We start from the raw sequence: 107352 nt of genomic DNA, 5'->3' as shown, positions 1-107352 counted from the left end.
AGGCAAAATATTTGAAAAGACATTTCATCAAAGAAAATATGCAGATGGCAAACAAAGTCATGAAAAGATGCTCAACACCATAGTCATTAGGGGTGTAATAATATAAATCAAAACTACAACGCAATACTTTTGCACATCTATTAGAATGGATAACATTGAAAACAAAAACAAAAACTGGTGGGCTTCCCTGGTAGAGCAGTGGTTGAGAATCTGCCTGCTAATGCAAGGGGACATGGGTTCGAACCCTGCTCTGGGAGGATCCCACATGCTGTGGAGCGGCTGGGCCCGTGAGCCACAACTACTGAGCCTGCGTGTCTGGAGCCTGTGCTCCGCAACAAGAGAGGCCACAATAGTGAGAGGCCCGTGCACCGCGATGAAGAGTGGCCCCCGCTTGCCACAACTGGAGAAAGCCCTTGCACAGAAACGAAGACCCAACACAGCCATAAATAAATAAATAAATTAATTAATAAACTCCTACCCCCAACATCTTCTTTAAAATAATAAATAATAAAAATTAAAAAAATATAAAAACAAAAACTGATAATACCAAGAGCTGACAAGGGAAGCGGAGCATCTAGAAGTCTCACATACTGCTGATGGGAATGCGATATGGTTTAGCCTCTTTGGAAAAGAGTATGGCAGTTTCTCATAAAGTTAAACATAGCCTTACCACACAACCTAGCAACCCCACTCTTAGGCATTTACCCAAGAGAAATAAAAAATTAAGATCTCTAAGAACCTGCATGTGTATGTTTATAGCTGCTTTACTCATCATTGCCAAAAAAACCCCAAAACAAAACAGAAAAAAAACCCTGGAAATAACCCAGATAATCTCAAGTAGTGAATGGCTAAACAAACTATGTCACATCCACACGATGGGATTCTGCCCAGTAATAAAAAGGAATGGACTACTAATATATATAACAACATAGATGATTCTCAAATGCATTACGCTGAGTGGAAGAATCCAGATTTAATATCTACCTTTTGTGACATTCAGGATGAGGCAAAACTGTAGGGACAGAAAACACATCAGTGGTGGCCAGAGAAGGGGTAGGGGAAGGTTTGATCTTCAAGGATCAGGAGGGAATATTTTTGTAATTGTTCTGTATCTTGTGGTGTTGGTGACATACATGACTGTATGCATTTCTCATAATTCATAGAGCTGTATATCAAAAAGCATGCATTCTACCATATGTAAATTATCTCAATAGAAAGGTTAAAAATGAAAGAAATTAACTTGGGGACAGGAATTACAGATTTTTTAAATTATTCTTATAGTTGATGGTTGGTTCAAGTTTGGCCACTCATTTGTTCCTTCATTCCTTCAACAAGTATATGCTGAGCACTTACTGTATGCTGGGCATTGTGGGTTTAGTGGTGAAGGAAGCAGATACAGGCCTGCCCTCATGGAGCTCCTTGAAATGAAATGAAACAAAGTGCAAAAGATCTTACTGCTTGTCCTAGAGTAATGGAGAGGTCATACCTGCAACAGGCAGAGCAGCATGGGAAAGCAGCTTAGAAGAAACCATGTTAGAGAAGCTGGGGTACTAGTTGTGCAACAGCAGACCCATCACACATCACTCATGCCCCCGTTGCTGCTCTCCATACATCAGGCTGTCTATGTGGGGGGTTTCCAGGAGCACTTTATGACAAATGGGCTGAGAGGTGGACAACACTTGCCTAGGAGGACAAAGTATTCTGGAGTGAGTAGGGCTTGTGAGAGGGAAAGGAGGGTTATGCCAGTCTAGGAGGGCTCAATGCATGAAGTAAAATATATTATGATTGATAACATTTTAGTCCTGCAAGGGAAAATACAAATGAAAGAGCCTAATTCTCTCTGTTGAAAATAAGGCCAGAGACCTTTTCCCCTCCCTTTTTTTAGAGCATTTATTTTAGAAAACTTGTAAGTTCTTTCTCTCCATCTTTCAAATACATGTAAATCTTTTAAAAATTGAATAAACAACCCAGGAACATTTCCCCCCGGGACCTGGGACCCATCTTTTTGAAATGCAATCACAAGGAAGATAAGGCCCTTATGTCCCAGTTTTCCTGGGAGAATAGGAGCCAAACTTCAGCTGATCCCTGGCTCCAAATTTCAAACCTACCTACAGGCAAAAGGATAAGAGGAAAATTTCTCTTTCAAGGACAATCAGCAAACATATTACCAAATGCATTTAGGGTGAATAATGTGTGACAAATAATGCAGTCAAGTCCTCTTATTTGAGGACTAGACATTGTTTATCTTGAAAAAGTATATACAATGGATTGTATCTGTTTGGCTACAGAAAAGGGCAAGATTTCTTTGTTTCTGTAATCTCCTTATAGGATTTCCTATGATTCTCATTACATTCTGGTTTAATGCTTATTCAATAATAAAACTTTCTCTTCCTTCTACTTTTGTGGAGAGATTTTCTGGGGCAGCAGGAGATTGTGTGTTTTTAATTATATTTCTCCAACAGAACCTCCATTCAATTTTTCATTAATCCCTTGGGTAATTTATCCTAGGAAAGATATTAGGATAGCAAATTTTCCTATCTTGGGAATAACTGAAATTCAGGAAACACTCTCCTCAGTAAGTTAGTTGAACAGTGAAGAAAGAAAATTCTTAACAAAGCATATATAAAAATTAGGGATGTCTACTGCATACAGATCTAAGAAATCTGGGGCTGCCCTAATCTGTTTCTCCCATTCTCCTGTGTCAAAACCACTTCCTTTACCAAGTTGAATAATTAAAATAAATTTTAAGGAATTTCTTCCAAGTTATCTAAAGCTTTCTATTCTGTTGTGGGGAGAAAAAATACAAAACTAAACTAAACTTCCTCTAGCCTTCTAGGTTCTTCTGGCTCGTCTAAGAATTATATCCACAGGAGACAGATTAACAGGAAAAAAAACAAATTTAATTATATACTTACAGGGGCTCCATAAGAATATGAGGCCCAAGGACAAGTTAGGCAGTTGAGACTAATAAGCCTTCTGAGAGAAGAAGAAGGGGGTAGGGACTTGAGACTTCAAAGGGGAGGAAGGCAATTCACATGGAGATGGAGAAGTAAATGTTGGATAACAAATGTTTGCTGGGCCCTGCAGAGACAACGGGACACAGGGAGGACTTTGGGCTTCAGGCTCTGCTGAACTCTCCATACCACACATAGCCCGAATTCTTTGTAGGTATCTCTGGTGGTGGTGCTCTTCCTGGACCAGGCTCTTTGTCTAAATTCTTTTAGGCAGTTAAGGAGGGGGTGGGTAAAAAGAAAGAGTTCTTGAGCCTTTTGCTTTTTTAAAAAAAATCTCCAGTCCAAATAACTCTCAAGCTAATGGGATAGTCTAGGGTGGCAAGTTTTGTTCCCCTACACCATATATAGGGAATCTGAGATAACAGCCAATGGTCTGCCATTTTGTGTGTGAAGAAAGTGGTGTGTGTGTGTGTGTGTGTGTGTGTGTGTGTGTGTATGTGTGTGAGAGAGAGTATGAAGGTGTCTTGACACACTGTTATAACTAACCTTTCTCTTCCCTATTACTTTCAGGAAAAAATTTACTTTAAAGTCCCTCTCCTCAGTGGCCTCTCTATGTGTTGTCCCACCTAGAGGTCAGAAGCAGGGAACCAGAGTTTTTAGCATCATGGAGGAAAGAAAAAATGGACAAGGGAGTTAGCCAGTGAGTAGGGCAATTGTTGACTCCTCACCAGTATAAATTAAATTATCCTAGACGTTGGGTAGGGCAGCTCGAGCAAACAGCCTGGACGCTGCCCCAAGGGTGGCTTAATTAGTTCCAGTGTCGAGCAAAGCCTTCTTTGCGTTCAGAGAGTCAACACCATAGGGGTGAGTGTTGGAAATCAACCTTCCATTATAATTTAAGAAAAGGCTGGGGATGGCTCCCTAACTTTCAACTTTGAGTTTTACTCAGGCCATTAGCTGGAGAAGCTGAGCTGTGGAAGCATTAGCTACTGATCATGAAAATTTTTTATGATTGTGTAAGGTAGCAGGAAGGAGCAGGACACGTATAATATTTACATTTATTGCTGTGAAAACAACTCTGGACTAAATAATCTACCTCTGCTCCACAAATGAAAGTCTAGAAATACACACACCCACACAAAGAAGCCAAAATAACAAATCTTTGAATCATACGTTCTCTGTCCTTCTTGGTGCTTACTCCAATGCCTAATACATATGAGAAATTATATGAATTAAATTCTAAATAAAAGCCTGGATGTTTGTAAGCAGATGATGGTGAAATCAGAGGAAGTTTCAGTTGGAATCTTTAAATTAACTTTCCTATCCTTAGGCATTACTGTAAGAGAATTAATTACCAATGCAAAGCCTGTTTTGCTATATCTCTAAGATCATAGGATAGTATAATCAGAATAATCATTTGTTGAGAGCTTTCTATAATCTACGTACTACATTAAATGTTTTAGGTGTAATTTCTTATTAGTTCATGCAAGAATTCTATGGGATAAATACCATTTCCTCTATATTATGGATGAGGACACTAGGCTCACAGAAGTCAAAGGACTTGCTCAAGACACCCCAATAGTAATCTAGTATATAAGTGCAAACAGGGCATGAAGTTTATTCATTTTCCTATGCAATGAGTAGCTGTAGAAAGATGGCCTTGACTTTGAACTTAGGTCTGTATCACTCCAATGTGTCCAGAAAGGCTGAAACATATTTACATGTCTTGAGTGTGTCATGGCTTCCCAGTTCTTGTGTGGCTTTTGTCGACTGAAAAAAAAAAAAACAAAAACACAACATGAGAGCTGTGAGTTTAGTTTTATTTGGAGATTTATTGAGGACTATAGCCTGGGGATAGCTCTGAGGAGCTGCTCTGGAGATGTAAGGAGGGAGGTCAGTACATATGTGATTTTTGGAGAAGAGGTACATGCAGTCAAGCACACAACTTAGTAGAAGGTTGCTGCCAGTCACAAAGAACAGATATCTCTGTTAATGATTTTTCTAAGTACAGGAAGATACAAGAAATTCGGTTTATAAAATCTTCTCCTGAAAATATATGCCAATTTTCCCAGAGCACAGAGTGTCTCATTCCTTATCTCCACCCTGAGCTCCTTTCAGGGTGTGTTGAAAGTCAGCGACTGCAGTGGCTAATGACTCAATCCTTGTAGAACCAGATGGTGAGTGACATTTAGTTGGCACTTTTAACTTCAGACTGACTTCAGCTGCCAAGGCTGGTTAGAGGTCTTCTGGATAAGAGTGATTCTTTGAACTTTTTCAGTCTCAAAAAGCAGATGGTATAAATCAAGCCCTAGGTAGTCTTTTTTAGACTTTTGTGATTAGAGATGGGAGCTGAGAGAGCTATGTATGCTAAGGAAAATCATTTTGGAGCATTTTATGACAGGAAAAGAACTGGTTTATTTAAGAATTCTTGTAGAGTCAGGAATATAATGCCTTAGTTAAGACATCACCATTCTGCCTTCCCTGCAAAATGTCTCATAGAGAGGATGAAGGCTGCATGATGGGATAATATTGAAAAGTCTTCCTGAGTATAATTTTCTAACTACTTACTTTTTGGTACATAATATGAGTTGATTAGGAATCCTGCCTAATGTCAAAGAGTTATGTGTTTGAAAACTATGACTGTTAATAGCTGATATTCCTCATTAAGGAGTATTTGGCTTTATTTGTTTTAATTGTATTGAAATACAGTTGATTTAAAGTGTTATGTTAATTTCTGTACAGCAAAGTGACTCAGTTATACACATATATATTCTTTTTCATATTCTTTTCCATTATGGTTTATCACAGGATATTGAATATATTTCCCTGTGCTATATAGTAAGACTTTGTTGTTTACCCATCCTATATATAATAGTTTGCATCTGCTAATCCCAAATTCCCAATACTTCTCCCCTGCCCTGCAACCACAAGTCTGTCCTCTATGTCTGTGAGTCTGTTTCTGTTTCATAGATATGTTCATTTGTATCATATTTTACATTCCACATATAAGTGATATCACATGGTATTTGTCTTTCTCTTTCTGATTTACTTTGCTTAGTATCTCTAGGTCCATCCATGTTGCTTCAAATGGCATTATTTCATGATTTTTAATGGCTGAGTAATATTCCATTCCATATATACACCACATCTTCTTTATCCATTCATCTGTTGATGGACATTTATGTTGTTTCCATGTCTTGGTTATTATAAATAGTGCTGTTATGAACATAGGGGTGCATACATTTTTTCAAATTGCAGTTTTGTATGGGTATATGCCCAAGAGTGGAGCTGCTGGATCATATGGCAATCCTATTTTTAGTTTTTTGAGGAGCTTCCATACTGTTTTCCATAATGGCTGCACCAGTTTACATTCCCACCAACAGTGTAAGAGGGTTCTCTTTTCTCCACACTCTTTCCAACATTTATTATTTGTAGACTTTTTATTGATGGCCATTCTGATCAGTGTGAGGTGGTACCTCATTGTAGTTTTGATTTGCATTTCTCTAATAATTAACGATGAAGAGCATTTTTCATGTACCTCTTGGCCATCTGTATGTCTTCTCTGGAGAAATTTCTATTTAGGTCTTCTGCCCATTTTTTGATTGGATTGTTTGTGGGTTTTTTGTTATTGAATTGTGTGAGTTGTTTGTATATTTTGGAAATTAAGCCCTTATTGGTTGCACCATTTGCAAATATTTTCTCCCAGTGTGTAGGTTGTCTTTTCATTATTTTATGGTTTCCTTTGCTGTGCAAAAGCTTATAAGCTTGATTAGGTCCATTTGTTTATTTTTGCTTTTATTTCTATTGCCTTGGGAGACTGACCTAAGAAAACATTGGCACGATTTATGTCAGAGAATGTTTTGCCTATGGTCTCTTTTAGGAGTTTTATGGTGCCTTGTCTTATGTTTAAGCCTTTAAGCCATTTTGAGTTTATTTTTGTGCATGGTATGAGGGTGTGTTCTAGCTTCATTGACTTACATGAGGCTATCCAACTTTCCTAACACCACTTGCTAAAGAGACAGTCTTTTCCCCATTGTATATTATTGCTTTCTTTGTCAAAGATTAATTGTCCATAGGTGTGTGGTTTTATTTCTGGGCTTTCTATTTTGTTCCACTGATCCGTCTGTTTTTGTGCCAATACCACACAGTTTTGGTTACCGTAGCTTTGCAGTATGTCTGAAGTCCAGGAAGGTTATGCCTCCTGCTTTGTTCTTTTTCCTCAGGATTTCTTTGGCAATTCTGGGTCTTTTATGGTTCCATATAAATTTTAAGATTATCTGTTCTAGTTCTGTAAAAAATGTCATGGGTAATCTGATAGGGATCACATTAAATCTGTAGATTGCTTTGGGTAGTATGGCCATTTTAACAATATTAATTCTAATCCAGAAGCATGGAATATCTTTCCATTTCTTTGAATCATCTTCAGTCTCCTTTATTAATGTTTTGTAGTTCTCAGCATATAAGTCTTTCACTTCCTTGGTGAGGTTTGTTCCTAAGTATTTAATTAATTTATTTATTTTGATGCAATTTTAAAAAGGATCGTTTGTTTATGTAAGGAGTATTTGGTTTCAAAAAGTAGGTAGGAACACAGCTCCAATACCTGTCTAAGTGAGCTTTGGGGGAGGGATGTTAGCATATGACTTGCTGGGGGCAATAATAAAACAGAAGATTATTTTTAATGGTAAGGGGACTATTTGAAACAAAATGGAAATTTGTTCAGCTCACTGAGAGGGCTCCTACAATGTACCCAGGCAGGTGGATGGTACAGCACTCTTCCCTGTCATTTCTTGGACTACTGTTTCAGAATGAATGACCCTTGGGAAGAATATTCCTTCATCAGCAAAGTTTTCTGTTTTTAACTAGTAAGACTAACATAGAATATAGAAGGTTCAGTTATGTATCTGGAGGGAAAAAAAATAATACAAACTAGGTTTAAACACTGTAACAGTTAAAAGCTAAGTTAAAAATAAAATTCCAAGGGTCAAAAGACCAAGTAAAGCCCTTATCTAAAAATATTAAAAGCAGACAATATTCTGGGCCTTGTAAGCAAATAAGTGGGCTTCCCCTGAGGAGTCAAGCGAAAATGAGCTCTAAGCACCCTTCTCAGGCCAAAACCAGCATTACATTCTTTCTGGTGAAGGAGGAGTCCTGGGCACACAATTACCATACCCTGATGAGGAGGGTGGGTATACACCTTGCAAAGTGCTGCAATTATTTCATATCTCAGTGCCTTGTTCAGGCTTCTTTCCCCACGTGGAAATGTTTACCGTCAAGGACACGGACCTAGTCAGACACTGACAATGACTAATATTTTTTGGAGTGTATCCTTCTCTTCTCCATTGGCTTAGATTTCCACCCCCTCCCCCCCAACAAAAAAAAATCTAGAGAACTTAAAAAGCATTGTAAATTATTCTGAATGTATTTGGGCGATTTGAGTACCAGTGTCATCACGTCTAGCTGTGACTTTGAGCAATTTTCGGAATTCTTTAAGCTCCATTACTTTCTCTTTAAAATGGGATGATGATAGTACCTACCACCTAAATTTCATGTAGTGATGGCTCAAGCTGAAATGAGGGCAAGACCCTCAGAAGAGTGCCTGGTGCACACTAAGCTCGCTGTCAGTGATGGCTACTGGTGGAGAGCACTTCTTCCCTCTCCTGATTTCTGGTTCCAGATTGAGGGCTTCACTCTCCATTGCCTTAACACTCCTGGCCTGTCACCATACCTCCTCATTCATTCTGCTGAGGTGCAGTAGCTTATCAGGTTAATGAATTTGGAAGCAGAGTCTGGATGTTCTTTGTCCAGTCCCTTCTTCCTGATTCCTTTTGGGGGTGAACTTGCCCTTAGAAATCTTCTTTTCTACTGTTCTCAGCTATGCAGTAAGCTTAATGGTAAATGTCTACAGTGGTAAATCTGTCCAAATCTGGGAGTCAAAAGGCAACCATGTATTCCATGTCAGCTCAGTCACTAATAAAGGTGTGTGTGTTGGTGTGGAGGGAGTGGGATGTGTGTGTTTTAGGTTCTAAGTAATCCTCTGTCTTAATTTTCACTTGGTTCAGAACTCGGGAGAGGAAGGGTACTCATTAATAAGATCCCTCAGGTATTATGCTAAGTGAAATAAGTCAGACAGAGAAAGACAAATACATATCACTTACATTTGGAATCTAAAAAATGAAACAAACTAGTGAATATAACAAAAAGGAAACAGACTCACAGGTAGAGAGAACAAAGTTGTAGTTATCAGTGGGGAGGTGGAGAGGGGCAATATAGGGATAGGGGATTAAGAGGTACAAACTGTTATGTGTAAAATAAATCCGCTACAAGGATATATTGTACAATACGGGGAATATATCCAATATTTTATAATAACTAAAAATGAATAACTAAAAATGAAGTAACCTTAAAAATTGTGAATCTCTATGTTGTACACCTGTAACTTGTATAGTATTGTACATCAACTATCTCAGTAATAAAAATAATGTCTCTTCAGACATTAAAAAAGCTGTCATGTAACTATCACTGGAAAAGAACTGGTTGAGTTTAGTTTTGGAGAGAAGTGATAGCAGTTTGATTTGACTTTCCCAACAGCAACAAACCGAACTGTCTTCTCCACAAGCGCATTTTGTGAATGGAGTCTCTACACTTGGCTTCTGAAAACTGTGCCTCCCACCAGTTGTAGCAAGAAAAAAGTTTGGAATAACATTTCCCAACCCCTGGGTGGAAGCATGATCCTACAGACATGTATTTAAATTTTTATAAATTCTTCAGATACTTATTTAAGACTTACCATACTGGAGGTATATATGGTAAAATAGCTAATCACAGGCTTGTTTTCAACTCTCTGCTCTGCCTCTTACTAGCTGGGAGGTTTTCGGCAAATTGCTCACACTCAGTCTTTCAATTTACTCATTTGTAAATTGAAAATAATAGTACCTACCTTACGTGGTTGTTGTGAAGATTATGTAAGTTCATAACTGTACAGCATTTGTCATATACCAGCATACAGAAAGCACACAATATCGCTTCACTGTTAAGATTATCCTTTAAAATTATGTGCTGGGCGTTGTGGTCACTATTGTAAATATAATGATGAACAAAATGGACACTGGCAGTTTCGCTTAGGACTGAGTTACATGGTTCGGTCTAAATCCATTTCCATTCTTTGCTATTTTAATTCACTGAGTGCTTCGAGTCTAAGATGAGTGAAGTGCAATGAATGAAAAAAATCAATACTTGGTTCAAGAGCAACATTTAAAATACATTTTAATAGCATTTAATTTTCATAAAGTGAAGCAAACCATTTTTGCTTTAAGAGTAATATGCAAATTATTGAGGCGGCATAAGCTTATTTTCTGGCTCTAAAACTAAAACTCACTCTAAAATTTTCTGGAGTGTTTTACATATTTTAAATAATAGATATTTTAAATCAAGGAAATTTTGCAAAAAAGTGTTTTAAACGGAACAGTTGCAAGGTCCAAACTTCTTTCCTTGTGACACCAAGAACATTTGCACAGGATCCAACTCGAAGTTGCTCCCTCTTGAGGTAGGGAAATGCATTTCAAAAACAGGAGGCATCTCATGACAGCAGTACCAATGCATGTGTCAGTCTTCAAAACAGCCTTGTCAACCGTTTCTAAAAAAATGGAAAGGAAAGAAAACAAAGGCAAAAGAACTTTGGAATCTTTCAACATTGACCCACAACCTGGGATAGGATGCATTGGAGGGTCATTTTCATTCTCACAAGAAACATCTGGTCATTGTTGATGAGGCCAAGGAAGGAAGTTGAGCAAGGAAGTGTGAATCATTCATCCTCATAAAGGGGTGGCAACGTGATTTAAACTGGGAGTCTGAATCCAAGTAGCCCTTGGCGTCTGCCGAACCGGACAGGGGTATTTTATGCATTACCAGGAGGAGGGTTTTCCATTGTGGGAATAACTTCACTGGAGTCATTTCTGAGTCACTCACTGAGTTTCAACTCTGGCTATTACCACTCCCTTTCCTAACGCTATGGATTGCTGAGCGTAAACGGTGGTAAAAAAGAAAAGACAACTTTAAAGTAATTTATATTTGAATAATGCTTGATAGTTTTACCATCATATTTTTCATTATAAGGGTAATAAAACTGCATAAAATAAAAGAGGTAAATAAGACCATCCCTACTCTCACCTTTCCACTTAATTACATCATTTGGATTTATCTTTTCTGGCCTTGTTTTATGCTAAACAAGGTATAAGTACAGTTTTGCCTTCAGCTTTTATATTTTACATTGGACTACTCAACCAGTCTTTTTCATGGTTTTATGATAGTCCGTGTACGGATGTGCTGTAGTGAAATTATACACTTTCTCATTGTTGAACACTTAGGCTCTTTTAAATTTTTTGCCCCTAGAAATAGTAGTGTACTAGACATGTTGTACATATGTCTACTTGAATACTTTGGATTTCTCTCTTTGGATTGATTTTTACTCTCTTAGGATTTCAATTTTCAGACTGATTTTTTCAAAAAACACTGAGCCCAAGTGTGTAAGCATTTTTATGACTTTTGTTAACAAATTACTTTTACTTATCCACCAGCTAAATATGAGAAAACAAGTATCACTCTATTTTCAGTTATTTCAAAGGCAATAATTCTACCATTGAATAAAAATTGTTCATTTAAAAAAACAAATGTTAATACTTCATTGTTGTTTAGTTTTCTCTATATTCTGGGTATTGTCTTTTCCCTGAACTTGCTGTTCATAAGTTTGCCTGTTGGAATCATAGTGTTTTCCTCATCATTTTGTATAAATTTTTCCCATGTGTTGCAAATAATTCTTGCAAACACCTTTTCGATGGTGTATTGTTAGCTTTTAAATCTATTTTTAAATATGATCTTTGTCATAGGAAGTGGTATGCAAGAGCTAACGTTTTTTAAATGGAGATAAGATTTATCTGAAGGTCATTTTTAACCCAGTGATATTCTTAATGTAACATAGAGTCATATAAAGCACTTATAAACACATATTTCCCCAGAGACACCACATTTTGAATGGCCAACAGTCAGGCTGGTCTACTCATTTTTCCCCCAAAGTCTTGCTCTCCTGTGTCTTCTATTCTGAGTGTCCGCTTCATTTCTCTACAAAGACTTTGTTTGTGATCAGTAGCTACTTTTCCTCTTTTGAATTCATTTAGCTTCAGTTGACACTGTCCATGGTGTATCTCGTATTGTTATTTTAATTGCCTTCTGTGTGGTATGTTTTGTCTCCTTAACTAGAACATAAACTTTTGAACATGAAGTCATAGCTTATTGCCTGTTTACATCTTCCACAGTGCATGGCTGCCTGAAAAATGACCTGCCAAATTGGGAGCAACCAGTGTTGCATGTGAGACTAAATAGCAGAATATAGAGAGGGAACCACGAGACTAAAAAGTTTTCAGAAATCCAGATAAAGGAATCTTATTTTAAAATTAATTTTCCAAATTAGAATTTAGAGCTAGTGCCATTAGAAGCTCCCTGGATAGTGGAAGGTAGTATAATCATACTATCACACAAAGGCAAATAAATTGGCTTCCTTCTACATCTCTGGGGACAGGTGTGCTCCTGATCATGTTGGAGAAACTGAGGCAGCTTACCAAACTTTCATTTAGACTTATTATAGGCATCCTCATGGAAGTTCTTATCTTCCGTGGTCTTAACAATTGATTCTGTAGGCTGTTGATTCTAAAAATGGAGATAGGAGTCAAAGTCTGAGACTGTTAATAAGGGTCAGATTTATAAAGCAGAGCTGGTGTCAAATCTGGTCTGTAGATCAGGGCACCTAGAACTGGGACTTCTGCCAGCGACAGCACTGTGTGGGGACCAAAACATTTTGTAAGGAGCCACTTTATGTTGTGTCAGCCTTTTTCATTATGTAAAGGTAAAGCTACAGTTCTGGGGTGGTAGTAGTAGGGCAAAGGTTTGAGAGGAGTAGGAAGGGAGCTGGCTCAGAAACATAACCAAGATCTGACATCAGGGAGAAAAAAGAATTTACTAAATAACGCAATTTGTTGATCTCTGTATGTCTCAGTAGCTGACGTTTCTACCATTTAATGGACTGTCTCTCACTTTAACACTACTTCCTCTATGTTAGCAACCATCATGCAATCCTTTTTTTTAACTAAGGAAAAGCAGCATTTTGGGGCAAAGTGTACCGGGAGAGCACTAGCTTCCCTGGCTCTTCCCTCCATCCCCTCAAATATGCTATTAAGATGAATCCTACAGGCTTGGCAGCCTGCCAGGGCTAAGGAGAAAGATGGCTTAATCGGTAAGCTAGACGAAGCCATCTAATATTTTATCTTAAGTGTCTTACTCCTCTTTTTTTGTTTTTTAATTGTAATTTCCCTTTGTTATTTCCTAGTCTTCAGCAGCAACTGTGTTTGCGAGAATTAGAGGAGGTGACTGTGTCCATATTTTTTTTTTTTAGAAAATTAATATGGGGAGAGCAAAAGAGGTTTGGAGAAGTAGTTTACAATGTTAAGAAGGGGTAACAAAGAATAATAGACATTCTGTGTATGTATTGCTTGTTATATGTCAAATACTATGCAGCGTACTTCCCATTTCTTTAATCCCCATGTAGTCGCACTATATGAAATAGGCATTGCTATTATCCCTGTTTTATAGACAGGGAAAAAGTGATGCTCAGGCAGGTTGAGAAACTTGTCCAAGGTCACATGGCTAATATGTGATGGAACCAGGAGACAAACCAGAGAATTTCATGCTAGAGCCCATACTCTTAGCCCCAAAGCTATTGGGTCAGGAGTTCTAGGTAACAAGCAACAACCAGGGAGGGTTTGAGGAAAAGCTTCCGCAGGAAGACTCCAAAATACTTAGGGAGAAAGTGAACTTCCTGCTTTTATGCAGAATGAGAACATGTGTGTTAAAGAAGAGTATTGGCCTCTTGAAGATCTGAGAACTTGGACACATTTGAGTTTAAGACGGACATGAGAAAAACACCTTCAACGTCCCCCATGGAACCTATAATCACCTTTCATTCAACATACACTCATGAGGAGAGTTTCGGGGGAAAGAGAGCATGTGTTTTGAGTTTAATGCCTACTGCTAATACAGCAAATAGACTTAACTGATATAAAACATTTTTAACAATCAAATATACAATTTTCTGATGTATTTGTAGTAGATATTTCTCAGATTCTGGGCATGATAATCAACATCTCCTGGAAAAATACAACCAGCTTGGAAAAGACAAGAATTAAAAATAAATTCTCCCTGAAGCTAATATGTCAAATATGCCTCAATTGGGCTTTCCTGGTGGCGCAGTGGTTAAGAATCTGCCTGCCAATGAAGGAGACATGGGTTCGAGCCCTGGTCTGGGAAGATCCCACATGCCGCAGAACAAATAAGCTCATGTGCCACAACTACTGAGCCTGCACTGTAGAGCCCATGTGCCACAACTACTGAGCCTGTGTGCCACAACTACTAAAGCCCGCATGCCTAAAGCCTGTGTTCCCGACAAGAGAAGCCACCACAATGAGAAGCCTGCACACCACAACGAAGAGTAGCCCCCGCTTGCTGCAACCAGACAAAAGCCCACGTGCAGCAACGAAGACCCAACACAGCCAAAAATAAAATAAATAAAATTTAAAAATATGCCTCAATTAAAAAAAAAATTTATTAAATAAATAAATAAACTCTCTACCCCACCTAGAACTCCCTAAAATCCAGTCTACAGGTAGATTGGTGTAGATCTAGTGAGGTAGAGTCGTCCCTAGGTATCGGCAGGGGATTGGTCCCAGGACCACATTCCCTCTTCCCACAAGTACCAAAATCCATGGATGCTTAAGTCTCTTATATAAAGTGGCATAGTACAGTATGCGCCCAGTATCCATGGGTTCCGTGTTCTAAGATATGGAGGGCTGACTGTACTTTCACTCTATTTCTCAGTTTACCTGAGTACTTGTCTCTTCTTGAGGGTGTTCTTCATTTGTTCTGCTTGCAGCTGCTTCAAAAAAGACTGTGTTAGTTAAAGCACTGAAACAAAGGACTGTATCAAATAGTCCGACTCTCAAAGTCAACCATATTCAAGTCACTTACACCCAGGACGTGTGATCTGAAATTGGTGGTAATTTCAACTGGTAGCAAGTGGGGTCACTTTTCAAAAAAGGGATTAAAAGTCCTCTATTATAAAGATTGTGTAACAATTGTGCAGAAGGTTTGGAAAGTAGAGAGACAAAATCATCTATTGTCCCACCATCCCCAAAATACTTTTATATTAATATCTATTGAGCATGCCAGGCCCATTGGTAAGCAATGGGGATACATAAGAAAACAAACGAGTTATGATCCGTGCCCTCTTGGAGCAGATGGGCCAGCAAAAAAAAATACAAAATGGGAAAATAGGACTGTGTGCATAGCTGGCTATGGGAGCACACAGGAGAGTGAAGTGTTGTGAATTTGGAATGTATCAGTGATGCTGAGATTTGAAGAATAAGAAGTTAGCTCCGTAAAATGGGGAGATGTGGGGAGAGGCATGTTTAGAAGTTCCAGGCAGAAGGAAAAGAAAGAATGTGCAAAAGTTCAGGAATGAGAAAACATGAGGTCTCCCAGATTATGTGAACCATTAGCTGTTTGGTATGGCTGCATTTTAGAGAGTGGGGAGGGGAGATGGCTGAAAAAAGAGAAGATGGTGAAGGTTTCAATACCATGTCCCATTTCTGCTTAATCTAAAGATGAGAGGAGACTCATGTGATGACAGTATTGTGTGTCCACATGGAGTCAAAGGTATATAATTGTAACATAATAAAGATAAAATTTGTTTAATGTTAGCAACACAATGTTGTATCATTGGTATTTTTACTTGACATGTATCATTGGTCTTTTCCAAGTTACTACATGGGAAATTAATTGGTTAATGGTTATTTAGCATTTAATCATGTTGACTAATGTGTTAATTTAATTAACCATTCATTTATCATTAGCCATTTTGATAACTTCTACTTTTTATTTTTATAAATAATGCTCAATTACCCTTTTCACATTTTTTGATTTATTTCTTTACAATAAATGTCTAGAAATTATATTATTAATTAATTTTTTATTGAGGTATAATTGACATATATAGAAATTATATTATTTAGGCAAAGGATATAAAAACCTTTATGGCCTTTGGAATCTTGTGATAAATTTATTTCATCAATTAGTGCTGGTATCAAGGTAAGAATGTATATCAGATTCAGAACATTTTTTTTGACCATTAGGCATTATAACTCTTTAAAAATCTCACTAATTAAACAGAGCAATATTTAATTTCTGTTTCTATAAATGTTAGTAGTGTTGAACTTTTTTACATTTTGTTTTCAATGTAACTTTTCTTCCATGAATTGTCCTTTGCTGACCTCTTGATTGGTAATATTTTTATTGACACAGAATTTTAAAATTAATTTCTATATTTCTAAATTTAGAACTATGTCTCTTTCAGTGAAATGATAAATATTAAATTATATTACTATTTATTCAATAATTTAATTATTTACCAGTTAATTTTTAAATCTACCTCAAACTCATTTTCCAAATTTGAATCAATGACTTAATAGTATTTATTAAATAATCATTTATGTTCTGATTCAACTTTATTCATGCAAAATTTGTATGAATAGGCTTTATACTAAGGTTATTTATTGGGGCCCTGAACCAAGATGACGGAGTAGAAGGGCATGCTCTCACTCCCTCTTGCTAGAACACCAGAATCACAATTAGCTGCTGGAAAATCATCGACAGGAAGACATTGGAACTCACCAAAAAAGATACCCCACATCCAAAGACAAAGGAGAAGCCATAATGAGACGGTAGGAGGGGTGCAATCACAGTAAAATCAAATCCCATAACTGCTGGGTGGGGGACTCACAGACTGGAGAACACTTATACCACAGAAGTCCACCCACTGGAGTGAAGGTTCTGAGCCCCATGTCAAGCTTTCCAACCTTGGGGTCCGGCAACAGGAGGAGGAATTCCTACAGAATCACACTTTGAAGGCTAGTGGAATTTCATTGCAGGACTTCGACACGACTAGGGGAAACAGAAACTCCACACTTGGAGGGCACACACAAAGTAGTGTGCACATCGGGACCCAGGGGAAGGAGCAGTAACCTTAGAGGAGACTGAAACAGACCTACCTGCTAGTGTTGGAGGGTCTCCTGCAGAGGTGGGGGGTGGCTTTGTTTCACGTGGGGACAAGGACACTGGCAGCAGAAGTTCTGGGAAGTACCCCTTGGTGTGAGCCCTCCCAGAGTCCGCCATTAGCGCCACCAAAGACCCCAGGTAGGCTCCAGTGTCGGGTTGCCTCAGGCCAAACAACCAACAGGGAGGGAACCCAGCCCCACCCATCAGCAGACAAGTGGATTAAAGTTTTCCTGAGCTCTGCCCACCAGAGCAACAGTCAGCTCTATCCATCACCAGTTCCTCCCGTCAGGAAACTTGCACAAGCCTCTTAGATAGGCTCATCCACCACAGGGCAGACAGCAGAAGCAAAAAGAGCTACAATCCTGCAGCCTGTGAAACAAAAACCACATACACAGAAAGATAGACAAGATGAAAAGGCAGAGAGCTACGTACCAGATGAAGGAACAAGAGAAAACCCCAGAAAAACAACTAAATGAAGTGGAGATAGGCAACCTTCCAGAAAAAGAATTCAGAATAATCATAGTGAAGATGATCCAGGACCTCTGAAAAAGAATGGAGGCAAACATCAAGAAGATGCAAGAAATGTTTAACAAAGAGTTAGAAGAATTAAAGAACAAACAAACAGAGAAGAACAATGAAATAAATGAAATGAAAACTACACTAAAAGGAATCAATAGCAGAATAACTGAGGCAGAAGAACGGATAAGTGACCTGGAAGACAGAATGGTGGAATTCACTGTCATGGAACAGGATAAAGAAAAAAGAATGGAAAGAAATGAAGACAGCTTAAGAGACCTCTGATACAACATTAAATGCAACAACATTCACATTATAGGGGTCCCAGAAGGAGAAGAGACAGAGAAAGGACCCAAAAAATTATTTGAAGAGATTATAGTTGAAAACTTCCCTAACATGGGAAAGGAAATAGCCACCCAAGTCTAGGAAGTGCAGTGAGTTCCATACAAGATAAACCCAAGGAGAAACACGCCAAGACACATAGTAATCAAATTGGAAAAAATCAAAGACAAAGAAAAGTTATTGAAAGCAACAAGAGAAAAATGACAAATAACGTACAAAGGAACTCCAATAAGGTTAACAGCTGATTTCTCAGCAGAAACTCTACAAGCCAGAAGGGAGGGGCATGATATACTTAAAGTGAAGAAAGGGAAGAACCTACAACTAAGATCACTATACCCAGCAAAGATCTCTTTCAGATTTGATGGAGAAATCAAAAGCTTTACAGAAAAGCAAAAACTAAGAGAATTCAGCACCACAAAATCAGCTCTAAAACAAATGCTAAAGGAACTTCTGTAAGTGGGAAACACAAGAGGAGAAAAGGACCCACAAAACAAACCCCAAACAATTAACAAAATAGTCATAGGAACATACATGTTGATAATTACCCTAAACGTGAATGGATTAAATGCTCCAACCAAAAGACACAGGCTTCCTGAATGGATACAAAACCAAGACCCATCTATATGCTCTCTACAAGAGACACACTTCAGACCTAGGGACACATACAGAATGAAAGTGAGGGGATGGAAAAAGATATTCCATGCATATGGAAATCAAAAGAAAGCTGGAGTAGCAATACACATATTAGATTTTAAAATAAAGAATGTTACAAGAGACAATGAAGGACACTACATAATGATCAAGGGATCAATCCAAGAAGAAGATATAGCAATTATAAATATATATGCACCTAACATAGGAGCACCTCAGTACATAAGGCAACTGTTAACAGCTACAAAAGAGGAAATCGACAGTAACACAATAATAGTGGGGGACTTTAACACCTCACTTACACCAATGGATAGGTCATCCAAACAGAAAGTTAATAAGGAAACACAAGCTTTACATCACATAAAAGACCAGATAGATTTAATCGATATTTATAGAACATTCCATCCAAAAACAGCAGATTACACTTTCTTCTCAAGTGCTCATGGAATCTTCTCCAGGATAGATCATATCTTGGGTAACAAATCAAGCCTTGGTAAATTTAAGAAAATTGAAATCATATCGAGTGTCTTTTATGACCACAACTCTATATGACTAGATATCAATTACAGGGAAAGAAATGTAAAAAACAGAAACACATGATTAAATGAGGCTAAACAATATGTTACTAAATAACAAGAGATCACTGAAGACATCGAAGAGGAAACCAAAAAATACCTAGAGACAAATGACAAAGAAAATACAATGATCCAAAACCTATGGGATGCAGCAAAAGCAGTTCTAAGAGGGAAGTTTATAGCTATACAAGCCTACCTCAAGAAACAAGAAAACTCTTAAATAAACAATCTAACCTTACACCTAGGAACTAGAGAAAGAAGAACAAACAAAACCCAATGTTAGCAGAAGGAGAGAAATCATAAAGATCAGAGCAGAAATCAATGAAATAGAAACAAAGAATACAACAGCAAAGATCAATAAAGCTAAAAGCTGTTTCTTTGAGAAGATAAACAAAATTTGTAAACCATTAGCCCGACTCATCAAGAAAAAGAGGGAGAGGACTCAAATCAATAAAATTAGAAAGGAAAAAGGAGAAGTTACAACAGACATTGCAGAAATACAAAGCATCCTAAGAGACTACTGCAAGCAACTCTATGCCAATAAAATGGACAACCTGGAAGAAATGGACAAATTTTTAGAAAGGTATAACCTTCCAAGACTGAACTAGGAAGAAATAGAAAATATGAACACAGCAATCACAAGTAATGAAATTGAAACTGTTATTAAAAATCTTCCAACAAACAAAAGTCCAGGACCAGATGCCTTCACAGGTGAATTCTATCAAACATTTAGACAAGAGCTAACACCCATCCTTCTCAACTCTTCCAAAAAATTGCAGCAGAAGAAACACTCCCAAACTCATTCTATGAGGCCACCATCACCCTGATACCAAAACCAGACAAAGATACTACAAAGAAAGAAAATTACAGACAAATATCACTGATGAATATAGATGCAAAAATACTCAACAAAATACTAGCAAACAGAATCCAACAACACATTAAAGGGATCATACACCATGATCAAGTGGGATTTATCCCACGGATGCAAGGATTCTTCAATATATGCAAATCAATCAATGTGATACACCATATTAATTAATTGAAGAATAAAAACCACTTGATCATCTCAATAGATGCAGAAAAAGCTTTTGACAAAATTCAACACCCATTTATGATAAAAACTCTCCAGAAAGTGGGCATAGAGGGAAACTACCTCAACATAATAAAGGCCATATACGACAAACCCACAGCAAACATCATTCTCAATGGTGAAAATCTGAAAGCATTTCCTCTAAGATCAGGAATAAGGCAAGGATGTCCACTCTCACCTTATTATTCAACAGCGTTTTGGAAGTCTTAGCCACGGAAATCAGAGAAGAAAAAGAAATAAAATAATGCAAGTAGGAAAAGAAGAAGTAAAACTGTCACTGTTTGCAGATGATATGACACTATACATAGAGAATCCTAAAGATTCCACCAGAAAACTACTAGAGCTAATCAATGAATTTGGTAAAGTTGCAGGATACAAAATTAATGCACAGAAATCTCTTGCATTCCTATACACTAATGATGAAAAATCTGAAAGAGAAATTAAGGAAACACTCCCATTTACCATTGCAACAAAAAGAATAAAATACCTAGGAATAAACCTACCTAGGGAGACAAAAGACCTGTATGCAGAAAACTATAAGACACTGATGAAAGAAATTAAAGATGATACCAACAGATGGAGAGATATACTGTGTTCTTGGATTGGAACAATCAATATTGTGAAGATGACTATACTACCCAAAGCAATTTACAGATTCAATGAAATCCCTATCAAATTACCAATGGCATTTTTTATAGAACTAGAACAAAAAATCTTAAAATTTGTATGGAGACACAAAAGACCCTGAATAGCCAAAGCCGTTTTGAGGAAAAAAAATATAGCTGGAAGAATCAGACTCCCTGACTTCAGACTATACTAGAAAGCTGCAGTAATCAAGACAATATGGTACTGGCATGAAAACAGAAATATAGATCTATGGAACAAGATACAAAGCCCAGAGATAAACCCACACACCTATGGTTAACTAATCTATGACAAAGGAGGCAAGGATATACAATGGAGAAAAGACAGTCTCTTCAATAAGTGGTGATGGGAAAACTAGACAGCTACATGTAAAAGAATGAAATGAGAACACTCCCTAACACCATATACAAAATAAACTCAAAATGGATTAGAGATCTAAATGTAGGACCAGACACTATAAAACTCCTAGAGGAAAACATAGGAAGAACACTCTTTGACATAAATCACAGCAAGATCTTTTTTGATCCACCTCCTAGAGTAATGGAAATAAAAACAAAAATAAACAAATGGAACCTAATGAAACTTAAAAGCTTTTGCACAGCAAAGGAAACTACAAACAAGACCAGAAGACAACACTCATGATGGGAGAAAATATTTGCAAATGAATCAATGGACAAAGGATCAATCTCCAAAATATATAAACAGCTCATGCAGCTCAATATTAAAAAAACAAACAACCCAATCCAAAATTGGGCCGAAGACCTAAATAGACATTTCTCCAAAGAAGACATACAGATGACCAAGAAGCACACGAAAAGCTGCTCAACATCACTAATTTTTAGAGAAATGCAAATCAAAACTACAATGAAGTGTCACCTCACACCAGTTAGAATGGGCATCATCAGAAAATCTGCAAACAACAAATGCTGGAGAGGGTGTGGAGAAAAGGGAACCCTCTTGTAATGTTGGCGGGAATGTAAATTGATACAGCCACTATGCAGAACGGTATGGAGTTTCCTTAAAAAGCTAAAAATAGAATTACCATATGATCCAGCAATCCCACTACTGGGCATATACCCAGAGAAAAGCATGATTCAAAAAGACATCTGCAGCCCAATGTTCATTGCAGCACTATTTACAATAGCCAGGTCATGGAAGCAACAGCTGAATGGATAAAGAAGATGTGGTACATATATACAACGGAATATTACTCAGGCATAAAAATGAACGAAATTGGGTCATTTGTGGAGACATGGATGGATCTAGAGACTGTCATACAGACTGAAGTAAGTCAGAAAGAGAAAAACAAATATCGTATATTAACGCATATATGTGGAACCTAGAAAAATGGTACAGATGAACCAGTTTTCAGGGCAGAAATAGACACACAGATGTAGAGAATAAACGTATGGACACCAAGGGGGGAAAGCTGTGTGGGGTGGGGGTGGTGGTGTGATGAATTGGGCGATTGGGATGGACATGTATACACTGATGTGTATAAAACTGATGACTAATAAGAACCTGCTGTATAAAAAAATAAATAAAATTCGAAAAATTTTTTAAAAATAATAAAGTTATTTATTTAGTCACATGATTTATATCTCTGTTGTTCAGACAGTGCAAGAATATTTTCACTATTACTGCTGTATAAAATATTTTAACTTTTGGGATGAATTAAAAATTCCCTCATTAATTACTTTTATACACAAATAATGTGTATAATATATATTATATGTGTTTGTTTTTATAGATTAAATATTAAAATTTCTAATAACTTAGATGTTCTCGGTTTTAATTCACACATTGGTTATCAAATATGGCAGTTAAAAGGATTCCTCAATACTCTAGGTAGAATGCATACAAGTTTCCAAATACATATAGGAGTATTTTACAAAAGGAAAGTAAGTTCCCAATTACTCAAAGAAATCTAACATACCTGATGCTACAGGATGAGCATGTTTACGTGAAGTTATATACTTTCTAGTGCTCCACCTGAATTTTTTTGAATTAATCGCAGTTTGAACAATTGTTACCTTTGTGAAATCTTCAGTGCCTTGTATCTGAAAGTTGACAGATTACAAGCTATATCATACAGTTGAATGTTTCTCTGTTAGGCTACTATCTCAGACCCTCTCTAAATATCTGGGCCTGAAAATTGACAGTAGCAATAGATATTAGATATCTTTAAATACCTGGATATGTTAGTTTTGTGAGAGTCAATATTCTACATACTTTCACTGATTTTTAATTATTTTGCTCATTTTTATTACAAATGAGAAAAATAATCGAGTTAATCATCAATGACCCTTTAAAATATCACCCAGAAAGTTTTTCTATGCGGCAGGAAGAAAGTTTGAAAATCAATGGATTTCAAGAAATCTTCCAACCTTGTGACTGTCTTCAATATGCTTTGCATAACATTGGTGCCCAAATCCACAGTGAGCAGAGTTTAATGCCTAGGAGAGTAGACAGGGTTGGGCAGGTTTGGGCTGCCTTGAGAATCTCTTACTTGGTCATCTAAATTCCCAACCAGCACCCCCCAACTAAGCTCTATTGTTATGTATTCAAGAATAGAGTTGGGGAGCACCATAGTTAAGAATAATGTTTTACTTCCTCTCACTTGGCATCAAATTGATGCTAGTGGCATCCACGTAGAAAATTTTCTTGTGACTGTTTCTCAGCTTAGAATTCCTCTTATTCCCACCTCAGTTTTTTCCTTGTGTCCCAAATCTACCTTTTAAGCACTTCTACCACAGCTGTTAATGTTTATTAATCTATTTATATATGTTTCTTTTCGCTTGGTTGAGAGATCTCTTGAGGGCAAGCTGAAAGTCTCATTCATCTTGACCACTTTAGCATCTAGCACTGTTTCTGTCATAGTTGCTTTTAAAAAATACCTGATTTAATTGACTCTAGGTCCCTCTTTCAAGTTACTTTCTTTAGCTGTATTTTATGTGCCCTCTGATTCCTCCTGACATGTGCCTCTCTTACTCTACACACACACAGACACACACATAATACAGTCTTACTTCTTTCTTTCTTCTCATGGCACAGCTTCTCATTTTAATTGGAAGGGTAACCCAACAGCTTAAATATGAGAAGCCCTTCATTTCTACATTCACTTTGAAAGTATCTGGGGAAATACCACTGGTACTCACTTCAGCATGGGACTGACAGAATATTTTTAGAGCACTGCTGTTACAGTCCAGAGAGAGTAGTCCTTCTGCAATATGTACATGAACTTAACAGGTCCTCTTTTGCTATTTACAGTTGCACCAAAATCTAACTGTGGTCAAAATGTATAGCTTGGCCTAATTCATTGACAGTGAATAGGAATAGCTTGGTGTTTGGGCTACCCAGTCCCAAAGCAATCAATTAATTATGTGTGTGTGTGTGTGTGTGTGTGTGTGTGTGTGTGTGTGTATGGAGGTGGTGGGGGAAAGGGAGAGAATGAGAAGGTGGAAAAGTGACAATTTTTCTAATATTAACACGTTGGACAAATGGCATATTGACCTGAAGATATGAATCAATATTTCTTTACCTGATGGCATGTTATAGGAATTAAGAAAGGAGCCTTATAAGCTTTTCGTAACTGACAATCTTCCACAGCTCCATGAATGAGGATGACATAAATTACAGTTTCATCATAGATATCAGTTTTGGTGTTCTTTGGTATATTTTTTACATAAACATTACAGAGTTTTAACTGCATCTTGTAATTCCAATCCTATAAGAAAAACACAATTTCATAGTCTATTGTTTATAAAGTTTAATATAAATTCCTAAATAGTTAATTTCTAACAAAACTTTAGGGCTATTTCACTCAGAAAGAAATACAATTTTATATAAACACCTCTTACCTCATAAGATAAATGTTCCCTGATTTTTTTGACAGTAATAGAAAGTCCAAGTTTTAGCCACATTTTATATTCAATGTGAGGACAGAATTGTTCAAAAGCTTCATACAAGTGATGTTTGGGAATAAAGTATGCCTGGAAAGAAGAGGATATCAATTCTTTTAAAGTCTTTTATTGAATTTCTTACAATATTGCTTCTGTTTTATGTTTTGGTTTTTTGGCCGCGAGGCATGTGGGATCTTAGTTTCCCAACCTGGGATGGAACCCACACTCCCTGCGTTGGGAGACGAAGTCTTAACCACCTGACTGCCAGGGAAGTCCCAGAGGATATCAGTTTAACATTTCATCCTGTGCACCCATGATTTAATGAAATGAGGTTTTCTCATTTATATATGTAACGTTAAAGCTAATAATTTAAATTATATAGCTTCATGTTATTTCCTGGAAACCTAATAAAATGTATCTATTTAGTAAATATTTGTGCAATCTTGTCATACACTAAGCACTAAAAGACTACATGATCCAATGAGAGGTTCTTTATTATTCTTACAGATTCTGAAAAAAATAGGAAACCAAGTATCAAAGATCATTTAACCTTTTCTAAAGACATAAGTATTTCTAAAAACACATTATTTGAGGGGAGCGAGTGTTTTGGTCAATAATAAAATGCGGATACTAACAATGAACAGACTATTGGCTATTAGGAATAAGCTGCTATGAATACAGAAGACACTGTGTGTGTTGGTTTTAATTTCTCTTAGTAAGTATCTATGAGTGGGGTTGCTGGGTAATAGGGTATGTGTGTATTTAACCTTATGAGAAACTGCCACACTGTTTTCAGATGAAGTTGTAACATTTTACCCTTTAACTAGCCATGTATGAGAATTTCAGTTGCTTCACATCCTTGCTAATACCCTGTGTTCAGTTTTTTTATTTTTAGCCAATGTAGTAGGTGTGTAGTGATAACTTATCATGATTTTAATTTGCATTTCTCTGAGAGCTAATGATATTGATTATCTTCTTCATGTGTTTATGGGCAATTTGTATATTCTTTTGTGAAGTATCTGTTCAAATCCTTTGCCCAATTTTTAAAATTGAAGCATAGTTGATTTACAATATTATACTAGCTTCAGGTGTACAACATAGTGATCCAGTATTATTATAGATTATACTCCATTTAAAGTTATTACAAAATATTGACTCTATTCCCTGTACTGTGCAATATATTTTTGTAGCTTATTTATTTTATACATAGTAGTTTGTACCTCTTAATCCTCTACCCTTATTTTGTCCCAACCCCTTCCCTCTCCCTATTGGTAACCACTAATTTTTTTTCTGTATCTGTGAGTCCATTTCTGTTTTGTCATATTAATTTGTTTGTTTTCTTTTTTTAGATTCCACATATAAGTGATAACTTATAGTATTTGTCTTTCTCTGACTTATTTCACTAAACATAATACCCTCCAGGTCCAACCATGTTGTTGCAAATGGCAGAATTTCATTCTTTTTTTATGGCTTAGTAATATTACCATCTATATGTATATAATATATATATAACCACTTAGGTTGCTTCCATGTCTTGGCTGTTATAAATAATACTGCTGTGAACACTGGGGTACATGTACCTTTTCGAATTAATGCTTTCATTTTCTTCATATACCTATCCAAGAGCAGAATTCCTGGATTATATGGTAGCTCTATTTTTAGTTTTTAGGAACCTCCATACTGTTTTCCATAGTGGCACAAATTTACATTCCGACAAACAGTGTACTAGGCGTTCCTTTATCCACATCCTCACCAACATTTGTTATTTGCAGACTTTTTTTTTTTTCACTTTTTGACTGCACCTTGCAGTATGTGGGATCTTAGTTCCCCAACCAGGGATCAAACCTGGGGCCCCTACGGTGGAAGCACAGAGTCTTAAACACTGGACTGGCAGGGAAGTCCCATTGTTATTTGTAGACTTTTTAATGATAGACATTCTGACAGAGGTTTTATTACTTCATTAGGGATGGCAAAATGGAGATATTCTAATTCTGTCATTCTACATTTGTTAGCTGGAATTCTTCTACACAGAAGAATTTTTCATCTTTTTTTTTTTTTCTTTTTAGCTTCCTTGAAAGAGTTCATAGAGGAAAGGCAATATAAATGTTTAATTTTTTCTTTTTTAAAAGAAGCAATCCAGAATTCCCTGGTGGTCCAGTGGTTAGGACTCCGGGCTTCCACTGCCAGGGGTCTGGGTTTGACCCCTGGTTGGGGAACTAATATCCCGCAAGCTGCATAGCATGGCCTCCCTCCCCCCCAAAAAAATATATATATATAGTAAAAAAATAATAAATAATACACAGTCCTTTCAAAAGAAAAAGAAGCAATCCATTTTCAGAGACATAAATTGATATCCTAGCAACCTTTATGGAATAAAAAAATAGGTGTCATTATCAACTTATGGGTTTTTATATATTTTGGAGATTCAATTATTTACAGTCATTATTTTTTCTGAGTTCACATTAGGCCAGTGGAAGCCTCTGCTGCTTTGAGGATTTTGTCTTCAATTGTGTGTCAGGAAACTTCCGTCCACTTTGCTCAACTTTTCTAGTAATAAACCCCAGCTCTTTGACTTATTCCCTTCCTTACCCTCCAAATTATGGTATTGATAGTTAACATATCCCATCTAATTTTCCCATGAGAGATCTCATATAACCAGTTTTTCTGGTTAAATCCTTGTTTCAATATAGTAGGTTAACTTTTACAAACCATTTTGTTAGGACATTATAGTGTGTTCATAAAATTTTATAACAAGTTTTATTTCTTTATCATCCATATTTTTAAAAAAATTGTCGCTAGACTGTAAACATATACAAGTACAAAAATAACCTTAAATTTTGTACTAGATATTTAACAAGGTACAACAGTAAGACATTAGGTGATGTTTTCTGACCTCCACTACAGTTTTGCAGGTGGCAGAATATTTCATAGGTTCATTAGTCAAGCAGTTTAGCTCTCCTATTATTGCCCCACTGATCACAAAGTCTGTGTAAGTTATTTGGTAATCTTTCTCCTCTGACTCCCAGATTATTTGGTCAATTCCCAAACCTGGCTTTGATCTTTGAAGCTGTTCAGGAACAAAGAAAGAAAAAAAATACATAGGCCAGTTAATTTACCAAAACTATTTAATTTATGGCTTTTTCCCCCTTTGATTTTAACAGTTTTAATATTTATATATTGTTTGAGAACATGTATTACTCATAACTTTTAAAGTGAATTTATTAAATTAGCAATGACTTGGAAAAAAAAATTCTTAAATACTCTGATCTTTCTGATTCCACCTACTCACTCAACCTACACCTGTCTTAGAATGGCTAAAAGCCCAACTCAAACATAAGATAAATAACAATGTATATTATAACTTTCCAACTTAATGCTGATCCTTTGAGGTTTCTTGTTATCAATAGCAATGTATGGCTTAAAGGTGATGGCTGGTATTATCACTGTGTCTGAGGAAGAAAATTGTTGTTTGGGTAACAGCTGCTGTCCAAAAAAAGGAATAATGGAGTTCTTAACATTGAAAGGTATTTATTCTCTATTATGTAACTTTTTAACTAGTGCTCACAAGGGCATTTATAAATGTCTCTGCCTTACCTTTACCATGCCTGAAATAATTACATAAATTCCTTGGGGCTCATCACCTTCTTCAAATATATCATTTCCACAATCAAATGTTACAACTCTGGATCTTTCCTAAAAAATATCACCAAGTATGTAAGCTATAAATAATATTTTAGTGGTGATTGGAGTTTACATTTTTTAAAAAGTTGTACATTTTTAAAGTAAATGTTACTTTGAAATATCTGAAATTTTGTGTTAGTAATAAATTTGTAAGAGAAGATAGGAATTATGGCTAACAAAAAGAAGAAGGTGGATATTCACAGGTATATGTAATTTCAGATGGGGTGTTCATACATAGATTAAAAAACAATCTAATCTAGGAATAAGAATGTAGTAGAAGGATGAAAATATTTCATTTGGATGAAAAATAGGACAGATAGAAGCTAATGGCACATATGTGTCTTATATATACTCGTGCTCTAAAGAACTGATGAAGTAATAAAAAAATTCATTCATTCAAAATATTTTAAGCAGGTGAAAAAAATATAATTTGTCTTTTGTTACTTATTTGATATAGAAAAAGATGTTAATAGAACAGGTTAAATCTGTTTATTTGTTCATCCCACAAACACTTATTGAACACCCGCTATGTGAGATGCTACATGGTAGGAGTTGAGTATTCAAAAGCTGGATGAGGTAAAAATTATAGTAGGGGAGAGAAATGTAAAGATAATAATTGTAATATAATGTAATGATGCTATAATAAAGATATATAGTAACAGTGGTGATTCCTTTGGTCCTCCAAACTCTGGATGGACCATAGGATGTTCTTCTACTGGTGGGGTATTTGACTCTAAAGGCTGCTTTTCAGAGTACCTTTGGCAGGGGTGTTTCCAGAGAAGCAATAAGCAGAGGAGGTTTGGAGGGAAAAAAATGAAAGCAAAGAGCATTTCAAGATAAGTAAATAGCACACACAGAGGAATGGACTTAAAGAACAGTATAAAGTTCTTGGGCCATGAGTGGTTCAGTATAAATAGAGTATGAGGTATATGACACATGGGTAACAGAAAGTAAAGATGGAGAGGTAGGCAGGAGGCAGATTGTGGGAGAACTTTGCATGTCATTCAAAGAGATTTTGATTTTATCTTACAGGTAATCAATGACATTTAGATAATTTAAAACTGAAGAGTATCATGGTTAAATCTTTACCTTTTAAAATATCATTTGCTGATACATTAGAGATAGTATTACTAGCAAATACAAATATTACCTGAATAAAGCTTATATGGTCTTGGTCTTTATCTAGCCATGGAATATGATAGAGCGCTTTGGCAACAGTAAGAGGTTTGTACATATGTTGAAGATCAAGTATCTCTCTTTTTCTGGCCATTATTAACTAAAACCACAAAAGTTAAGAAAGGAGATGAACAAAATTGGTGTTCACAGAATGTTTAAAACAATTATGGTTTTATACTATTTCCTTTTCTTGCTCTTCTGAGATTTTTGTTCTTCCATGGAAACCTTCAACCTCTCCCGTTATAGCATTTTTCTATGTTATCATTATTCTGAAGTCACAGATTACTTTTAAAAGTAAAACTTATATGTCCATGACACTCTCTCACTTTGTCCCAGCTACCAAATGTAAAATAGATAGCTAGTGGGAAGCAGCCTCATAGCACAGGGAGATCAGCTCGGTGCTTTGTGACCACCTGGAGGGGTGGGATAGGGAGGGTGGGAGGGAGACGCAAGAGGGAGGGGATATGGGGATATATGTATATGTGTAGCTGATTCACTTTGTTATAAAGCAGAAACTAAGAAAAATAAATCTTTTACCGAAGTATAGCACATATGCAAAAAGTGCACAAATCATAAATGTCCATCAAAGAACATTTACCACATGAAAATATCTGCGTAACCAGCACCCAGATTAAAAAATAAAACATTTATTGAACCCTAGAATCCTCTCTTATGTTCTCTTCTAGTCATTACTCTACCCCAAATTAATCACTCTTTTTCTATTACCATAGTTTAGCTTTGTCTGGTTTTGAGCTTTATCTGCATGAAATCAACGAGTATGTACTAAGTTGTGTCTGGTTTCATTTGCTCAACATTATGTTTCTGAGATTCATCTATAATGTTGCAAGGAGCAAACATTCATTCATTTCATTTTCACTGTTGTGTAGTATTATGTTTTATGAATATACCACAGCTTTATTTATCTGTTGTTGATTGACATTTGGGCTGTTCCAGTTTTGGACTTTTGACATGCTGCAGTGAATACTTGTTTGCTGTACATATGTACTCATTTCTGTTGTATATATGGTTATATAATCTAATTTCTGGGTCTTAAGATATGTATATGTCCAAATTTAGTAGATTCTGCCAAATAATTTTCCAAAGTGATTGCATCAGTTTATATTCCCACTCTAATGTTCCAGTTGCCAACACTTGGTATTGCCAGTTTTTTAGGTTTTTTTTTGTATTTTAAGTATTCTGATGGTTGTGTATTTGTATTTACTTTTGTGTTTAATTTGCATTAAGCTTATGATGATGATATTTGGCATCTTTTCTTATGTTTATTGGCCTCTAGAATATTCTCTGTTAGGAAGTGCCTGTTCAAATCTTTTGCTGATTTTTTAAAAAAAATGGATTTTCTGTCCTGTTCTTATTGATTTGTAAGATATTTTTATATATTCTGAACATGAGCACTTTTTTGGATATATTTATTTTGAAAACTTCCTCTACCTTTTTGTGGATTATCTTTTCATTATCTTGTAACCTTTTTTGTCTCTCATTTTCTGCATTACTGTCTTCTTTTGTATTTAGTTGATTTTCTGTAGTGAAACATTTAAAACTCCTTTCTCATTTATTTACATGTAATTCTTTAGTTATTTTCTTTTCTATTACCACAGGGGTTGCATTTAGCATCCTAGAATATAACACTCTAATTTGAATTTATAACAGTTTAACTTCCATAACATACAAAACTCTGCTCCTTTAACAGCTTCATCCCCACCCCTTGCAGTTGATGTCATAATATTACATCTTTATGTGTTGTCTGTCCAAAACACAAACTAAATATTTTAAAAAATGCATTCATCTCTTAAATATTACATTACAAGCCAAAGCTGTAATAATTCTAGCTTTCAGACTAATAATTACTTTAAAAATATATTACTCTCTTAAATCATGTAGAAAACAAAAAAAATGGAGTCAGACACAGTTATTACAATAATACTAGCTTTAATAATTGTCCATGTATTTACCTTTACTGAGATTTTTATTTCTTCATATGGGTTTGAGTTATTGTCCAGTGTCCTTTCACTTCAATCTTCATGACATGTTTTAGAATTTCTTTCAGGGCAGGTATAGTGGTAATGAACTCCCTCAGATTTTGTTTGTCTGAAAATGTCTTAATTTCCCTCTCACTTCTAAGGACATTTTTGCTGGATATAGGATTCTTAGTTGACTATTTTTTCTTTTAGTACTTTGTATATATCAGCCCATTTTCTTCTGGTCTCCAAAGTTTCTGATGAGAAATCTGCTGATAATCTTATTGAGGATCCTTTGTATGTGATGAAGTTTTTCTCTATTGCTGATTTCAAAATTCTCTCTTTATCTTTCAGCAATTTGATTACAATGTGCCTTGATATGGGTCTATTTGAGTTCACCCTACTTGAAGTTCACTGAGCTTCCTGGATGTTAATATTCATGCCTTACATCAAATTTAGAAAGTTTTCAGCCAATATTTCTTTAAATTTCCTGTCTGTTCCTTTCTCTCTCTCTTGTCTTCTTGGGACATGTACATTGCATGTGTTGGTCCACTTGATGGTATCTCACAGGTCCCTTAGACTCTGCTCACTTTTCTTCTATTTTTTACTTTCTATTCCTCAGATGCTATAATTTCCATGGTCCTGTTTTCAAGGAGACTTATTTTTTTTTTTTTTGCCTTTTAGTTCTTGCCACGTGGTGTTATACATATTTTACCTTAGGTTCATTCTTAAGGATTTAGAGTTTTTAATTGCTATTGTGAATACAATATTTTTCCACATTTTCTTTAGTTGTGGAATAATTTTGAAAGTTGATCTTGTTTCTGGAAACCCTATTGAATTATTTTATTGATCCTATATTATCAATTTTAAGTTAATTCTCTAGGGTTTTAGATTAAACAATCAATAGGCAATAACAGTTTTATTCTTTTTCCAAAACTTCCATCTCTCAAGTTCCTTTTATTTTTCTTCTTGATCTGGCTAAGACTTACAAGCACAGCATTCACTACCTGGAATGGTACTGTTCTTCTGACTTTAATGGGAATAATTCTAAATGTTTTGCCATCTAATACAATGTTTGCTTCAGATTTTTAATAGATACTTTTTATCCAGTTAAGGATGTTACTTCTTTTATTAGCCTTTGAACATTCTGAATGAGAGTTGGATTTTATCAAATGACTTTTCTTCTTTGATCTCTTAATAAGTGAGTTATATAGCTATTTTGGGAGACAAAACCTTCTTAGTCATAGTGTATTATGCCAGATTCAACTAGCTACTATTGTGTTAAAAAGTTGTATATATGTATTCACAAGTATAATAACTTTTTTTCCCTTATACTATTCTCGATTTGGGGAATAAATTTTATACTTACAGAATGAGTTGGGACCCTCTCTAACTTTTTACATGTCATAGTACCATTTAAATAACTTAAAGGAAATGTAATTAATTCTTACCCTATAATTGAGTGTTCTTATAAATCATAGTTTTTATGGAAAAAGTTGTTTGAGTGTCACAGGTAACTCCCAGGAACATATTGATACTCAGTTTAGCCTAGGATGAGGAATAGTTTCATTATACCTTTAGTCTGGGTGCAAAGCATAGAAAGAAGTTGTCCCTCACTATGGCAAGAAAGGAAAGGGAAGTTGACCAATAGAACTGCAGGAAGGAAACTCTCTCTGATAGGTGCTTTTCTTTAGACAACTATTTTAAGTTATATATTTATATTGCAGGAATGGCCTATATTGGAAAGAGCCAAAAGTAGGTTTGATGATCATAAATAACTATATATCAAGTAAGTATATTTGCTTTGAAAATATTCTACCATACCTTATTAATTTCAAAACCTTCAATTTTATGAAGAATTCCTTTTAACCTGAAAACTTTAACAATTTCTCTAGCCAAACTGAGCATGACATTAATCTCCTCCTTTGTTTTCATAGTGACAGCGATTTCTGGGTGGTCATACTCTAAGTAGCCTGAAAAATAACAAAATATTTTCAGAGGAAATAGGACATTGCTTAAATATTTCATGTGGACAGTAAGCTAATATTTCTTCTTTAAACTCATGGAGTATAACCTTCACCACAGGGAAATGTATCTCTCCCTGAAGAGGCCTCTACAATCAATCAAAATTCACCAGTAGTTACAGAATTCTGCCTGACATTTTCTTGTCGGCAGCCCATACCTGTGTCTAAGCCCGTGAAGGACAGACAGCCCTAGTCCTAGGATCAAAATTATACTGAAGCACCTATGCTGGACACTGAGAGGCTCTCCTGGGCTCTAGGTTTGGAGTTCATGACCCAATTTTTCATTCTGTTTAAATGAAGATTTCTGACTACAGACTGTGTGCTTAAATATGGCTTCTGATCAAGTTCTCTCACTCCTCCTGGGTCATTTCCACCTGTCCTGCCTGGGCATCTAGATCACTCATCTATGTTCTCCTGCCTGTCTGATGTGGATTCCTGGATGTCCATGAGAGTTTCATCCACTTAGGACTTTTTCTTGGTCATGACCTCTTGTCTGGCTTGACAACTATCTGCCATGCAAGATCTCTCATGCTTGGCCTCATTCCCAGGCTTGCTGTGTTCTTTTGTTGTCCACCATCTGGTACCAAACCCGCTTCTTCTCCATACACATAAACACTGTGCTATAGGGATGTGTCTGTCTCACTCCCAGGATTTGTGCTGCACTAGGACCATGAATTGGTGTGATTCAGAGAACAGGCTGTTGTCACGTTTGGGCACTGAGCCTTCTAGCAGTCACATCAGTGATCTGTGAGGCTCTGTTCCGATTTCAACTCGTTTTAAAGCCTAAATTGTCAGATGGCAACTCTGTGGCAAACAGAGGAAAAAATAGCTTCTTTCCTTGTGTTGCTCAGGAAGGTATGTTTGGAAGAAAACAGAATTTATAAGGTGATAAAGACATGCATAAAGACAGGCATAACCATGGCGTGTTTTCTTTAAACAGAAATTAAAAGTCCTTCACTGTGGTATGAGGCAGAGAGAACAAATGTGGAGGGGTAATATTACACTATTCTCATCCAGTCAAAGATACGATCATGTTGATTGTTGAAGTTATTCATTTTATTATTGATAGTAAGTAGGTCTCCTCAAAGATCAGTTTCGTTATCAAAACCATTGCCTCTCTGAAGAAACGATGATAAGAGATGGTCATGTTAGATCTTTAGGGTGAGAGGTACCTACCTAGCTCTTTCATAGCATGTCCTGTATTCTTCGTTATCCTCCTTAATAACATCTACAGAACAAAAGAAATGTTTTGGGAGAAAAAACTGTTATAAAATGTCTTTACATTTGCAACTGATGAATTTTTAACCTAAATTAATAACTTTAGGGCTTCCCTGGTGGTGCAATGGTTAAGAATCCGCCTGCCAATGCCGGGGACATGGGTTCAAGCCCTGGTCCGGGAAGATCCCACATGCCGTGGAGCAATTAAGCCCATGCTCCACAACTACTGAGCCTGCGTGCCACAACGACTGAAACCCGTGTGCCAAGAGCCTGTATTCCGCAACAAGAGAAGCCACTGCGATGAGAAGCCTGCACACTGCGATGAAGAGTAGCCCCCACTCACTGCAACTAGGGAAAGCCTGCAAGCAACAACGTAGACCCAACGCAGCCAAAAATAAATAAATAAAATGAATAAAAAAAATAACTTTAAAGAAAAATATGATGGGGAACTTTTCAGGAATTAGAATTGAATTTTGTGCAATGAATTTTATTTTACTCTAGCAAGAGTGGTGGAGAGGATAAGAAGCGGCATTACCTAGGCTAATTTTGAGAAGCCTAAAGGTAAGTCATATATTTTTTCTTAAAGTAACTTACTTTAGGATATTATTGATTCTGAAAACTGCAGGCATGCTACTACTCTCCCATTCAATTTTTGATAGCTTCCAAATTTTGGAAACAGGTGTGGCTTTCAACCTTAAATGAGATAGAAGTTTTAACCAAACTGTGTGGGAGCAGAAATGAGGACTGAAACTGGCCGATATCTTAGAGATTCAAGTCCTTCTGTATTTTCTACTGTGTATCCTCAATGTGAGTGGTTATAAAAGGTAATAAAATTCAGCAAAATAGTTTTATAGTTACAGGTGGTGAAGAGAGAAAAGATACAGCTCTTTGTATTCAACTACATATTGAGTGTCAATGTTCTCAAGTACAAAGCTTTGGGCATATAGCATATAGAATATAGCATTCAGGGCTTCCCTGGTGGCGCAGTGGTTGAGAGTCCGCTTGCCGATGCAGGGGACACGGGTTCGTGCCCCGGTCCGGGAAGATCCCACGTGCCGCGGAGCGGCTGGGCCCGTGAGCCATGGCCTCTGAGCCTGCACGTCCGGAGCCTGTGCCCCGCAACGGGAGAGGCCACAACAGTGAGAGGCCCGCGTACCGCAAAAAAAAAAAAAAGACTATAGCATTCAAATGTTCTAAATTATCTTGAAAGATGACTGCTTAATTCCACATAGCTGGCAAATTTGTGGGGACATATAATCTGCCTAATTGAGAAAATGAAAAATAAGGTCTAGAACTTAGGCCCTAGCATTCTCTTTGCTGTTTATTAGCTATGTGTGTGACTTTGGGCATAATCATTTAACCTCTCTTGGCTTCATTTTTCTCATCTGTATAATGAGAGAATTAGATGTGGTTTCCCTCTAAGTAAGTTATTGGTACTCCTTTCCATTTGCCATATCCCCATCCTTTACTTCTTTCATTATTTACTGTGGGAAAATCAGGGATATAGAGAAATAGAAGGAGCCTTTGGGAATTATGAGGAAGGTCCGTTGGCTCAACCCTGCCATCACTTATCGTCCTCCAATATTTCCTATTTAATGCATCTGTAGCCTGACAGATCCTGGAACTTGCATTGAGAGAAGCTGACCGCTGCACACAGGTTTCATGACAGCTCCACAAGGACAAAAGGATGTGATCCAAGAGCCTCATAACTTGTTAATATGGCATAGACACTTCAGTAAGGAGCCTTTTGAGTAATCTAAATGTTGATCAGTTTCAGTTTTTACAGACAATTCTTAGCAAACCAGGAATCAAAGGTCATATATAGACAGAAGACATGATGGGTGAGGGAGACTGAGGGGTGAGGAACATAAACCATTTTCTTAGTATTTAAAGTTTTCCTCACCTGTTTAACCTGTTTAGAACTGGCAATCTTATCAATTATAGTCATTATGTCTGCTTCACCTTGGATATATCCTTTTAGTATAGCATACTTGAAGGACATCTGATGACTCATCTTTTTATCTAATATCTGCAACAACTTTGGTGTTACGAGCTAAAAAACAGGACCACTATTTAATATAAATTGTACAAATTATAGTTGATTTTATGTTGGTTAGTTTAAAATAGGTATTAATAAAAAATGATATGCTCTCAATGGTAACTATAGTAACTTGTCAAGATTCTTGGTTATTTTATTCATAGTATCTCTATAATTTCATGGCTAGAGCTATTTCCCCATAACTAATAATATTAGATGTCTCTGTGAGGTTAAGACTTTATTCTTTACTTATTTCCCTTAGAGAGAATTGCATGCTATTTTCAACTGGTTTAAATTCTTGGAAAACAATGTGATTAATCTTCTGGGCTTAGGCCATAAAATGACCGTCTATAAAGTACTGTCACTTTTACCTGCTAAACCTCCCACTAAACTTTTCACTAGATGGTTCATTTGAGTGAGAGTCCACCACAACTATACTCCCTGTTTGACCCCACAATTAACTTTTCATTGTTTCTTTGCTGAGGGTTATCTGTTACCCTTGTACAGTCTCCTAACTTCAGCAGGGTTGGCTGATCCCTAAGTCCATGCTCCATAATCTCCACACTCATATAGAAATAAATAACTACTCATTATACTTGTTATAGGAAGACATTAATTAGACAGTCAAAGGTCATTTTTGATGCTGTGATTTTATAATATTATGAGTTTATATAACACAAAATGTGTATTTTTCTGTTTCTTAATTTGTATAAATGTATACTATTTGCTTTGTCGCTACATGGTTTGTTTTGTTGATTTCAATCATTTATTTCAGGTATTCATAAGAATAAACATTACTTTGGAGTTTTCATGTGCTCTCTATTCAAAGGAGAAGCTGTGATGAGTATTTCTGTACTTTCATGTGCTAAACAAATTTCTAATATAACTTGGATATTCATAATATAATCTGTTATAAAATTTAATTTGTCAAAGGGATCTAAAATATAAACATCAGCCCAACAGAAAGTGGAAACCATAACACTAGTAAACTGATTTTAGTCCATATTTCATGAAGCAGTCAGGAGCAGTTTGAAACTGCATGATTTAATAGTTCTTTACCTTCAAAATACGTAGAATGCGAAGAAATCGAACAACTTTTATAAAGATCACTGTTTGAATCAAATCAAAAGTCTGATAATTAATGAAATTTGTCTCAGTAAGCATTACATCTATGATGCCAATTAATGTAGTTGTTAACTCAAATAGATTCCAGGCATGTAAAAAATATTCCTTCTTCATTGCTGCTATCTGTCGATTTAAAAAGAAATTATATTATCTTATTTGTTTTTGCTTTTACTACACCATTTTCCATAATAACTGAAACATTACTAGTTAGGTTTTTCTCTGATCTACCTTAAGATTCTACTTGTCTAAAATACTAGGAAGTAATCATATCAACTTGAAATTAAATGGTTAAAATATTGAAATATCTATTCCAAGAGATAAAATATTCAAAATACCTACTAACTTATTAATTCATTCTTTATTTATTTAAAAAAATTTTATTGAAAACCTACTATAACTAAGAGAGTAGGAGAGGTCAAAAATGATTGTGGAATCCAGCCTGGGAAATTAGGTTTCCAGGGGAATTTTGAAGCAAGAGTAGGTTTAGAGATGATACATTTGTTTTGAATATGCTGTTTGAGATGTTTGCACAGTATTTTATTGAAGAGATCCAGTCATCAGTTGTCTATATGATCTGAGGCTCGGAATAAAATCTGAGCTGGAGACATGAGTTTGGGAATCATTAGACTATGAATGGTAGTTGATGCCAGGGAAGTGGTTGAGATAGCCTGACCCATGAGGCCCTTTATTATTTAATTCACGTCTGTGTCTCCTGTCTCATTTTCCATATCCTCCTCACAGATTTAACATCTCTCCAATCTGCATCGTGACCAACCCATCCCTAAGCTCCTGTCATTAGGAATATTGTTCCTTGTATGTGTCACATTGTTGCTTCTAAGTGTTCCCTTGTTCTTGTTGTCCACTCACATACTCCCTACTTTGACTCCTATTCATTATTCAGAATTCAACTCAAGCATCTCCTTTCCTTAATAGCCTTCCTTCTCTAAACCTACTATTCTGTGTAAGGAACTCCGTTTTTTTCCCATAGCACCCTGTGTAGGTCTCTATCATAACACTTAAGATACTGATTTGTAAATTTGATTAATTTGTATTTTTTAGCAGCCTGATCCCCCTACTCACTATGATTCAGAGACTGTAGGAGACAGACCTATTTACGCCAGGGAAAGCGTAAGTTCGATTACAAATTAAGAAACTGTCATGCTTGTTTGTAAACAGACTGTTGTGTGTTTAGTGGTATAGAGTCATTTCCCTTGAGTCTGCTCACATTTGGCGGGGCTGAGGAAATTCAGTGTCTGAATCTAGGGAGCAGAAGACCAGATCCTGGTCTTGTGAGGTCCTGCTCAAGGCACCATTCAGCTACTGTAGATGCCTCATTTCCTTCTTATTGAAACAGAATATAGGTTAGATCATTCTCTTAGGAACTTGAAAGAACTAGTATCAACAGTAAGACTTTATCCAGATGCCCAGTATTTGGAAACGTGAAGGAGATTTTTGGAGGTCAATAGAATACAGCCACAGGAGAGGAAGAGCTTAGTATAAAAGGATAGTGTAGGCTTCAAAGGAAGAGGGGTTTGTTAAATATAAGGCTGTTAAAGAATGGTTAGAAATTCGGGTAATGGAAGCCTCCAGCACTCAGATATAGAAGAGTGATTACCCTTCCTCTGAGAAAGTTTCAAAAGATCCATTACTCTAATAGGTTGAGGAGTGTTTTGGGAAAAGTTTGAAAATACAAGAAGGAAAGTTTAAGGTAGAATTGTGTATTAGAAAGAACACAAACTTTGAGGGGTTGGATCCAAACTCTATTATCATTAGCTATGTGACCTTAAACAGCTTCTCAGAGACTCAGGTCCCTCATCTGTAAAATGCAAGTCATAATATATATCTACATTAAAGTGTTAACTTAAGAATTTGAAATGTTATAATTGCAATGATACCTGGTACCTTAGTGATCATTTATTATTGTTATTAACATAATGAATATTTTAATAGGCATAGTACAAAGGGGGCAGAACTGAACTTGTGTAGAAAAGACAGCAAAGAAAATAAGTGAAGGCAAGCTTGTAAATCGGGCAGTGAAGATGAATCCTGAGTTAAATAGAAGGGAGAGACAAGAACAGAGTTGCACATTTGGGAGTAACCTCTTAGCTATGAAGTGTAGCGATGTCTCTGCAGTCCTGTTCTGCTCTCTTAAGTGGACCTGACTGAAGGAGCTATGGCTATGCACAGTTGTGACAGAAGCTTAAACCTGGCAAAGTACAAAGACCACAGAGCTGGAGGGATCATTTCCTCTCATTTAGGCCAACCCTGATATCTTACAGAAGAAGAAACTAAGGTTGGGAAAAGTTTAGTGACTTGGTGAACAGCTAATTGTCTGTCAGAGAAAACCAAAACCAGAGCCAAATCTGCTGCATCCCAGCTCGGTGTTCTTTCCACTATAGTACATATTAAGTGATTTTAGGGAATCCTTTACTCACACTCACCCTGGTACTAACCCTAACCCTAATTGCTTTATTTCTTCTTAATTAGGTGACATCTCCTATGGTCGTTCCAACTAATTGGAATTTATTACATACAATGTGATTGAATGTGAAGCCATTCCCCTCTCCCCACCAATCACAGCTCTGCAGTAGCATTTTAATTTTCCAGTAACGATTCGAGATTTCATCCACTTTGTTTGAATATCATATATAATTCTTCTATTTAAATCGTCTGGCTAAAAATATTTTATATTACAACTTGATCCATATGACACAATACTATTATCAGTTTGTGGACCCATCAATACATTTCCATCATTTAACAACCACTTTTATACTGGATTTAACAAATCAAATTATGAAATGTTTTTCAAGTATAAATGAATTTCTATCAATCTACTTATCCATCTGTTTATCTATCTAGTATAAAAACAATAAAATGGGACTTCCCTAGTGGCACAGTGGTTAAGAATCCACCTGCCAATTCAGGGGACACAGGTTCAAGCCCTGGTCCGGGAAGGTCCCACATGCCGTGGAGCAACTAAGCCCATGTGCCACAACACTGAGCCCACATGCCACAAGTACTGAAGCCTGCACACCTAGAGCCTGTGCTCTGCAACAAGAGAAGCCACTGCAATGAGAAGGCCTCGCACCGCAACGAAGAGTAGCCCCAGCACGCCACAACTAGAGAAAGCCGGCGCACAGCAACGAAGACCCAAAGCAGCCAAAAATAAAGAAGGAAAGAAAGGAAGAAAGAAAGAAAAAATCTTCCATTAAAAAAAATAAATAAAATGAACATCCAGGTGCTCACCTCTCTGCTAAGTTAAAGAACTTTGCCAATACCTTTTAAACTCACTCTGCATCCCTTTGACACACACTAATTAAAAATTTGCAAATACAAAATCAATCCTTAAAGTATGAATATTTTCTATTGTCACCCTAAAATCACCTTTAAAGAATAAATTTGTTTGAGGAGTGAGGGAGAATCTTATACACTCCTTTGGAAAACTGTCTGTAGCTAGTGTTGAAAAATGAAATTAGGAAATCACCCTGTTAGACATATCACACACACACACACAACACACACACAAAATCACATTTTAGCTTACCTTAAGTAGTGCCTCCGTGATATAAAATGCAAGAAAAGAGTAGTTAGCATATGCTAATTCAAGCTCATAGATATCGTTTAACACAGATATCCAAGAAATTATAATAGGAAACATATTCATTACTATCACAAGGTATCCGACATACTCAAATTCATCAGTAAATACTATTTTATGACATACACGAAGAAAGCAATGTCTGTAAAAAAAAAAAAAAAGATAGTTTTATCTGATAAAATAATTACACTGAATTAATTTCAATGTATGCTCAGTTCTGTCCTAATCATCAATAGCTACAAAGCCCAGCTTAATTCTGAGAAGTAGCTGTCACTACCATACACTTTCTGGCATCCTACTTCATATACTTTCCTTTAATTTCTTCCTCTGCTAAATATCTTCAGGCTGGTTTCCCCTCTTTCTCACTTTCCTCACCTCTCATTCATTTTTACTTATACTTTTAGTAGAAATACTTCAGATCATAAGACAGGGATAATTCAAATTGGAAATATTAAAAAAAAAACAAAGCAAATCTCTCCCACCTTCTAATAATTTCACTTCTCAGAGATGGCTACTATTACATTTGAATATTTTTCCAATATTTTTGTTTATATAATCATGTTTATAAATACAAAAGGAATTATATCATACATATTGTTCTATAACCTGTTTTTTTTTTTTTTCTCTTAGCAATGGATCATGAGCATTTTTCCTTGTCAAGGCATATAATCTGGAACAAATCCCAGCATGTGTGGTAGTGGAACAGGTTAGGTCGTATTTTATCAAAAACTTTAAATTAACATACATGCTTTGAAAAATTATTTTTATACTGAGTATGCTAGACAGAATTGTGGGTGAGAGGAATTACTTAATGTATTTTTAATTTTATTTTTAAATTATTCAATTAGTATAATAATGCATTATTATTGCTAAAACTCAAATGAAATTATTGATCAATTATTGATTGAAGAGTGGGTAAGTGCTGGATTACTTATCTATTCTTAGAGGTAGATCCACGTTACGCAGGACCTGAAATTTTTACAATTTGGAGCCCTGTCTAAGGAAAAGAAGATGAAATTACGAATACGTATATGATGCTGTCATCAAATTGCAAAAATCCTCCAAGGCCTCAGGCAGTGCCAGTGTGAGGGAGGAGCCATAGAGTGTAAGCTTTGTTAAGTTTATGGTAACACTGCCTTTGCCCTTCTCAGCCCTCTCTCCAGACTGTTTTTCTTTTCTATTTTTTTAAAAATTCAGCCATATTAAGGTATAACTGGCATAAAAAATTGTAGATATTGAAAGTGTACATCATATATACATGTATATATACAATACAATGTATATACATATACATTGTGAAAGGATTCCCCCCATCTAGTTGATTAACACATCCATCACCTCACATAACTCTTTTTTGGGGGTGTGACCATTTAAGTTCTACTCTCTAGCAAATTTCAGTTATAAAGTACAGTGTTCTCAATTATAGTCACCATGTCTTACATTAGATCTTCAGGCATTATTCACCTTATAGCTGAAAGTTTGTAACCTTCTACCAATCCCTATTTCCCCAAACCCTCAGCTCTGGTTTCTACTCTCTGTTTCTATGAGTTGACTGTCTTTTTTTTAATGAATAAATTAACTAATTTATTTTTGGCTCTGTTGGGTCTTTGTTGCTGTGCACAGGCTTTCTCTAGTTGTGGCGAGGAGGGGTTACTCTTTGTTGTGGTGCACGGGCTTCTCATTGTGGTGGCTTCTCTTGTTGCAGAGCATGGGGTCTAGGTACGCAGGCTTCAGTAGTTGCAGCATGCAGGCTCAGTAGTTGTGGCACACGGGCTTAGTTGCTCCACAGCATGTGGGATCTTCCTGGACCACGGCTTGAACCCATGTCCCCTACACTGGCAGACGGATTCTTAACCACTGCCCCACCAGGGAAGTCCCTATGAGTTGACTTTTAAAAATCTATTATTTTATTTCATTTTTTTCATTTTACTTAGTTTTAGAGTTAACATATAAGTGATGCCATGCAGTATTTGTCTTTCTCAGTCTGGCTTATATTTAGCATAATGCTCTCAAGATCCAACCATGTTGTCACAAATGCAGGAATTCCTTCTTTCTCATGGTTGAGTAATACTCCATTGTATTTTCTTTATCCATTCATCCATTGATGGACTAAAAATTGTAGATATTGAAAGTGTACATCATATATACATGTATATATACAATACAATGTATATACATATACATTGTGAAAGGATTCCCCCCATCTAGTTGATTAACACATCCATCACCTCACATAACTCTTTTTTGGGGGTGTGACCATTTAAGTTCTACTCTCTAGCAAATTTCAGTTATAAAGTACAGTGTTCTCAATTATAGTCACCATGTCTTACATTAGATCTTCAGGCATTATTCACCTTATAGCTGAAAGTTTGTAACCTTCTACCAATCCCTATTTCCCCAAACCCTCAGCTCTGGTTTCTACTCTCTGTTTCTATGAGTTGACTGTCTTTTTTTTAATGAATAAATTAACTAATTTATTTTTGGCTCTGTTGGGTCTTTGTTGCTGTGCACAGGCTTTCTCTAGTTGTGGCGAGGAGGGGTTACTCTTTGTTGTGGTGCACGGGCTTCTCATTGTGGTGGCTTCTCTTGTTGCAGAGCATGGGGTCTAGGTACGCAGGCTTCAGTAGTTGCAGCATGCAGGCTCAGTAGTTGTGGCACACGGGCTTAGTTGCTCCACAGCATGTGGGATCTTCCTGGACCACGGCTTGAACCCATGTCCCCTACACTGGCAGACGGATTCTTAACCACTGCCCCACCAGGGAAGTCCCTATGAGTTGACTTTTAAAAATCTATTATTTTATTTCATTTTTTTCATTTTACTTAGTTTTAGAGTTAACATATAAGTGATGCCATGCAGTATTTGTCTTTCTCAGTCTGGCTTATATTTAGCATAATGCTCTCAAGATCCAACCATGTTGTCACAAATGCAGGAATTCCTTCTTTCTCATGGTTGAGTAATACTCCATTGTATTTTCTTTATCCATTCATCCATTGATGGACACTTACGTTATTTTTATATATTAACTATTGTGAATAATGCTACTGTGAAATGGGAGTGCAAATATCTCTTTGATATCTTGTTTTTAATTCTTTTGGATATATACTCAGAAGTGGGATTGCTAGATCATGTGGTAGTTCTATTTTTAATTTTTTGAGGAGTCTCCATACTGTTTTCCACAGTGGCTGCATCAGTTTAAGAGATAAGAGAATGTGAAATGAACAAAGAACTATATAAAGTAGCAAGAAAACAATTATCAAATGGCAATAGTAAATCCATACCTATCTACTGATGATTTTCAGTAGTGGTATGCTTAGATTCCTTTCTCTTTATCTTTTGTGTATCTACTATTGTTTTCTGCTTTGTGGTTACCATGAGGTTTACATAAAACATGTTTATATTTATAACAGTCTATTTTAAGATAAACTTAACTTTGAATACATACTAAAATCTTTACATTTTTACTCCTCCCCTCCACATTTTATGTTTTTGATGTTACAATTTACATCTTTTTACCTTGTGTATCCATTAACAAATTATTGTAGTTATTTTTAGTACTTCTGCCTTTTAACCTTCATACTAGATTTATAAGTGACTTACTCACCATTATTACAACATTAGAGTACTCTGAATTTTAGTATATATTTATTTGCTTATGAAATTTATACTTTGATATGTTTTCCTGTTATTAAAAAATTCCTGTTCATTTTACCTTGAAAGGGACTTTAGTCCATTTTAACATTTCTTGTAAAACTGGTCTTGAGGGTGCTGAATTCCTCAGCTTTTTCTTGCCTGGAAAAACTCATTATCTCTTCTTCAATTCTGAACAGTTTTGTTGGGTAGGGAATTCTTGGTTGGTAGTTTTTTCTTTTTTTTTTCTTTCAGTACTTTGAGTATATTATGCTACTCTCTTCTGACCTACAAAGCTTCTGCTGAAAAACATGCTGATAGCCTTATTGGTGTGTGTGTGTCCCTTGTATGTAACAAATTGTTTTTCTCTTGCTCCTTTTAATATTCTCTCCTTGTCTTTAACTTTTGACAATTTAATTACCTAATGTGTCTAGGTGTGGGTCTCTTTGGATTAATCATATTTGGAAATTTCTGAGTTTCCTGGATCTGGATGTCTGTTTCTTTCCCTATGTAAAGAAAGTTTCCTGCCATTAGTTTTTTGAATAAGTTTGCTGCCCCTTTCTTTCTCTCTTCTTCTGGGACCCCTATAATGTAAATACTGGTCCACCTGATGGTGTCCCATGAGTCATTTAAGCTATCGTCACTCTTTTTCATTCTTTTTTTTCCTCCTCAGATTGGATGAATTCTGCTGCCTTGTCTTTGAGTTTGCTTATCCTTTTTTCTGCTTGATTTAGTCTGCTGTTAAACCCCTCTATTGAATGTTTCAGCTCAGTTATTCTTCAGCTCTGTGATTTCTGTTTGGGACATATTTATACTGTTTATCTCTTTGTTAAATTTTCCCCTTTGTTTATACATTCTTCTTCTGACCCTAGTGAGCATCTTTGATCTCTCTAACAGATAAATCACTCTAACAGATATCTCTAAGAGATAAATCACTTATCTAAATTTCATTAAGGTGTTTCTGGAGTTTTATTCTGTTCTTTTGTTTGGAACATATTCCTCTGTTTCTTCATTTTCCTTCATGCTCTGTGTTGGTTTCTGCACATTAGATAAAACAGCCATCTCTTTCAGTCTTGATGGACTGGTCTTGTGTAGATAAACCTTATCATTCAGCCTAGCCTGAGCTCTTGGTTGTCTCTCAGACCTTCGTGATTGTCCAAGCTGCCTTATTTGCTCTTAGTGGCTCCCAGTAGTTGAGGATGTGCCAAGACCTGTTTGTGTCCCATTGTGGAGAGTATCATTCATCACCTACATGCAAGCTGTTTGGAAACTGGACTCCTCAGGTAGCAGCTTTTGAGGTATGCAAATAGACTTCTTTCAGGGAAAGACTGGGAGATGGGTATTTCTATCTGCTCCGTCTGCACTGAGCCCTGGAGCTGTAGTCCATTAAGAAGTGTTTCTTTGTTTGCTACAGTCCTGTGGGTCCTAAAATACAAGCCCCCTTGGCCACTAGAGCCAGGCAATCAAGAGGTGTGTCCTTTGTGTGGCAGCCACAAAATCCAGGGTGCCAAATTTTACACAAGCTCCTTCCAAGGAGACAACATCCTCATGAACCCATTAAGAACTGTTTCTTTGTCTGCTCTAGTCTTGTGTATTTTGTGGTTATAAGCCTCATTAGATTTTAGAATTAGGTATTTTGGGGGCCCATCCCCTAGGGTGAAGTCTTAAAAGTTGGAGTGCTAGATATTGGGCTCAAATCCTTTGCTTCTTGGGAGAGACTGGGAGCTGTGTGTTCCCTTCCGATTGTATGTCTGTGCCAGGGGGTGAGTTTTATGGTGAAAGTGTGTCTCAGCCTTTCCTACCTGTTTCAAAGTAGGTATTTTCTCATTAGCCTGATGTGTAGGAGTTGCTCAGATAGTTTCTGGATTTCTTTCAAGGAGAACTCATCCATGTTTAGCTGTAGGTTTGGTGTGTCCATGGAAGGAATTGAGTTCAGGAGCCTCAATGCCACCATCTTGGTTGAGAGAACAGACTGCTTTTTAAAATTTCTTCCAGCAATAAAATCACATCTGGCACAGCATTACATTTGAGGTTACCTTTTGCTTAAATTGATAATTGACTATAATCTGATTTGTTTATGTCAGATAGATAAATTAAAGGGGATATAATGGGAATTACTTACAATTCCTTTAAATCTTTAATGTTGGTGTTAGTTTTTAAACTCCTCCTGGAATGCTATATTGCTTCTCATTACTATTTTGGCCAAGGGTTCCACTTGGCCACTTGGCCACTTCTGCCATGATTCTTACAATATAGGTCAACAAGGCAATGTTTGTGTTCAGCTAGACACTAAGTATATTCATCCCAATCATACACTTAAGGACTTAGGGAAATAACCACACAGTGGACCTGGTGGACTTCTATGAGACAGACTGGGTCAGAAACTCCATAAATTATCTGGCCTAAAAGCTCCCAGTTTAACTTGAGGAACACAATAGTATTTCAAGCCTTTGGTATCAGTATCATTTAAAATGCCATAACCCAAAGTCCTAACAGAGTCTGAGTATTTTCTTTTCCCAATGCACAGGAACTCTGGTAAAATGATTAAATGTCCATTTGAGAGAAGATTGAGGAAATATTTATCCTACATATTTGTGGTGCTTCAGTTCTTTCTCAAGGACTCTGGTTCTGAGAATTGACTTAGCTATCTTGCAGTAATTGACTTCATGCCTTTGCTCAACAGCTCTCCCTTTTTATCTTTAGAAAGGTCAAGTAATACCATAATTAACTGTTTGTCTATATTGTCTTTTAATATACAATATTTGTTACCCATCCTTAGGTCAAACACTCTGACTGCTACTCCAGATTTGCTGTCCACAAAATAAAGTATGCCCACCTTGCCTCTGACATTTAAGTGTTGCCATCTGTCTTCTGCCATTCCCATTTCCTTTTGATACTAGAGAGGCCAGTTCCACAGCAGACTTAATGATGGTTAACCATGTCCTGCAGAGGACATCTATCATTGAGTTTCTCACTGTTGCCTTGGTGAAGGGAAATATCCTCCGTTCTTTCACAGGGAACAAGATCATGAAGTTGGTTCTTCATTCTAATATAATAAACCTAGTTAAATATTCCAATTTTATCATCTGCACTTCATTTATTGTAGGTTATTGGCCTGGTCAAGCTTCAAAGAACCATCTCAGGAATATAATAGCACCAGCTCCAAGTGTCCTTCCTAGATAGAATGTTGAATCCTGAATTATCATGGATAAGACCTCTGTGCCAATAAATTTCTCCCCAATCTGGCCTTATGTTGCAGCCTTCTGGTCCCATATCCTCAAGACCCATCTCCTTATATGTTCTACTAGTATTTGCTGATGTCAGGTCCTGTAATTCCATCAGCTGACAAGTTGTAGTCTCCTGAAGCAGCCACTATATTTCCCCCTCCAGCTGTGTTGAGACCTGACCTGGGTAATTACCTTGGAAGCAATGAAAAGGTGGTAGAAACTATTATATATATTTTTTCCATGTTATATAATTTATATATAAATTGTATATTTTTTCATTTTCATTATATAAATCTTCTTTTGGTGATTGGCCTTGTTCATGTTTGTGACTCCATCACTTACTAACTTCAACATTTCATTAATACTTATAGTCTATATTGGATAATTTTAATAACTGAAGTCTTAGGGATATAAATCTGCCGTTATTTCTGCTGATTCACTCTCATGATTATTTATTTCCTTGTGTCTTTGTTCATCTTTGATAGTGACTTCATCCACTGGTTAGAGAACTCAATTTTTATTTAGCACAATAATAAATGCTAACATTTAAGTGCTTACTTAGTGCTAGTCTCTGGACTAAGTGCTTCTACACACACTATTTATGCAATCTTTACAACAATCCCATAATGTAGGCAGAGGTGAACCCAACTAGCATATACTAATACCTACTATATGCCAGTTATTTTGCCAAATGCTTTACATATATCAGTCTCCAGAATATGACATCGATATTACTTTATCCGTTTTTCAAATGAGAAAACTGAGACCTGTAAAACTTATCCAACTAATAAATGATAAAGACTAGGATTCTAAACCAAGCCATCTGACTCCAGAATCTGTACTACCTACTCTGAGATGAGTGATACATAAGAGACAGCCTAAAATGTAGACGACTATAAATCCTAGTTTTTCAAATCTCCATTTCTTTGTTACATCAACAGAAGTAAGTACTCAGAAAGTTGTAGCCTAAGTCACTATTGAAGGTTTTAAAAGAACCATAGTACAAAAATATCCATTTGGTATTTACTGATACTCCTATTGAGAAGAGGGAGACCTCTCTTGAATCTAAGAAAAGAAATAAAAGATATCCCAGTTGGAAAGGAAAAAGTAAAATTATCTCTATCCCTAGGTGATATGCTCTTAAATACAGAAAGTCCTAGAGAATTCACAAAAAACAACTAGAGCTAATAAATGAATTCAGCAAAACTTCAAGATACAAGATCAATATACAGAAATAACCTGTATTTCTATACACTAGAAATAAACACTACAAAAATGAAATCAGAAGCACAATTTTATTTGAAATAGCATAAAAGTATTTAGGATTAAATTTTACCAAAGACATGTACACTGAAAACTTTAAGACATTCCTAACAGGAATTAAAGATCTAAATAAATGAAAAGACATCCCATGTTCATGAATCAGAAAGTTTAATATTTTAAGATGGTAATACTACTCAAAGCAATTTACAAACTAAATGTAATCCCTAAGAAAATCTCAATGACATTTTTTATGTGCATAAATAGACAAGTTAATCCTAAAATTCATATGGAATTGCAAGGAACCCTGAATAGCTATATCAATCTTGAACAAGTGGATGGACTCACATTTCCTGATTTCATAATTATCTAGCAGATGTGGAAAACAATTTGGTGTTTCCTCAAGAAATTAAATAAATTAATTAAATTAAATAAATGTTATTTTCATATGATCCAGCAGTTTTACTCCTAGGTGCATACCCAAAAGATGGAAAGCAGAAATTCAAACAAATACATGTACATAAATGTTCATAGTAGCACTGTTTACAATAGCCAAAAGCTGAGAACAACTCAAATACTCATCAACCGTTGAATGGATAAAGAAAATACAGCACGTCTGTACAATGGACTATTATTCAGCCATTAGAAGAAATAAAGTATTCATACATGCTACAAAGTAGATGAACCTTATGCTACAGATACATGCTACAATGTGGAAGAAACATTATGCTGAGTGAAAGAATCCAGAAACCGACTTACTTCACCCTGTATGACAGACTCTAGGTCCATCCACCTCACTACAAATAACTCAATTTCGTTTCCTTTTATGGCTGAGTAATATTTCATTGTATATATGTGCCACATCTTCTTTATCCATTCATCTGTCGATGGACACTTAGGTTGTTTCCAGGGTGGGATAGGGAGGGTGGGAGGGAGGGAGACGCAAGAGGGAAGAGATATGGGGATATATATATATGTATAGCTGATTCACTTCTTTATAAAGCAGAAACTAACGCACCATTGTAAAGCAATTATACTCCAATAAAGATGTTAAAAAAAAAGAATCCATAAACCGAAGGCTATATGTTATATGATTCTACCTATATAATACATTTGGAATAGGTAAATTCATAGAGACAGAAAGCAGACTAGTGCTGGGGAAGAGAGAATGAAGAGCTTAATGGGTACTGGATTTACATTTGGGGCAATGAAAATGCTGTGGAATTTGACAGAGGAGATGGCTGCCCAACGTGAATATACTAAATAACCCTGAATGGTACACTAAAAATGGTTAATGTTTAATCTTGTATGAAATTTACCTCTATAATAAAAGTTATTACACTATATCTTTTTTTCTTTAAGTAACTTTTTGTATGTATATAAGTAATTTAGTTGTAAACCACCTCAAAATATTTTACAAAGTATTCAGGATATAAATTTTTAAAAATAAATAAAAGGAAATTTCAAATGATTATAATAACATTTCTAGTAAGGTTTAAAAGCACTTACCTTGATGGGATCCCTTTTTCCTTTTTCGTATTATACACCCAGTTGAGCAATACTTTTCTAGTAAAGACAAGAATTTTTTTGCTTTCAGAATAATTCTTTATTGTCTCTGCACTTATATATCTAAAAAAAAGAAAAAAGAAGAACCTTTAAATATGCTTTAAATTTTTTGAGATAAGTTTAATGCAGTATTGTCAGGAGGCAGGAAAACTATTTTGTCCAGTGACGACAGGAAATGAGACACTTTCATGGGCATAGGTCCAAGTCATGAAGATGTAGATGAAGGTGGATATATAATTATGAAGTTAGATTGTGGGACTCATCATTAAACAGAGAGTAAAAAAAAAAAAAAAGGAGATAAATGGTTCAAAATAGAGAAGTCAAGTTTCAGGGAGAGAAAGCATACCATGATTCAAATATTTGGGATTCAAATATATGTGGGTTTTTGTGTTTGATCCTCCATTATCTGGGTGGTAGTGAACAAATTACCTCATTAACCTGTTTGCTCTCAGAATGGAAGTAAAAATACTTATGTCAGCCTGGGAAACTTAAATGAGAAAGCATATATGAGGCATCCAGCCCAACTCACACATTTGCCCATCTCTTTTCTTGCACCTTCTGGGCAAGTAATCAGGGAGTTTATGGGGAAAATACAAGTGGAGAAGTGAAAGAGTAAAAATAGTTACTTGGAGAAGTTGGTGCTCATAAACTGCCAAAAGACATTTGCCCCAAGTTGCCTGTAGGTTTCTTCTGGGTTTTTTGTTGAGGCAGTTCAGATCTATGTGCTATGATTTGGTCTTGCTGAGAAAATCTCCTTGGTTTTATGAGGAACTTACCTGCTGCTGACCAGATACTTACATTGTCTTCATCAGAAGGAGGATGGGGCTCCATCCCTGGATCTGAGGCCCTACCTTAAAATGCAGCTTAATGGAAGGGCATTGGTGACTTAAGTACAAAGGTGGACCTTGTTCTTCCTATGGATTATGATGTTCTCACCCTAAAATTGGGGCAATTTCTCTGTTACAGGGATACTGATATAATTAAAAAGAAGGAAGTTATTCCGTTCTCTGTGATTCAATATAATCATGTGGTAATTACATGGAAAATCATGAATGTATATATGACTTGATTCATTTCTGATTTTTAAAATATTTGATTGAGCACCTTTTATGCTTGATAAATGCATGGGGTAAACCATAAATACTGGTCTCTGCCCTCAAGAATCCAGAAGACTAGTGGAGTAAAACATACAAACAACAGTTGCAGTTAATTGTAGTAAGCGTTCTGCAGAGACAACAAGAGGACACTCTGGACCCACAAAGGAGGGTGTTGAATATAGTCTTGGGGAATCAGGAAACCTTCCTGAAGGAATTAATGTCGAAGCTAAGACTTGATCATTTCACAAGTTCCTATGAATCCTAAAATTCTGTGATATCAATGTGTGTGATATTTTACAGGCCAAATTATTGTGTTTTTCAGGCTCCTGAGTTCCTATTTTATATCAACATGTTCACTGTTTAGACCTGATTTAGGAAAAGAGTATGATCTCTCTAACTAGACAGTGAGGTAGGATAGCTTTGAACCTGTGCTCTGTAATTCATTAGTTAAATAACCTTGGGTAAATTATTTAATCTCTCTGTGCCCCACTTTCCCCACCTGCAAAATAAAGGTAATAATAGCACTTATAGGATATTTATGACATTGAATGGGTAATACATGTAATATGTTTAAAACTGTGTCTGACACAGGGCAATAAATATAAGCTCTATTCAAAGTATTGCTTCTTAGGCAATTACGCAGGCACTTAGCACAGGTCCTGGTACTTCTATTTAACCCCCTACTGTTTTTATCTTTTTATCTCAAGCCAGTGCATGTGAGTGGACACCAGGCTGGCACATGTCTTAAGTTTTGAGGGGTGCACGCCAAGGGCCCAGTTTGCTTGTAAGATCATGACATAAGGGAAAAGGCCCAAGCAATCCTAGAAATAATCTTAGGACCACTTGAGCAGGAAATTTTGGTGTCCTCAGTACCAGAAGTAAGATCTAAAACAAGAAGGTATGTCTGGGTTTTGGGTGGTCACTGTCACAACTGCATTGCAGTTTAACTCGTCCTCTGCCCAATCATACATCCTTCATCCTTCCACTCCACAGGGGATGATCTGAGGGTACTCCCTAACATGCTGACTTTGAGGAACTCATTGTTGACTCTGGAGGCTTGCATCTAAAGAAATCATTATGAGTATATCAGGAGAGGTTGTGCATTGGGAAGATATGCCTGGAAGAACTAAGGAAGTCTTTGACCTCAGTGAGGTATCTGAGTAGCCTAGAAGGAGGAGTGGTTTACCACAGCTTAGCTTTGCAGGGGTGGGCAAAATGAGAAAGGGAAGAGCATCTCAGTCAGAAGCAGCAGCTGGTTCAGATGCACAGAGGTGTGAATGAGTGGAGCAAGTTTGGGAAACTGGAAGCAGGTGATTTGGCCTGGTTGTGGGGTGGAGAGCAGGCAGTGTCTTGCACGCATAATACTGGATGATCTCAAGTTACCGGACAAAAACGAGAAACTCATTTGCACAATTTCCTAAATGCAGTGGCTTAGGATGGAAGCTTTCTCCTGAAAATATACTTACTCTCCTTTCTCACCAAAGCTTCCTGCTGCACCTACCAGCACCTGGACTGCACTCTGGGACAGAGTCTCATTCCTGTATTGTCTCTGGTAGCTTGCCTAAAAGAAATGTTGAATCAAATCATTCTATAATATGGGTAACAGGGACAATATATTATTTTCTTTATGGAAAAATAATCTGTGAGAAAGAAGTCAAAATCCCCAAATAATCAAGTATCTTTATATAAAAAAACTTTTTTTCTATGGAGTCCAGACCATGAAGTCAGTGCAGAAGGTAGGTCTGAGTTTTGGGTAGAATGAAAATGGTTATGCAGGAAACTAGGTTCCTCTAGATGTTAATTAGGTTTTCAAAAATAAGTGGAGTTCTGTGGCCAAATAAGTGTGGGAACTGTTGCAAAGTAACCCCATCTTAAAAGCTTATAATGCATATTAGAATATTAAAAACTCTGAAAAATTCTACAGTAAGGGATTCTGATTTATATCTTTATTTAATTCCACTTCCCCAAATATTTTGACAACAGAACTCTCTTGTCTCCAATCTATTCCCAGCATGAAATGAACTGCTCCTGTGGTGCAGAACACAGACATTCATTCATTCGGTCCATATACTGAGAGCCCACTCGGCTTCTGTGTGCTGAACATTGTTGAGAATCAACTGCCTAAATTGGGATGTGTGATATGACTAAAGATTCCTGGTTCCATAGAAGACACTCTGTCTGCACAATTATTTACGGACATTGAAGCATGGTTTTGCTCTTGGGGGATCCTAGAAAGGGACAGAACTAAATTTAAGGATGAAAGGTCAAAAGGTTATTTGTCAGTAATGAAAAGAAACTTAAACTTCATTAAAATACTTGCAAAATAATGTAAAATTAAAATATTTTCAGTATCCTCAAAGATAAGTACTGTAGTTTGTGGGGAAAATAAGAAAGCTGAAAGTCACATGGAGCTCACGAAAGCTTAGCGACATAAGTGACAAAGCAGTTAGATACTAGAAAAATGTTAACTCTTAAGTGATCCTTCACACCAAAATGTAAGAAGAATTTAGAGAATGGTTGATTCCTAACAATAACTGCCATCTCTGAGCTCTCTAATATACTATTGAATTAACATAATTATGTTTTACAGAAAATTATTTAATTCTTGCAACAGCTTTATGAGGAAGGTATACGAATCTGCATAGATGAGAAAGATGAAGCTCCTCAGGGAGTTGAGCAGTTTTCTCAAGATCACATTGGAAACTCAGTTCTTTCTGAATTTAAATCCTGCCTCTCTTTTCCCCCATTATGTTGTGCTGCTCTCCTGTGCCACTGTCTTACCATGCTGTGCTTCCTCTTCTTTCTTTTTTTAATTAGTTAATTAATTTATTTGTCTTCTCTGGGTCTTAGTTGCCACACGCAGAATCATCGTTGCCGCGTGTGAGTTCTTCCTTGTGGCATGTGGGATCTTTAGTTGCGGCATGCATGCGGGATCTAGTTCCCTGACCAGGGATCAAACCTGGGACCCCTGCATCGGGAGCGTGGAGTCTTAACCACTGGACCACCAGGGAAGTCCCCCTCTTCTAACATACAGTAGTGGAAGAGATATTGCTCCCGTTAACAAGAGCTGGCTGAGATTTAAATTAAAACTCTCAGAGCTTTGAAAACTGCAATAACAAATTAATACTGTTGGGAACAGTGAACATTAGTATTGAGATTGCAGAAATCAAATCAACAAGCTAAGATACACATGAAAATATGTCTAGAACAAAGAAAGACTAAAAATATATGAGGTAAGATGAAGATCTGGAGAACAGAACAGAGAGATCCAATATACTTTGAAAAATAGGATTTCTGGATTAAGACCTAACACACAGCACAAAATCAATGAAGATATAATAGTAGGAAAAAAAAGTTTAAGGCAATAAATCAAAAAGGTACAGGAAGTATATATTGCAGAAAACACAGGCTATCATGAGTGGAAGGAATCTAAGAGGTCATTCAGGTAGCATAATTTCCCCTTTTACAGATGGGGAGAATAATAACTTAAAAGAATATGTTCTGAGTCACATATCATATTAATAATAAAAGCAAGACTCAAAATGGAGTCTCCTGCATTGATTTTAAGGGTTCCTGAATACTGTATTTTCCTGAAATAAATTAAAAATCTGGAAGTGACTCAAAGACATGATCTCATAAAATCTGCTGGTGGAACAAAGCATGATATGGGCATAAGTTCACCCTTCATGGCACTGCCTCAATTGCTTAAAGAAGTTATTTAGGTCCTTGGAAAGCTGTCTTTGAGACTCAGCTTGTCTGCCAGGACTACTGCTGAGGAGGGAATAATCATACCCTAAAGATCTTCCATTTCCCAAGTTAGACAGAGCAAGCAGAACCCTGTATGCATGGAACAGAAGAGAAATGCATGACAGTTCCACAGTCAGTGAGGAAGGCCCAACATGAACATTTTGAGAGGATGAGTCATGGCAACTGGTCAAGATTCTGACCTGGATAGAAAATGGTAACTGGGCTATTAGCATTTTCTCACAGAGTCCTATACGCTGCTGTGCTACAGAATTTCTTTAATTTTTACTCAAGATTTGATATGAAAACATACTAACCTATACCTGCAGTTACTAGTGGACTTGGTGGTATTCTTTCGGGAAAAACTGGTTCGGTCCAGAGATAGGCAGTGTCATGGAACTGACTGCATAACGCATCTGGTGGTAGAGCTCAGCTGTAATTCCTGCCATTGGGATCTGTGAAATTCCAAGTTCCTCAAAATAAAACACCTTCTACTTAAGCTAATTTGAGTGGATTTCTTTTTCTTTCTGTCCTTTTCTTTTTTCTCTTTGCACTCAAGCAGATTCCTAAGACAATGCCAAACTTCCCTTTGCCTTTGTAAACAATCTATTAAGCTGTGCAGGTGAGAATAACCAAGATGTCTTAAGCAAGGGAGAAACTTTTCAGTATAATTTTAGCCAATAATTTAATTTTTTTAATTTAATTTTTTTTAGTATAGTACTGGCACAAAAACAGACATGTAGATCAATGGAACAGGATTGAGAGCCCAGAAATAAAACCATGCACCTATGGTCAATTAATCTATGACAAAGGAGGCAAGAATTTACAATGGAAAAAGACAGTCTCTTTAATAAGAGGTGCTGGGAAAGCTAGGCAGCTACATGTAGGAGAATGAGATTACAACATTTTCTCACAACACAAACCAAAATAAATTCAGAATTAAAGACCTAAATGTAAGACTGGAAATCACAAAACTCCTAGAAGAAAACATAGGCAGAACACTCTTTGACATAAATCGTAGCAATATTTTTTGGGATCTGTCTCCCAAGGCAAAGGAAACAAAGCAAAAATGAACAAATGGGACCTAATTAAACTTAGCAAAGGAGACCATTGACAAAATGAAAAGACAACCTACTGAATGGTAAAATAATATTTGCAAATGATATAAATGGTAGGACAAAAATTTAAAAAGCGTATAATAAAATACTAACTATTTGTGCTGACAGGAGACGCCTCTTGGCCAGCTCCATTGCTTCAATGTTAAGGGTCTCATCTATTTCCTTGTTACAGTGTAGACATTTCACTTTTTGATGTTCTGTTTTTTCTTCTTGGTCCAACTAAATAAAACACAAATCAAAACCCAAAATTAATACATGAACATTAACACATTGTTTAGCATAAACCTCAAGCAATTCACATACCATTTTGGTTTAAAAAAGTATAGAAATTTTGCTAGATACAGAAAAATGTTCAGATGAGTTTTCTCATCGTTTGCACAGTCATCTAGAAGGTAACATAATTGCCAGTTTTGGGGGGAAGGAGTTATATCATATTTTTACCTTTGCATGGCATTGGTAAAAGTTTATGAAAGCTACTACATTGCTGATCACACTTTAAACCACTGGTTCTGAAAGTGTGGTTCCCCAGCACCAGCAGCATCACCTGGGTAATGTTAGAAATGCACATTCTCAAACACCACCACAGACCTGCTGAATCACAGACTGTGGGGAGATGGGACAGCAATCTGTGTTTTTACAAACCCATTCCATGATTCTGCTACAGCTAAAGTGTGACAACCACTGCTTTAAACTAATCACTTAAGGTAGAATAAAAAGTGAACGTGGCTGTTAGGAAATGGGTATATGGATAACTCCATTTTATAGATGAAAAAAAGTTGAAGCTTAGATAAAATAAAAGGTTTATATAAAGATCATAAAGCATCTATTAAGTGATAAAGCTAGGATATGAACCCAGATTTTCTGAGTCTAAAGCCAATGTTCTATCTATAACACTAGAATATCCCTCATGTCAGCAGCAAAAAGAGGAGAATGTAGTTGTTTAATCATCTGCCTTCTGAAACAGATCAAATACCAGAGTGGTGACCTCAACCCCGACTTTGCGTTAGAATTAGCTGGGTAAATGGATTAAAAATATATATTCCTGGGACCCTCCTCAGACCATCTGCATCAGAATCTCCTGGGTAGAGGCTGGGAAATCAATCCGTATTTTTTAATAAGCTTTCCCAGTGATTCTGATGCAGCCAGATTAACAAAAGGCCACAATCAGATATTGGGAGCTACTATAAAAAATCCTTAGATTTGACTTGGTACTTTTCTTATCCAGAAATCCTGGCAATATTCCTGCAGACACAAGGCTTGATTCTGAGCCCCCACCTGGAGCTTCAAGCACCTGTTAGAGGATTTTAAATGGAGTTTTAGAAATCCTATTTCATAGCAACCAATTATGTCTACAGTCATAGAAGTTGACCCCTCATATTGTTTGATGCAGAGAAACATTGCAATGAAAATTGGACTTAATATAGGAGATGGCAACCCAGAAGAAGCATTGAGCAGATACCAGGACAACTTTTATTATTTCTCCTTGTGGCATTCATGACTGCTAATGAATTATGAACTCATATATGAATTAGAAGTCTGAACATGGAGATTCTAAAGCATATCTCAGAAGCAGGAGGTGACATTTCACCACATCTAATCGTATGACACTGGCTTTGAATTCTATTTTATATTACATTCCGCGGCATGTGGGATCCTCCCAGACCGGGGCACGAACCCGTGTACCCTGTACCAGCAGGCGGACTCTCAACCACTGCGCCACCAGGGAAGCCCTACGCTGTCTTTTAAAGGCAGCTCCAATACACTAGTCCTTCTTTTGAATCTACAATACATACTAGCTATACTCAAAGGGGTTGTCAGTTCTACTTTGCCCCATAGTGGTCATAAAAAATCCCTAAGAATTGTGAATTAATATTTATAACATTTATACTTATTTAAGGGCAATCATATCCACTTTGAAGGAATAAACAAAAGATATTACTTGCTTACTGCATATGGGTTTTGCAGTATAATTGCTTTCTCAACCATGTTCCAATCTGCGTTAGCAAGATCTTTGTCAAATTTGAGTGCAGAGGCTGTAGATACGGTTAGTTCTTGAAAGTGTTGAAACGTATAATACAGTGATTTATACTTTGTTGATGTGACATCATGAAGACCTTTGATACAAAGAACACATTTTATAAATAGTAGACATCATCATTTTAATGATATATATAAAATATACATATAGATGTGTAGGAGATATATGCAGGAGGTATAGATATACATATATGTACACAATGTATGTGTAGATATGTACATATATTTCCCACCTATACATAAGGTCATATATATAAGTATTTATGATATATATTTATTTATCTCCAGATGTATACATTTGACTCTTGAACAATATGGGAGTCAGGGGTGCCAACCCTCCACGCATATAACTCTATAGTTGGCCATTCATATGCATGGTTGTGCATCCCAGATTCAATAAGCAGGTTTGTGTTATACTGAAGTACATATTAATTTTTTTAATTAAAAAAATTCACATCCACTTATAAGTGGATTGGCGTAGTTTAAATTCATGTTGATCAAGGATTAACTCTGTGTGTGTGTGTGTGTGTGTGTGTGTGTGTGTGTGTATATCTCCAGACCTCAATGTTTGAAGGAATCTTACTACCAGACACAAATTCCCTTTTTCTGAGCCATAGAAGTTTCTTTGGAAAGCAGTAATGTTCCATGAGCAAATGTTCACTGCTCTCAGTGCAAGTAAACAGATGCTCCACACTAAGAATTTTAGGTTTATTTAGCTACTAAGTAGAACATCTGATAAATTGAAAATTTTTACCTCTTTAATCTGTTTTTTCCATTTTACTATGTTAAGGTTCAGAAAATTAAAAAAGTAAATGGAAGAAAAGATTTTGTTGCAAATATGAGGAGGAAGGTGCAATATTATCCATAAAGATGAAATTTAAGATTGGTTACAAAATGCCATATGAATGAAAACTCTGTGTGTAACAAGAAAGGGTGATAAAGCAGTTAAGAATACAATGGATTAAAAACATTAGAGCAATTTGTTTTTAGTTCTTTAACTGTCGTTATCAAGCCATGTGACCTTAGATGAGAACTTTTAACTCTTTAGATTTCAATTTATCAATTGTTAAAAAGTAGGGGATTGAAACAGTCATATTGTATAATGCTGTTGCCTCCTAAAACTGGTATTTCTGCTTCTATTCTCTTCATAGCTCCCAATCAGCTATCCACAGAACGAGAGTTGTCTTTTTAAGTTAAGGACCTTATTCATAAAATTACACTTACTTGCTTAAAACCAACCAAGAAATCCATTTATCCCTTAGAATAAAATCTTAAAATTCAAGGTCCTTCATTATCTAGCTCTTTCCCTACCTCTCCCATCTGAACTTCCTTCACTATTGGCATTGTTCTCGAAGGTCCCAGCACCTTACCTTCTTTCCTTGAACACACTCATTTTCTAATTTCCTCAGGAATCTATTACCTGTTGTGTTTTCTATTTTATTTATATGTGGTTTGTTTATTTTTATACAAAAATGACTCTCTGATATTACCTTATTTGACTTGTTTACTGCCTGTTTCTCCTCTCTCCAACATAAGCTCCATCAACTCAGAAATCTTTTTTGTCTTCATAATGTATCACTATCAGTTAGAATAGTGACTGGCATATAAGAGGCTCTTAACAAAAAGTTTGTCAAATAACTGAATAAACTTATTGTATAATTTTACTTAAACTGGACTAATGTAAATAAGTAATCTTTTTTTTTAATTGGAGTAAAATTGCTTTACAATGTTATGCTAGTTTCTGCTGTACAATGAAGTGAATCAGCTATATATATACCTATATCCCCTCCCTCTTGGACCTCCCTCTCACCCTGCCCCCCATCCCACCCATCTAGGGCATCACAGAGCATGGAGCTGAGCTCCCTGTGCTATACAGCCGGTTCCCACTAGCTATCTATTTTACACATGGTAGTGTATTTATGTCAAACCCAATCTCCCAATTCGTTGTACCCCTCCCTTCCCCCTGTGTGTCCACATGTCCGTTCTCTATGTCTACATCTCTATTCCTGCCCTACAAATATGTTCATCTGTACCATTTTTCTAGATTTCACATATACGTGTTAATAATATACGATATTTGTTTTTCTCTTTCTGGCTCTGTATGACAGACTCTACATCCATCCTCATCTCTACAAATGACCCAATTTCATTCCTTTTTTATGGCTGAGCAATATTCCATTGTATATATGTACCGCATCTTCTTTATTTATTCATCTATCGTTGGACATTTAGGTTGTTTCTATGTCCTGGCTATTGTAAATAGTGCTTCGATGAACACTGGGGTTCAAGATTATTGCTTATTGGCCTAACAAGCTTATTGGCCTAAACAATTCATATGACTTTACATAGAGATCCAATTTCCTCTTCAATTAGACACCACTGATTTGTATTTATATGGCTTCTTTCTTCATTATTAACAATTCTTTAGCATGTTGGGAATATTTTTCTCTTCACTCAGAATATGAATTTGCAGGGCTTACCGAGTTTAGTAACTGCCATTGGCAAAATAAATCTATTGACAATCAGGCTAATTAAGGATACTGACACTCCATGAAATAATATCTGGAATAGAAAAAAAAGAGTGAGTTTTCATCACAATGTCATATAATATACTCTATATTTACCAATGTAAATTAAGCTAGGATGTACTATGTCAATAGATACTCATGGCAGAGGGGAATTTGGATGTCAGACATGATGCAAGTACTCTGGGGATTCTCTATCTTCTTGCACGTGCTTCATTCACATTTCTGGAACCAAACCAAAAATCAGGACACATGGTTTGACAAATATTTATGTACATATGAAGACATTAGGAGAAAATACTTGTTCTTAAATTCCATTACTGCACGTCTTGAGCCCTGGAAATATACCTGTGCTTCACCAATTCTCATCCACCATACACACCTCCATGTACACAGCCACACAGTTCTCTGCTCAACATTATCAGCACATCTGTATGAAATAATTCTCTCCACTTAGGAAAAGAGGACAACTCAGAGGCCTTGGTATGTGTGCTCCACCTCATACTTTGCCTCTCTGGCATCTCTTTGCCAGCAGGGAGGAGCAATTGATGCCTTTGGTGCCACCTGTTTTTTTTCTCCACTTATATCCCAAGTTAATCTCCATGGACAGATGAAGTGACACTTTTCAATTTGATACTACATACTTCCATCGTTTTATGGAATTCTAACTTCCAGAACTTATTTTAAACTCTTAGCTAGTCCTCTATTCTTTGGCTACAAATGGAGGTTAGAGACAGAGCAGGAAACCATACCAGAGGCTTTCAAGGTTGCACACTAGGATCACCAGAGAAACTTTAACATATTGGTGCCCAGGATGGTGCCACTGAATATTCTGATTTAATTCTTCAAGGGTGCAGCCCAAACACTGGTAATTAGAAAAACCAAGGTACAATCTACACACATTGAAATGTACTTATGTATCATTTGATAAGTTTTGACAGTGCATACACGCATATAACCCTCAGTCCTATCAGGATGTAGAATATTCTCATATCCTTCCAAATTTCTCCAGTGCTGCTCCAATCAATCCCCACCCGACACGAGGCAACTACTCTTCCTATTTCTATTTCTATAGGTGAGATTTGCCAGTTCTAAAACCTTCATTTAAATTGAATATTATGTTTCTCATTGTAGTTTTAATTTGCATTCCCCTAGAGTAATAATGTTAAGCATTTTAATGTGCTTAGTGGTATATATCTTTCTTTTTGAAACATTTGTTCAACTCTTTTGCCTATTTTTTATTTTATTTTATTTTTTTGTGGTACACGGGGGTCTCACTGTTGTGGCCTCTCCCGTTGTGGATCACAGGCTACAGACGCTCAGGTTCAGTGGTCATGGCTCACGGGCCCAGCCGCTCCACGGCATGTGGGATCCTCCCGGACCAGGGCACGAACACATGTCCCCTGCATTGGCAGGCGGACTCTCAACCACTGCGCCGCCACCAGGGAAGCCCCTTGCCTATTTTTTAAATTGGGTTGATTTTCTTTTATTATAACATTGTAGAAATTTTGAAAAATATATTCTGGATAAAAGTGCATTGTCGTACAGATGGCCAACAGGCACATGACAAGAAGTTCAATGTCACTAATTATTAGAGAAATGCAAATTAAAACTACAATGAGGTATCACCTCACACCGGTCAGAAGGGCCATCATTAAAAAGTCTACTAATCACAAATACTGGAGAGGGTGTGGAGAAAAAGGAGCCCAGCTACACTGTTGGTGGGAATGTAAATTGATACAGCCACTATGGAGAACAGTATGGAGGTTCCTTAAAAAACTGAAAATAGAGTTACCATATGGTCCTACTCCTGGGCATATATCTGGAGAAAACTCTAATGAGAAAAGATACAGGTGCAGCAGTCTTCACTGCAGCACTATTTACAATACATGGAAGCAATCTAAATGTTCATCCACAGATGAATGGATTTATATATACACACAATGGAATATTACTCAGCCATGAGAAAGAGTGAAATAATGCTATTTGCGACAACTTGGATGGGCCTAGAGATTATCATACTAAGTGAAGTAAATCAGACAGAGAAAGACAAATATCATAGGATATACTTATGTATGGAATCTAAAAAATGATACAAATAAACTTATTTACAAAACAGAAATAGACTCACAGACATAGGAAGCAAACCCCTGGTTACCAAAGGGTTTAGCAGTGGTGGGGGGAGATAAATTAGGAGTTTGGGATTAACATACGCACACTACTATATATAAAATAGGTAAGTAACAGGACCTGCTGTATAGCATGTGGAACTATATTCAATATCTTGTAATAACCTATAATGGAAAAGAATCTGGAAAAGAGTATCACTTTTCTGTATACCTGAAACTAACACAACATTGCAAATTAGCTATATTTCACTAGAAAAATACAGAAAAATGTGCATTATCAGATATATGTGTTATTTCCTCTCAGACTTACATTATCCATTTATGTAAAGCTATCCTTTGGTAAGCAAACACTTTTAAAGTTGAGAACTCCAATTACTATTGTTTTTTTGATCTAAAAACCCTTTGTCTATTCCAAGGTTGCAAAGGTATTCTCTTATGTTTTCTTCAGAAGTTTTAGGGCTTTTGATTTTATATTTATGTCTATGATGCATCTCTAAGCACTATTACATATGGTGTGAGGTAAAAATGGAGGTTTTACTTTCTTTGGCAACTTATTTACCTTATAACTGGGAGTCTGTACTTTTAGGCTGTCTTCATCCATTTCCTCCGTCTCCTCTCACCACCTCTGGCCATCACCAATATATTCTCTGTTTCTATGAGCTCAGTTTTTTTAGATTCCACAAATAGTTTTTTGAATGTTAAACTAATATTTCTGGACATATTTTTTGGATAGTCTATTTGATCATAATGTCATACTTTTTATATATTTAAAATTAATTGGCTACATATTTTTTAAGAATTTTTGCATCATGTTTAATTAATTGTTTTGTTTGTTTGTAATTATCTTTGTTGGGGTTTAATATCAGAGTGGGCTGGCCACATAAAATAAGAAAGTGCTTCATCATTTTCTATTTTATGAGAGAGTTTATGTAGAATTGTTATCATTTATTCCTTAAATGTTTGGCAGAATTTTCCAGTCAAGCCATCTGGGCTTTTAGTTTGTGAGACAGTTTTAATTTATATACCCAATTTCTTTAACAGATATAGGGCTATTCAGATTTTCTATTTTTTTTTTGTGTCGGTTTGGGTAAGTTGTGTTTTTGAGGAGTTTAACCATTTTCATCTAAGGTATTAAATTATTCTGACAAAAAGTTATGCATAATTTCTATTTATTACTACTTTAATAACTGTATAATTTGTAGTCATGTTCTCTTTTTCATTATGGATATCAGTAATTTGTTCCCTATCTCTTTCTGTCTGTCTCTGTCTCCCTCTCTTGCTCTTTTTTAAGGTTTAACATTTTATTTTATTTTTTTAATATCTTCATTAGAGTAAAATTGCTTCACTGGGTTGTGTTAGCTTCTGCTGTATAACAAAGTGAATCAGCTATACGTATACGTATATCCACACATCCACTCCCTCTTGCATCTTATCCCAAGTGTTCAGGTGGTCAAAAAGCACCGAGCTGATCTCCCTGTGCTATGCAGCTGCTTTCCACTAGCTATCTATTTCACATTTGGTAGTGTCTATATGTCCATGCCACTCTCTCACTTTGTCCCAGCTTACACTTCCACCTCCCTGTGTCCTCAAGTCCATTCTCTATGTCTGCATCTTTATTCCTGTCCTGCACCTAGGTTCTTCAGAACCATTTTTTAAAATTCCATATATGTACATTAGAATACAGTATTTGTTTTTCTCTCTCTGACTTACTTCACTCTGTATGACAGACTCTAGGTCTATCCACCTCACTACAAATAACTCAATTTAGTTTCTTTTTATGGCTGAGTAATATTCCATTGTATATATGTGCCACATCTTCTTTATCCATTCATCTGCCAGTGGACACTTAGGTTGCTTCCATGTCCTGGCTATTGTAAATAGAGCTTCAAAGAACATTGTGGTACATGATTCTTTTTGAATTATGGTTTTCTCAGAGTATATGTCCAGTAGTGGGATTTCTGGGTCATATGGTAGTTCTATTTTTAGTTTTTTCAGGAACCTCCATACTGTTCTCCATAGTGGCTGTACTAATTTACATTCCCACCAACAGTGCAAGAGGGTTACCTTTTCTCCACAGACTCTCCAGCATTTATTGTTTGTAGCTTTTTTGGTGATGGCCATTCTGACTGGTGTGAGATGATATCTCATTGTAGTTTTGATTTGCATTTCTCTAATGATTAATGATGTTGTGCATCCTTTCATGTGTTTGTTGGCAATCTATATATCTTCTTGGGAGAAATGTCTATTTAAGTCTTCTGCCCATTTTTGGATTGGGTTGTTATTTTTTTTTGATATTGAGCTGCATGAGCTCCTTGTATATTTTGCAGATTAATCCTTTGTCAGTTGCTTCATCTGCAAATATTTTCTCCCATTCTGAGGGTTGTCTTTTCGTCTTGTTTATGGTTTCCTTTGCTGTGCAAAAGCTTTTAAGTTTCAATAGGTCCCATTTGTTTATTTTTGTTTATATTTCCATTTGTTTATGAGGTGGGTGAAAAAGGATCTTGCTGTGATTTATGTCATAGAATGTTCTGCCTATGTTTTCCTCTAAGGGTTTTAAAGTGTCTGGCCTTATAAGAGGTCTTTAATCCATTTTGAGTTTATTTTTGTGTATGGTATTAGGGAGTGTTCTAATTTCATTCTTTTACATGTAGCTGTCCAGTTTTCCCTGCACCACTTATTGAAGAGGCTGTCTTTTCTCCATTGTATATTCTTGCCTCCTTTATCTAAGATAAGGTGACCATATGTGTGTGGGTTTATCTCTGGGCTTTCTACCCTGTTCCATTGATCTATATTTCTGTTTCTGTGCCAGTACCATACTGTCTTGATTACTGTAGCTTCGTAGTATCATCTGAAGTCAGGGAGCCTGATACATCCAGCTTCATTTTTCTTTCTTAAGATTGCTTTAGCTATTCGGGTTCTTTTGTGTTTCCATACAAATTGTGAAATTTTTTGTTCTAGCTTTGTGAAAAATGACATTGAGAGTTTGATAAGGATTGCATTGCATCTGTAGATTGCTTTGGGTAGTATAATCATTTTCACAATGTTGATTCTTCCAATCCAGCAACATGGAATATCTCTCCATTTTTTTGTATCATCTTTAATTACTTTCAACAGTGTCTTATAGTTTTCTGCATACAGATCTTTTGTCTCCTTAGGTAGGTTTATTCCTAGGTATTTTGTTCTTTTTGTTGCAATGGTAAATGGGAGTGTTTCCTTAATTTCTCTTTCAGATTTTTCATCAGTAGTGTATAGGAATGCAACAGATTTATGTGCATTAATTTTGTATCCTGCTACTTTACCAAATTCATTGATTAGCTCTAGCAGTTTTCTGGTAGCATCTTTGAGATTCTCTATGTATAGTATCATGTCATCTGTAAACAGTGACAGATTTACTTCCTCTTTTCCTATTTAGATTCCTTTTATTTCTTTTTCATCTTTGATTGCTGTGGCTAAAACTTTCAAAACTGCGTTGAATAATAGTGGTGAGAGTGGGCAACCTTGTCTTTTTCCTGATCTTACTGGAAATGGTTTCAACTCTTGAGAAGAAAGTGTATTCTGTTGTTTTTGGATGGTATGTCCTGTAAATATCAATTAAGTCCATCTTGTTTATTGTATCATTTAAAACTTGCGTTTCCTTATTTATTTTCATTTTGGATGATCTGTCCATTGGTGAAAGTGAGATGTTAAAGTCCCCTACTATGATTGTGTTACTGTCAATTTCCCCTTTTATGGCTGTTAGCATTTGCCTTATGTACTGAGGTGCTCCTATATTGGGTGCATAAATAATTACAGTTGTTATATCTTCTTGTTGGATTGAACCCTTGATCATTATATAGTGTCCTTCTTTGTCTCTTGTAATAGTCTTTATTTTAAAGTCTATTTTGTCTTATACAAGAATTGCTACTCCAGCTTTCTTCTGATTTCCATTTGCATGGGATATCTTTTTCCATCCCCTCACTTTCAGACTGTATGTGTCCCTAGGTCTGAAGTGGGTATTTTATAAACAGCATATATATGGGTCTTGTTTTTGTATCCATTCAGCCAGTCTATGTCTTTTGGTTGTAGCATTTATCCATTTACATTTAAGGTAATTATTGATGTGTATGTTGCTATTACAATTTTCTTAATTGCTTTGGGTTTGTTATTGCAGGTTTTTCCCTTCTCTGTGTTTCCTGCCTAGAGAAGGTTCTTTATTATTTGTTGTAAAGCTGGTTTGGTGGTGCTGAGTTCTCTTAGCTTTTGCTTGTCTGTAAAGGTTTTAATTTCTCTGTCAAATCTGAATGAGATCCTTGCTGGGTAGAGTAATCTTGGTTGTAAGTTTTTCCCTTTCATCACTTTAAATATGTCCTGCCAGTCCCTACAGGCTTGCAGAATTTCTGCTGAAAGAACAGCTGTTAACCTTATGGGGATTCCCTTGTATGTTAATTGTTGCTTTTCTCCTGCTGCTTTTAATATTTTTTCTTTGTATTTAATTTTTGATAGTTTGATTAGTATGTGTCTTGGCATGTTTTTCCTTGATTTTATTCTGTATGGGACTCTGCGTTTCCTGGAGTTGGTTGACTATTTCCTTTCCCATATTAGGGAAGTTTTCAACTATAACCTTTTCAAATATTTTCTCAGTCCCTTTCTTTTTCTCTTCTTCTGGGACCCCTATAATTCAAATGTTGGTGCATTTAATGTCCCACAAGTCTCTGAGACTATCCTCAATTCTTTTCTTTTCATTGCTTTTTCTTTCTTCTGCTGTGCAGTAATTATTTCCACTATTTTATCTTCCCAGTCACTTATCTATTCTTCTGCCTCAGTTATTCTGTTACTGATTCCTTCTAGAGAATTTTTAATTTCATTTATTGTGTTGTTCATTGTTGCTTGTTTCATCTTTAGTTCTTCTAAGTCCTTGTTAAATGTTTCTTGCGTTTTCTCTATTCTATTTCCAAGATTCTGGGTCATCTTTACTATCATTATTCTGAATTCTTTTTTAGGTAGACTACCTATTTCCTCTTCATTTGTTAGGTCTGGTGGGTTTTTATCTTGCTCCTTCATCTGCTGTGTGTTTTTCTGTCTTCTCATTTTGCTTATCTTACTGTGTTTGGGGTCTCCTTTCTGCAGGCTGCAGGTTCGTAGTTCCCGCTGTTTTTGGTGTCTGTCCCCAGTGGCTAAAGTTGGTTCAGTGGGTTGTGTAGGGTTCCTGGTGGAGGGGACTAGTGCCTGTGTTCTGGTGGATGAGGCTGGATCTTGTCTTTCTGGTGGGCAGGTCCATGTCTGGTGGTGTCTTTTGGGGTTTCTTTGGACTTATTATTATTTTCGGCAGCCTCTCTGCTAATGGGTAGGGTTGTGCTCCTGTCTTGTAAGCTGTTTGGCATGGGGTGTCCAGCACTGGAGCTGGCTGGTCGTTGAGTTGAGCTGAGTCTTAGCATTGAGACGGACATCTCTGGGAGAGATCTTGCCCATTGATATTATGAGGAGTTGAGAGTTCTCTGGTGGACCAATGTCCTGAACTTGGCTCTCCCATCTCAGAGGCTCAGGGCTGACACCCAGCTGGAGAACCAAGACCCTGTCAGCCACACAGCTCTAGTCCTACCCTTGGCACTCTGTGACATAATCAGGAGAAATCTCTGAGTTCCTGGGTTCTTGCTGGACTGGACCCCCAGCCCCTGCTGTGGGTGTCCCTGATGGTGTTCAAAGAAGAAAATGGTTCCTGATGGAGGAGACTGAGTGGAGGAGGCAGCTTCACCAGGCTGCTGTCAGATGGGTTGGTTCAGAAACAGAGCGTAGTGCTCTGGAGCTGCCCTTAAGGCAAATGTTTAAGGGACAGGCACAGTTTGTCTTCTGGCACGAATTTTTGATACCTCCAAGTTCCCAGCAATAACTGCTTGACTTGAGGATAGTGGGAAGTCTTGTCGAGTTGCTGTAGCCTTGACCTTGACAGACTTAGCATTGGGAGCTCTATGTGTCTGGGCCAGAAGCGCCCATGCTAACCCAGGCCCTTTAGGTCCCTTCCTTTGTGTACGTAATTTTTTTTTTAAGTAACTGCCAAATTCTTTTCCAGAGTGACTGTACTATTTGATATTCCTACTAGTAATGTATGAGTGGTCCAGGTTCTTTGCATCCTCACCAACATTTAGTTTCATCACCATATTTCATTTTAGCCCTTCTAATAGAGAGATATCTTTTTGTGGTCTCAATTTGCATGTCCCCAGTGGCTAATCATGTTGACCATCTTTCTGTGCTTATTTGGCATGTGTATATCCTCTTCTGTGGAATGTCTCTTCCTGTATTCTGCCCATTGGACTGTTAAAAGTTTTTAATTTTGATGAAGTATAATTTCTTCTTTTTTTTCTTTTATGGATTATGCTTTTGGTGTCTTTGCCTTATGCTAGGTCCCAAAGATTTTATTCCAAGTTAAAAAAGAGTTTTCTAGTTTTACATTTTGTATTTAATTCTGTGACCCAGTATAATTAATTTTGTAAAAGATGTGAGACTTAGAGTCAATGTTCTTTTTTTTTTTGCCTATGAATGACCATTCTTCAGCACCATTTGTAAGACATCCTCTATTGAATTGCTTTTGCACCTTTATCAAAAAATAGTTGGGGGGCTTCCCTGGTGGCGCAGTGGTTGAGAGTCCGCCTGCCAATGCAGAGGACGCTGGTTCGTGCTCCAGTCCAGGAGGATCCCACGTGCTGTGGAGCGGCTGGGCCCGTGAGCCATGGCCGCTGAGCCTGTGTGTCCAGAGCCTGTGCTCCACAACGGGAGAGGTAAAAAAAAAAAAAAAAAAAAAAAAAAAAATAGTTGGGGATATTTGTGTGGATCTATTTCTGGGTTCTCTGTTCTGTTCCACGTGTCTCTGTCTCTCTGACAATACTATCTAATCTCCATGACTATAACTGTAATAATGCCTTAGAATTGGGTATACTGATTTTTTCCTTCTCTTTCAAAATTGTTTTTGTTATTTTAGTTCGTTTGCTTTTTATTTCTTGAATGGTTGTATGTGGAATTGTATCTTTAATTTTAATTTCCTTGTATCAATTGGTAGTATATAGAAATACTTGATTTTTTATACTTATCTTGTATCCTGAGACCATGCTGAACTCACTTATTAGTTCTAGTAGAGCTATTTTTCTCTTCTTTTTGAGGACCCTTGGAACTTTCTATATAGATAATCATATTATCTGCAAATAAGGATAGTTTATTTCTCCCTTTTCATTATTCATGTGTTTTTTTTCCTTTACTTTATTTTATTGTTTTTGTCTTATGGAGCAAGCTAGAACTTCCATCATGATGTTTAATAAAAAGAGTAAGAGTAGACATTCTTGGATTTTTCCCAATTATAGGGTGAAAATGTCTTTCACTATTAATTATAATGCCACCTGTAAATTTTTTTGTAACTGTTCTTTATCAACATTAGGAAATTCCCTTCTATTTCTACTTTTTGAGAGATTTTGTCATAAATGGATATTGATTTTTGTTAAGTGCTTTTTCTGTATCAGTTGATACGATTCTATAAATGTCAATTAGATCCTGTTGGTTGATGGTGTTGCTTAGTTCTTCCATAACCTTGCTGATTTTTTATCTAGTTCTACACTTTGTTGAACAAATATAAAAAGGAGTGTTAAAGTCTCCAAATATAGTTTGTTTATTTTTCCTCTTAGTTCTCAGTTTTGGCTTCACATATTTTTATGTACTTGTTTGGAACATATTCAGTTTAGTCATTGAACTTGTGAGTAGTAGAGAGAGGATTAAGTTAAAATTTTAAGCTTTCATTGTAGTGCCTCTTTGTGAGTATTAATAAATTAGCTGTAAGATTCAGCTAAATTAAATTAAGTAAGGAGTGCTACTTTCTTCTCAACTAGTTAACTACTACTGAGACATCTCTCAAATGATTTTATTTACCAAAGTTTTATATGAAAGCAAGTCTTCATGGCAACATCATCATCATCATCATCATCATAGCTCAGATTTATTGTACATTTACTATATGCTAAACAATGTGTTAAGCATTTTAGCTATATTTTCAATTTATCATAATAACCCTTTGAGACAGTGGAGATAGTGATATAGCCAGATAGACCTGGCTCATACAAGTTTGTGAGAGCTGATCATTACATTTTCAGGAAGTTTATGAGCAGATTGATATTCCTGTTGGTGCCAGTGATTACACAACAGAAACTGGCAAACACTACAACTTAGGTTCTCCCTCTCTCTGAGAAAGTTACTTGTTAAGTATTTATTAGCAAACGATTGGTATCATTACTAAATCTGTTTTGGAGTGAGGAAACTGACACTTTGGGTGAGGTGGTGGGAATGAAATAACTTGTGGATGGTTACACAGTAAATAGCAACCAACTAAAAATTTCGGAACCCATATCCACGTGCAACGTTCACCATTATACTGGTCAGGATGTATGATGATGCCGCTGATTTTTAGTCAGGCAGGTGGAGATAAGTTAAAAAGAAGGAAGAGGTCATGTAATATTAGATACTTTGGTTTAGAAAGCAGTGTTTGAATATTTGGTTTTTTAATGTTTGGATTATACATAATAATGGCCTTTGTACTGTTCCCTTTACTCTTGGAATTTATGTAAAAAAAAAAAAAAGCCACGATGGAAGTATTAGATGTGTTGTGATGTCTGCATAGAAAATTTCTTAAAGAGATCCTTGAAATTATCTTATTTTGAGATGAGGTAGAGGGAGAGTCATACCCATTATATTGTGTTAGGCAGAGTTTGGGGGTTCTATCTTAGAGATAACTTCCGTTAATAAACAAAATGTTTCGGTTCCTAGCATTACTAAATGTGGCCTCATAAAGTTACAGAAGACAATAGAGCCAATTATAAGTAGGTTTCTGCTTTTCTTGAGTAGGTGTTAGAAGTAAATAAAAATAGAAACATTTATTAAGTGCATACTCTGTATCAGATAATATTTTAAATGACTTATAAATTTTAATTCTCTTAACTTGTACAAAAAACCTATCTTTTAGGAGTGCGATGAAGGGATTTAGGAATCCTTAAGCTAGAATGGAGAAGAGGAAAGTTGCCAGTTGTTTTTCCCCTCCCCAGTTTTACCATCATAGCTAAATCACTCCCACATTCCAAGTGGGGTTGAGCAATCTCACTACAAAAGCATATTTTAGTACACAGAAACAGTTTTCATAAAATATTCTAATAAAAAACCACATCTTTCTTTACTTGAGATTTCTCCCTCTCAGATCCAAGAGAATATTCAGAGTAGGCAAGCAGAAGAGCCATGTTTATATTAGGAATCCCTTTCATTTCACTCCAGACCATAATGAATGCCCAGCGCCAGCTGAAACCATGACCAAGTCGAGACAAAAGAGGGCTCAATAATAGAAAGACCAGAAGTCTAAAAGACAAAACAGATTTTAAAAAGTTATTTTTGTCATAGAAATTTCTTTCCATCCCATTCTATGCTGTTCCAGTCTATTCCCTGTGGAACTGCCAACTCTCAGACCAAAGAACCATCTTTCACACTCTGTTGGTATGGCACAAAAGGAAGGCAGAAGGGCATTCCATACCAAGAGAATTGTATTATTCATTTTCTTTCTTTCTCTTAGGAAAGTAGTGGAGTAATTCCACATCACCTTTGAGTGGTGCTTCTCCAGGTGGAAAAAAAAGTGTTAGAGACGTTTTGTAGATATACTCTATTCTAGATCTCAAAAACAAATAAAAGCAAATCTAATAAATACGAGATAAAATAATGTCCTCTCTTTCTTTTTCTTTGTAGATTTTAATCTTACTGAATCTGCCCAGTATCAGTTAATTCATTTCTATTTCTTCTTTTAGTAACAGATCATTCTTATATTTTACACTAACTGTATCTGATAATTTGGGGCTAATTTCCATTTACTTGGCACTGGCTGACTTGATGTTGAGTCCCAACTAATCTTCCTAGATGGAAGTAGAATGTTAACAATTTTGGTGATGGAGATTAAAGAATTGTTTTGGTGGTTTTCCTCTTCTATGTTATCTCCTTTTCAGTTACATAAGCAGATTGCTTTCTGCCTTTTAACACTGGAAAGGGGGCTACAAAAATTATTTAGGTAAAAAAAGACATTTACAAGGAGGACTTCCATATGATTTTTATTTATTTATTTATTAGACATATGATCATTTAATTTATTTTTAATTTTTTTTGAATCAAAGCTAGAAAAATGTTACCTAAAAGTAACTAAACATAACATCGCATAACATAACGTAACATGGCAGAATGCCAGAATCGTCAGAACACTGAACAGAGCAGATATCAAATAATAGTGAAAAATAATTTAGGAGGAAAGAAAGGTTATCTTTCTTTTTTAAAAATTTTTATTGGAGTAGAGTTGATTTACAATGCTGTATTAGTTTCAGGTGTATAGCAAAGTGAATCAGTTATACATATGCATACATCCACTCTTTTTTAGATTCTTTTCCCGTATAAGCCATTACAGAGCATTGAGTAGAGTTCCTTATGCTGTACAGTAGGTCCTTATTAGTTACCTATTTTATTCATAGTAGCATGTATATATCAATCCCAGTCTACCAATTTGTCCTTCCCTGATTTTTAAAAAGCAATTTCCAACTATACTTTTTAAAGAGTAAGTTATTTGTTATACAATATATATATTATACTAATATATAATATTAAGTGAACAAAGCAAGATAACATTTTTATTTATGATAGGTGTTTAACTTCATGAAACCTCATAGAATAAAAAACAATAAAAAACACTGGAGGAAATATATGAAATGTTAGTAGTCGTTGCCTCTAGGTAGTAAGATTATGAGAAGTTTTTTTCCTTTTTCTAATTTTCAAAAATTTTACAACATGCTTGCATTGCTTTGAAATGCAGTTAAAATTGAATAAAACACTGAGTGCTAATTTGCTGATGATTCCTTGGAAAGTTTGGGTGAATTTTTCATTCTAAGGTATGAAACATTTCTGTCATTTAAAGAATGTCTTCAGGCTTAGTCAATGTCTTATAAATAGAAATATTCAAATGACTTTCTTACCTGAAAACAACAAGTGTTAAGTAGATATTTAATGAATAATATATATCAGAAAATGATATATATAAATATGTATGTGCAGGAATTAGAGGTCCAATGAAAGTGAACACCATAAGAAAAGCAACAAATGATAGACAACTCCAGAATCTGCATTTTTAGAAAAAAATTTAAATATAGTTAATTAATCTAACATGTTCAATGCAAGACTTATCTGTCTAAGGCATTGTGCTAGGCATTATAAAGAAAATAAAGATGAATAAGGCATTCACCAACACTCAAGGGGCTTATAATTTAACTGGGGAGAAAGGAGCACTAAGGCAAGTAAACAAATACTTCTAAAGCAATTTTAACCAGCTTACACTGAACGTAAATTAGTGTCTTTCTATTTGGGTTGACTTTGAAAGATATGTTAGGTTGTAGCTATACTATTTGACAGAACTCATTCAGGCACTATGGTTCAAGTAGCTGGAAAATACTGATTGTGAAGTCCTTGTACCATTAGGAAGATCTAAAATTGTTTATTTTAAAAGGAAATACTGAACTACTAGTCTGATTTACATAGTGATAGGATTAAGCCTTTGCCCAAAATCTAGCTAGCACTTAGAATATGTGAATGAATCTTTTATTCACATGAATGCCCTTTGTAGATTCTCCTTTTGTGATTTCTGAGTCTGTACTTATTCAAGTACTCCAGAGCCCAGGAAAACTCTGCATCATTCCCAAAGCTCATGTTCTCATCAGCTGCAGGCAAAGCAGTTTGAAAAAGTACACTCAGACACGAGTATTTGTCATTTTTTGGGTGTTGGGACCATAGCTACTTAAAACTTCATGTTATCTTTCTGTATATTTCATGTATTTAAGGTTGACATTATATGTGTAGCAAAATAAATGGAAAAGATTAAAAGGGTACATGAACACCATTTTATGAGAGGAAAAAGAGCTTGGTTTTACCCATATGCTGCCAGACTCTGTCCCTGAAACATAAATACCTAGGCATTACCAGAGAAAATTTCAACATGAAACGCTGTGGGAAAATGTTTCCAAATATCAAAAATCTCAGTCTTGTTGAGATTAGCACAAAATGTAATCAAATCAATTAAGTGACATATATTGAAGAGTTATCAAGACTCTTTCATATATGGTAGAAATTAACGGGAGAAATCTTATGAGGGGGAAACCAGATTCTGTAAGGAATCAATGCCCACCAAATTCAGAGTGGATATGAGCTGAATAACCAAGCTCCCAATCCATCTAATAGACGTGCGCATGTACGTGTGTGTGTTCAATCAGTCAGGCACACAGAAAAAAGCATCTGAATTTTTCTTTTAAGTCTGTTTTCTTTATTTGGTGATCATGAGTTATCCTAACAAATCTAGACCTTTTACAGGAGCAAAAGGTCACAACCCTTTCTGTATATAAGTAACATCTTGGAAGAGTTTTTAAAAATCAGATATGCCATGCTCTCACCCTCATAGATTTTGATACTATAGATCTAGGCATCTGTGTCATTTTTATATCTCAATGTTGCACAGCCCTTAGCCTAGAGGAATGATAAGACCTTATGGCCTGGACATTTTAGGGACATCAATTTGCCAAGAATAAAAGATTATACAGGTTGGCACTTCCCTGGTGGCACAGTGGTTAAGAATCCACCTGTCAATGCAGAGGACATGGGTTTGATCCCTGGTCTGGGAAGATCCCTTAGTTGCTGCGGAGCAACTAAGCCCGAGCGCCACAACTGAGTCTGCGCTCTAGAGTCTGTGAGCCACAACGACTGAAGCCCACGTGCCTAGAACCTGTGCTCAGCAACAAGAGAAGCCACTGCAATGAGAAGCCCTTGCATCGCAGTGAAGAGTATCTCCCACTCGCGGCAACTAGAGAAAGCCCGCACATGGCAACGAAGACCCAATGCAACCAAAAATAAACAAAATTAAAATAAAATTTAAAAATTAAAAATAAACCAAGTAGTACTATATGACTTAAGAAGAATTATACGGGTTGACAAGGAACTATCTCTTATTTGGGGAATTTCTTTCTAACAAGGTGATGTATGAATAGAAGCATGAAACTGGCAGCTACTTATGCCAATATATAAAGGAAGCACATTTCAAGAGCAGAAGCACAAGAACACAAGCCCAAACAGGAAGCCTGTTTGGTATATTTGAGGAATAATAAGTGTGGCTACAGCAGGGTGGGTGAGGGTGAGAGTGGTAGAAATGAATCACAGAAGTAACAGGGGGACAAACATATCATTTGTTTGCCATTGAAACAACTTTGACTTGTAGCCAAATGAGAAGTTATTAGATGGTTTTAAAGAAAAGAAATGATCTGGGTAAGGAGGAAGTGAGGTGGGTGAGGATCAGAAAACATCATAGGTTCAATGTGTTATATTCTCAGTGTGACAACAGAATTGTTAGAATTGGGGTCCTAGGGGGTTAAGCTGAAAAGATGGGCGATGGTGCGCCTCCTCTCTTAGAGAGTAGCATGGACCTGCTGTAGACTCTTGTAGGATTTACCATTATTATCTTAGATTTCCACTGTCTTGGAGAGTAGGAGCTGGCACATATTATATTTTAGATAGTAAGATTCTTGAAATTGAGATTAAGAAGTTATTATTTTTATGAGCATAAAGTGGGTGGCTGAAATGGAATGATAGATGTGCTCACAGGAGGAAAGGAAGTCTTGGAATGGAAAGGTGAGGGAATAGTAGGATCAACTGTGTGAATATTGATTGATGCCACTAAGGATGGTGATAGCATGATGTTGGAGAGAGTCGCAGTGAGACAGGGGCCAAGATCTTCACAAAATGGAGAGTGTGACTCAGAGTTCTAGAGATAACTACAACCAAGAGGGTGGCCGATGGTATAATCTGATGGTATGAGCTTCAAAACTGGGCTCCTCTGGGGAAGAATAAGAAAAATAATATAGAAATGACTGAGGTACAGAAAAATCACCCACCTCAACCCTAGGCTTATAGCACCAGGGATGCAGGTGAGAAAGACACTATAACCTTTAAGGAACATGAGGGAAATAATGTCTTCAGGGGAGAGCCAGCTTTCAGTTACAGCAAGAATGAAGGGAGCCTTCAGAATCACTTCCCATATATATAAATACATGCATAACATTTTAAATGCTTCCTACAGTGGTGGCCCAATTAATGCTGCCTAGCAGCTAGTACAACTGGCTTCCATTGTAATTGACAGGAAATTTTAGTGACGTGCTCTCAAATCCTATAAAATCCTATACTTTTCAGCTTCTTACTTCTGAACTCATTTCATCTTCCATAATGTTCTCCCAAAAGCCAAAAAATCATTGATTATGTTCAGGCCCTCTGTTAACACATATTAATATGTTGCCATTGTGTGATTTAGGCCAAGTTCCCATCCCATGTATTGGAACATTACAGAAAGTACCCCTTCTTCAAGACTGACAGTTTCCACTCACCCCCTCAGCTGGGTGCCCTTGAGCAAGGCACAATTTGTACTCTTCTATTTTCTTTTTTAACACTGCCAATTGTATTTAAACGCCCCAGCTTAATCTTTTAATTGGCTTTGCATGGCCTCTCTTCACTGTCCTTAAAATATTGGTCTTCCATTCTAGTGGCAGTGCCAAACTGACCCATACTGGAGCCTGAGGCAAAAGGAACTGTTAGTAATATTGATCTTTCTTTTAAAATTTTGTATTTTCACCATGGATTTTTTGTATTAATTTCAATTTTAAAATATTGCATTAAAATATTTACTTTGATTACTGAGTGTTTTGGCACCCTCTTAAATTTTGTGCCTGAGATGAAGGTCTCAGTTGCCTTACTTTAATCCTGGCCCCTGTCTAGGGGATTAGCCTGAACATTACTGAGTAATATGGTCAGAGACTTAAGGGAATTAGTGGTGAAATAGAGTCAACATGAACTCAAAGTGAGGTTACAAATTTTGCTTAAAGATGGAGGTTTAGAGGACACAGGCAACAGAGTTTTTAGAACGGGTTTTAGGTAGCTAGTTTTCAAGTCAGTATCTTATTTTGACCATGTAGACATAGATGTAGTTACTATTACAATATTATAACTTCTAATGTACGAAACAAAGTGAAAATATGTTAGCCACTCACTCAAGAAGAAGTGCTTCAACTCCTGGTTTAAAACTTGTAGAATTTAAAAAAAGTCCCATAATGACGATGGTAAATATTCCAGACATTCCAACTAGCTTACCTATGTTTTTGAAGAAACAAATATAAAATATTAATTTAACATCAACAGTGGCACAGATTTTGCCAGAGATGAAAACATCAGATATCTGATAGTAGTGACTTCATATAGAGAGGTTATCCCCCTTGGTTTCAACTGGATATCACAAATTATTATCACCACCCATTGTCCTTCTTCCTCCTCGGATTCATACCCAACTGTGCAGAAAAGTCTGTAATGAACATCCTTGCACTGCTTTGGCTTCTGATCATTGGCAACAATGTGGAGCTCACAAATCTCTTCATGTGCCCTAGTGAGGCTAGAGCACCCTTCACAGGTCTAATTTTTTCAGGGGGGCTCTGGATGAATTAAATAGAAGTGAGCTGATGAGCTCTCTATGGACTAGCCCACTTCACATACTTTTTCTTAGAAGACAGTAGGAGATAGAAATGGTTTGATCTTGTGACAAGACTAAGGGAGTGGAGCCAATAGAAACCTAATATGGATCTACTTCCCCAGTTTAATTTTGGTTTGGTGAATTTACTGTCAGGGACTGAAAAGTGTAGAAAACTGTGGAATATTCTTAAACATTCTCTTAGCTTTCATGAGCTAGAGGGAAAAATAATTTTGAAAGTAGCTTATAAAAGTGATATATTATCACTGTGAAAAATTCAAATAATATGATACAGTATAGAGATTATATTTTTTAGAAAAAGGGAATACCCATAATTCCACTGCCAGGACTTCAGGTATAGTTTTAAAGAACAATTTTTTTGTTTGTTTCCTCTTTTTTTTGTTTGTTTACATCTTTATTGGAGTATAATTGCTTTACAATGGTGTGTTAGTTTCTGCCCCATAACAAAGTGAATCAGTTATACATATGTTCCCATATCTCTTCCCTCTTGCGTCCCCCTCCCTCCCCCCCTCCCCATCCCACCCCTCCAGGCAGTCACAAAGCACGGACATATATACACTACCAAACGTAAGGTAGATAGCTAGTGGGAAGCAGCCGCATAGTAAAGAACATTTTGATTGAAATTTATATTGAAGAGAAGACTATATTTGCCTAGAAAAAATCATAAGATAAGCTACTTGAAAGTACAGAATGAGACACCCAGAAGGCAACTCCAAGCATTAAAGGCTGCTTGCTGAATTTCTATAATGCAGACAAGTGGTAAAAATTAAGCAGGAAACATGGAAAAGTGAGGAGATATGGGTAGCTGTTAGATCTCATAGAGTTGTGAACTACACAGCGTAATATTCCTTGTGCGCTCCCCTTGTCTAAGAAGAAGAAATTGTTATATATTTATGAGGAGGCAGCAGAGATTATGAGGAAGAAAACTCCAGAAATTTTCAGAAATTTTGAGGAGATATCTTTGGGTTTTCATAGACTATAGAATTGGAAGCTTAAGATAATTCGATCAAGATCTTAGAGAGGAGTGGAGTACCCTGTGAACACTCACAGAGGCATGCTTCTAACATACATATATACAGTCACATATTAAGAAAAACTACAGAGGGATTATACAGCAATACAGTTCTGTAATGGGCTTATTTTTTTTCTCTTAACTAGACATTGTTCTAGTTAACAAGTACAGATTAAAATTTTTGTTTTAATATTGAAGAATATTATGGATATGCCACTTTGATCATTATTGCCATGTTTATCAAATTGTCATACATGGATCTGTTTTGTGCCCCTTCTGTTTCTTTGGTTTACTTTGTATTCCCCTGTTAATAGCAGGTGTATTTTAATTACTAAGGCTTATTAAATGTTTAATACTTACCTAATTGTAAAATTCTTCACTTTAAAAAAGTTGTCATGCATAGTCTCACAGTTTGTTTCCAGATGAATTTTTTAAATTATTCTGTAAAATTCCACCTCCCTCCAAAATTCTATCATTATTTGATTCAGATTGTGATAATCTTTTTTTTTTTTTTTTTTTTTTTGTGGTACGCGGGCCTCTCACTGTTGTGGCCTCTCCCATTGCGGAGCACAGGCTCCGGACACGCAGGCTCAGCGGCCATGGCTCACGGGCCCAGCCACTCCGCGGCATGTGGGATCTTCCCGGACCAGGGCACGAACCCGTGTCCCCTGCATCAGCAGGCGGGCTCTCAACCACTGCGCCACCAGGGAAGCCCCAGATTGTGATAATCTTAATTTGATGAAATGAACAACATTATCACACTATTGAGTCTTCCTTTCTAGAGATGGAAAATTACAAGTTTTATATTCTTTATTTTAGTTCTGGCTAGGAATGATACCTAAGCCAGAAACTAACACTTTACTTAGTATTTTTGAATCGTGAAGGAAGAGGAAACTGTGGATGTATGTGCTTTGAGGAGATCAAATCCTGGACTACTCTTTATAACTTGTTAAGTAATGGTAAAATTTGGAAAATATTTATGATGACTACCTTGAAGATATTAATATAAACAATAAGCTAGGTCAGGGTAAAAGTTCTTTTACATTAGATTTATATTTACTCATTATCTGTTTTCATGAAATTCTGTCCTAGGATTTTTTTTTTTTTTTTGCTAAAATGTTTATTGAGACATCTTGACTCTAAAAATTTAAAACAATTTTCTTGGAGATAGGGTAGGGGATTATGAGATACAAATTATCATGTATAAAATAAATACGCAACAAGGATCTACTGTACAGTGCAAGGAAATATAGCCATTATTTTGTAATAACTTAGAATGGAGTATAATCTATAAAAATACTGATTCACTATGTTGTACACCTGAAACTAATAGAATATTGTAAATCAATGATAATTCAATTTTTAAAATTAAAATAAATAGATAAAATTATTTCCTTGAGCGTAACTCTTAATCTTGAGGCTATGCTTACTTAATGATGTTAGAGGAAATTATGTTTGCTGGAATATAAATTTGGTAGCGTTAGGAATACACCATTAAAGTAGTATGTAACGAATGTACTTGTACTGACTCATCATTCTCTCACTGTTTATTAATTCATTAACGATTGTGCAACCTCACTAGATTATAATTGGTTTAAATCCAGATTAGTTAGGAAACCTCACATCCCTATGTTCTGCATTTCCTTCCTCAGACATGAAAGTAATGAATCCTGTTACTCTAGCATTTCTAAAAAGAAGCTTTTCTTTGTGTCTATTTAAATTTTATACTTCTCAGAAAACTTGTGTAGCTTTCTGTTTAAGTCCAAACTTCTTGTTAAGTTTATTCCTTGATATTTTATAACTTTTTGCTAATGTAAAGAGAATCAATTTTCATTATGTTTTATAACTAGTTACTGCTGCTTTATAAGAATGCTATTTGATTTATTAATTTTTATATATTTACCTTATATCAAACTATTAAAGAACCTTGTTATCTTAGTTTATTAATTAATTCTCTTGGGTGTTTCTATATAATCTAAAATGTTTTGTCTTAGTTTATTAATTAAGTCTCTTGGGTGTTTCTATATAATCTAAAATGTTGTGACTGATGTAACCATTTTCTCCTTTAAAATATGTATAAACGTCTTTCTTTTTTTTTATTATATTAGCTAGAGCTTCCAGAACTTTTTTTTTAACCTCTTTATTGGAGTATAATTGCTTTACAATGTTGTGTTAGTTTCTGCTTTATAACAAAGTGAATCAGCTACACATATACTTATATCCCCATATCTCCTCCCTCTTGTGTCTCCCCCTCCCACTCTCCCTATCGCACCCCTCTAGGTGGTCACAAAGCACCCAACTTATCTCCCTGTGCTATGCAGCTGCTTCCCACTAGCTATCTATTTTACATTTGGTAGTATATATAAGTCCATGCACTCTCTCACTTCGTCCCAGCTTCCCCTTCCCCTTCCCCGTGTCCTCAAGTCCATTCTTTACGTCTGTGTTTAATCACGGATATGAGGCTAGGAAACACTCTTATTCCTAAATGTAATGGAAAGTCATAGTGTAATTTGGGAAGTAAGTATTATCACACATGCCAACTCCAAATCATTTGTGGAGCTGTCTAAAGGGCTGGGTTGAAAGTGATTCTGAGGCTCTGTCAGGGAACAGTGATATGGCTAACTATCATTGCCTGCCATACTTCCGTGAGAAGGGAGTTGTGGTAAATGGATTAGTAATGTTGATAGAGTTTCTAATGTTTAGCCTTCCTTGATCTCTTCTATTTTTATTTCCTTTTTGACTGAAGAGTTACCAAGAAAAGTTTTTTTAAATTTCAGGCAGTTAGAATGTTTATTTTTAAAGACCCTCCTTTTGTAGTTAGCATTTAATTGCATTATGGTTGAGCAATGTTTGAAATTTTATTGTAATGTTCTTCTAGTCTAGTTTATTTCTGTTAATGTCTATATGTATATGTAAAGGATAAGTATTCTGTTTTGGAAGATAAAAATCTTTATATATCTTGTGAGCCAAGCATTTGAGTTTTATTTAAATCTTTTTATAGCCATAGTCATTTTTTTGTCCACTTGGTTATGAAATTATCTAGGAAAGGCATGTTAAAGTATCTCATTGTAATTATGATTTTGTCAAATTTCTCTTGTCATTTATAATTGTCTTTATATATCTTGGTGCATTGTTTCCCATTGTACACATATTAATAGTTTTAATCTCCTTTGATACATTATTTTCAAAAATATTCCTTCTAGATCAGTTGAATTTGTTTTTTTGCCTTTTTGGCCTAAATATTTCCCATATCTTTATTTTCAATTTTTCTACATCATTTAATTTTAGGCAATGCCCTCTTACTTACAAATATAAAAGATGAGGTACAGAATTGAAATGCTGAGACTTATATGATTCACATCATCTCCAAAAACAGTAGACAACCACAATTGTACCAGTTTTGAAGTTAGAATTCCAAACAAGAGACTTGCTATACAATATGACCAAATTTTATCCATGATACTATAGGCTGTAAGAAAGGGGAGTAAACAGGAAATAATTAATAGAACTTACTTGCTCTTAATTTTAAGTGATAATCTGGGTCAACTTTCCTTTTTGTCATTATCTTTAAAAATAGCTCATAGTCTTTGGGGTAGATGTAGGGTATTTTCTTATTCTTAAATTGAAAGAGTTTCTTTTCAAATGTTAAAAGTCAGACACAAATTTGTAAAATTTTATCAGTTTAGTTTAAGAGCTTTTTTCAGTCCCCATTAGGGAATATATGTTTATTCAGTGCCAAAATTGTAATACATTTTGGAAAAACAGTAACGAAGAAGAAGTAGAAAGTCTCTAAACCCATGGAACTTATTTTCCAGGTCTAACGTAATACACACAAAGAAATACAAAACAAGGAATGCCTCTGAGTCCCAGCTGAGTGAATTTCCTATATTATCTTGGCCTGCCAAACCAATCCAATTGGTTCCTTATTGTTGGGCATTTCATTGTTTCCAGTTTTTTCCCTGATAAGCAATGTTGCAGTGTGTATTTCTGTACATAATTATTTTGTAATTCTCTGATTACTTCCTTAGTCCCCAGAAGTGGAATTACTACACTAAAGGATAGTTGATCCTTTATCGATATTATTATATCTTGCCAAATTGCTTTCTATAGTCGTTATGATGCCCTTCCCAGGAAAACAGGAAACCTAAGCCCTTGATAGCCTTGATTGCCGGAATCAGGCATTTTCAGTGGGTGAAGAAGTCCTTCCCACCTTTACAGGGTGAGGAACAGAGGAGCAAAGTTTGAATTACAGATGAGAGTGGGTCTTGGGGTCAGGAAAGCCTGAAGGGTCAACTTCAACAGAATATGTGAAGAGCAAGAACAAAATCGAAACAAAGAATGGCCAACAGAAAACAGCAACAGCAACCACATCGAAAAACAAGGCTAAATTTGGGGAAGTAAATCCTAGAGCTATGCTCTTAGATAGTAAAATGAAGAAGAAAGAATCCATTTATGAATCCTTAATCATGTCCACTGGTGGAGAGGGCACTGTTAAGAGTACTGAGGCTATTTAGATTCTTTCTCTACCTAGTCTCATTCCTATGGCTGAAAGGGAGCCACGGTTTCTAGATATGCCAAGCAGAAAGACTTAACATCCATAGGGATAGTGTGAACTTGGGAGAATTTCATGAATGACCCTCTAAGTCACATCCATTCTAGGTATGGAGTTGACCATGATGATAATTTTGGGAATCCAGCACCTCCTGTAAATGAAACAGGCTGGAGGCCGACTCTGGTTTCAGAAGGATGCAGGGAACTGGAGTTAAAAGACCCAGTTTAAAAGTTGCTTTCCCCTTTAAGAAAGAAATATAGCTCTTAATGAGTACAATATATGCTGAATGGATTTATTAGGTCAGGAAAAGCCTCAAAGCAAATCCATTATTTCTTACAATGTTCTTAAACTTCTAATATACAAATAGGAAAAGGTAAGAACCTCTGAGTGTAGTAACTTCTTGGTTTTCCCTATTATGAAATATGTGTTCACTTCAAAGATAGAGCAATACTGTTTAAACAATTACATGTTATAAAATAATGATTACTATGAAAATTACTGTTTCACAGTTGTGTTAACTGATATAAATGAAATGCCAGTAAAACTTATCAAGAACCTTTCTTAAGGAAAATTCTCCTATTAAAAATTCAGAGAAAGTCCTGATGTCAAAGAAAATAAGTTCACTTTTCTCTTCTTTCTACAGCAGACAGTTGTAATAAAATGTTGTTACTATTATCATTTTAACAGTGATTACTTAAAAGTTTTTACTCCTCTGAAATCTAATTAAAAACAAAATTCTATTCCATTGATTATAGTCAAACTTTTGAGGCAAGCTCCACAAAAGCAAGGACTATTATGTTCATGGCTGAATCACCAGGGCCTAGGATAGGAGCTATCACATAGTACATATCAACAAGTAACTGTTGGATTAATGAATGAATTAACTTCCAAATCAGTACTTTTCTTTTTTCTTTTCTTTTTTTTTTTTTTTTTTTTTTTTTTTTTTTTTGCTTCTCAGTGAATATCAAGAAAGTTCTTTTGATTAGATTGTAGATGTTGCCTCTGATAAAGTTCCCTGAAATTCTGTGATCAGTATTTACTATCTTAAATGGGACCTGGTAGAATACTAGATCAGGTATAGGGGCTGGGCTTGGATCCTTCTGACCAGCATGTATGACTACATTTTACATTTTTCAGTTTTCCCCAAGGGTGGCTCTTGAGTTTTTAAGATGCTTCTGAATATAAACATTTCTTTTTTGTTCACCTTATTCATCTTCAGGAAGGCCTTATCTGCAGCAAGTTTTATGGTAAAAACTCTCTAAGTGCTGTATGGTGTCACCTCGTTTTGTACTTTGGATTTTGGAAAAGGTTGTATGTAGGTAGTTGGTTTGGTTTTCTTATACACCACAGATGGCATATATGAAGCATTTAAAGAGGATGTACCTTCCTGTGCTAAACTGGGGTTCCAGTTGATGTTCCAAGCTGCCATGTCCTGGGTAAAATAATTGGATACAGAGCAATGTTGAAAGCAAGTGCTTCTTATGCACAAGTAGGGTAATTAATTGTCCACCACCTGAACCAGCTCCCTAGAGGAAGACATGAGAGGGGTGATTCTTTTTGGAAAAGAATAGTCAGTAATCAAAACAGTATGGTATACCAGTACTGTACCATTTTGATTACTGTAGCTTTGTAGTATACTCTGAGGCCAGGGAGCCTGATTCCTCCAGCTCTGTTTTTCTTTCTCAAGTTTGCTTTCGAGGTCTTTTGTGTTTCCATACAAATTAAAAATTTTTTTGTTCTAGTTCTGTGAAAAATGCTATTGGTAATTTGATAGGAATTGCCTTGACTCTGTAGATTGCCTTTGGTAGTATAGTCATTTTGACAATATTGATTCTTCCAATCCAAGAACATGTATATCTTTCCATCTGTTTGTGTCATCTTTGACTTCTTTCATCAGCATCTTACAGTTTTCAGAGCACAGGTCTTTTGTCACCTTAGGTAGGTTTATTCCTAGGTATTTTATCTTTTTTGATGTGGTGGTAAATGGGATTGTTTCCTTAATTTCCCTTTTTGATCTTTCATTGTTAGTGTATAGAAATTCAACAGATTTCTGTGTATTAGCTTTGTATCCTGCAACTTTACCAAATTCATTGATGAGCTCTAGTAGTTTTATGGTAGTGTCTTTAGGATTTTCTGTGTATAGTATCATGTCATCTGTGAACAGTGACAGTTTTACTTCTTCTTTTCCAATTTGGATCCCTTTTAATTCTTTTTTTTTTTTTCCTCTGATTTCTGTGGCTAGGGCTTCCAAAACCATGATGAATAAAAGTGGGGAGAGAAGACATCCTTGTCTTGTTCCTGATCACAGAGGAAATGCTTTCAGTTTTTCACTATTGAATGTGATGTTAGCTGTGTGTTTGTCATATATGGCCTTTATTATGTTGAGGTAGGTTCCCTCTACACTCACTTTCTGGAAAGATTTTATCATAAATGGATGTTGAATTTTATCAAAAGCGTTTTCTACATCTATTGAGATGATCATATGGATTTTATTCTTCAATTTGTTAATGTGGTGTATCACATAGATTGGTTTGCAGATACTGAAAAATCCTTGCATCCCTGGAATAAATCCCACTTGATCATGGTGTATGATCCTTTTAATGTATTGCTGGATTTGGATTGCTAGTGTTTTGTGGAGGATTTTTGCATCTACGTTCATCAGTGATATTGAGTGATATTGGCCTGTAATTTTCTTTCTTTCTTTTTTTTTTGGTACCTTTGTCTGGTTTTGGTATGAGAGTGATGGTGACTTCATAGAATGAGTTTGGAAGTGTTCTTTCTTCTGCAAGTTTTTGGAATAGTTTCAGAAGAATAGGTATTAATTCTTCTCTAAATGTTTGGTAGAATTCACCTGTGAAGCCATCTGGTCCTGGTCCTTTGTTTGTTGGGAGTTTTTGAAATCACAGATTCAATTTCAGTGCTTGTAATTAGTCTGTTCATATTTTCTATTTCTTCCTGGTTTGGTCTTGGGAGATTGTACCTTTCTAAAAAATTGTCCATTTCTTCTAGGGTGTCCATTTTAGTGGCATATAGTTGCCTATAGTAGTCTCCTATGGTCCTTTGTATTTCTGTGGTGTTGGTTGTAACTTCTCCTTTTTAATTTCTAATTTTATTGAGACTACACTCTGAGCACCACTGAAAGCATGGGGAAGGGACATATAAGATGCTCATGGGAGTGCTGGTAACTGTATTTCTGGTCCTGAATGATAATTACTCATCTGTATACCTTATAAATACTTTATAATCACGCATTATAGTGTGCATATATCATTTATTTCATACACACAAATGCACACATACACATATGATAAAGGAAATAACATACTTATTGTTCAGGGCTATCTGAATGTGGTAAATGAGCTTCCAGGCATATTACAGTCTCTTTGCTTACAAGCACTGTGCTCAGGCCTTGTAGATGGCTGTATAACTCACATTTCCTCCCTGAGCTGACAGCTTTCTGTATTGCCTGCAGGGAGATAGTCCCAGGGTGAAGGGAAGGGAAGCCACCTCCTCTTGCCACTGGTGGATGCACTACCTGGCTTTTCTTTTGAGTTCATTTTCAACGCATAAAAAACAACATCCCTCATTCTTGTTATCAAGCATTCTGATTCAGCCTAGGCCTGTGGAATGTTGCTTCTATATGCATCCTCGTGAAAAGTCCCACCTCAGCCTCACAACAAAACTACAACAGATATTAAATAAGGGATGTGTGGTAGTGCTTTGTAAAGAGTAAATCATTATACTAATACGACTATGTTTGTATAAGCATAACTTATGGTAAGGTGTTACAAAATCCATGTAAACTTTCAGAAAATACAGGATTCTAATTTTAAGAAATTAAGAAAAAAATAAGTCCTTACCTAAGGAATAGTTTACTTTTTTTTGCAAGCCTAAGTTAATATCCATAATACTAGTAAACACTATTAAAGACACTATAGAGGTCATCAGACTTTCTCCATTAATTAAATTGATGAGGCCTCTAGAAAGACCTGCAGAAGGAAAAATATTTTTTTAAGGTGGGAAAAACTTCATCAATGTTGAAGAATAAAATTTTATCAGCAATTAGAAGGATATTCAGCTATGTATTTATATCACATACTTTTCCTACATACTTAAGTATACTTTAGTCATGTTTGTAAACTCCCTTCAAGGAAATTTCATTATGTATCAACAACAAGATAAGTCTAGATCACCGTGATTAGTTACCAAATTAATTGTGGTTGATTATAGTTTATGTAAGTAAGATAATCAACTAGAGCTTTCATTCCTTGTTTCAAAGCACAGATGAAAACATTAAATTTATTACTTTTAATTCTGAGACTTGGCTTATATAAATACATACATCATGCATTTAAGACAAGAAAAAAATGATGGTGGAGGAATAAAGTATATTTATAAACTAAGGCTTTATACCACAGTACCTAATCAAAGTATTAAGGCAATTGTCCTGATAATCACACTATAATTAGACATTGTCTGACTTTCCCATACATCACTTTCAATGGTTTTAGAAATCAAGCTCCATTAATGGAGAGCACCCTGATATAATCTACTTCCATCCTCATCCTCCTCTATTTATGATGATATTCTAAGTTTAGATATCCATCAATTATCATTTTTTCTTTGCTATTCAATGTGCCTGTAGGGGCAAAACTATAACTTTGAGCACCTTTAATGATTTTCAAAATGTCCATAGAAAGGAAATATTATTAAGGAAATGGTAAAAGCCCTCCCTGTGAACCAACCACTCTATAGTTGTGATCACAATCTAATACAGTAAGTATGCTGTTGGAAGAGAAGAAAAGCCAAAGCAGTCTGTTCCTGTGGAAGTTCAATTGCCTTGATGGTCCAATTCTTCACCTCTCCCTTCATCCAGGCCCTCTGTGTAAGATGTTGCAGTTTCTCTCACCAAAGAGTTCTGTTTTTTAAATTTAAAAAAATTATTATTATTATTTTTTAATGAGACTTGATGAAAGCAGAGGCTTGAGGAAGATTTCTGCTTCCTCTCTCTTGGATCCCTGCCACCACCATGGCAGCATTCCCTGGCTACCCTTCTGGAGGAATGTGAGAAATACATGGAAGAAAGGTGGATCTTCCTAGTTGAGGCCATCCTAGATCACTTAGTCCCCAGATGACCCTCCAGCTGACTGGAGATTCATTAGTAAGCCTAGCCACAATCAGTGGAGCCCAGCCCATGCCATCAGGGAGAGTGGGAGGGAGGGAGATGCAAGAGGGAAGAGATATGGGAACATATGTATATGTATAACTGATTCACTTTGTTATAAAGCAGAAACTAACACACCATTGTAAAGCAATTATACTCCAATAAAGATGTTTAAAATATATATATATATATATATAATTGTAGTTTTAAGCCACTATGTTTTGGTGGTGTCTTTTTAGTCAAAAACAAAGACAAAGACAAACCCTAACTGACACTGTTGTATAACTATTCCATTTTAGAAAATGGGGCTATAACAAAATGTGAGTATTTGGAAATAAATAACAGACAAGGAACATAAGAGAAGTCAGTGGACCCTAAAAAGCTTAAGACAATGTGAATGTATTCATGTACTCCAGACATTGGCCTGGGCAGATTTTATTTTTGAGAATAAAGTAAAAAATATATAAAAGTCTTGCTTTGAAAACTCAGAAAAAATGTTGCCAAGAGAAAGATACTTTATTTTAAAAAAATTTTTTTAAGATGCAAATTGAGGAGAAAAATAAAATTCCAAAAGTAACAACAAGATGGCCAAAGTTTATGAGAACGACCTTGTAACTCAACTCAAAGAAATTATTTAAATTCAACAATGGTAAGCCAGGAAGTCAGTGGAATAAGTAACTAGATTCCAATTAAGAGGAGTATGGAATTCTCTTAGGTAGCATAGAACTCTTCCAAATCTTTTGAGTAGGAAAGGGCCTGACATTGACAGTATCATAGAAGCAGGGTTGCGGGACAGACAAATCTCCTTGACTTAAAGATCTGGCTTTTCTTTATTCACATAGGTACAGTTGAGGTTTCTGCACTACTCTGTTTCTACTTGCCTCAGAGAGCTCTTTCCTTTTCAAGTGGCCATAAAAATTATGTGTGTGTGTATGTGCATGTATGTGCCATATTAAAATTATACTTTAATTCTACTTTAAAGCAAATGTTTTTGTTCTCATTACTAAAAAATAGCTGAGGGAATACAAATTAGGTAATTTTTTTTTTTTTGAATCAGGCTTTTGGATTTTTTTCTGGGTTACATTGACTTGATATTTTATACTTCTAAATATAGATTTCTTTCTCCTAAAATAGTACACACTGTATCATTAATGATTTTATTGTTTTTGACTTTTTAGGCTTTTGGTCTTAATGGTGACAAACACTTCAAAGACTTTTTCTTTGTTTCTTTTTTTTTTTTTTTTACAAATAGCATTATCTTAACGACAGTGTTTTCAACAGAAAAGGGGTTTTGGGCAATAGAAATGTCACTGCAATGTACATGCAATATTGCGATTCCCCCAGAACTACTCTGTTGGCTCAGGATAGAAGCATGTATAAAGTCAAGGATTACAAATAATCCCCTGCCCAATTCCACAACTGAATGTAAGACTTAAAATACTAAGTAAGCCCATCACTGGCATTTCCTTCTGTTCTAAGCATCACCACCTGAATCTCTATGCTCAATCCCCAATGTCCCAGCACCTCACTTCACATAGTGAAAAGCTATAGTGAACAAAAGATCTTAAAACTAGACAGGTTAAGCATAGAATATATTTTAAATATAGGAAAAGAGAAAAATATACTTACCTAGGTCTTTTATAGAAGATGAAGTCAGCATAGGATCTGAACTCACAAGGATAGCTGAAAATAATAACCATGTGGTGTTTTTCAAAAGTAATTTATTCACAGATGCCAAATACCAAAGAATTAATGTATAATTAATCAAAAAGCCAGGAATTGTAATTAAAAGTATCTGCAAAGAAATTTTACAGATAGAAAAATCAGATGGCATTTGTATTCCAGTTTTAAATGCAGATAATCAGGATACTGGAAATGTAGAATCACATTCAATCCATTAAAGGGAAATTTTAAATTATCTTATTTAACAACTATGTGATTGCACCTCTGGAAATAAGGAACAAATATTGCAATGAGATTCTTAGGACCTAAGAAATACCAGTTACAGGAAATACCACATTATAGTTAAAAAGGAACTTTTATACAATCTACTACATATAAAATAGATAAACAACAAGGTCCTACTCTAAAGCACAGGGAACTATATTCAATATCCTGTAATAAACCATAATGGAAAAAAAAATGAACGTTTAATTTTCTTGATAAGGCCACTGAATATAGATGTATATGTGTGAAGGTATATACATACATACCATATATATATAATATATATATATATACACATTTAACAATGCATAAAAACTGAGACATAGCCTATTAACATAGAAAAAAGAACACAAATTTAGAAAGAAGTTACAAAAGAGGGGAAAAAGAGAAAACAAAATAATAGAAGGAATGTATAGAAAGGGCAGAGGACGCAAAAAAAGATGGGAAGGGGCATTCTGTTATTCTAGGACTGGATCCTGGCCTTCTGCCTTCCCACCATTGTCTTCTACTTTCTCCTATTCTACCTGTGGTGGTTATCTAGCAAGATTTTATTACCAAATGCGCTTGGGAAAATGTGGTGATTGTGCCTTAAAGTACCTATGAGAATTCACAACTACACCCTCATGTTCACTGTAGCATTATTTACAATAGCCAAAACATGGAAGCAAGCTAAATGTCCATCTATGGATGAATGGATAAGGAAAATGTGGTATCTATATAGAATATTATTCAGCCATAAGAAAAAGAAAGAAACCTTGCCATTTGCCACAATATGGGTGGATCTTGAGGGCATATACTAAGTGAAATAAGTCATACAGAGAAAGACAAATAACGTATGATCTCACTTACTTATATGTGGAATCTAAAAAAACAAAAAATTAAATTCATAGATATGGAGAACAGAGGCGGGCAGTGGGGTGGGGTGGGGGGTTGGAGGTGTGAAATGGGTAAAAGGGGTCAAAAGATACCAATTTCCAGTTATAAAACAAATAAAGCATAGGGATGCAATATACAGTATGGTGACTCTAGTTAACAACAATAGTGTATTTCATATTCGAAATTTGCTAAGAAGGTAGGTCTTAAAAGTTCTTATCACAAGAAAAATGATTTGTAACTCTGTGTGGTGATGGATGTTGACTAGACTTATTTTGGTGAGCATTCTGAAATATATACAAATATCAAATCATTATGTTGCACACCTGAAACTAAATAATGCTATATGTCAATTATATTTCAATTTAAAAATAAAATAAAAATGGATAACTAAGAATTTCATAATGATGTTGAAAATGCTCTTACTGCCAATATAAAATTAAAAACAGCAATATCATACATCCTTAATTATATCCTTAGAATTTCAATGAGTAAAATTAAAGACATGTATCCTTTGGGGACTTTCCATAGAGATTACTAATATATCCTCCAAAAAGTTTTACCAACAAACACAGCCACCAGCATGTACTAATCATTCCCATTTAAAACAATTCTCCGGAGAAGTAAAATCAAATAAAATCCCCAGGTTCCTGTCTCAACTTTTGCTACATCAAGAAAAATGAAAAAGCACAAGTTCTTACCTCCTTATTTATTACACATTTATTCACTACCTACTATGCAATGAGGCATTGCAATAGGCACTGTAGAAAGACATACGTAATGCAGTTAATGAAAAAGAGAATTCAGAAGAGCTAAAATATTAGAAGCTATCTTCCTTCTGATTAGTTTAGTCTTTTGTTTGTACAGGGACATTCTTGCAGAGAGTTAGGGTCCAGTTGGGAAATAACTGGACTCTGACTCAGGAGGCCTGGGTGCTAGTCCTGAGTGATTTTGGTTGTCACTTAATCAGACATTTCTAACAATCTTAAAATTGACAGAACAATGACAGAGTGCTTATATGGCATTACTGAGGCCTGACACTATTGAGAGGGAGTCTTTGGTAGATAAAGCTTGATAACAGCATCAGAATGGTGAAAGAAAATCAAAGTCCCCTAGGTAATTTACCTCTAGGGTGGCTGAATTCTCAATTTAAGGTTATGGTGGTCAAGGGAGTTGTATTACTAACTCCTGTTCAAAGGAACAAATTAAAATGAGGCTTTGAGACAAGAGGATTGAGGGTCAGGATATCCAAATCTTTGTTATTCCACCAAATAGCTGTTGATACCTCAATAAATCACATGGTATATTGTTTGCAAAAATGGCTGCAGTAATTCTGCTCCCTGAATCCACACCATTGGGTAGCTATCTTCCATACTGACTGAACAAGAGCAAACATGATGTAACTAGAGACTTAAAAAGTGGGGAGAGGGAAGTGTGGAGGGGCAATATAGGGCTAGAAGATTAAAAGATACAAACTATTATGCATAAAATAAGCTACAATGATATATCGTACAACACAGGGAATATAGCCAATATTTTATAATAACTATAAATGGAGGATAACTTTAAAAAGTTGTGAATCACTATATTGTACACCAGTAACTTAGAAAATGTTATACACCAACTATACTTCAATAAAAATTTTCGCTTAAAAAGCACTAGTAACTTCAAGTTTGCCCTCTCCCACTGATGTTTGAGACTCTGAAATCACCATGTGAAGAAGCCTGGAATAATTGCCTGGATAATGAGATACATGTACAGTGACACTCATTGCCTATAGCCAATATTAACAGTACCAACCAAAAGACATATGAGCAGAGCCATCTAGCTCATCCTACCTCAGCTGACCCCCCAGCTGAACAGAGACTCAGGAGATGGCTTGACAGGGAACACTAGAACCAGCTCAAACTACTATTATATCTCTATTCTTTTCAATTTCATTTTTTTGTAATTTGTCTGAATTTCATTTGCCTGGACTCTGTTTCAAGTGTAAGTTATTTTAATAGTTTTGATTCTAATGTATTTTAGGTAACAGCTTTATACTTGCAAAACTGTATTGATTACTTTGAAAGAAATGCACATCCTGCTTATAATCCAGAGTATTTTTTCTCAAGGTCTTTCCTGGAGGGGTTCAAATATCACATGATTAGGAAATAATCATAATAGTTTGTGAATTAGGATTATTGCTGTTTCTGTGAGTAGTCTTCTCTGTGCTGTTCTTTTACGTGTGGGTGTGGGAAATTTTAGAAGGTGGGTATTTGAAACACAACTTTTATCAATAATTTCCTTTTACTGAACCTAATATATTTAATGATAGCTTTCTTATAGTATCAGAGTGGCATTAAGTGGCATTAAGTTCTGCCAGTCAGATTTTTTTGAGTTACTCTTTTCCTCCATAATTTCTTTCTTGAATCTTCAACATGCTAGACAATTGAAAAGTTATAGTTTATTCACTAAAATATAGAGCTGAATTTACTTTTCCCACACTTTATACTTTTTCCTTGTTTTCTTTGTTTTATAATTTGGAGCAAAGTTTCAAAATGTTTGTATATGGAGGGCAGTGGCAAAGACAGGGGGTGGGGTGCGTAGAAAGACCTCGAGCTCACCTCCTCCCACTGGCACATCAAAATTACAACTATTTACAGAGTAGCTTTTGTTGAGAAAGACCAGAAGACTAGCAGAAAAGATCTTCTACAACTAACTATATAAAGAACAAACCATGACAACCCAAGTGCCCGTCAACAGATAAATGGATAAAGAAGATGTGGTATATGTATTCCATAGACTATTACTCAGCCATAAAAAGAATGGAAGGCACCTATGCTCACCACTATACAACCAATGCAAAAAAGAATGAAATTCTGCCATTTGCAGCAATGTGGACGGACTTAGAAAATATTATGCTTAGTGAAATAAGCCAGACAAAGACCAATACTATATGATATCATTTATATGGGGAATCTAAAACAATTAATACAAATGAATGTATATGCAAAACAGGAACAGACTCACAGACATAGAAAACAAAGTAGTGGTTACCAAAGGGAGAAGGGACAAATTAAGTGTATGGGATTAACAGACACAAACTAGCATGTATAAAATTGTATAGTACAGGGAATTATAGTCATTATCTTATAGTAACTTATAATGGAGTATGTTCTCCAAAAATACTGAATCACACTACATTGTAAACCTGAAACTAATATAATATTTTAAATATTTTAAATCAACTATACTTCAACAAAAAAACAAACCATGAGATGTGTAGAAGGGCCAGAGACACAGTATAGTCAAGATCCATACCCACAGTGAGTGAGCCACAACTAGGAGGATAATTACAATTGCAGAGGCTCTCCCTAAGGAGCAAGGGGTCCAGGCCCTGCATCAGCCTCCCCAGCCTGGGGGTACTGCACCATGAAGATGATTCCTCTAGAACATTTGGCTTTGAAGGCCAGCAGGGCTTGCTTTTGGGAGAGCCAGACGGCTGTGGAAAATAGATACTCCTCTCTCACAGGGCACACACAAAATCTCAGATGCTCTGGGACCCAGGGAAGAAGCAGTGATTTGAAAGGAGTCTGGGTCAGACCCACCTGTTGATCTCGGAGTGCCTCTCAGAGAGGAAGGATGCAACTGGAGCTCACCTTGGAGACATAGACACTGGTGGCAGCCATTTGTGGGACCTTGTTCTACCACACGAGCACTGGTGCTAGCAAGTGCCATTTTGGAATCCTCCCCCTAGCTTATTAGTGCCAGGACCCGGCCCTGCCCACCAGCCCGTTGGCAAAAGTACTGGCACGCCTCAGGCCAAGCAGCTACCTGGGTGAGAATATAGCCCCACCTACCAGCAGGCCAATTTCCTTAACATTCTCTGAGTGTACAACTATCCTGGGACACAGCCCTGTCCACCAGAAGGCCTAGGATCCAACCCCACACACCAATGCACTGGCACTAGTCCTGGGATCCCCTGCCTATCCACAGCCATCTGTAGGGACCTGGCTCTGCCCACCATCAAGCTGGCACTAGCCCCTGGACAAGCCACACCCACCGACGGGCTGCCACTAGCCCCAGGACAATGCAGGCCCCAGCTCTGCCCACCAGCAGGCCAACACACCAATTCCAGGACCCTCAGGGCCCTGCAGCCAGAGAACCTAGGCCATAGCTCCACTCACCAGTGGGCTGGCACTAGCCCCAGGACTCCTCCTCATCTACCAGTGGGTGGAAATGAGTCCAGGGACCACCAGAGCACCAAAGCCATCCAGATCAGCAGGACAGCACTTGCTCCAGGACCCCCTAGACCATGGCCCTGCCCATCAGTAGGCCAACACCAGCTCTGGGACCCAACCACCAAGCCCGTCAGCAAGCTGACACCAGCTCTGAGACATCTTTGACCCCTCAGCTCCCCACCCCCGGGTTCAGCCCTACTCACCAACAGGCCAACATGAACTTTGGGGTACTCCAGACCCTGTAATCAGCTGTGTCAGGAACTGGGCCCACCTACCAGCAGCAGACACTAGACCCAGGATACCAGGTCCCACAACCACCCACTCCAGAACCCAGCTCTGCCCACCAGTGGGCCAACCCTAGCCCCAGGACTACCCAGGGCTCTGCAGGCAGCTGCCTTGTGGCCCGGCCCTGCCCACCAGCAGCTGGCAGCATCCACACAAGGCAGAACCTGGCAACCAACTGGACTGGGGGTCAGCCACATCTACCAGAATGCACACAGTGGTCATCCTCCTTCAACAGAAGGACCCACAAAGCCCACATAGGAAGAGCTCTTAGAGGATACAGCTCTGGTGATGAGAGGAGAGTATGTTGCTGAGTCACAGAGGACTTCTAAAAAAGACCACTTCTCCAAGGTTGGAAAATGTAACTAACTTACCAGATACATATAAATAAAACAGCAAATTAGGCAGAATGAAGCAGCAGAGGAATATGTTCCAAATGAAGGAAGAAGATAAAACCCCAGAAAAACTAAGTGAAGTGGAGATAAGCAACCTACCTGATAAAGAGTTCCAGGTAACGATCATAAAGTTAAAGCAAGAATATTAAAAGCAGCAAGGGAGGGGCTTCCCTGTGGCGTAGTGGTTGAGAGTCTGCCTGCCGATTCAGGAGACACGGGTTCGCACCCCGGTCTGGGAAGATCCCACATGATGCAGAGCGGCTGGGTCCGTGAGCCATGGCCGCTGAGCCTGCGCGTCCAGAGCCTGTGCTCCCCAACGGGAGAGGTCACAGCAGTGAGAGGCCCGCATACCGCAAAAAAAAAAAAAAAAGCAGCAAGGGGAAAGCAACAAGTTATGTACAAGGGAATTCCCAAAAGATGGTCAGCAGACTTTTCAGCAGAAACTCTGCAGGCCAGAAAGGAGTGGCATGATATATTTAAAGTGATAAGAGGGAAAAACCTAGAAACAAGACTACTCTACCCAGCAAGGCTTTAATTAAGGTTTGATGGAGAGATGAAAAGTTTTATAGAAAAGCAAAAGCTAAAAGAGTCCAGCACCACCAAACCAGCTTTACAAGAAATGTTAAATGTACTTCTCTAAGTGAAAAGGAAAAGGCTACAACTAGAAATATGAAAATTATGAAAGGAAAAATCTCATTGGTAAAGGCAAACATACAGTAAAGGTAGTAGATCAACCACGTAAAAGCTAGTAGGAAGATAAAAAGACCAAAGTAGTAAAATCATCTATATCAACAATAAGTAGTAAAGGGATACATAAAGCAAAAATATGTAAAATATGATGTCAAAAACAGTAAATGTGAGGGGAGGAATAAAAATGCAGGGCTGTTGAAATGCATGTGAGCTTAAGAGATCAGCAACATGCATCAATGGAACAGAATGGAAAGCCCAGAAATGAACCCTCACTTATATAGGCAATTAATCTACGACAAAGGAGGGAGAAATATACGATTTGGGAAAGGCAGCCTCTTCAAAAAATGGTGTTGAGAAAACTGAATAGCTACATGCCAAATAATTAAACTGTACTACTCTCTCACATCCTGCACAAAAATAAATTCAAAATGGATTAAAGACTTAAATGTAAGACCTGAAAAACTTCTAGAAGAAAACATAGGTAGTAAGATCTTTGTTATCAGTCTTAGTAACGTTTTTTTTTAGCTGTGTCTCTTCAGGCAAGGGAAACAAAAGCAAAAATAAATAAACGGGACTACATGAAACAAGAAAGCTTTTGCATAGTGAAGGAAAGAAGCTCTCAAAAAAACAAAAAGATCACCTACTGAATGGGAGAAGGTATTTGCAAACAATATATCGAATAAGGGGTTAAGGTCCAAAATGTACAAAGAGCTCATAATACTTAACATCAAAAACAAACAAACAAACCTATTAAGTAATGGGCAGAGGATCTGAATAGACATTTTTCCAAAGAAAACAGAAAAATGGCCAATAGGCATATGAAAATGTGCTCAACATCACTAATCATCAGGGAAATGCAAACCCCTGATTTCGACAATGAGATATCGCCTCACGTCTGTCAGAATGGCAATTATCAAAAAGACAACAAATAAGTTTTAGAGAGGATGTAGAGAAAAGGGAAACCTCACGCACCATTCATGGGAATGTAAATTGGTGCAGCCACTATGGAAAACGGTATGGAGATTCCTCAAAAAATTAAAAATAGAACTACCATATCATCTGGCAATTCCACTTTTGGGTATTTATACAAAGCAAATGAAAATGCTCATTCAAAAAGATATGTGCACTCTATGTTCATTGCAGCATTATTTACAATAGCCAAGGTATGGAAGCAACCTAAATGTTCATCGATAGATGGATAAAGAAGATGCGGTTTATATATGTGTATATATATATATATATATATATATATATATATATACAAAGAACACACAGACACACAATGGAATATTACTCAACCACAAAAGAATGAAATCTTGCCATCTGTGGCAACATAGATGGACCTAGAAGGTATTATGCTAACTGAACAAATGTAACAAAACAGAAACAGATTTATATAGATATAGAGAACAAACAGGTAGCCACCTGGAGAGGGGTTGGGAGAAGGAAAGAAATAGGTGAGGGAGATTAAGACGTACAAACTTCCATTTGCAAAATAAATGATTCACAGGTATGAAATGTACAGTGTGGGTAATATAGGCAATAACTATTTAATATCTTTGTATGGTGACATATTGTAACTAGACATCGTGATGATCATTTTGAAAAGTATATAAATATCAAATCACTGTGTTGTATAACAGGAACTAACACAGTGGTATAGGTTAATTATACTTCAAAAATAAACAAACAAGCAACCAAACTCATAGAAAAGGAGATCAGATTTGTGGTTACCAGAGGCAGGGTGGGGGGGGTGTGAGAGGGAGAATTGGATGAAGGCAGTCCAGAGGTACAAAACTTTCAATTATAAAATAAATAAGTAGTAGGGATGTGATGTACAACAATATGATGAATATAATGAACACTGCTGTATGTTACACACAAAAGTTGTTAAGAGAGTAAATCCTAAGGGTTCTCATTACAGAGAAAAATATTTTTTTCTATTTCTTTAATTTTGTATCTGCATGAAATGATGGATGTTCACTAAATTTATTATGATAATCATTTCATGATGTATACAAGTCAAATCATGATGTACCCCTTAAACTTATATGGTGCTCTATATTGATTATATCTCAATAAAACTGGAAGAAGAAAAATGATTTTGTAAAAATTGAATGTCCATATGAAAAAAAAAAAATGAAACAGAACACCCAACTCACATCATATAAAAAAATTAACTCAAATTGGATCTTAGACCTAAATGTGAAATCTAAAACTGTTAAACTTCTAGAAGAAAACATAGCAAAAGATCTTAGTGACCTTAGAATAGGCAAATAATTTTTAATAGGACATAAAAACACAAATTCTAAAAGAAAAATTGATGAATTGAACTTGATCAAAAGTAAAAACTTTTGGAAAAAGGAAAACTACAGTGGTATCAAAGTGGAGACTTATTTTTGATTGTGAATCTAAGTCATACATGGAAGACAATGAAACTGTTATGTAAATCTTGAGGAACCTGCTAAAAACAATATGTAATGGATTTTTTAATCAATTTAATTGAATATAATTTATCTTGCTTAGGAATGACTTTTGAAAGTAATGCCTGTAATAGTCACTATGCAAATTTTTTCACCTGGCATCTATTTGAGACTTTAATAATAAGGCTATAGAAATGATTTCCTACTTTTCTCTTTGAATTAATATTCAAAAGAAACATACTATATAGAAATGACAAGTAATGAGAAAGTTAGTCTTTGCACTTGTACCCCATGACCTTGCAAATGACTATCTGTACCAAAAATTGCATAACATTTGGACAGAATTTCTAAGGTAAATCAAATGAAATTGAATCATTAAAGAAGAGAAAGTTGGATCAGTACTTACCTCTCTGAGGCATTGATGAGGGATTGACTTCAAAGAAGTCTGAGGGAATTTTCTAGGATAATGGAAATTTATATATCTTGATAGGTTGATATTTGTCAAAACTCATCAAACTGTACTCTCAAAATGTATGCATACTACTGCATATAAATTATACCTAAATATAGTTGATTTTTAAAAATGTAAAAAAATCTGAACATAGATAACATGTAGTACATGAGTGAATAATATTATTGAAAATAACACTTCTTACCTGCCAAAATAACTTGTGGAGCAGGTAAACATCCATGTCAAATGCAACATTAAAGAGAATTATTGGTGTAAATATATCAAAAAATAAATGTGGATCCATCCACTCTATGGCATCTGCATATTTTTGGACCTAATAATATAAAAATGTTATTTTCTCATTTATCTGTTGGTCTATTAGCATGGAATACATGCCAGGCACTCCTATGCCTAGCACAAGAAAAAAAGATAAATCACAACATAGTAAGTGCTAAAGTCTTAACTCTTGGATTTTCATAATTTTGCATCAGGTCATTACCAACTACAGCAAAAGGTTAATGAACATCTCTATGCTTCTTTTTCTTTTTCTTTTTTTTAAGAATAGATATAGGAAACAGTTTGACAAAAGTACTAAAGTGTATGTAGGAGATTTTCAGGCATACAAGAGAAAGAAAGAGATTTCAGGTAGATGGATGCACAAAATCCACAAAGGAGTAAACAATCGTATCAATTTCCAGAAACTACATAATTAGCCCTGGATTATACAGAAGATGTGTATGGAAGAATAGCAGGGATAGAGACCGGGAAGGTAATGCAGATTATGAAATAACCAATTAATGGTGTTTATCATAAAATATTTAGTTGATAGTTTTAAATCCTATATGGGCATCTATAACAAAGCAGGACCCTATGGGGCCTTCCCCAGAGAGATGTCTCCCTTATATCCTCTGCTTTAGGTCCTCTCTGAAGTACCTAGATAATAGTATCTCATGCGCATTTCCTGAGTTGTTTTACAGATGCAAACCCCCGCACCAAATGAAAGAAATTAACACATCCCTTCAGGAGTCTGGCTGGAACCAGGAAATATTTGCAACAATTTTTGATCTTTTTACTTTACCTCACCATCAACCAATCAGAGAATTGTGCATGAGCTCATCACATACCCTTGGACTCCCTCCCTTTGCCTTGCTTTTAAAAATGCTTTGCTGAAACCCATGGGGGAGTTCAGGCTTTTTGAGCACTAGCTGTCCCATATTCCTTGTACGGCACCTTACAATAAACGCTGCACTTTCCTTCACCACAACCCACTGTCAGTAGATTGGCTTTACTGCCCGTGGGCAAGCAGACCCAGTTTGGTTCGTTAACACATCCATTCAACATTCACTCATTGAGGAAACACTGAGTACCTACTGTGTTAGGCTCTCTCCTTGCATTTGGGAAATGATTCTTCATGGGTCTCTTGTGTTTCTCTGTATGCTATGGATGGAGGCACTGACTGCTTTTCTTCCAGGAATATTTTCTTTCAAGAATATTTGTATGGCTAACAGCTTTGGAAGATAAAGCAAGTGTCTCCCTCCAGAGAAAAAGGCAGGTTTACTATACTGTCCAGTGTTATAAAGATATTATCTCTCTCTGGAGCAAGAGGGCAGATGAGCTCACTGCCCATCATAAAATATTCAAGTTCTCTAAGCTCAGATTTCTTCTCCTATAAGGCAACCCATTGTGTATGCAGGTTTCACCTTGCCCTCTTTACTTCTCCCTGTGGGGCTCATGGAACAGGGGCAAGAAAATGCTGAGACTCTGGCTTCTGTTATTGCTATGAGTAATAAAGTCCTTTGTTTCTAGCCCAGGAGTCTCGTGTCTTTTGCCAGGACCATGAAACTGTGGCAAGCAAAATTATTAGATTGAAAGTTGAGTAAAATCTTAGACCGTTCACAGTTCTCAACATATGGTCTCTTCCTTTAAAGAGTTGTTGACAAATAGTGAAGTTTATAGAAGTACTTAAAATTGCATTTATGTCAAAAATCAGATGATTATAAAACCTGTTCATGACAAATGAAGGAGTAATCTGCTTCTGGTTCTGGCATGGATACATGGTTTCCATTATGGTTTTTAACATCACTGGTTAAATTTGTTTGGGAAAGTCAATCATTTTCACACACGTTCGTATTTATATACTGATTAACTATGGCAGGTGTTGGCAAACTATGGGCCCTGGGAACAAATCTGGCTCAATGCCCGTTTTCGTAAATAAAGTATTATTGGAATACAGCCATACCAATTTACTTATGTATTGTCTATGGCTGCTTTTAAACTACAATGGCAGAGTTGAGTAGTTGTGACAGAGAGCATATGGCCTTCATAGTCTAAAATATGCACTATATGGCCTTTTACAGAAAACGCTTTGCCGCCAACCCCTGGGCTAGAGGACTATTTAATGTGTCAATAATGCATTCTATATTCCTTGTAGTAAGCATATTGTCTCTCCTTTACCTGACTCCAGCTGCTCCCAACTATTTAGTAATACTGTATATGCCTTGACTATATACTTTGTCTTGTTCCTCACTTCCAGCTCCATGTAAGAGGTTCAGTGTATGTTTCTTGAAATATTCTAAGGCAGGTGCACTTAGAGAGTAGCCTCTATTCTAATGGGAACACTATGAAACATTCCCAAGGCAATAGATTTGTTCAATGTCAGAATTCTCTTGCCACTAGAGTCCTGTATCAGTAGCTCAAAGTCTCTCTGGGCTTCTATCTTGTTTACCAATTTCTTGTCTAAGGTTTTGAATTATGATGAAATACTCAGCTACTCACATTCTTAGCAGCTGTACGTGTACTCCTTCTGAATTGCCTACCTAGTTTCAGACCTAGGCTCTGTTTTGACTATGTTACCTGGATTTCAGCTCTTTCATGCATGGTTCCTTCTTCTACACAGCTGATATGATGTTATCCACATCATAAGCATCTATCAACTGGCAGAGCAGTGAAGAAATATGTTTACAAATTTTCTTAAGCCATCTTTGTATTTATATGAATCTTAGATATAGTCAGATATATAAAATATTTACTATATTTACTCATATTTACTATACACACCTGGTCAGATGTAAAACTTAACATTTCAAAACTGCATCCAAATAAAAATAATATCACAGGGAGAGGAATTGGAAAGTCTTTCAAGTGTAGGTTCAAAAATGCTGCAAAAAAATATGTCTATTGAAAGGCAGTGAAATACCACATTTATAGAACTTTAATTGGACATGACTTCTTAATACTGAGGACAATGAAATACTGCACCACCCCTTACTTGCTACATTCCTGTAACTGAAACCCTCCCTCACACTTAAGCATATAGAATCAGTATAATTGGTCATCCACTAAATTCATGCTTTACTTCTTTTACGAAGTCTATCATTTTCTTAGAATCTTTATTAAATATTGCTAGTAATCGTTCGTTCTTGTGTTCCTACTAAAATATTTACAGCAGTTTATGTACATGCTATAAATCAGATATTCATTTCTTTAGCAATCCTGCAATGAGGGATTAATAAATTACTAAACTTAAATGAAATATCCTGGCTGATTCCCAAGATAACAATGAGGAATTAGTATAATAATTTAATAATGAGAAAAACTAGCTATCTATTACTAATTACCTACTACCCATTAGAAAGCCTATAAAATGAGTATTTAACTTTGTTTATAATTTTTTTCAAGGTGCAATAAGTAGTATCACAGCATTTCCTTCAGTTTAATGTTTCTAATTCTTTGTAATACAATTCCTAATCAGGTCAAAAGCACATGCAAAAAATGTGCTTTCTTTTGATTTCTACAGTGTTCTTTTCTTCTCATAAAAGCTGGGCATAATTTACCATTTGGACAAAACCTAAGGGAACACCTACCAAGGGGTTAAAAAGTAACTGAATCATTCAGAAGACCTATCACTTTGAAAATTCTTTTTCCAAGTGAAGAAATCTGTGGGACACCTAATTTTAAAATATGAATGAAATTCTAGTTTATGATGACACAGGTAACAATAAAATCCCTAACCTTTGATTTTCTGCTTATCTGGTTCAATTCTCCACATCACTTAAATCTAACCACGACCTAGCAAGTAAGAAGGTATGAATACTTTGAACTCAATAGAGGTGAAGACTGTGGATCAGATCTACATGGTCTCTCCTCAGGGGCAGATTACCGTTGGATTCATTTGATTGAAAATCTTGGTATAGAGGTATGAATTTAGAAAAAAAAATCTAATTTCCTATTATTGCTACTTTTCTTAATTCTCTATGGTGACATTTACAAAATACAAGCACAAAACACACTTAAAAAGAATTACACCTACCGCCAATTGTACAGGTCAAAGACAATATTAGAATGATGTCAGGGAGGTCCTGAGAAGTTTTCGTGAATGTATTCCTAAAAATATCCAGCCATATGTTGGTAAATCCTTTGTTAAGAAAAGTGAAATTAGAAACAGGGCCATTCATCCTGTGGTTTCTCATAGGCCGTCTGAATCCAACTCTTAGGACTCTCTGCAAAACTCACCTAGGACAAAAAGAACATAAGATTTTCCTTCTTGGTGGCCTTCTACAGCTTTTCTTAAAAAATAAATAGAAAGCCTATATTTCTCTTTAGTTATTTCTAGTGATTTCTTAGGGTGTGCCAAAATTAGGGATGCCTCCCTCTTCTATGATGTTTCCAATTTAGATGACAGAAGAATTATAACCCCAAGTGATAGGGACGAGCCAGTGTCATCCTGTGTTCTTATGATGCCAAGCACTACTCAGCTATTTTCATCCTGTATCTATCCAGCTGAAAAGAGGATTTTTCATCTAACCAGTCACCAGGACCACAAGCTGGTGCAGGTTACTTAGTTCTGAGGATGGACAACTAGGGGTCTGCTCTCAGCTTATCTGAGCCTCTGGAAGCATGTTCCGGCAGCTATTCCAAAGTAAGAAGTGGTGGTGGTGAGAATATTCTGATCTCTTTTGTTGTTCTATCCCGACAGAAATTAATAGACTATGATGATGTTTAATAACAGCCTTCTTTTATCTCCTCTGAGACATTGATAGGCCATGTTTTCTCTAACTTTTAAATATTTTTATAGCAACCAAGGACCTAAGAAAAATATTGAAAACAAGATGATTTAAAACAAGGGAGTTGTTACATGTTTCTATTGTTACTTCTTGGAAAAGGAACAAGGGCCATGGTGTGTCTTGGTTTGAAGAAATAGGTAATAGCTGCAGTCTGCCAATCCCACTTGCTTCCCATGGTGAGGAAAGTTTTACGTCGGGGTCTTAAACTTCATGCAGAGAACTCTTCCAATTCTCTCAAAATATTGGCTTAACCTTTTCTAGTGTCTATTAGCATCTCATCTGGCTGCCTCGCTAAGCAATCAATTAGTTATTACTAAACTTCCTCTCACAATCCAGCAATGTCTTTTTCAGTTTCATATTTCACATACATATGTTTTATAATATGCTCTTTACCGACTATAAAAACAACCTTTCGAAAGAAAATTAAATGAATACATGCTTATTGTGAATATTTTTGAAATAAATATGTAAAGAAGCATTTCAAAAACAAAAAAAAATATGCACAGTCATGTCATCTAGTGGCTTTTATATATTTTATTTACATAGCTCTGTTCATCCTTATATAATTATACTTTCTACTTCTTTCCACATGGTATTGTAACACCAGCCTCAAAGGGCCTTGTGAACACTGTTTACAAACGTTGTACCATATTAGCACCAATGTAAAAGTGCCGAATCTC

General features: G+C 36.2%; 1 protein-coding gene across 1 annotated transcript; it reads right to left on the bottom strand.

The window, feature by feature from the left end:
* Window positions 1–12572: 12572 nt before the first annotated feature.
* Window positions 12573–106078, bottom strand: SLC9C1 (solute carrier family 9 member C1). The gene is made up of 27 exons (XM_024735320.1): window positions 105919–106078; window positions 104667–104767; window positions 101815–101943; window positions 91955–92120; window positions 89022–89150; window positions 83917–84078; window positions 79107–79206; window positions 75006–75149; window positions 73185–73359; window positions 61829–61910; window positions 59259–59425; window positions 57405–57530; window positions 53916–54010; window positions 51296–51415; window positions 41618–41813; window positions 38005–38193; window positions 36811–36960; window positions 34866–34917; window positions 33490–33638; window positions 29664–29789; window positions 28427–28525; window positions 27726–27899; window positions 24791–24922; window positions 24472–24657; window positions 22867–22990; window positions 14879–14943; window positions 12573–12653 (listed from the first exon to the last, which is right to left on the bottom strand). Exons 1-27 carry the CDS (start codon window positions 106076–106078, stop codon window positions 12573–12575), a joined length of 3579 nt encoding a protein of 1192 aa, XP_024591088.1.
* Window positions 106079–107352: the final 1274 nt, after the last annotated feature.

The sequence above is a fragment of the Neophocaena asiaeorientalis genome, unplaced genomic scaffold (genome assembly GCF_003031525.2).
Source record: "Neophocaena asiaeorientalis asiaeorientalis breed wild unplaced genomic scaffold, Neophocaena_asiaeorientalis_V1.1 scaffold136, whole genome shotgun sequence".
Lineage (NCBI taxonomy): Eukaryota > Metazoa > Chordata > Mammalia > Artiodactyla > Phocoenidae > Neophocaena > Neophocaena asiaeorientalis.
The sequence above is the reverse complement of the archived record's forward strand: the minus strand, read 5'-3'. Positions and strand labels throughout refer to the sequence as shown.

Bases quoted from the DNA above. Each gene is read 5' to 3' on its own strand.
- SLC9C1 (XM_024735320.1), bottom strand. From the start codon at position 106,078: ATGAGAAACCACAGGATGAATGGCCCTGTTTCTAATTTCACTTTTCTT. The intron at 29,790-33,489 runs GTATGGTAGAAT...TTGTGGTTTTAG, and splicing joins AAGGTTTTGAAATTAATAAG to TTAATAATGGCCAGAAAAAG. The intron at 24,658-24,790 runs GTAAGAGGTGTT...TTTTTCTTATAG, and splicing joins GGGAACATTTATCTTATGAG to GATTGGAATTACAAGATGCA.